The sequence below is a fragment of the Neovison vison genome, chromosome 1, assembly GCF_020171115.1.
Source record: "Neovison vison isolate M4711 chromosome 1, ASM_NN_V1, whole genome shotgun sequence".
Lineage (NCBI taxonomy): Eukaryota > Metazoa > Chordata > Mammalia > Carnivora > Mustelidae > Neogale > Neogale vison.
In genome coordinates, this window is record NC_058091.1 from 84,090,984 (window position 1) to 84,215,881 (window position 124,898).

At 44.1% G+C, this 124,898-nt stretch overlaps 2 protein-coding genes across 2 annotated transcripts; one reads left to right on the plus strand and one right to left on the minus strand.

Annotated features, from left to right (window-relative positions):
• Window positions 1-4,577: 4,577 nt before the first annotated feature.
• Window positions 4,578-5,156, minus strand: LOC122899401 (transmembrane protein 217-like). Its single transcript, XM_044237068.1, has one exon. It carries the CDS (start codon window positions 5,154-5,156, stop codon window positions 4,578-4,580), a length of 579 nt encoding a protein of 192 aa, XP_044093003.1.
• Window positions 5,157-36,314: 31,158 nt separating this feature from the next.
• Window positions 36,315-111,512, plus strand: TBC1D22B (TBC1 domain family member 22B). The gene is made up of 13 exons (XM_044250305.1): window positions 36,315-36,515; window positions 51,661-51,717; window positions 62,122-62,429; window positions 64,889-65,068; window positions 65,604-65,674; window positions 67,064-67,192; window positions 68,415-68,480; window positions 71,870-71,984; window positions 87,837-87,943; window positions 88,421-88,496; window positions 90,797-90,924; window positions 91,195-91,290; window positions 109,478-111,512. Exons 1-13 carry the CDS (start codon window positions 36,460-36,462, stop codon window positions 109,604-109,606), a joined length of 1,518 nt encoding a protein of 505 aa, XP_044106240.1. The 5' UTR covers window positions 36,315-36,459; the 3' UTR covers window positions 109,607-111,512.
• Window positions 111,513-124,898: the final 13,386 nt, after the last annotated feature.

The window sequence follows — 124,898 nt, forward strand, 5'->3', positions numbered from 1 at the left end:
AAAAAAAAAAAAAAAAAAAAAAGGAAGACCCAACTACATACTGCCTATAGTAAGCATACTTTATATATAAAGACAGAAATTGGCTGAAAAAAGATGGGAAAAGTTATACTATGTCAACACAAATCAAAAGAATACTGGAGAGGTTGCTTTAATATCAAATAAAGAAAATTTCAGGGCAAAGAATAATCTCAGCAAAAAAGAAGGTCATTCCATAATGATAAAGGGGTCAATTCATCAGAAGGATATAACAGTTCTAAACATTTATATACCCACTAATAGAGCTTCAAAATACATGAAGCAAAAACTGATAGAGCTATAAAGAGAAATAGACAAATGCATGATTATAATCAGAGATTTCAATACATGTCTCTCAGTAATTAATAGAACAAGCAGACAGAAAATTAGAAAAGGTATTAAAAGACTGAACGATACCATCAACCAACTTGATCTAATTGACATTTGGAGAACACTGCACCTGACAATAGCAGAAGAAATGTTCTTTTTAGGAGTGCATGGAATATTTATCAAGATAGAACGTACTCTGGGCCATAAAACTGTTTTGTAAATTTAAAATTATTCAAACCATTGAATTGAATTGAAATTAAGTTACAAATAATTAACAGAAAACTCTCTGGAAAATTCTCAAATAATGAAACAAAGTAGCACATTTGTAAATAACCCATAGATCAAAGAAAAAATCCAAAGGAAATTAGAAAGTATTTTTAACTGACTAAAAATGAAATATAACGTATCAAAATTTGCGTGAAGCCATTAAGGTAGCACTTGCAGGAAATTTTATAGTACTAAGTGCCTATATTAGAAAATAAGTCAGGTCTTCAATTAATGACCTCAGCTTCCACTTCAAGAAAAATATAAAAAGAAGAACAAATTAAATTCAAAGTAAGTAGAAGAAGGAAAATAATAAAGATCACAGTGAAAATCAATGAGACAGAAGACATAAGGAAGAGATAAAATCAATAAAACCAAAAGCTGGTGTCATTAAAAACTTAAAGCCTCTAGTCTGGCTGATCAGAAAAAGAAAAAGAGAAAAAAATTTTAATATCAGGAATGAGAGCAGTGACTTCATTGCACATTCTACAGATGTTAAAAGGATAATAAGGGGGTTGCCTGGGTGGCTCAGTGGGTTAAGCCTCTGCCTTTGGCTCAGGTCATGATCTCAGGGTCCTGGGAGAGAGCCCTGCATTGAACTGTCTGCTCAGGGGGGAGTCTGCTTCCCCCTCTCTCTCTGCCTGCCTCTCTCCCTACTTGTGATCTCTCTCTGTGTGTCAAATAAATAAATAGAATCTTTTTAAAAAGGGATAATAAGGGAATATTATGAATAGCTTTATGGTAATAAACTTGACAACTTAGATAAAATGGGCAAATTAAGACACAAACTAGGGTCACCTGGGTGATTCAGTCAGTGAAGCGTCTGCCTTTGGCTCAGGTCATGATCCCAGGGTCCTGGGATGAAGTCCCATGTTGTGCTCCCTGCTCAGCGTGGAGTCTGCGTCTCCCTCTGCCCCTTCCCTCACTGGTGCTTTCTTTCTCTCTCTCTTTCAAATAAATTTTAAAAATCTTAAAAAAAAAAAAAGATACAAACTACTAAAGCTTACTCAAGAAGAAATAGATAACCCCAGTAATCTTATATCTGTTTTTTTTTTAAATATTTTTTTTAAAAGATTTATTTATTTATTTATTGGACAGAGAGAGCGATCACAAGTAGGCAGAGAGGCAGGCAGAGAGAGAGGAGGAAGCAGGCTCCCTGCTGAGCAGAGAGCCTGATGTGGGGCTCGATCCCAGCACCCTGGGATCATGACCTGAGCCGAAGGCAGAGGCTTAACCCACTGAGCCACCCAGGAGCCCCTTAAAGATTTTTTATTTATTTGACAGAGAGCGATCACAAGTAGAGAGAGAGAGGAGGAAGCAGGCTCCCTGCCTAGCAGAGAGCCTGATGTGGGACTCGATCCCAGGACCCTGAGATCATGACCTGAGCTGAAGGCAGAGGCTTAATCCACTGAGCCACCCAGGCAGCCTTTATATCTGTTTTTTAATTGGATTTGTAGTTTAATACTACCCACAAAGAAAGAAGAAATAAATACCAGTTAACTGTACATAAACTCTTAAAGAAAATTGAAAAGGAAGAAATACTCCTTTCTATGAAGCAAGCATTACTCTGATACCAGAATCTGACGAACACATTATAAAAAAACTACAGACTAATATATCCTATGAACATAGATTCAAAACTTCTAAACAAAATTGAAAAAAATCTAATTCCACAATATATAGAAAAGAGTATACACCATGACCAAGTAGAGTTTATTCAATTCCAGGTATATTCATATTTGGTTTATTTTTATTTTTTAATTTTTTAAAAAAGAATTTATTTATTTATTTGATAGACAGAGAGAGAGATCACAAGTAGGCAGAGAGGCAGGCAGAGAGAGGGGGGAAGCAGGCTCCCTGCTGAGCAGAGAGCCCGATGCAGGGCTCGATCCCAGGACCCTGAGATAACCTGGGCTGAGGGCAGACGCTTAACCAACTGAGTCACCCAGGCACTCCCTAAAGCTTGTTTTATTTATTTATTTATTTGACAGAGAGAGAGAGAGAGCACGCACAAGCTGGGGGAGCAGCAGGGAGAGGGAGAAAGCAGACTCCCTGTTGAGCAAGGAGCCTGATGCAGGACTTGATTCCATGACCCCAGGATCATGACCTGAGCCGAAGGCAGACACTTAACCAACTGAGCCACCCAGTCACCTCTTCATGTTTAGTTTAATGTTTGAAAATCTATCAAAGTAGGGGCACCTGGGTGGCTCAGTGGGTTAAAGCCTCTGCCTTCGGCTCCGGTCATGATCTCAGGGTCCCGGGATCGAGCCCCATGTCGTGCTCTCTGCTCAGCGGGGAGCCTGCTTCCCCCTCTCTCTCTGCCTGCCTCTCTGCCTACTTGTGATCTCTGTCCGTCAAATAAATAAATAAAATCTTAAAAAAAAAAGAAAATCTATCAAAGTAATTTACCATATTCATCATCTCAAAAATAAAGACCATATGATCATGTCACATGGAAAAAAATTTGACAATACAAAACATTTGTTCCCGATTTTTTTAAATCCTTTAGCAAACTAGTAATAGTAGGGAACTTTCTCAACTTGATATGGGACAGCTATGAAAAATCTTCAGATAACACCATAATTAATGGAGAAAGACTGAGTGCTTTCCCTCTAAAGTCAGGAACAAGACAGTAATATCCTTTCTCAGGGCACCTGGCTGGCTAAGTCAGTGCAAATCTTGATCTTGGTGTTGTGGGTTTGAGTCCCATGTTCGGTGCAGAAATTACTTAAAAAATAAAATCTTTAGGAGTGCCTAAGTGGCTTAGTCAGTTAAGTGTCTTGATCTCAGCTCAGGTCTTGATTTCAGTTTATTATATGTTAATTATACCTCAAGAAAGCTATTAAACAAATACTTAACATAATGCCTAATGGGGTGCTAGGTGGCTTGGTCCGTTGAACCTCTGCCTTCGGCTTGGGTCATGGTCTCAGAGTCCTGGGATTGAGCTCCACATCGGGAAGTATGCTCAGTGGGGATCCTGCTTCTCCCTCTCCCTCTGCCCCTCTCCCCTTGTGCTTGCTTTCTCTCTCTCTGGTGCTCTCTCTTGCTCTCTCTCAAATAAGTGGAGAAAATCTTCTTAAAAATGCCTCATGTTTGAGGTAGAGATTTGCTCAGTTTGTCTTCCATCCTGGCTTAAACTGCTTCCGACAGTTTCTGAAACAGAATGCAAAGTGACGTTTTTTGATCTATGGTTAAGTGTAGTCTTGTGCTCTCCTACATGACTGGCTTGTTAAGTCATCAACGGTGATTTTGTTTCTTACACTAAACTGCGAAATCCTCAAGGTTGGGCCTTGTACCTTGTCCTTTTTTGTATCCTACCACCAAGGCCTGCACTGTGACAGACATAGGACAGTTTAAACAAATACCCTTTGGTGAACCGAGTGCATATCACGCTCTTTGACAAATCTGGGACCAGAGGGACTTAGGACAGAAAATGAAGAATGATTTTCACTATTTTTTATGCTTTTACTTATCTGGAGTATAGCATAGAGGACATAGCAGGAAAGACACTGGCACAAAGCTATCCCAAGCAACCACCGGTATCCCTTATGTCCCAGCTGCCTGAGATACAGCTACAGATTGCCTGCCCCAGAGTTGAAGTAGAGAGTGGGGGTTGAAGGCGGAGGAAGACATACGCCAAGTTGAAAGGATTGCCAGCCTGCAAGTCAGCTTCATTTCATTCCCTTGCTGTCTTTATTTTGAACTCTGAGGTGGTGCAGACTGGAAAAGGAAGGAGGAACTCAAGGAGTGCGTGATATAAAACAATGTCCTTTATTAAACACCCTCAATGAGCCGGTGGTCCCATTTCTGATTATAATGACATTTCTCTCCACGTTCCCCACCAAAAGGCGGCAGTAGGAGCAGAACAGATCAGCAAAAGTGAAAGAGAGGGAGCTAGAACTACCATCAGAACCTGGGATTCCTGCCTGCGGCGGGGGGGAAGGGTCGGGGAGAGACAAGGGCAAACATTATCCACTATAGTGGTGGGTAAAGTCGATGATCTTTGATTTCCGTCGTAGGAACTCTCCACTGCCTGAAGAAATACGTCTGTTGTAGGAGATTATGTTGCCCTGGCTTTGACCTTTATAGATAATGTGGGCATAGGAGATGACATAGAATATCCAGAAACAGTGCATGAATATACGGGACAGCAAGCCAAACCAGCGCACGACCCTGACCTCTTCAATGACGGAGACATTGTTAGTAAAGATTTGAACTACAACGTTTACAATTTCATAGAAAATGATCCAGATAATGTAGGTCACTAAGCCCCGGTATATCTGGGCATAGACCGAGTATAGGAGGAAAAAGCTGATGATGATGGTCATGAAAGACAGGAAGAAGACAACATTGGAGGTCCAGCAGATAAAGAAGTGCTCTACCAGGTAGCCTGCACTGTTGGTCTGTGCCTGATGTTCAATGCAATCTTCACTCTTTATGTACTTCTGTTCGAAGATGAGGTACATGTCAGTGGCCACGATGGTAAAGACCCCCGATAACACGGTGCCCATCTTGGCAGTCATCCCAAACCAGTGCTGCTGTTTCATGCTGAGACCTCCTGTGAAGACAAACAGGATGCAGGACAATTCCGGTTCCTGCCAATGTGGAAGTGATCAGGGTTTCTGCCTCCTGCCCCAAAATTCACCCTGGAAATCCCATAGAGAGAGAGACGGAAACCAGGAAATAACAGCTTTGGGAAGACATCAGCTTCTAAAATCTCTTGGGACTGTGAGTGGGGAGGAGGGAGGATGCAGTCTGGGGCTGGGGGCAAGGAGCGGATAAATGAGAGAAGTGGTTCCCAACCTGGGCTTCTCGTTAGAATCAGAGCAAGTACCCACGCCCAGGCTTCACCCCAGATCAATGAGAACATTCTCTGAGTTCAACCTAGAAATCAGAATTTTTCAAAACTTCCTAGTGATTTTCATAGATAGCCAGGCTTGGAAAACCCAGAGTAGAAAAAGTGGTTTAAATTATGTTCTGGGGCGCCTGGGTGGCCCAGTAGGTTAAGCCTCTGCCTTTGACTCAGGTCATGATCTCAGGGTCCTGGGATCGAGTCCCTCGTCAGGCTCTCTGCTGGGCGGGGAGCCTGCTTCCTCCTCTCTCTCTCTCTCTGCCTACCTCTCTGCCTACTTGTGATCTCTCTCTGTCAAATAAATAAAATCTTAAAAAAAAAAATTATGCTCTGATCTTTCCTGGCATTCCTTAGGCAACTGGTGCTGCCCCCTGAGGGGGGAAATTGGCTGCACTTGCCAGACCTTGAGTGCAGGTGTCTCAAGAGAAAAATCAGTAGTACAATAGCCCTGCCTGTGTGAGCAGTTGATGAAAACAGGTGGGCATCAGCCGGATTTCAGCAATCACTCCTGCACTCCATATCAAAACTTAAAGAATACAAAGAAAGGTATACTTGAAGGAAAATTTACACCTCGAGGATGGAGTAGCCTAATAATAGAAAAGAAAAAGCAATAATGAGCTGTGTGTTCAGCTAAAAGACTTAAGGGGAAAAAAACAACACAACATTAGGAACAACAAAAAAATAGGAGAAAAAAATAGAGTGGAAATCATTGAAAATAGAGAGATTTCTGATTGGGTTATTGGGACCAACCTGCTGCTTAAAACAACTAAAAATGCTGGATAAAATAGTTTTAAAATATTCTTTTAAAGATTTTATTTATTTATTTGACAGGGATTACAAGTAGGCAGAGAGGCAGGCAGAGAGAGGAAGGGAAGCAGGCTCCCTGCTGAGCAGAGAGCCTGATATGGGGCTGGATCCCAGGACCCTGGGATCATGACCTGAGCCAAAGGCAGAGGCTTTAACCCACTGAGCCACTCAGGCACCCCTAAAATATTCTTAAAAGCACAGAAGAGCTGGCGAAGGAGGAGGTAGGAAGCCAATCTCGAGGAGACGGAGAGAGGTAAGCAAACGTGAGAGTCAAGTTTGCTCTGAGGACATGTACGAATCTGAGCAAACTTTGCAGGCAAAGGATGAATGAAATCAAAGCTCAGGGCCCGCCGAGGTGGGGAGTCACGAGAAAGCTTCCTTGTATTAATCATGGCTCCCCAAAGGGCTGTGGTGAAAGGTGAATCAGAAGTAAACCTGACCCACAGCTTTCTCTCAAGAGACTCCAAAAAAGAAAACTTAGGACAACACTGAACTTAAGAGGAGAAACTCTCCTCAGGACATTGAAACCATAGCTAGACTTTTTGTCTCTCTGTAGCCCAAATTATATGAAGTATTCAAAAAAGGTTATAAAGGGCACCTGGGTGGCTCCGAGGTTAAGGGTCTGGCTCTTGGTTTCTGCTCAGGGTCGCGGGATCCAGCCCCACGTGGGACTCCATGCACAGTGCTGAGTCTGCTGGTTCCTCTCCCTTCCCCTCCCCCTCTCAAATAAATAAGTAAATTAAAATCTGAAAAAAAAAAAAAAAAGAAACCTCTTTAAGTTACAAATCTAGTTTAAATTAAGCCTGAACTGGCATTATCTCTAAGTTCCTGGCAGAAGTAAACTCAAATCATCTCTGGAGATCTGCATCTTTGTGCTGGTCCTCTCAATGGCAAGCTTGCTTCTCCCCTCCCACTCCCCGGGCTTGTGTTCCCTCTTTCGCTGTGTCTCTCTCTGTCAAATAAATAAACAAAATCTTAAAAAAAAAAAAAAAAAAGATTTTTTAAAAGAGATTTTATTGGGGCACCTGGGTGGCTCAGTGGGTTAAAGCCTCTACTTTGGCTCAGGTCATGATCTCAGGGTCCTGGGATCGAGCCCCACTTCGGGCTCTCTGCTCCCCAGGAGCCTGGTTCCCCCTGCCCCTCTCTCTGCCTGCCTCTCTGCCTACTTGTGATCTCTGTCTGTCAAATAAATAAATAAAATTAAAAAAAAAAAGCCTGCCTTAGGTCAGAAACATTATATTTAAAAAAAAGAGATTTTATTTATTTATTTGACAGATAGAGTGAGAGAGCACAAGTGGGGGAGCAGTAGAGGGAGAGGGAGAAGCAGTCTCCCCGCCTAGCAGGGACCCTGATGTGGGGCTCAGTCCCAGGACACTGACTGGGATTATGACCCAAGCCAAAGGCAGATGCTTAACCATCTGAGCTATCCAGGCACCCCTACTTAGCATATATATTTTTTTAAGGTTCCTCTATGTTGTAGCTTGTATTAGAATTCCCTTTGATCACATTTATATAAATAAAAGGTAATATTGAAAATATATGTGGAAACAGAAAATCATAGAAAATAAGCTAGCAGATTTGAAAGAGAACCAGATAGAATTCTTAGAGATGAAAAACTTAAGACATGAAATTAAAATTTTGGTGGGCATATTTGATAGCAGATTAGACACAGATGAAGTGATAATTAACCAGAAGATAGGTCAGGAGACATTATCCAGACTGTAGTACAGAACAACAAAAAGGTGGAAAATATGTATGAGAAGTTAAGAGATAGGAAGAATATAATAAGATGGTCTGATGAGAGAGAGAGAGGGAGAGAGAATGAGGGAGAGAGAAAAAGAGAAGAAGGAGGAGGAAGAAGGGGAGGAGAAGAGGAAGAAGTAGAAGCAGAAGAAGAAGGAGGGGGAGGAGACGGAGAGGGAGAAGGAAAAGAAAAAGAGGAGGAAGAAGAAAAGAAGGAAGGAGGAAAAGGAAGGGAAAAGAGAAGAACAGGGTAGCATATTTGAAGAGATAACAGCTAAGTATGATACTGTGATTTATTATAAGAAATACATAGTTGGGATGCCTGGGGTTCAGTCGGTTAAGCATCTGACTCTTGGACTCTTGGTTTTGGCTCAGGTCATGATCTCAAGGTCGTGAGATTGAGCCCCATGTCCAGCTCCATGCTCTCTATGGATTCTGTTTAAGATTCTCTGTGCTCCACTCTCCCACAAAAATGATGAATAAATACATCTTTTTTCTTAAAGATTTTATTTATTTATTTGATAGAGATCACAAGTAGGCAGAGAGGCAGGCAGAGAGAGAGGGAAGCAGGCTCCCTGCTGAGCAGAGAGTCCAATGCAGGGCTCCATCCCAGGACCCTGAGATCATGACCTGAGCCAAAGGCAGAGGCTTAACCCACTGAGCCACCCAGGCGCCCCAAAATAAATAAATCTTAAAAAAAAGAAATATATATTTGGTCTTCATCCCCAAACCCTCCCTTGGCACTTCCTAAGTATTGAGAAGGATAAAGATGTCTTTTGTTCTGTTAATGAGTCTGCTGCCTCTATCCTTCTCCCCTGCTTTGCACGTGCTCTCTCTCTCTCTCTCTCTCTCTAATAAAATCTTAAAAAAAAAGAAAAGTAGTTGATAATCACGTAAGTCTTTTTTATTTGTGAAATGTTCTGAAAATAATACATTATTTCAACTAAGTACACCACTATAAGTGATTCTGATTCCATCTTTGAATAGTGACATTTTAAAAAACAGATTTATTTATTTATTTGAGAGAGAGAGAGAGAGAAGAGAGAGAGAGAACAAGCAGGGTGGGTGGAGGGGTAGAAGGAGAATGAAAAATCTCCAGCAGACTCCCCACAGAGTGTGGTGCCTGACACAGGGCTTGATCTCATGACCCTGATATCATGACTTGAGCTGAAATCAAGAGTCACTGACTGAGCCACACCCCTACATTTTTTTTTTTTTTCACCCAGTGGGGCTTGAATTCATGACCCTGAGATCAAGGGTCATATGCTCTACTGACTGAGCCAACTAGGCACCTTGAATATTGACATTTTAAATGCTTTTAAATGAAAGATATCTCCACATTGATTTTTACATGAACTTATACACTAGAAAAATAAAACATTATTAATATGACAAAATATTGTAAAAGAGATTACTTTTATCCTTCCACTTCATTTTAACATTATCCTTTTTTAACTGATTAACATTTATAATGTTTAAAAATATTCTTCAGGGGCGCCTGGGTGGCTCAGTGGGTTAAGCCTCTGCCTTCGGCTCGGGTCATGATCCCAGGGTCCTGGGATCAAGCCCCGCATGGGGCTCTCTGCTCGGCAGGGAGCCTGCTTCCTCCTCTCTCTCTCTGCCTGCTTCTCTGCCCACTTGTGATCTCTGTCTGTCAAATAAATAAATAAAATTTAAAAAAATAAAAATAAAAATATTCTTCATTTTTTAGTCCCTGAACTAAACTTTTTTTTTTAAGATTTTATTTATATATTTAACAGAGAGAGAGAGAGAGCGAGAGAGAGCGCACAAGCAGGGGTAATAGCAGGCAGAACAGGCAGAGGGAGAAGCAGGCTTCCCTCTAAGCAAGGAGCCTGACGCAGGATTCCATCCCAGGACCCCAGGATCATGACCTAAGCTGAAGGCAGCCGCTTAACCAACTGAGCCACCCAGGCGTGCCTGAACTAAACTTTGAAACTTTTATTTAACTTGAGAGAGTCTTATTTGACAACCTGTGGATCAGTCTAGTTTTTTTCTGAGTGGTCTTTATGTAGGGTATCAGCAAGTACATTTCTGGGGGAGCACTGCCCTTCCAGGTTCACGGGATTGGGGGAGCAAGTTAATTAGTCACATTCTGAGCTATCAAGGGTATCCTGAAAATACAAGGGAAGAAACAGATTTACAGTTTGTAAGGGGAGACATCAAGGTTAAGAATAGCAAATTTTCAAGTCAAATGGTCAAAGTTCAAATCTTGACTTTTCCATTTACTGTTTATTCTCTCCAGGCCTCAACTTCCACATCTTTTTTAAAAAAAATTCATTATTATGATTACTTTTTTTTTTTTTTTTTAGTAATCTCAGCACCCAACGTGGGGCTTGAACTCACAACCCAGAGATCAACAGTCATATGCTCTTCCAACTGAGCCAGCCAGGCATCCCCAGCTTCTTTAAATTGGTATATTTGTTACTTTTTTTTTTTAAACTAATTTTACTAGTTTGCATAAAAAACCTAACCTAACCTTTACTAGTTTGCATTAAAAATCTTTGCATAAAAAACCCTAACACTTAATAGCCCAAGACAACCACTTATTATGCACATGATTTCTGTGGATGAACTTTGGACACAATGTGGGGTTAGCTTAACACTGTGTGTGATGAGGAATTTGGACAGGGGACATCCAGGATGACTTAACACCACTAGCAAACTTGAGGGGGCCTCTTCTGAAGACTCATTCACTCACATGTCTGGTAATTGCTGTGGGCTGTCAGTTGGGGGACTGGGTTCCCCTCCATGGGTCTCTCCACGTGGGCTCATGTAGACTTATTTTTTTTTAAAGATTTTATTTATTTATCAGAGAGAGAGAGAGAGAAAGAAAGAGACCACAAGCAGGGGGAACACTAGAGGGAGAGGGAGAAGGAGAAGCAGGCTCTTCTTTGAGCAAGGAGGACCATGGAGAACTCGATCCCAGGACCCTAGCTAGGATCATGACCTGAGCCCAAGGCAGATGCTTAACCAACTGAGCCACCCAGGTGTCCCTATATCACCTTTTCTTAACTGAGCCTTTTAAATCCCACAGCATAGCTTCTACAGCACTTTATTTTTTGGAGTCACCAAGGCTGGCCTGTATTCAAAAGAAGGGGAATGAAAACCACATTGAGATACCACCTTACACCATTCAGAATGGCAAAAATTGACAAGGCAGGAAACAACAAATGCTGGCGAGGATGTGGAAAAAGGGGAACCCTCTTACACTGTTGGTGGGAATGCAAGTGGTGTAGCCGCTCGAGAAAACAGTGTAGAGGTTCCTCAAAAAGTTAAAAATAGAGCTACCCTATGACCCAGCAATTGCACTTATTTACTCCAAAGATACAGATGTAGTGAAAAGAAGGGCCATTTGTATCCCAATGTTCATAGCAGCAACGTCCACAATAGCCAAACTGTGGAAAGAGCCAAGATGCCCTTCAACAGATGAACAGATAAAAAGGATGGACTATCACTCAGCCATCAGAAAGGATGAATATCCAACTTTTGCACTGACATGGACAGAACTGGAGGAGATTACACTAAGTGAAATAAGTCAAGCAGAGAAAGTCAGTTATTATATGGTTTCACTTATCTGTGGAACATGAGGAATAGCATGGAGGACATTAGGAGAAGGATGGGAAAAATGAAGGGGGAAAACCAGAGGAGGAAATGAACCATGAGAGACTACGGACTCCGGGAAACAAATTGAAGGTTTTATTTATTTATTTTTATTTTTAAAAAGGTTTTATTTATTTATTTGACACAGAGAGAGACAGTGAGAGAGGGAACACAAGCAGTGGGAGTGGGAGAGGGTGAATCAGGCTTCCCACTGAGCAGGGAGCCCGATATGGGGCTCGATTCCAGGACCCCAGGATCATGACCTGAGCCAAAGGCAGATGCTTAACGACTGAGTCACCCAAGTGCCCCAAATTGAAGGTTTTTAGAGGGGAGGGGTTGAGGGATGTGTTAGCCTGGTGATGGGTATTAAGGAGGGCACATATTGCATGGAGCACTGGGTTTATACACAAACAATGAATCATGAAACACACATCAAAAACTAATGATGTGGGGCACCTGGGTGGCTCAGTGGGTTAAAGCCTCTGCCTTCGGCTCAGGTCGTGATCCCCAGGTTCTGGGTTCGAGCCCCGCATCAGGCTCTCTGCTCAGCAGTGAGCCTGCTTCCCCCCTCTCTCTCTCTGCCTGCCTCTCTGCCTACTTGTGATCTCTGTCTGTCAAATAAATAAATAAAATCTTTAAAAAAATTATAAAAAAAAAACTAATGATGTACCGGATGGTGACTAACATAACATAATAATAATAAAAAGATTCACGGAACTTAAAAGAAACATGAACAATTAAAGAAAAAGAAAGAAGGGGAATTAGATTCTGCCTCTTGTGGGAGGAGTGTTAAAGAATTATCCGGGTATGGGGGATTCCAGTTATACCGGGGCTCTTAATACCAATTCTCAGATTTGCCAGGTTGCCCAGGGAAGCAGAAGTGATCATAACAAGGAAATATTCAGCAGTGATCTAACATCCTTCGCCTCTCTCCCATCTCCTCAACATTCCTCTTGAATGAAACTAAGGGCTCTGTGTGCTAAGCCTATCATCAAATCAAAGTCTTTATTGGTTCACTTCTCTCTGGTAGCCCAATGGAAATAACTGACAACATGAGACAAATCATTTGCAAAGCATGATTGCAAGTCTTGCAGAAAGAGGCGGGATCTTATGGAGCCATTAAAAAGGATGTAGAAAAATTGCTCAAATCCCACAAAACTACTAGCAAATGGATGTGATAGAGTTAGACCAGTTATAATCATGAAAGAAAAAAATCTATAAGCATGTAAGAGGTACTCCAATAGAGAATGGTTTGAGGATGAATACAACTGCTCTGTATTCATACAATGGTGTGTTAAGTGGTCATCAACATGAATGACCATAGCAATGCACAACAATATGAATGAATCTTAGCAATGTAACATTTAGGGGGAAAAGTACCAAGAGAAGATACACAGTCAGAAATAGCTATAAAAAGGCACCTGGGTGGCTCCGTTGGTTAAGCGTCTGCCTTCTGCTCAGGTCATGATCCAGGGGTCCTGGCAGTGCTCCCACTCTCTCTATCTCATAAATAAATAAAAACTTTTTAAAAGATTTTATTTATTTATTTGACAGACAGAGATCGCAAGTAGGCAGAGAGGCAGGCAGAGAGAGAAGGGGAAGCAGGCTCCCTGCTGAGCAGAGAGCCCAATGCGGGGCTCCATCCTAGGACCCTGGGATCATGACCTGGGCCGAAGGCAGAGGCTTAATCCACTGAGCCACCCAGGCGCCCCAGTAAATATAATCTTAAACAACTTTAGGTATATATTATACACACATGCACACATACATTTTATGATGATATATATAGGTGCAATAAAACTATAAAACTGTCTAAGGAAACTATATAAGGAAAGCAGAGGAATGACAGATTTAGGTTTCTAGACGATGGTCACGTGAGGCCAGGGGAGGAAGCAAAATGGTTTGGGCAGACCAGGCAGTCAGATCCAAATTACTGACAAGATCCTAGTTTTATTTTGGTTGGAAGATTTGAGGGTACTAATATTTATTTATTGTTTATTTTTAAAATATTTTATTTATTTATTTGACAGAGATCACAAGTAGGCAGAGAGGCAGGCAGAGAGAGATGAGAAAGCAGGGTCCCCAGGACCCTGGGATAATGACCTGAGCCGAAGGCAGAGGCTTTAACCCACTCAGCCACCCAGATGTCCTGAGGGTACTAATATTCAAAAAGTAAAAAGAGTCACGGCTGAACCAATGAGGAATACGTCATGAACCAAGGACTATGATAAGTCTGGGATTATATGAGGAATGATAAAAAATACATAAAACAAGGATAATAAAAGCATTTACCTCAAAGTTACTGTGGGGATTAAATGAATTAATATATTTAAAATACTTAGAACAGTGTCTGGAACCTAGTAAGCTTCATATGTAAGTATTTTTGCTATCATTATTTTTTGCTTTATGCCAAAGTGTAACTCCTTTTTACTATGGATATAAAACTAGTATTTATTAAGCAGTGTTGTAGCAGACACCATTAGCTTCGTTCCCAATATCCATTTCTTTCTTTGCTAGTAGAGGTCTTTTTTTGTTTGGGATAGCAATGAACCTAGATACAGGCAAAATATCTGCTTTTCTGGATGCTTGCTTGTATGGGACACAATTCTAGCCAACAACATACAAGCAGAAATCCACTGGGGAGTCTAATAAAACTTGTGCTTTTCCTGATAAAAGAGGGTAATGTGGCTGATACCATCTCTACCTACATCTTCCTCTTTCCTTTCCTTTTTATATTTCATTTTATTAAGTAATCTCTACACCCAACTTGGGGCTCAAACTCATGACCCCAAGATCAAGAGCTGTATGTTCTACCAACCAAGCCAGACAGGTGGCCCAATTTCCCTTTTCTTTTTAACTTGAATATGGTGTGATGCCTAGAGTCTCTGCAGCTTTTTTGTTACTACAAGGCAACAGGCATGAAGACAAAAGCAGGTCTGCTAGGCATATCAACACTGAAAGAAAGAATCTTTTTGCATTTTATCGCTTACCCCTAAAGTTGAGCATTCTTCTTAGTATTGATAAATGATTTTAAAATCTCTGTTTAAATAAGTCTAGGAAATTTTTTTTTTTTTGAAGTAGGCTCCATGCATGGAGCCTGATGTAGCGCTTGAACTTACGACCATGAAATCAAGATTTGAGCTGAAATCAAGAGTCAGAAACTTACTTGACTGAGCCACCCAGACACCGCAAAAATCATTCTGATGAGTAGAAAATTAAAATTCCAAGTGATAAGAAAGCTTTGAGGCATAATTTAATTCACAGTATCATTCCCTCTAGTGGTACCTGAAATAACAGTACATCTTACAGTTGATGGGATTTTAGATTTACTCAGTGATGGTAAGAATTTTTTATTTTTGACTCCTCTCATTGTTTGACTTCTGATCCCAGCAGAAGACATTGTTACTAGCTCCTTTCAGCTGGATCTCTTGCATTATTGGATTGGGGGAAAAAAATAACAGTGACAAGGAGCACCTTTTACTTTTTTTTTTTTTTAAAGATTTTACCTATGTATTTGACAGAGATCACAAATAGGCAGAGAGACAGGCAGAGAGAGAGGAGGGGAAGCAGGCTCCCTGTCAAGCAGAGAGCCCGACGAGGGACTCAATCCCAGGACCCTGAGATCATGACCTGAGCCAAAGGCAGAGGCTTTAACCCACTGAGCCACCCAGGCACCCTTTCTCTACTTGACTTATTTCACTCAGCATAATCTCCTCCAGTCCCACCTATGCTGGTACAAAAGTTGGGTATTCATCCTTTCTGATGGAGGTGTAATATCCCATTGATTATATGAACCACATATTCTTTATCCATTCGTCTGTTGAAGGGCATCTTGGCTCTTTGCACAGTCTGGTGATTGTGGCCATTGCTGCTATGAACATTGGGGTACATATGGCCCTTCTTTTCACTACATCTGTATCTTTGGGTAAATACCCAGTAGTGCAATTGCAGGGTTATAAGGTAGTTCTATTTTTAATTTCTTAAGGAATCTCCACACTGTTTTCCAAAGTGGCTGCACCAACTTGCGTTCCTACCAACAGCGTAAGAGGGTTCCCCTTTCTCCACATCCTCTCCAACACTTGTTTACTGCCTTGTTAATTTTTTCAGCTGCATTCAGTCTGTCACACACTCAAACCCTGGAGGGAATTATGGGGAAGGGGCTCCACAAGGGTATAAATAGCAGGAGGCTGGGATTATTTTTTAAAATTTAATTTAGGGGCGCCTGGGTTCAGTGACTCATTGGTTGTATAGAACACCCAGTGTTCATTACAGCATGTGCCCTCCTTAATGGCCATCACCCAGTTACACCATCCACCCACCCACCTCCTGTCCAGCAACCCTCAGTTTGTTCCCTATAGTCAAGAGTCTTCTATGGTTTGTCTCCCTCTCTGATTTCCTCTTGTTTTATTTATCACTCCCTTCCCCTGTGATCCTCTGTTTTGTTTCTTAAATTCCACATATGAGTGAAGTCATATGATAACTGTCTTTCTCTGATTGACTTATTTTGCTTAGCATAACACCCTCTAGTTCTATCCACGTTGTTGCAAATGGTAAGATTTCGATTTTTTGATGGCTGAGTAATATTTCATTAAATAAATATATATATCAATTATATCTTCTTTATTCATTCATCTGCTGATGGACATCTGGGCTCTTTCCATAGTTTGGCTATTGTGGACATTGCTGCTATAAACATTGGGGTACATGTGCCCCTTCGGATCACTATGTTTGTATCCTTTGGGTAAACACCTAGTATTGTAATTGCTGGGTTATAGGGTAGCTCTATTTTTAACTTTATGAGGACCCTCCACACTGTTTTCCAGAGTGGCTGTACCAGCTTGTATCAGCAGTGGAATAGGGTTCCCCTTTTTCTGCATCCTTGTCAACATTTGTTGTTTCCTGACTTGTTAATTTTAGCCATTCTGACTAGTGTGAGGTGATATCTTATTGTGGTTTTAATTTGTATTTCCCTGATGCCAAGTGATGTTGAACATTTTTTCACGTGTCTGTTGACCATTTCTGTGTCTTCTTTGGAGAAATGTCTGTTCATGTCTTCTGCCCATTTCTTGATTGGATCATTTGTTGAGTTTGGTAAGTTCTTTGTAGATTTTGGATACTAGCCCTTTATCTGATAAGACATTTGCAAATATCTTCTCCTACTCCTTTGGTTGTCTTTTGGTTTTGTTGACTGTTTCCTTTGCTCTGAAAAAGCTTTTTTATCCTGATGAAGTCCCAATAGTTCATTTTTGCCTTTGTTTCCCTGGTCTTTGGAGACGTGTCTAGTAAGAAGTTGCTGCAGCCGAGGTCACAGATGTTGCTGCCTTGGTTCTCCTCCAGGGTTTTGATAGATTCCTGTCTCACATTTAGGTCTTTCTCACATTTAGGTCTTTCATCCATTTTGAGTCTATTTTTGTGTATGACATGAGAAAATGGTCCAGTTTCATTCTTCTACATGTGGCTGTCCAATTTTCCCAATACCCTTTGTTGAAGAGACCGTCTTTTCTTCCACTGGATACTCATTCTTTCATGCTCTGTTGAAGATTAGTTGACCATAAAGTTGAGGGCCCACTTCTGGGTTCTCCATTCTATTCCATTGATTTATGTGTCTGCTTTTGTGCCAGTACCATAATGTCTTAATAAATACAACTTTGTAATAGAGCTTGAGGTCTAGAATTGTGATGCCACCAGCTTCTTTTTCAACATTCCTCTGGCTACTTGGGGTCTTTTCTGGTTCCATACTAATTTTAGGATTATTTGTTTCAGTTCTGTGAAAAATGATGATGGTATTTTGATAGAGATTACATTAAATGTGTAGATTGCTCTGGGTAACATAGACATCTTAACAATATTTTTTCTTCCAATCCAAGAGTATAGAATGTTTTCCCATTTCTTTGTGTCTTCCTCAATTTCTTTCCTAAGTGTTCTATAGTTTTTAGGGTACAGATCCTTTACCTCTTTGGTTAGGTTTATTCCTAGGTATTTTATTGGTTTTGGTACAATTGTAAATGGGATTGAGTCCTTAATTTCTTTTCTTCTGTCTCACTGTTAGTGTATAGAAATGCAGCTGATTTCTGTGCATTGATTTTATATCCTGCTGTGTTGCTGAATTCCTGTATGTGTTCTAGCAATTTTTGTGTGGAATCTTTTGGGTTTTCCACAAAGAATATCATGTCATCTGTGAAAAGTAAGAGTTTGACAACTTCTTTACTGATTTCGATGAGGAAGCAGGGATTACTGAGGGCCAACTTGGAGTGCCTGCCACAACTGTGTATGTGTGTGTGTTTGAAAAGCATAAGGTTAAAACAAGACAGTAAACAATTACAAAAACACTAGTAGAAACAAAATATCAAATGATTATTACTAACTCACTCTTCCACCAAAAATACATATGCATACTTGTTTTAGGACATATTTGCCATCATTTGGTGTTATTATTATTTTTTATAGTTTTATTTATTTAGATAATCTCTAAACCCAATGTGGGGCTTGAAATCATGACCCTGAGATCAAGAGTCACACACTCTACTGAGTGAGTCAGCCAGGTGCCCCATAATTTGGTATTATTATTTATTATTTTTTAATTTTTAATTTTTTGTTATTATTATTTAATTTTTTAACTTATTCTTTCCATTCAATCTATATAGTAGGTGAAAATTCCTATTTAAAATTTTTTACTCTTCAGGTCAAATATTGTAAAAGTATTCATTAAGCATTTTTATTACTTTTTACAAGTTATTTATGTCCTTTACCTAATACTTTCATGTATTAGGAAGCTATTTTTAAAAATTTGTATGAATTATTTTTTTTTAAGATTTTATTTATTTATTTGACAGAGATCACAAGTAGGCAGAGAGGCAGGCAGAGAGAGAGAGAGGGAAGCAGGCTCCCTGCTGAGCAGAAAGCCCGATGCGGGGCTCGATCCCAGGACCTTGAGATCATGACCTGAGCCGAAGACAGAGGCTTTAGCCCACTGAGCCAGCCGGGAGCTCTGTATGAATTCTTTATATAATAAAGGTATTACTCTTTGTTAAAAAAAAAATACAGAGGTGGCCATGTAGGTGGTGGGTGGCTGTTGAGACCCAGCAATGTCCAGTGGTAGAGCTGCGGGAAGGGAGTAAGACCTCAAGATGCATGTCTGGGAATCGTATCTGGGGAGGAATGAGGTCTCAAGAACTAAGAACTCCCCCCCTTAGCAAATTTGAGTCAGGCTCCTGAGTCCTCTTTCTTTGTCATTGTTAAGATTTTATTTGTTTTATTATTTATTTTAGAGAGAAAGAGAGAGGGCAAGCAGGAGGAGGAAAGTGGGAGAGAGGGAGAAAGAATCTCAAGAAGACTCCACACATGCCAAGTGCAGAGCCCAACTTAGGACTCACTGATGACCCTGAGATCATGACCTGAACTGAAACCAAGAATGAGACACTCAACCAAAAGAGCCACTCAGGCTCCCCTTCCTGCGTCCTCTTTTTTTTTTTTTTTTTTAAAGATTTTATTTATTTATTTGACAGATCACAAGCAGGCAGAGAGGCAGGCAGAGAGAGAGAGAGAGAGAGGAGGAAGCAGGCTCCCTGCTGAGCAGAGAACCCGATAAGGGGCTCGATCCCAGGACCCTGGGATCATGGTCTGAGCTGAAGGCAGAGGCTTTAACCCACTGAGCCACCCAGGCTCCGCTCCTGCATCCTCTTTTTTACTAGGCCCTGACCTTAGGGTCTGTCCTTGACCTGCTAGGCCCAGTTTTAGTAAGAATGCTGCTAAGTGAGTTGAGTAAGAATTCTCCACCCTTCGTATCTGATCAGAATATCCCTAGCCTTGATTTTGCCTTGGTCATTTTCCATCCACTGACCCCCACCCTGTTACTTAGCTCTAAGTCTCTACTGGCCCTTGTTGCACTTAGAGTTGGGCTCCTTCTCTCTCTCCTACTACAAAACCTCCACTGCAAGTGGTCCCTCTTGAATGAAGTCATCCTTACAGTCTTTTACAAGTGTTGTGAAAACTTTTTTCAACACCTCAGTGAAGTAGTCTATGTCTCACGTGGGACTAGGATCAGGAGATGGGGGGCTTCAAGGCTCCATTCTGCAGGCTTGCATGAGGTGCCCCTCAGCACCCCTCACAAAGGCCACCGGTAAGAGGCTGGCCCCTATTCCCGACACCAGGTTTTACACTTGGAATCTGAGGCATCCCTGAGGGCCAGAGGAGCCCCAGTGATATAGATTGGATTTTCTTCTAGCCTGCCAGTATCAGGCCAATTTAATTAGATTTAAAAAAAAAATGAAAATGGATGCTTTGTATATATGTGAACTGGAGTTCCTAGAGACACAGCTATATATTCTTGTAAAAAAACTATCAATTTTTTAAAAAGCTATGGAGATAATTTATGATCTCTTCTCATTCCCTTTTCCATGGCTTTATAAACACAGAATTAATTTGTACCATAATTGAACACTCCCATGTAAGAAGCAGCCTTATTATTATTTTTTTAAAATAATATAAAATCTGGGGCACCTGGATGGCTCAGTGGGTTAAGCCTCTGCCTTCAGCTCAGGTCGTGATCCCAGAGTCCTGGGTTTGAGCCCCACATTGGGTTCTGTGCTCGGTGGGGGACCTGCTTCCCGCTCCCCCTCTGCCTGCCTCTCTGCCTACTTGTGATCTCTCTCTCTCTCTTCGTCAAATGAAAAAATAAAACCTTTTAAAAAATAATATAAAATTGGACTCAGCCTTCTTCCTCAAGGTGTTAGGGAAAAATTCTATCTCAATCAGGTTTTCGTTTTGTCCCCCCCATCCCACTCCCTCCTGGGAACTAGCTCTCAGTTTCACCCAAACCTGGAATCTCAGGGGAGGGGTCTGGACTTCAGGCTGGTATGGTTACTGTGGGAGGCTTGATGTTCAAGCCTCAGTGGTCCCACTGCTCATAGCCCTGAAGGCTTCGGCTTAGAGCTTAGTCCCCAGCCCGTGGACCACACAGCCAACCCATCAGACCTCCCAGGGTCTGGGAGGGAGTCAAACCTAGGCTCTATGGTGGGCAGAACCAGATACCTCCCCATACTCCCAAGGGTAGGGAAATCCCACTGGCTCCCTTCTTCCTCAACTTTTCAAACTGACATCCCCTATCCACCCTCATAATCTAGGTCTCTGCCTTTGAGAGCCTAGAGCTTCCAAAACACAAGCCTTCCATCACTCCAATGGAGAAAGAGATGGGCAGCTGTCTTAAACCTACAAAGAGAAAATGCCTGTGTCATACTTCAGTGATGAAGCAGCCAGCAAGCAAGGAAACCAGCCCCAACTCTACATGAGGTAATGCTGACAAATCACACTGCCACATACAAAGTCCTCACCGTCTGACTCCCATCCAACTTTCCAGGGGCATCTCTGAGCATTTCTTCTCATATTTAATGCACTCACTTCCTCAAATATCTTTATCCAGCTGGCTCATCCCCTCTCATCTCTTAAGGTCATTTGAATCCTCAAAAAGGTATCAGGCTGTAGGTTCTCTTAGCCTTTCTTTTATGGTCATAAGCCGACTGCTGTGGTGCCTTGCACCAGTAACCCAACTAGGACTGTGCCCTAAGCTGTCTTTTATGTTTGTCTGTTTCACAGGAAGGAAAGCATTTCCCAGAACCTCCTAGAAGCCTGCCCTTTATAGCTCACTGGTCAGAACTGGGTCACACGGCCACCCATATTTGCCAGGGAGGCTGGGGAAGCCACTTCCTGGCAAAACTGAGTAGGATTCCCATAACTGGTTTAGCCATACCATGATTGATGCCCAGACTGAGAACGCAGTTGTCCCACCCCTCCAAAACATCAGTCCCCTTAGCAAGGAGAAGGAAGGAAATGACTAATAAAGTCTCCCATAGAGATCTTGCCCCATTAATTACTTTTCTTCTCCACCAACATGGCAGGAAACACAGCTATCTATTTGCTCCTTCTTCCACAGAAGCAGAATTTTTAGGTATGCACATGGTTGGCCAAAATAAGTTTGCTTTTCCCAGCAGCTGAGTGTGGTCACATGACCAATTCCTAAGAATGAGTTGAAAGGGGAATAAATTAATATATTTTTTTAAGATTTTTTTTAAAGTAATCTCTATACCGACATGAGGCTTGACTCACAATCCTGATATCAAGATTCACATGCTCCACGGACTGAGCCAGACACGCGCCCCAAAAAGGGGAAGAAATGAGTATAAGCACAAGATAGTAAGGAGAAAGTCATGTTTTCCCTTTCCCTATTCCCAGTGGTTGGAACGTTGATGTAGTTGGGAGACATCTTGGACTCCCTGGGCAAGGACATAGTGGAGCACAGAGAGAAGGAGCCTGGCCTCTGAAGATTTCACAGAACACAGCTACCACACTAGCTCAGTCTTTTATGTGAGAGAGAGAAACTGTAAACTTCTCTAATGTTTAAAGCATGGTTATTTTGAAGGCAACTTATGTCCTGATAAATACAACTACCTCTAATCCCCTGCCTGAAAGCAGGTTAAAATCTCCCCTACCTCAATCTCTCCCTTGACCCTATACTTAATTTACATTCTGTGTTAAAGAAAGCAACAGACAGACACCAGCTGTCGCCTGACTTAAACAGAAAAGGCATAGCTCACAGATTGTGGAGCGGGCTGGTTATCTATTGCCGCAATAATGCCACACAAACAACCACAGAACGCCAGCGGCTTGTTAACAATGAACAGTACTTACTTCAAAAGTCCATGGGGTTTGGCTTATCTGGGGCTGGGCTGAGCTGGGCTCTCTCAGCTGAACTCACTGAAGTGTCTGGGGTCAACTGGTACTTGGCTGGACAGTTCTGTTGATTTTGGCCGAGCTCATTCTCATGTCTCAGGCTCAACTGGTTGTTGGCTCATCGAGGATGGCCTCAGCTGGGATAGCTCAGGGAGACTTGGCCGAGTGCCGCGTGTTTCTCAGCATCCAACAGGCTGGCCTAGACCTATTCTAATGGCAATGCTGGGCACAACAGTGACAGTGGTACAGAATGAATGTTTATGGCCCCCCCATAATTCACAGGTTGAAGACTTAATGCCAAAGGTGATGGTATTAAAAGGGGGGTCCTTGGGAAGTGGTTAGGTCATGAGGGTAGAGCCCTCATGAAGAAAGGAAAGTGGTCCCAGAGCAATTCTCCCTTCCTTTACCACATGAGGACACAGCAAGATGTTAGCAGGCTGCAACCTGGAAGAGGGCCTTTATCAGACCCAACAATGCTGGCAGCCTGGTCTTGGACTTCCAGCCTCCAGAACTGTGAGAAATAAATTTGTTGTCTATAAGCCCCCTGTGATTTGCAACCACTAGCACCTATTTTTTCTCACTCATGCTTTAGGCTGCATGTTAGTGGGTTTAGTTCCAGCCTCCAGTTTGGGGTTTTGTCCGCTACACATGTCTCTTATCCTCCTTGGACTGGCAGCTCTCAGGGTCTGCTAGGATGGTGAATGGTAGGAGTGCAGCAGGGTGAACAGAAAGATGGGATGCCTCTTGAGGCATACTGTCAGTTTTGCTCACATTCCATTGGCCAGAAGTCTAGCAGGGAACTATGCTCCGTCCACTGCCATGCACTGCAAGGTCACAGAACAAGAGGGAGTAAAGAACTGATAACCATAGTCCAGTTTACCACAACTCTTCACAGGGTTCCGTCCCCCTGAGTCATCTGGGTCCAAAAGAACTCTACAAATGCCAAATCAAATAGAGAGTTTTCAGAGGATGGGGAGCAGGCATGATACCCGGTCATGCAGTGTATTTTAGGGCATGGTTAGGAGTGTGGATTTCATTCTAAGTGTAGTGAAAGCCATTTAATGGTTGGATAGGTGACAACGTGGCCTACCATGCAAATATGGTCATGCCATGCCCCTACTTGAACTTTTAGTGACTGTCACATTGTCTCAGGGAAAGGTCCTGTAGCTCTCATAGGGCATTAGAAGTCCACCGTGATAGGTAGGCTCTTGCTCCAGTGTCTATTATCACTGCACCCCATTCTTCGCACTCTTTATAACGATAAAGCACAAAGTAGTGCTGCATAGGTTTCATTTCAGTTTGGACTCTCCCAGGAGTGATCCTGAGACAAGGACTTGGGAGCAAGTAGTTGATTTGGGAGGTGATGGAAACACCAATGGAGAAGAGGTAGGAAGCAATACAGGGAAGGAAGATAGCCCATTAAGAGAGAGCTATTAAGGGCGCCTGGGTGGCTCAGTGGGTTAAGCCGCTGCCTTCGGCTCAGGTCATGATCTCAGGGTCCTGGGATCGAGTCCCGCATCAGGCTCTCTGCTCAGCAGGGAGCCTGCTTCCCTCTCTCTCTCTCTGCCTGCCTCTCCGTCTACTTGTGATTTCTCTCTGTCAAATAAATACATAAAATCTTTAAAAAAAAAAAAGAGAGAGAGAGAGCTATTAAGCCAACTATAGGAGTTTAATCCTATTAAGAAACTGTGGAACACTTGCCTCAGAATTATCCCATCTGAGGGATGAAGGAGCTGGGGAATTAATACACCCACTCCTGAGAGTTGGTTGAGGGCTACTCCCAGGAGGAATTAACTCCTAGGCACTAATAGTACACCATGAGTACGGGCAGTATGTTTTTATTTTGTTTTGTTTTATACTTTTTGAGAGTTGAAAGGAGAGACTTTGGGCAAAGACAGCATATATAGAGAGGTTGAGCGATATGGGTGAGGCATCGACAGGGTTTCCTATGTGATTTCCCAAATGCAACTTCTCTTGCAGACTCCCGTAGGTCTGTAAATGTTTCATCCTGCCTAGGATGCTTTTCCCTCCCTCTCTACCTGCTAAACTCCTACTCTTCCTTCAAGACCTTTCCCATATCCCCAAACAAAGAGGACCACATTCCACCTTATTTTCTTAGGACTTTAGTGCACACATATATTTTCATTATTTTTATTTTTATTTTTATTTATTTATTTATTTGACAGAGAGAAATCACAAGTAGGCAGAGAGGCAGGCAGAGAGAGAGGGGGGAAGCAGGCTCCCTGCTGAGCAGAGAGCCCGATGCGGGACTCGATCCCAGGACTCTGAGATCATGACCTGAGCCGAAGGCAGCGGCTTAACCCACTGAGCCACCCAGGCGCCCTATATTTTCATTATTTATAAGACTGCTTAACTTAGGAGCCTGACTCTCCTACCAGATAATACATTTGTTGAGGGTGGGAGCTGTATTTTACAGTGTCTTTTTTTTTTTTTTTTGAGGTTTTATTTATTTATTTGACAGAGAGAGAGAGACAGCGAGAGAGGGAACACAAGAGGGGGAGTGGGAGAGGGAGAGAGCAGGCTTCCCTCTGAGCAGGGAGCCTGATGCAGGGCTCAATCCTAGGACTCTGGGATCATGACCTAAGCAGAAGGCAGACACTTAGTGAATGAGCCACCCAGGCACCCCCACAGTTCTTTTTTTTTTTTTTTTAAAGATTTTATTTATTTATCAGAGAGAGAGGGAGAGAGCGAGCACAGGCAGACAGTATGGCAGGCAGAGGCAGAGGCAGAGGGAGAAGCAGGCTCGCTGCCAAGCAAGGAGCCCAACGTGGGACTCGATCCCAGGACGCTGGGATCATGACCTGAGCCGAAGGCAGCTGCTTAACCAACTGAGCCACCCAGGCGTCCCACCCCCACAGTTCTTAATATAGTTTGATGCCTGGAATATAGTAGATGCCCAATAAAAGCTAGTTGGATGGCTAATTTCTGTCTACAGACAGAGTCTGGTGGAGTGCTACATTGAACTGTGACCAACCTGAGGTTAAAAAATAACTGTTTTTGTGCTCCTTTATCATCTCCACAACATTACCCTTCCTTCATTCACCTAATATGCTCCTCTTCTCTCTCCCTATCTTGACATCAAAATCTGCTCCTTAATACTTCTTTCATAATGAAGTAGGATAAAACCAGGACAGAGGAAACCTGAGTTCCTGTTCTTCTTTGGCACTGACTGATTTGGAGGTTCTTGGGCAAGTTTCTTCCTCTGAGCTTCAGACTCCTCATTTGTAAAGTGATCTTGAATGTCCTTGCCACCTATGAAGGGGCTCTGTAAGAATATCTCTAGAAGGATGACATACAAGGAACTGTCAAGAGTGAGTGCTGCTGGGAAGGATGAATGGGCGTCTAAGGGTCAAGGATATGAGAGAGACCAACTTTCTCTTGATATCCTATGTTAGGTTCCTAGGACCGTTGTAACATGGTATCACAAATTTGGGGGCATAGAACAATACAAGTCTTTCTCTTACAGTTCTGGAGGCTGGAAGAGCAAAATTAAAGAGTTGGCAGGCCCATGCCCTCTCTGAAGATTCCAGGAGGAATCCTTCCTTGCCTCTTCTGGGTCCTGGCTGACTTCAACTTCTACTACCATAGTCATGTCACTTCCCCCTCTTCTGTCCATGTCTTCTATCTTGTCAGGGGTTTAGGACATTGGTCATTGGATTAGAACCCAACCAAGTAGAGGATGATGATCTCATCTCAAAATTATCGACTTTCTTATTTCCACAAATACCCTTTTCCAAACAAGATTAACATTCACAGGTTTCAGGGATTTGGGTGTGGACATATATTTCAGAGGCCACCATTCAATCTACAACACACCTATTTGCATGTTTTGAATTGGCAACATGTACAAATTGAAGAAAAGAAAGAAGGCAGGAAGGAAACAAGGAAAGGCAGGAAGGAAACAAGGAAGGACCCCACTGACAGAATCATAGGAGATTTTTTTCTAGGGTTCCTAATAGTTCAAATGAAGGTGGGCCACTCCTGTTATTGATCACAAGCCCACTAATTCCCAAGTCCATGATTTATTTTCAGGAACTCCCCATTATTCCTATCAGAAAAACATTTGCTTTCAATACAAATTTCAACCCAAGAGAGTGGGGAGAAAAAGGAAAAGAAGAAGAAAAGAAAAGAAGAGGATTGATGTGACTGAACAGATATTATGTGACTGAACAGAAAAATGAAATAAGAAAGGAAAAGAAGAAAGATTTATGTGACTGAACAGATTACTATTTTTCTGCTTCCTGTTCAACCCAATTTTGAAGGGTTTGGCTTTGAACTATTTTTCTCCCCCCAGTTTTTATTTACTTTTGAAACCATGTCATAGGAAATGAAAATGGAAGTTTTACCAAAACAGGTAGAAATATAAAGTAGGACAACCACTATGAAACACAATGAAAAATTATTCTGCAAAACTGAACATATGCATGTACTCCAGACCAGCACTTCCAATCCAACATTGATATCCTAGAGAAACCCTTCCACTTGTCCACTTATTCAGGAGACATGGATAAGAGTGTTCATAGAAGCAGAGTTCACAGGAGCACAAAATATGAAGCAACTGAATACTGATCAGTAGTAGTAGTAGAGATAAACTGTGTCATTTATAAAATGGAATATTATACAGCAGTGAAAATGAGCGAATGCTTGCTACACTCCCCAACATGAATGATAGCTAAATCTCAAAATCCGGGGTACCTGGGTGACCCAGTCATTAAGCGTCTGCCTTCAGCTCAGGTCATGATCCCAGGGTCCTGGGATCAAGCCCTGCATCAGGCTCACTGCTCAGAGGGAAGCCTGCTTCTCCCTCTCCCTCTGCCCCTGCTTATCTTCCCTCTCATGCTGTCTCTCTGTCAAATAAATAAATAAAATCTTAAAATCAATCAATCAATCTCAGAACTTTATTGCTGTCCAATAGCAGCAAGCAACAGAATAGCTACAATACCATTATGATAAACAATATATTAAGTTTACAAACATAAGTGGAAAACTATAAAGAAAACAAGAGGACAGTACAAAATACCTTTTTCTTAAAGATTTATTTATTTATTTTAGAGAGCATGTGAGCAGGGGCAGAGGCAGAGGCAGATGGAGAGGGGGACAGCAGACTCCCCGCTGGGCCTGGAGCCTGAGCAGAAGCTTGATCACAGGACCCTGAGGTCATGACCTGAGCCAAAATCAAGAGTCCAGTGCTCAATTGACTGAGCCACCCAGGAACCCTGAGGTCAGCACAAAATTCTGCAAAGTGGTTGTATCTGGAGTGTGGGGAATGCCCAAAGGAAGGAACACCCTCCTACACACACACAGCAAGAGGCTTTTAAGGTACTGCCGATGTCCTATTGCATAGTGTGTGGAGTGGGTCCAGGAGTGCAAATGTTATTATTCATTGAACTGTACATATTAGTTTTACACATTCTCTTGTGTATACGCTATATTTAACATCCCATGAGAAAGACCTACCATAGGTGAGGATAAGAAGCCATGAAAACTCTACTCAGTCCTCTAGGTTGAATATAAATTGGAAAAACCATTTTGGAGAGCATTTTGCAATGTACAGTAAAGTGGACGTTGTACATATTCTGTGATCTAGCAAGTGCCTCTCCCAAGTATTTCATAGAGACCAAAAAGCAGTAGTTTTCAAACTTTCTGACAATCACCTGTCATTAGGAAATACATTAGAGGGGTGCCTGGGTGGCTCAGTGGGTTGGGCTTCTGCCTTTGGCTCAGGTCATGATCTCAGGGTCCTGGGATCGAGCCCCGCATCAGGCTCTCTGCTCCGTGGGGAGCCTGCTTTCCCCCATTCTCTCTGCCTGTCTCTCTGCCTACTTGTGATCTCTCTCTATATCAAATAAATAAATAAAATTAAAAAAAAGAAATACATTTGACATTACAATCAAGCACACACACATGCACACAAACACATATCCATGTAAGTGTGTATGAAGTTGAAACAAAAATTTTTCCAACCACGGCCTATCTTTTTTTTTTTTTAGGTTTTAAAAAATTTATTTTTTAAAAGTTAACATGTGCATAAAAGGAAACTGAAAAACACAAGAAGCAAAGAACAAAGTCATCCATAATCACAAGCAGTTTACCGTTTGACTTCTAGGTCCCATGTGTGTATCTACAAAAGTAAGCACTTTAATGTAATTAAGATCATAGTTACATATCATGCTTTTTTACACACCATGAATATTTACCATTTCAAAGTCCCCAAACTATGAGTATTTCGATAACCAAGAATACACTATACCAACTCCATCTGAAAGAAAAAAGTGTAATCCCGCCTTTCTCGGCGACAAAGTTTTCAGAGAGGACAAAAATGGCAACAGGCCTCTAGATAAAGATACTGGCAGGGTTACCATTAAAATACTGCATTCCCTTAATGTTCAATTAAAACAGACATAAGTAAGAGTACACAATGTATAATGCTTCTAAAAGAATTCATTATCCAATCTATACTATTCAAATATTAGCAACGGGGTATGTTTCCATTGAATCACTTAATGTATTCCTATAGTACAGCCAAAGAGACACACAGACATTAACAGTTATTACAATGTAAGTATGAACGCATCCGCATACAGCTCTCCCTCTATACTTCCTCCTGCCCCTCTGCTGCCAACCTAGTAAGTCCTCACATTTCTGAGACAGCATAACAATTCCATGTCCAAGATGCTTCTTTCCTATCAATGATAACAAAAAGAAACTTATAAATTGGTTGAGTCACTAGCTGTACATTTTATCATACACTGTCACCTCAGGACATCCAAAAAGCTTAGATGTTACAAAATAATGACACTTGTCCACAACAAACACAGGTACTTCATCAAAATCAAACACGGCCTATCTTTATGCCATGCAGCACACTCTGATCTTTTCTAATCCCACCTATTGTTTTAAAAAATTGAGATATAATTGACATATAACATTGTGTAAGTTTAAGGTATAACTGTTCTTGTCTATTCTATTTCATTTAAGGTCCCAACTTGCAAATTCATTTTAACTCCCTAACAGTTCACAGATTAATTGAGGTAAAAATACCTCACTGGAGAGAATTTTGCACATGGTAAAATAATGTCAACTGAGACTGTTCAAAATTTTAAAAATTGGGGACAACAATTGAGGAATATTCGTAGAATGGAACTCAATATTGCAGCTCAGATAAATAAACTGGAGCTCCATTTATCAACAGAATACTGAGCAAGAAAAGCTAGTGGCTGAGGCTTATGTACGGTGTGGTACTATTTATAAAATTTCAAAACATGAAAAACATGCTTATAGATAGCCACATATACTGTAAAAATTTGCAACATATATAGAAAGCTGAACACAGAACTCAGGATTGTGGTTTCTTTCTTTCTTTTTTTCTTTTTTTTTTTTTTAAGATTTATTTACTCATTTGAGAGAAAGAGAGGAAGAGCACAAGCAGGATGAAGGGCAGAAGGAAAAGCAGACTTCCCACCGAGCAGGGAGCCCAATGTGCACTCAATCCCAGGACTCCAGCCTCATGACCTGAGCCAAAGGCAGATGCCCAACCCACTGAGCCACCCAGGCACCCCAAGATTGTGGTTTCTACTGGAAGAGAAGGGAGAGAGGGAAGGGAACAGGATCAAGGAAGGACAAAAAAAGGACTTAAATTTTATTGTAGAGGTTTTGTTTTTTTTTTTTAACCTTGCTGTTATATGTTATTTATTCTTTCTTTATTTTTTTTAAAGATTTATCTGTTTCTCCAAAAGAGAGAGAGAGAGAGTGTGTGTGCAAGTGGGGGGGAGGGACAGAGGGAGAGAAACCCAAGCAGACTCCTTGCTGAGCACAGGGCCCTACATGGGGCTTGAGTCGGGGCTCCATGGGAGAGCTCAATCCTACAACCCTGGGACCATGACCTGAGCTGAAATTATGAGTCCAATGCTCAACCAACTGAGCTAGCCCTGCACCCTTATTCTTTATTCTTTGTTGCGGGAGTTGGCAAACTACCACCCATGAGCCCAATTTGGCAGGCTTTTTTTGTATGGCCTGTGAGCTAAGAATGGTTTTTACATTTTTAAATTGTTGGGGAAAAAATTGAAAGAATAATATTTCATGTTGTGAAAATTACATAATGTTCAAATTTTTGCATCCGCAAATAAAGTTTTGTGGGAACACATCTACAACTATTTTATTCTCATATTGACTGTGCCTGTTTTCATGCTACAGGGCAGAGTTGAGAAGTTGCAATAGAGATTGCATGGCCAGAAAAGCCAAAAATATGTACAGCCTGGCCCTTCATAGAAAAAGTTTATCGACCTCTAGCTAAGTATGCAATATACTTTTCTTCTTAAGATTTTATTTATTCATTCAGAGAGAGATCATGAGTGGGGAGAGGGGTAGAGGGAGAGGGAGAGACTCTCAAGCAGTCTTTGTGGCACACAGAAGCTGACCCAGGGCTGGATCTCATGACCCCAAGATCGTGACCTGAGCCGAAAATAAGGGTCAGACTTTGACTGACTGAGCCACCCAGGTGCCCCATCGACAAATATTTCAAAACAATGAAAGATGTGGTAACATTAAAGAAAAATTCTGGAAATAAAAGGACGTATATTTCCACTACCTACCAAAATTTCCTTACCTTCCTCATTTTTTCTTCAGTCTTTGACAAAACCCATCTTTTCTGATTGAAACTAGGCAAAGACATTCTTGTATTCTGCTTTTTCCCTGCTTTACATCATTTCATAAACCTTTCTGATGTGCTATGAGGTGTTCAAACTTGCACGACTTAATGACATCGCATGGTTCAGGTTTGTAAACTACACATCCTACTTTGTGTAAGTACCATGTCATATTTAAACCTTTGCATTCTTTTCATTACCCCCCCTTCATTATTGGTCACAAGGCAAAGAACATCTTTGTACACAGAGATCTACCCCCCTCCTTTTGGCTTTCTTAGAACAAATTCCTAGGAATGAAATTATTTTTTTTTAAATATTTTATTTATTTATTTGACAGAGAGCACAAGCAGGCAGAGAGGCAGGCAGAGAGAGAGAGGAGGAAGCAGGCTCCCCGCTGAGCAGAGAGCCCGATGCGGGGCTCGATTCCAGGACCCTGAGATCATGACCTGAGCCGAAGGCAGAGGCTTTAACCCACTGAGCCACCCAGGCGCCCCTCTAGGAATGAAATTCTTAATCTTCCCTCCATCCTTCAAACTGTAACCACTCTTCCTCTCTTTACTCAATTACCTCTTGTTACTTCGGTCTTTTGCTTACCCCTTTGCCTTCTCTAATTTAACTGATCTCTTTCATTTCGCTCTTTCTAGAGGTTGTCTAGGTATCAAGAAAGCTCTGTTGCCTTTAGTTCCCAGATTGACCTCACCATCCCTTTGGTCACCCAACATAACATTCCATGGTGCACTGGAGAGTTGCTTCTTTTTTTTTCTTTTTTAAGATTTTTGTTTATTTGAGAGAGAGTATAAGTGGAGGGGAGGGGCAGAGGGAAAGGGACAAGCGACTCTCCACTGAGCAGGGAAACCAACATGGGGCTCAGTCCTGGGACCCCCAGATCATGATCTGAGCCAAAGGCAGAATGCTTAACTGACTGAGCCACCCAGGCGCCCCGTGTGAGGTCTGCTTCTTGCTCACCTGTCTTAACCCTGCCTGGTACCACAGTGTCCACTTCACTCCTTTGCTGAGGTTAAAGTCTGTCAGTGATCTCTTTGTAACTAAGTCCAAAGGATTTTTTATCTTCCCCAATCTAGCTCCTTTCTATTGTCCTTCAAGCCTTTCTCTCTCTCTCTCTTATTTTCCCCTGTGTGTCCCTACTCAGAGCTTATCTTCTCCAAGGAGCTTTCTCAAAGGACTGGGATACACCCACCTCTTTTGAATTCAAATGCAACCCACATGTGACTTATTCCCTTGACTCTACTTTGTCCCCCATTAGTTGTTTTACTCCCCTTTGGGTGAAGATGAAGGTAAGGAGGGAGAAGTTAAAAACTTGCAGGCAGGTAACACTGAAAGTCTTCTATTTACACTTTCAAAATAATCACACCTGGGGCACCTGGGTGACTCGGTCAGTAGAGCATGAGACTCTTGATCTTTGGGTCGTGAGTTCCAGCCCTATGTTGGGTGTAGAGATTACTTCAAAAGATAAAATAAAAAAAAATCAAAACCTTGGAATAAATTCAAGGGTCTCAGGTCATACTGTGCTAGAAATAGATCTACAAAGTGAGGTCCATAAATCAGCCGCATCAGTGTCACCTGAGGGCTTATTAGAAATGCAGAATTATAGACTGTAGCCCAGACCTGCTGAATCAGGCTTTTAACATCATCACATGTACACTAAAGTATGAGAAGACTGGTCTAGGGAGACAGCAAGTCTCTGCACTAAGGGCTTGCATCAAAAATGCTGCACTAAGGGCTTGCATCAAAAATGCTCCACGGGGGCGCCTGGGTGGCTCGTGAGTTGAGCTGCTGCCTTTGGCTCAGGTCGTGATCTCAGGGTCTTGGGATCGAGTCCCGCATCGGGCTCTCTGCTCGGCGGGGAGCCTGCTTCCCTCTCTCTCTCTCTCTGCCTGCCTCTCCGTCTACTTGTGATTTCTCTCTGTCAAATTAATAAATAAAATCTTAAAAAAAAAATGCTCCACGCAGGTGGCTGGGTGGCTCTGTTGGTTAAGCAACAGCCTTTGGCTTAAGTCATGATCCTGGAGTGTCAGGATCGAGTCCCGCATCAAGCTCCTTGCTTGGCAGGGAGTCTGCTTCTCCCTCTGACCCTCCCTCTTCTCATACTCCCTCTCTCTCATTCTCTCCCTCCCTCTCTCAAATAAATAAAATCTTAAAGAATATATTTTAAAAAAGTGCTCCAGGGACCACTTGGGAACCTCAAACCAGTAATTTTCACCTCCAGTCTGGCAGTTTGCTGTGAAAGTGATTTGGCTCCTACAGCTATCACCCCTTTGATGGACATCTGCTGACTAGGTGGGTGGCCTCCCTCCCTCATCATTTTAGGTACAGCTTCATTTCTCTGAAGCTAAAAGTTTGAAGAGGAAATCTTTGCCAAGATCGGAAGGTTGCTCTTCAACCAAGAGCATAGGCAAGCTTACAGAATCTTTGGTAAAGTGGACACATCCTACTAGCCATGAGAAAACATGGTTTCTATTATCTTTTTCAACAAAAAAATTTATGAACAACAGAGAACCAAAAGACAAGAACAATTTATATTTTTCATTCTCTTAGTACACGTTAAGTGCTTGTGCACTATGTGCCAAGTTCTAGTCTAGGTGAGAAGGGAAGAAAACAAAACATAAAATCCCTGCCTCACTGGAGTTTACATTTTAGGTGATTGAGATAGACAACAAAAATAGAGTGGTGGGGACTGTTGTTAAAGATGAGTGGTTGGGGGTGGTGGTGGTGGTGCCTGGGTGGCTCAGTCAGTTGAGTGTCCGACTCTTGTTTTCAGCTCAGGTCATGATCTCCTGGGTTGTGAGGCTCTGTGCTCAATGGGGAGTCTGCTTAAAAATTCTCTCCCTCTGCCCCTTCCTCTGCATCCCCCCTCAAATAAATAAATAAAATCTTTAAAAATTAAAAAAAAAAAAAGATGAGTGGTCAGGGACAGCACCCCCCATGTGAAGACACTTAGGAATATACCTAAATGAGATGAGGGAGCAAACCATCCAGATATTTTGGGGGAGAGAATTTCAAGCATAGGAAGTGGCTAATACAAAGGCTTTGAGGTGGGAATATGCTTGGAGTATTCAGGAAGCGGGGAAAAGGCTGACAATTATGGTTGGAGCAGATGAAGCAAAAAGAGAGTGGAACCAAATCATGTAGGGTCTTTGAGAAGCTTGCATTTTTATGCTGTGTGATGGAGTCATGGTACTGAGCAGAGGGATGACACAATCTGACTGACATTTTAAAAGGCTCTCTCTGGATGCTGTGTGGGGAATAGACTCTAAGGGGACAAGAGTGTAAGCAGGGAGGACTGATAGGAGGCTGCTATAAAAATGCAGTTGATTTAGATTCTGGTGATGATGACGTGGTGGTGAGAGAGGACGCAACAACCTCAGCTTCCTTAATAAAGACTATTTAAAAATTTACCAACAGATGACTGATGAATTTTTTTGTTTGTTTGGAAAAGAATCTGTCTTAGATATAGAAAACAAAGAGCAGATTAAACAATGCTAGCAGCATCCCCTGGGAATCCACGTTATTTAAGATTTCACAAATGATTAGGAAAAAGGAATACTTTGAGACATTCATAGGTACACAAATTATACTCTGCTTTCCACATACTGAAATGTCAAGTCAATGGGGAGCATCTTCTGGAGCATTTCTAAAGCGATGTGAGTAGGCTGGAAAGTGGCGGGTGACTTGCCACATGGACAAGTGTGAGGCAGCTCACATAGGGGGAGACAATTCTGATGATTCCTTAAAGATAATGAACTCTGAACTGCCTGTCAGTTGCCACCAAAGAAAGGGATCTAGAAGTTGCTGTACACTATTTCTTTGAGATGTCAGCTCTTGTAAAGCCCAAAATGCCAGCAACAGTTCTGGCTGTTCAGATTAAAGATAAAACATCAGCTTCAACAAAAACCTCAGGAAACTTCTCCTGGAGCTCAGGGAACAGTGCTGGTCACTACATTCTAAGAAAAGGAAGAGGCAAAGAAAGGCAGATAAAATGATTAAAAGGCTAGAGGGGCTTTTGTTTGGTGGATTAAATGCCCATAAAAGTGACTATCAGAGAGGATGAAAGTCTCTGGAAGCTTGCCACATTAATAGAAAGTGAAAACAGCCCCTTTCATACAATATCATGGTTGTAAAATTAGGGCACAAAAGAAGTTTGAAATGGGGGTAATGTCTATATAGAAAAAGGCCATTGGAGGGCATATGTTCTCTTTCAGACAGGGGGTCGTTAGATGTTCTTCAATAAGTGGAAGGGCCTCTTGCAGCAGTAAACGAAAGCGGGGGTTGGAGGACAGCAGCCCACCTCAGCAGTTCCTTCCCATCAGGATCACTGTGGTATACAACCACAGAAACTCAAAAAGAGCAAAAAACACCAACAAAACATTCAAAGGATTCAAAATGCTATATTAAATCTCATTCTGAGTCAAAACTAGATTGAGAATAAATTCAAGGGTCATAGATTAAAAAGGGACGTTGAAGATGTTTGAGGATGTATCCTCAATCTCTGTGACTGGAGCCTTGGAGATACACTATGTCCTCGCAAGAAAGGTTGACTTGGCAGTCTGAATCAGATGGACAAAATAAGAACATATCTTAACACTGTCAGTATCTGGTTCTCATAGTCAGAAAGTGGCAGTTAATGGTGAAACAGGGATTACATCATTTGAATTTTGCCCACGGCATATAAATCCTTTAATGTGATCAGTTACCAGAGGTGTGGGAGACCCTTACGAACCAACCGTTACTCACGTGTTGAACAGTTAGCAACCCCGGTCTACTGGATCCGTATTGATCTTCCTTCATGGATTTAAAAAAAAAAAAAGAAAAAAAAAGGACCCCAAACGGAATGGGGAAGTGTGGGGAGGATAATAATCAGATTGTCGTTGACTGAGATCTTAAAGATGGCCTGCAACCAACACATGGGACCTTCTTTTTAGGTGAAAGATTGATGTACATAAATACATATACTGTCTCTTCCCAAAAAGTATTAGGCTCAGGAACCTCATCTCCCTCGCCCCCAACACACCCGCACACAAACCAAACAGTACCCATTCTTCCTTCCCATAGGTCCCTTTCTTTACCTGCTTCTTCCACTCCTGGGGTTAGGGAACTTTCAGCCCCGCCTCCCTGCTTGCACAAGCTCCGCCTTCCCGGTCCACCTGTGTGCCCAGTCCCTGACGTCACCGTTAGGCTTCAGCGGCCTGCAGGATTCCGGCTTTCTATTCGTCCGTCTGACCACGGCCGGCGCAACTCACCAATGGCAGCGGCTCTGGGTGGGAGGGTGCCCACATCCAAGATGGCGCCCCCAGGAGCTGGGAGCGGGTGACCGGCGGCGGGGAAGCGGCCTGGGTTGGCCCTCCGATTGCGGGGTCCTGGGGGCATCTCGCCGGGTACCCCCCTGGCCCGCCTACAAGGCCTTCCCCGGCCAGAGCAATGGCCGCTGAGAACAGCAAGCAGTTTTGGAAGAGGAGCGCCAAGCTGCCGGGGAGGTAAGCCCAGGACGCCAAAAGGAAGAGGAGATTGGACCAAATCCTTCCAGATCCTAAGCCTTAAATCCCGCGGCCCTGGGGCGTCAGCAACCCCGAAAGGCTGGTTTGGGGAACCTGGACTGGGGGAGCTGGGACTGCCTGGTGGCGGCGGGTCAGCTGTCGGGCAAAGGAGCGGGCAGCGAGCTTTGGGAATGACTGGGTGTGGGAGCAGACCAGGGTCTGGGGGCGGAGGGCGCTGGAGCGGCTGCCCTTAGCTGGGAGGTGGCCAGAGTCCGGGCGTAAGGGACACTGGAGTTGGGTGAGTAGCCAGTGTCGGTCCTGGGTTTGGAGGGTCATCCCCAAAGCTGCCTCTCACTTTAAATAGAACTCCTTCTTGGGGGTCTCCACCACGCACAGGTGGTTGTTTGCATAAGGATGGCCCCTTCCATTGCTCCCCCAGATCAGTACGTGCAAATCTTTATCTTGGACTCCCAAAAGGTTCTGGTGGGAGCTTGGAATCGTATCCAGGGTGACAGGAAAAGTGAGGAAAATTCTCAAGCTCGACCTTACTTTATCTTGAGTTGACCACTTCCCATTAGGAATTACTACAGAGTGACTCAAGAATCGAGGTTCTTTCTTTAGCATTTTTCTGTGGATTTGCTCAACCCCAAGTGACCTCCTACCCCCCTGCGTTGTCAAGCTCTTCTTGTGCAAATGCACGAAATTCTTTCATTCTAAAGTTGTTTAGTTGGAGAGCAGACCTTCTAAGCTACTCACCCCCTTTACCTTTTTGATGTATGTTGAGAGCTTAGCATTTGTACATCCTTCAGTCTACTCTTGGTTTATAGTTTCAGTTTATTTTGGCCAGAACCCTGAGAAGTATAGGGAATGTATATTTTAGTCGTGAATTTAAGATTTCTGCTAGCCATAGGCTACTTGGTGATGAAATTCATGTTTGCTTGTGCCCCACATGCTACCTTTCCTAATTGATTCAGGTCTTTTCCCTCAGGGATAATCCTTTGAATGTGTGTGTGTGTGTGTGTGTGTGGTTTTGTTTTGTTTTGTTTTTAGTAGCAAGACAGAAATTAAGGTCAGTGGTGGCTATATAGCAGTCTTATTTTACTTAGGATTCTATTAGACATATGGAGAATGGGAATCAGCTTTTAGTAATACAGTATTAAAATAATGCAAGGGAATGCAGGAACAGCTTCAGATTAAAGTGCTATGGAATGACAGTGTTAATATTAATGCTGAAGACTTCTATGTTTTTAGATAGGCACCACTTCCTGCCAACTGATTCCTTTTCCTTCCTGGTCTAGTGAGCTCTCTCTCCAGTCTCACAACTGCTGTTCTCTGGGGCTTTCCATTGTGAGATCATTAAATTTTGACATCCTAAGGTTGTAATCAGAATAAGAGGGAAAACTGTTAAATCAGGAAGCAGCATTTGAAATGCGGGACATGGCATGGTCTTTTGTGCCTGTTGACTGCTGGTTGTTATTGACAGTATTTTGTTTTCTATATTTCCTGTTTTGGACTATAGGAAGAGCCCGCTTTTTTCAGAGTATCACTTTTGTGAGATAGGAAGAGGAGTCTTTTTAGTTTCTTGAAGTTTCTGGCTTCCTTTTTCATTTTGAAGAGGAATATTGAGGAATAGAGGAGAAAACATTTGGGTTCAGAAGGACTTGAGTTATTACTTGGATTGTCATACCTATGTGATCAATGACAAATGACTTACTCAATTTCTCAGGGCCTCAGTTTCCTTTTCTATAAAATGAGACTAAAAATACCTTCCTCAGGGTCACTGTGAGGACCAAATTAAACATCTTATTTGTAAAGAACCCAGGACAGTGTTTATTTAGCACATTATAGTTGCTTGATAAATACCAGTTATGAGAATTCCTGTTGTTATTAGAGCAAGTAAACATTTAAAAGAATGTTTCTCAAGTCCTTACTGGGGCACTATTTATGTTCCTTGTTTATCTTGAGGCACTAAAATGTTGCCACAATTCATAACAGTCTTTAGTACCTTGCTGGTTGAAGAGAACTATTGTTTAGTTCTGTGCTTTTAGTGGGGAGCCCTAGCAGCTGCTGGGTATGGGAGAAAAAGTTTTTTTTAGATAGAAAGTGCTTTGATTTAAGGAAAAGATTAGGGCATTTTCTCAAGGATAGAACTTTGGCATTTACATTCTTTCAGTGTTGGTGAAGAAAAACTTTCTCCTGGGTGGGGAAATGACATACATGGCTGTTTCTGGGTCCATGGCAACCTAGAAGTGAAACTAGTTTTTTCTACAGATTGAAAGGTAAAAATTCAAAGTGATGGCAGTTACTTTCAGTTTCTTTGGTTGTGATCTAGCAACCTTAATGACAACAGGTAGGCATTCTATTTAGTAAGTTAGCCTAAACTTAAAATGAATTAAGCATCCTTTTTAAAAATAACAGCTTTATTGAGATATAATTCACATGGCTATAAAAATGCACCTTTCAAAGTGTACAATTCAGGGGTATTTTGTATTTTCATTTAAAGTATAAATAGTTCCAGGCAACCATCACCACCAATTTCAGTTCATTTTCTAAGTGTACAAAGTGTACAATTCAGGGGTATTTTGTATTTTCATTTAAAGTATAGATAGTTCCAGACAACCATCACCACCAATTTCAGTTCATTTTCATCACCCCAGAAAGAAACCTTGTGTCCATATCCTCACCTCAGCCCCTGGCAACTAATCTTTCTGGATGTATAGATTTACCTATTCTGGACATTTGATATAAATGGAATAATGTGAAAAGAGGCCTTTCATGATTGGCTTCTTTTATGAAGCATAATGTTTTCAAGGCTCACCTGTGTTGTAGCATGCATCAATATTTTGTTCCTTTTTATGTCTAAATAATATTCCATTGTGCAACTGTACCTCACTTTGTTTATCCACTCATCATTTGATGACATTTGGGTTGTTTCCACTTTTTGGCTATTGTGAACAATGTTATGAGACTCATGTGCAGATTTTTGTTGGATGTGTGTTTTCTATTCTTTTGAGTTAATGTAGGAGTGGAATTGCTGGGTTATTTGGTAAGCTGATGGAATTTCACATCTTTTAAAGTTCTCTCAGTTATTCATGGGAACCTTATGCACTTATTTATTACAGTAAGTGGTTCTTGTGTAGATGCCTAGAAAGATAGGGGACACTATATACCATATGGTTAAGCATGCTGGTTCTGGAAACTCACAACTAATAGATAAAAAAGTTCTGGGGATCTCATGCACGACATAGTGATTATACTTAACAGCACTGTATTATAAACATCAAAGTTGCTAAGAGACTGGGTCTTAATTGTTCTCACCACAAAAAAGGAATGATAATTATGTGAGTTGACAGAGGCGTTAGCTAATGCTAAGATGGTAAACTTTAAAGTTACACAATGTTATCTGTCAGTTATATATCCAAAAAAAAAAAAAAATGCACTCTGGAACCTGACTGCCTGGGTTCAAATCCCAGTTCTGCTACTTTCTAGCTGTGTGACCCAGGGCAAGTTTTGTAACCTCTCTGTGCCTTGCTCCATCTCCTTATCTGTGAAATGGGAGCAGAGTACCTACCCCATAAGGCTGTTAGGAGGGTTAATGAGATAATGCGTAGAAAGTGAGTACAAGGTGCTCAATAATAGTAGCTCTCATGAAAGCAATAGTTGTGATTGTTGTAGTTCCCGTTTCGTTTCTCCCCCTTGCTTTAGTTTCTGAAACTGGAATTCAAACACTTTGATCAGTGGTGTGTCTGGGGTTTCCAGTAGTCTTGGGTTAAAACAACAACAACAACAGAAAAACAAAGTACCACCTAATTGTTCATGAGGCAGAGGGTTAACAGGCACAGAGAAGCCTCATGCAGGGCAGCTGTGGCTATCAGGTGATCATTATGGACAAGGAGTATGACTGCGAGCCGTCATCCTCAAACTTCAGTGAGTTACCTGGAGGGCTTGTTGAAACGCAGATTGCCAGCCCCATATTCAGAGTTTCTGACTCAGTAGGTCTGGGGTGGGACCTGAGGCGTTGAACTTCTAAGGAGTTCCCAGAAGATAGTGCTGCGGCTAACCTGGGGGCAGCACTTTGAGAACCTGAATTAAATGGAAAGAAAGCTGAGTTCCTGTGTTGGAAGCTCTTGCCATACGGATCTTGAATAATGCATGCATCTCTGCTTGACTGTCTGATAGGCATCTCACACTTAACATATCCACACAGAACTCTTGATTTCCACATCTACCCTCTCCTGCAAAGCCGTTCATTCGGTCTCACTTAGTGGTCCCACGGATCACTAGGTTCCTCGGACCAAAAATCCTAACATTTGGCTCTTTTCTTTCCCTTCCTGCCACACCTAGTTCGAAAGCAAATCCTGTTGGCTGCTCATACTAGGCCCTGAATCTGAGTCGTTCTTACCACTTGTACCTCGACTGCATGGATCAGACTGAGTCCTCTCTTGCCTGGACTGCTGCTGAAGCCTCCTGCTTCTCTTCTTGGCCCTCTGCAGACCTCTCTTTCATTTGTAATTAGAATGAACTCCAAACTCTCAAGTCTTCTAGGCCCTTCGTGTTGGAAAGAGAGGCCAAGTTAAAGACTTTGATATTTAACCTAAGAGAGTAGGTTGCCATTAGAAGGTTGGTGGGGGCTGTGACATGATCACATTCCCCTTTATAAAAATATTCTGGCTGCCCTGGGATGCCTAGGTGGCTCAGTCAGTTAAGTGGCTGACTTTGGCTCATGATCCCAGAGTCTCTGGGATTGAGTCCCACGTGGGGCTCTCTGCTCAGCTGGGAACGGGCTTCTGCCTCTGCCTTACTTTCCCCACCTCCCCCCCCCCCGCCTTTCTCTCTCACTTACTCTCTCAAATAAATAAATGAAATCTACAAAAAATATAAAGTTACTAGTTTCAACTCACCTCAGTGGATATTTCTCTTCGCTTTGTCACTCACAGCAGGCATGAGTGGTAGGTTGGAGTAGATGGTATGGGGGCCCTGAAGGTGGGCTTTTCTATCTTGTGCTTTGGGAAGTAAGGAGTTGCTGGCCCCGTGAACATCTCAGTGTCATGAAATTATGGAATGTTAGAATTTGACTTTAAGGCCACTGCACGTAAGGAAACTAAAGCCAGAGAGGGAAAATGACTGGCCCCAAATCACACTGCAGAACTGCAGATTTCTTGATTCTGGGTCCAGTGCTTTTTCTACTACTTCTTCTGCCTTCCCTCAGTCTCTGCTAAGATTAGGACACCTGTTGAAGCACCTCCTCTAGTCCGGGGGTGTGGGCGTTTCCAGCGAAAATATGTAGATAAGACCCGAAGTGGGAGAGACAGATGTGAGCCAAAGCCCGGCTCATTTCCCACATTTTGATTTCCAGTCCTTCTGGGAAGGGCTTCTGTGTTTGTTTTTTTTTTTTTTTTAAAGATTTAATTTATTTGAGTGAAAGCACACGCGCATGTGAATCTGTGTGCATAAGCAGGAAGGAGGGGCAAAGGGAGAGGGACAAGCAGACTCCCCACCAAGCACAGAGCCCAGCACGGGTCATCCCAAGACACTGAGATCATGACTTGACCTGAAGGCAAATGCTTAACCGACTGACCAGCCAGGTGCCCCTGCCTAGGCTTCTTCTTCTTTTTAAGCAAAAATGGTTATTATTTTTTAAAATTTTATTTATTTAATCTCTACACCCTATGTGAGGCTTGAACTCATGACCCCAAGATCAAGTCACACTCCTCTAAGCAAGCAGGGTGCCCCTAAAGTGTTTATTGTTAAAGTTAAGGAGCTCTCTTTAGCATTAAATGAAGTTGAGAAAAGTGTCTCATCACTTAGAATTAGGAGGCTGTAGATTTTCAACTAAAACCTCTGTCATTTGGTTATTTTCCATAACGTGCATTCAGTGTTATTCTCCCAGCCTGTCTGGGCAAGCATGTTATATTACAACCTATTCTTAGCTTGGAAATGTTTTACTGATAAAGTAAGTGACTAGAAGGTACTAAATTATCACCGAAAGAGGGTAGAACCCCAGCTCTGGAAGACTTCCATCAAGTGAGTGTGTGAACCCAAATCAGTTGCCAGCACGTTTGGCTTTAAATCAGATAGGTCTGTTCCTGTGTTTGCATTCGATCCTTTGTCAGCGCTAAACAAACACCTGTTGATTTTTCCAACCGAGGGTTTTTGCACTGTTGCAACTGTGCAAACCTGCTATGCCAATACACCCCGTGGTGTTGGTTTTGTTAGGAGAATGTCGGAGGCTGACCGGGACTTTTGCTGTTTTGTCTCTGCGGTGGCATCTGCTGTGGCATTCGTTTCTCCTCATATGCTGTGTGCTTTCTCCAAGATGCGGGCTTTGATTCTAGTGTTGAGGTCTTGCGAGCCACTAGCCCGCCAGAGCAGAGGCCTGGGGTTTGTAGAGCTTCCGTCTTCACTCACTAACTGTTGTTAATAAGTGCCTGCTGGGGTGTGCTGCACTCTGCCAGGTGGTGAGGGGACTGCAGAAAAAGACATGGTGTCACCACTGCTCTCTAGAAGCTGAAAACCTGCTTGGCATCGTGGCTTCCCCTGGTGAGGATGCTGGGTATCATTGACTCTCTGGTTTCTCCACTACACATATGTTACTTTGTAATCAGAAAAAAACTGAAAAGTGCCGCTGGGTGAAAACACTGTTGAGAAAAGCAAGATATGGATAGATAAGTAGTGCACAATCTCTTGTGTACAGTTTTAAAATGAAGCAGTATTGTATGGTGTTTATGTGTATGTGAATGTGTATAAAAGTATAAAAACAGATGGGAAGGAGTTCATACACGCTTCAGGATTGTGGTTATCTCCTGGGGAGAAACTGCAGTTAGGACTTCAGTGGTCTCCCCAATGCTTTATTTTCTTAAGAAATGTGACACATGTTAACATTTATTAAATGTTAAAATCTGTTAAATTTGTTAATAAAGTGCTTTCTACAGTTGTGTGGAGCAAATGTTTTGTTTTGTTTAGAGGGGGCAGGGAAGGGCAGAGGGAGAGGAAGAGAGAGAATCTTAAGCAGGCTCCATGCCCAGGACAGAGCCCAAGGCAGGGCTTGATCTCACAACCTTGAGATCATGACGTAAGCCAAAATCAAGAGTCACATGCTTAGGGGTGCGTGGGTGGCTCAGTTTTTTGAGCATCTGCCTTTGGCTCAGGTATTGATCCCAGGGTCCTGGGGTCGAGCCCCCCACCCTCACCCCTGGGTTGGGCTCCCTGCTCAGCGGGGAGTCGGGAGTCTGCTTCTCCCTCTCCCCCTCCGCCTGCTTGTGTACTTTCTCAAATAAATAAATTCTAGTGTATGTGCTGCCAAAGCAAGAACTGTCTCTCAAATAAATAAAATCTTAAAACGACAACAAAAAAAAGAGTCGGATGCTTAGCTGACTGAACCACCGAGGCACCCCTGGAGCAAATGTTGTTTAAATTTTGTGTTGGAGAGACCAGTTAGCCAGTCATGAAATTAAGTAATATTTAAAGGAGTATTTAGGGATACCTGGGTGGCTCAGTCAGTTAAGTGATTCTTGATCTCAGCTCAGGTCTTGATCTCAGGGTCGTGAGTTCAAGCTCGGCATTGGGCTCCATCCTGCGTGTGGAGTCTACCTTAAAAAAGAAATCGCAGGGGCACCTGGGTGGCTCAGTAGGTTAAAGCCTCTGCTTTCGGCTCAGGTCATGATCTCAGGGTCCTGGAATCAAGCCCCGCGTCGGGCTAAAAAAAAAAAAAAAAAAAGAAATAAGAAATCGCAGTTATGATTACTAGTCAAAATAAGTCATGTGTATAGTGTGGTACCGTTTCTATAAAGTTTTAAAAATATTTTATTTGTTAGATAGAGATAGATAGCGAGAGCCTAAGCTGGGGTAAGGGTGGGGGGCAGGGAGAGGGAGAAGCAGACTCCCTGCTGAGCAGGGAACCCAACTTGGGGCTCAATCCAGGACCCTGGGATCATGGACTGAGCTGAACGCACACGCTTAACCAACTAAGCCACCCAGGCGCCCCTGTATAAAGTTTGAAAAACCTGGAAAACAATATATTGTTTAGGGAGACAAGCATGGAAAATAATGTAAAAACAAAGATGAGGGTGAGGAATGGCAGATGCAATAAAGTGGTTTCCGAGGGCAGGCGGGAGGGGTGTGTAGCATTTGAACTCATAATGTCTCATTTCTTATGTATATATGAGTTGAACACCAACCTGGGTGTGTCTTATATTTTGATCTAAATTGAGTTTATTTTTAAAAAATTATTTACTTATTAAAAGCAGTATAAGCCCGGGGCGCCTGGGTGGCTCAGTGGGTTAAAGCCTCTGCTTTTAGCTTCGGTCATGGTCCCAGGGTCTTGGGATCGAGCCCCGCATTGGGCTCTCCGCGCAGCGGGGAGCCTGCTTCCTCTTCTCTCTCTGCCTGCCTCTCAGCTTACTTGTGATGTCTGTCAAATACATAAATAAATCTTAAAAAAAAAAAGGCAGTATAAGCCCTGATTTATATGTATTTTAGGGAATCCGAGAAGGCATGGGAGAGTGAGTGCTAGGGGCTAGTGTCAGGGAAGATCTCATGGTTGGGGGGGTGTAGATCTGGAAGGGGCTGTTTCAGATTGGATACGATACTGAAATGGGAGAAGAGCCTGATTTAGTAGCTAAGATACGTTTGGAAGGCCGAGTGGAGACCAGCCTGCTCTTGAGTGTGGTTTGGGAGGAGTAGCAACGGTTCAGACTGACAGGTGAATTATAAATTCCAGGAAATTGACTACCTTCATCACCAGGCTTTTAGTCTGTCTTCATTTCATCTTTGTGATCATCTTGGTTTCTCTTCTAATGTCTTTCCTCTCCCTTTTGAGATTCAGTAAACTGATTAATTAAAGTGTTCCAGGTATAGAGAGTAGGTTAAATTCAGCTTGGGCTCTGATACCTTTGCTGAGGAAGTCCATCACTTATCTTGGCATTTCTGGCTGTGCAGCACTTTGGGGTTGACATACCTAAGAAACAGTCTACTGTGATTTTAAGATCCCGTTCCTGGATAGTAATTAATGGCCTTTGGCCTGTAAGCCTGCACAATTAGGATTGCCTTTTTTCTGCATGGATTACTCACAGGTGGTAATACCCTTTTGAAAAAGAGAATCTAAGGACCCTCTCCTTTTTTCTGCCCCTTCACCTAACCAGCCTGTTGAAACCTTCCTGCAGAGTTTATCCTCTGATCTTTATATTTTGCTACAAAGAGGCTTGTAGACTTGGAGAGCTCAGGTGTTGTCATCTTAAGAGTATTTGCAAACATGAAAATACAAATCAGTGACCATTGTAAAAAAAGTTTTTACTTTCATTCCAGTTAGTTAACAGTGTTATATTAGTTTCAGGTGTACAATATAGTCATTCAGCACTTCCACACATCACCTGGCGTGCATCACATTAATGCATGCCTTGATCCCCATCATCTTTTTAACTCATCACCCCCCACCCCATAACCATCAGTTCTCTATAATTAAGAATCTGTTTTTTTGGTTTGTCTCTTTCTCTTTACCCCTCTTTTTTCATTTGCTTTTTAAATTCCACATATGAGTGAAGTCATACGGTGTTTTCCTCTCTCAGACTGACTTAATTTGCTCAGCATTATACTGTCTGGCTCCATCCATGTTGTTGCCAATGGCAAGATTTCATTCTTTTTTATGGCTAAGTAATAATCCATGGTATATATGTACCACATCATCTTTATCCATTCATCAACTGATGGTACTTGGGTTGCTTCCGTGTCTTGGCTATTATAAATAATGCTGCTGTAAACGTAGAGGTGCATATATCATTTCGAATCAGTGTTTTTGTGTTCTTTGGGTAAATACCCAGTGGCACCATTGCTGAATCATTGGGTAGTTCTATTTTTAACTTTTTTTTACAAAAGTTTTTATTTATTGTTTTTAGTAATCTCTACGCCCAATATGGAGCTTGAACTCACGACCCCAAAATCAAGAGTCTCATGCTCTTCCTACTGAGCTAGCCAGGTGCCCCTGTTAACTTTTTTTTTTTTTCCAATTTATTAATTTTCAGAAAAACATTATTCATTATTTTTTCACCACGCCCAGTGTTCCATGCAAGCCGTGCCCTCTATAATACCCACCACCTGGTACCCCAACCTCCCCCCCCCCCCCCGCCACTTCAAACCCCTCAGACTCTTTTTCAGAGTCCATAGTCTCTCATGGTTCACCTCCCCTTCCAATTTACCCAAATTCCCTACTCCTCTCTAATGCCCCTTGTCCTCCATGCTATTTGTTATGCTCCACAAATAAGTTAACTTTTTGAGGAAACTCCAAACTGTTTTCCAGTGGTTGTGCCAGTTTGCGCCCCCAACAACAGTGCATCGGTGTTCTTTTTTCTATACATCCTTATCAACATCTGTTGTTTCTTGTGTTGTTGATTTTATTTCATTTGATTATTTTATGTTTTTCAAGATTTATTTACTTATTTGAGGGGGGAAGCAGAGGGAGAAGGAGAGAGAATCTCAAACGGACTTCACACTGAGCATGGAGCCTGATGCGGGGCTCAGCCCCAGGATGGCGGGATCACAACCTGAGCTGAAACCAAGAGTCAAGACACTCAACTGACTAAGCCACCCAGGTGCCCCTTGTGTTGTTGATTTTAGTCATTCTGACGGGTAAGAGGAGATATCTCATTGTAGTTTTGATTTGTATTCCCCTGATGATAAGTGATGTTGGGCATTTTTTCATGTGTCTGTTGGCCATCTGTGTGTCTTCTTTGGAGAAATGTCTGTGCCTGTCTTCTGACCATTTTTAAGTTAGATTATTTGGTTTTGGGGGGTTAAGTTTTAGAAGTTTTTTTTATATATCTTAGATACCAGCCCTTTATCAGATATGTCTTTTGCAAATATCTTCTCTCATCCATACATTGTCTTTAGTTTTCTTGATTGTTTCCTTCCCTGTGCGGAAGCTTTTTATTGTGATGAAGTCCCAATAGTGTATTTTTGCTTTTGTTTCCCTTGTCTCGGGGGACATATCTAGGAAGAAGTTGCTATAGCTGATGTCAGAGTTCTGTGTTCTCTTCTAGGATTTTTATGGTTTCAGGTCTCACATTTAGGTCTTTAATCCATCTGGAATTTATTTATGTGTATGGTATAAGAAAGTAGTCTAGTTTCTTTCTTTTGCACGTTGCCATCCAGTTTTCCTAACACTCTCTGTTGAGGAAACTGTCCTTTTCCCATTGGGTGTTCTTTCCTGCTTTGTCAAAGATTAAGTGACGATGGCATTATTGTGGCTTTATTTCTGGGTTTTCTGTTCCACCCATCTATGCCTTTTGGGTTTCTTTGTTTGTGTTTTCATTTTTGTTTTGTTTCAGCTTTCTTTCTGTAAGTCGGACTCTCCCATTATTCTTTGATCTCTCATTTTCTTTCTTCCTTTCCTCTGCCTACACAACTCTGTAAACTGTTTAAACATGTTAAAGTTGTATTTATTTTTTTTTTTTTATCTCTGTAGTAGTGTATGTAATGGTTTGTTTGCAAATTACTGAATAACCTTTTGGAAAAGTTTGGGGAGTTAGAGATTCTTAATTGCTAAAAAGGTCATATCCATAAAGACTGTACATAAGAACATTCTCACTGGAATTTTAGTAGAAATCAAAATGAAAATGATTAAATTGGCTGCATTTTTACTTAACAGCAACTTTAGGATCACATCTGTTATGTCAAACAAAGTACTTGGTAACCTTGTTCTACTTTCTAAGTGTTGGGTAAAGAGTAAATTACCAAATGGGAGGGAGGAGGAAAGCCAACATTTCTTGGACGCTGAGAGTGTACCAGGCAGCATTCTGATGTTTGCAAATCTATCTCATTACCTGCTACTGTTACTACCTGCCCGGAATTGGCTAAAAGGCTTTTTACCCATTGTCTCATTTAAACCTCCCAGTCCTCTTAACATCACTTTTTAAAAAAATTTTTTTTAATTTTAAAATTTTATTTATTTGACAGAGATCACAACTAGGCAGAGAGGCAGGGAGGGTGGGAGGAAGCAGGCTCCCCGCCGAGCAGAGAGCCCCATGTGGGGTTTGATCTCAGAACCCTGAGATCATTACCAGAGCTGAAGGCAGAGGCTTAACCCACTGAGCCATCCAGGTGTCTCCTTAAGATCGCTTTATTTATATCTTAAAAAGGTGGTTACCTGTACATGATACTAATTCGGAAAGGCACAAAAAAGTGCTTAGTAAAAACTCATCTCTCTGCTGCCACGTCCTGTAGTCCTCCAGTTCCTCTTCCAAAACCTTGCCACTGGCGTCTTGTGTATTTGCTCAGAGATACTCTAAACCTATGTAAGTATGCAGATATGTTTTATTGTAATTATTTTCCACAAAAATGGTGACATGCTATGCATACAGCTCTGCATCTTTTTTTTTTTTAAAAGATTTTATTTATTTATTTGACAGAGATCACAAGTAGGCAGAGAGGCAGGCAGAGAGAGAGGGGGAAGCAGGCTCCCCGCTGAGCGGAGAACCCAATGCGGGGCTCGATCCCAGGACCCTGGGATCATGACCCAAGCCGAGGGTAGAGGCTTAACCCACTGAGCCACCCAGGTGCCCCACAGATCTGCATCTTTTATTAGTGTTTTAGAGTTTGTTTCATGTCAGTGGGTATAGAACAGGCCTCATCCTTTAACAGATACACCATAATTAACCAGTCCCTTCTTAGTAACAATCCTTTTTCTTTTAATAGGCAAGTTTGGCCCTTTTCGATTTACTGGAATGACTGATACATTTTATTGTAATTCTGTTTTTAATATTTTCTTTAAAAGAAAAATCTTGGGGCACCTGGATGGCTCAGTCGATTAAGCATCTGCCTTTGGCTTAGGTCATGATCCCCGGGTCCTGGGATCGAGCCCCACACTGGGCTCTCTGCTCAGTGCAGAGCCTGCTTTTCCCTCTCCCTCTGCCTGCTGTTCTGCTTACTTATGTTCTCTCTATCTCTCTGTCAAATAAATAAATAAAATCTTTTAAAAAAATGAATGAATGAATGAATGAATGAAAAATTTTTACCGTGGGGACTATACTTGCTTTGGGAGGTGGGGTTGCATGTGTCTATACTGATAATTGGGGAAATTTGTGTTTTTATTCTAGTGATTGCATCAGTAAGTATAATTTTATACCATATTTCTTGAGACATCTATTGACTGCTTACCATGATCAATTATGAAATTAGTATATTTCCTGCCCTTTCCTCCCCCTGCTTTTAGTTGATTATATTCTTAGTTTTGTCTTATATCCTAAAACACACTTATGCTTCTATTACTTGAGCATTCAGCTTTTTAAAATTTTTTTTTATTTAAATTCAATTTAATTAACATGTAGTGTATTATTAGCTTCAGAGGTGGAATTCGGTGATTCGTCATTTGCATATGACATCCAGTCCTCATTACCTCACATGCCCTCTCTCATGCCCATCACCCAGGCGCCCTATCCCCCCACTCACCTCTCTTGAGCTATCAGCTTTAAGTAGCTTTTGAGCTTTGTCAGTGAAAGCTGAGGAAATCAACATACTTACTCATTCTGTCCTATGTCTCATTTTCACCTTTGCCAATTACATTGTTCTTACATTCTCTTCTCTAACCATAAAGCCTCAAATTTAAGAGTTAGTTGTCAGACAAAATCTGCTCAATGCTCTGCACCAGTCCTTTTATTGTAGTTTCTCCATTTAGCTCATTGTTCATTGAAGTTTTTCTTCTAGCAGTTTCTTCAGGAAGGAGTCAAGGAAATCCTTCTTCCTGAGTTCTTACGCGTTGCAACATATTTTTCTGTCACCTTTGTATTTGAGCAACAGTTTGGCTGGATATGGATATTGTAATCTCTAGTCACTCTTTTTTTTATTATTATTACTGTGACCTACACATGCAGTATGTAACTTGATGAATAATCACAGAGGGGGCACCCCAGAAGCACACTTGTGTCTGTTCTCAATCACATGTCTCTCCTTCCCTCCAAAATAACCACATCCTTTTATGTTCATTGTTTCTTGCTTTATGATGTTACTACTATGGGTGCATCCCTAGATGACAGAAATCCTTTTGCCTGTTTTTGAAGTGTATGTAAGTAGAATCATACAGTATTTACTTTTGTACTATGTGCTTGTTTTGCTCAACATGACATTTGGAAGATTCATGCGCATTACGATTTGCAGCCCGACTTCGTATGTTTATGCTGCTATATAATACTTGATGATACGAACATATTACAGTTTATTTTCTCTTGGACACTTGGGTTATTTCTCGCTTTATGACAAAAGGCTCTCTGATGCTATAAATAGTTTTATATATGCCTCCTGACACACACATGTATGTATTTCTCTTAAGATACAGATTTGAGGGCAGCCCTCTCGGCCTCCCTCCCTCTTTGGGAGCCTTGCACTATCACTTTACCATCATTCAATAAACCTTTTTTGCTGCCCACCAAAAAAAAGGTATAGATTTGAGAATGAAAATACTGGGCCTCAGGGCATGCATATTTCATTCTTCCTGGATATGGCCAAACTGTTTTTGGAAGTGAGTTATATCACCTAATACCCCCAGCAGCCATGAGTGAGAGTCACTTGGGTCACCCTTCCCTTGGTATCTTGTGTTGCTTCACTGTCTTTTAGTCCAAGTGAGCCTTTGGGGTAGGTGATGCTCCCATGTCACAGATGAGAAAACAGGGTCAAAGTGGTCATGTGATTTCGTGCCAGTTTACAGAGGTGGTGGGTGCCGGAGCTGCCATTCAAACTATGCTCTCCCTAGCTCCAAAGCCTGTTACCTTTCCATGCTGCCTTCTTTACAGATAGAACTTCCAGTGGTCAGGTGTGTAAGGCGCTGAGGCCCCAGTGGAAGATGAACATTCTCCAGAGAGTTGATTGATTGACTGATTTTTTTTTTTAAAGTTTATTTAGGTAAGCAATCTGTGCATCCAATGTGGGGGTCAAATTCACGACCCTGAGATCAAGAGTCGCATGTTTTACTGATGAGCCAGCCAGGTGTACCCTGAGACTTTTTTTTTTTTTTCGTAAAGTTTGCTGTCCTTTGGCGTGGATATGGTTGTTCTTGGAGGTAACCTGTTTCTCAAAGTCCCTTCCAACTTTGTGACGCAGATGGTATTTACCCAACATGTTTAGCTTCCTGACAACTTGCTGCTTTCTTTGTTCTTGCTTTTAGCATCCAGCCCGTGTATGGAGCACAGCACCCACCTCTGGATCCTCGGCTCACCAAAAAGTAAGTCAAGATATTTTTCCATTCAGGCATATACTTCTTTTAAAACTCCTGAACCTTCCCCTGCTTTTTTGCAATGACAGTTTCTGCTTTGATCTTTTCTAGCTTCTCCCCTGCTCTGTTTTGGATCAGAAGATAAGCAATCTTCTTATCTCTAAACAGTCTATTACTAAGTGGGAAACTAATTCACATCAGAGATTTTGTTTTCCTACATCGGAAGCGGGTGTATGGAGGGTTTGGTGTTGGACTCTGTTGTAGTGGAAGGATCTTTATTTATTTATTTATTTAAAGATTTTATTTATTTATTTGACAGAGAGAGATCACAGTAGGCAGAGAGGCAGGCAGAGAGAGGGGAAGGGAAGCAGGCCCCCCACTGAGCAGAGAGCCCAACGTGGGACTCGATCCCAGGACACTGAGATCATGACCTGAGCCGAAGGCAGCGGCTTAACCCACTGAGCCACCCAGGCGCCCCGGAAGGATCTTTATTGATTAAATATGGTCCCCAAATTGGACGATTGATGACCTTCTTCTGGTTTCTGGGGTTCATTTCTTCTGAATATGTGTAGGTCTGCCACCTTTTCCTTACATTTTATGAGAACGAGGGCAAACAGAATATAACTGGAAGGCTGGCATTCTTCAGGTCCTCTTTTTCTCTGACACCCTCAAAGAAACCCAGCCACACAGTAGAGTTAAAAGCTCCCTGGGGGTTATTTCTCTAGTAAAATTCTAATGAATTATTTTCAAACACAGTAGAAATGCTGGTTAAATCCAAGATGTGTGGCTGTGTATTCCTACCCCCAATTAACACTTTATCACTCCTTTCTCTCATGGGCTGTCATTCAGCCACAGTGAATTTAAATGAGGGGATGGGTCATCTTCTCAGATTTTCTAAGAATTTTGGGTTCTATCTCTGAGTATGCTAATCTTAGAGACTTATTTCTAGGAAAGCTTAGTTTGTAGCGAAAGCTGGGTGATGTGAGAGGTATAGAAGACCTAGGTTTTCATCCTTCTGGGGACTGTGTAATAGTATCTACCCTTTTTCCCTTCACAGTCAAGGAAGGAGTAAAGATTATATTAAAATACTTTGGGGGCGCCTGATTGGCTCAGTGGTTTAAGCATCTGCTTTCGGCTCAGGACATGGTCTCAGGGTCCTGGGATCGAGCCCTGCAATAGGCTCTCTGCTCAGTGTGGAACCTGCTTCCCCCCTCTCTCTCTCTGCCTGCCTCTCTGTCTACTTGTGATCTCTCTCTCTGTCAAATAAATAAAAATAAATAAAATAAAATACTTTGAATACCCACAAAAATACTGTGTCAGATGTACATTATCAGTATTTTAGTATTTAAAAAAGTAACTTAGCGGAATATGTGGTGAACTTTCTGTAATTCTGTCAACTCTTTTTAGAATTTTTTAATTTTTAAAAATTAAAAATTAAAAAAAATTTTTTTAAATAAAAATATTTATTTATTTATTTGACAGAGAGAGAGATCACAAGTAGGCATAGAGACAGGCAGAGAGAGAGAGGGAAGCAGACTCCCTGCTGAGCAGAGAGCCTGATTCGGGGCTCGATCCCAGGACCCTGAGATCATGACCTGAACTGAATGCAGAGGCTTAACCCACTGAGCCACCTAGGCGCCCCCCAAACTCACTCTTTTTGCAAATTTAGCCAGTGTGTGGAAGGTACAGTCCTCTGAATTACTGTGGAAGTGTGACTGCTGTTATTTTCTGTAATGCACAGTTTTTATACCAGAAACCACTAGACTGTAAACTCTTTGTTTTATTCACCACTCTGCCATTAGTACCTAGAACAGCATGTGGCACTTAGTAGGCACTGAGTAAACATTTCTGGAATGAAGGAGTGAAATCACTGCATTTACTTAGTCCATGGACTTTACTTCAGTGCCTCTAGTTCATACCTTGCTATTCTTGGGGGTGGGGTAGGGGAGCATGTTTTCTGTGACATTCCCATTAAGTAGAATGGATCCTGTTTCTTGGTTTTACCAGTAATAGACTATCTAGTCTGTTGGCCAAAGAAGCAGGCATGACTCAACAGTCTCCCTGCCCCTGCTTCTTCTTGCTCAAGAACCATAATTTTATTCAGCTATTGAGAAACATACATAGAGTAGGTATCCATATTAGTTGAAGCCTTCAATAATAATTTCTTGGTAATCCCAGTGACTGGCCTACTGTGGGCTCATCTCATTGGTTCTGGCAGTGAGATATAAAAGAAAGTCTCCTGAAGGAAGGTACTAGGAAGGATTTTCTTGTTTGACCAGAGGGATCATTTTGTGAAGAGAGTCTCTTCTTGTCTCCACTCATGTTTCCTGCTTTCCAGTGTAGTAATGGGAAAATAAGATGCTGAAAGCTTCAGCAGCTACCTTGTAACCTGAGGGACTGCCAAGAGACCCGCAGAGACACCTTCCCGAGTGTCCTGACATCACGGTCTTGACAATTTCAGCATCGTAGTTGAGTGTTCTGTTCCTTGTAGCCAGTTCTGTTCATGTCCAGGATTTGTTGATCGGTAATAGATCCATTCCAGCATATTTTATAATGGGCTTTGATAAATACATAGCTAACCTGGAAATCAGTCTGTCCTCTCACACGTAAGACAGCAGAGTGTACTGTCCTGTTTTATGTTCGTGTCAGAGTCACCACACCGTGTGTGCATCTGTTACTGAGTGAGTTTTCCTTGATTCTCTGTTGAGGCCAGATCTTGAGGAATATTGCCATATCCCAGGCTACCAAGACACATTTTCTCCACTTTTGTTTTCCTACCTATTAGTTATATAAAACCACCAATGTTCTCCCTGATCATTCAACAGAGTTGCAATCAGACTTTCAATAGAAGTAATCACTTAGCTCTGTGATTTGGGAGGAATGTAATTGTCACTGAATAAATTGCTTCCCCTTTTCATGCACATGGAGGTCTGTTATTAGTGCTCTGCAACATGGGACAGCATCTAGGTCTGCACGGACCATTTTACAATTCCAGATTGTTACTATAAAACATTTATCGCCCTTATTTTAGTACCTTTGTTGGGACATTTTTATTACTTTCTCCACTACATGATTATCGTTCCACTTCAGACTGCCATTAATTACTGTGTGGTTAATCCGCATCACGGCGGAAGCCTTTACGCTGGCTCTTCAATCACCTAAACTGCACAAGCTGAGTACACCGTTCCTTGTCTGGATATAGTGACTTCAATTTGCCAGATTATTACCATTAGTGATCAGATTGCCTGCAGTAATTTTTACAGCTCAAATAAAACTAGTCTTACTGCAGAGTGGCCCAATTGGCCACTCGATGGTATGACAAGCTTCTAAATTTATTGTTTTCTGATTTGATGCTAGAATATGATAGGTCCTAGTTCCGAGTTACAACACCAGTTCACAGGAAGCCATGCTAGTTATTGTGATGACTGGGTTGATTTGTATGTTACTGAATATCCCCCACTTGCTTCACTCCCCTTACCAGTGTCAGATGTTATTTTTCTAAATAAACTCGTATCCTGTTTCTATTAAGCAAGCAACCCTATCAGCAAAACAGTGTAGTATCCATCAGATTACAGAGTGATTGGTCCTTTGTTTCCTAACCAGTAGGACCTGCAGCCATTCTTGCTCAAAATATCCTTCGGGGTTTGTGTTCCCACTTAACGAGTTACCATTCACCAAACAACTTAAGTTTCTCTCAGATGTGCTATTTGTTACATTTTTCTGAGTTTCAGGGTCATGTGCCCTTCTTGAGTCTCATTTTCTTCTCCACCTTCTAGCTCCATGGTCTTGGGCAATTACGATCTCTCTGATCTTTAGTTTCCCCATCTATAAAATAGAAATAGTAAGACTCATGTCAGAGTTGTTGTGAGGATTAAATGAGGTCTTTGCGAAAGTACCTATAATTTTTATTTTTTTTTTTAGATTTTATCTTTATATAATCTCTATACCCAACATGGCACTTAAGCTTATGTCCCTGAGATCAAGACTTGCACACTCCACTGACTGAGCCAGCCAGGTGCCCTCAAAAGTGCTTTTTATTTATTTAAAAAAAATTTTTTTTTTAGGTTTTTTTTTTTTTTTAAAGATTTTATTTATTTGTCAGAGAGAGGGAGAGCGAGCGAGCACAGGCAGACAGAGAGGCAGGCAGAGGCAGAGGGAGAAGCAGGCTCCCCGCCGAGCAAAGAGCCCGATGTGGGACTTGATCCCAGGATGCTGGGATCATGACCTGAGCCGAAGGCAGCTGCTTAATCAACTGAGCCACCCAGGCGTCCCTTATATTTTTTAATTTTGAAAAATATTTTATTTATTTATTTCACAGACAGAGATCACAAGTAGGCAGAGAGTCAGAGAGAGAGGGGGAAGCAGGCTCCCCGCTGAGCAGAGAGCCTGATGTGGAGCTCGATCCCAGGACCCTGGGATCATGACCCGAGCCGAAGGCAGAGGCTTAAACCACTGAGCCACCCAGGTGCCCCTATTTTTTTTTAATTTTCTTTTTTTTATATTTTAAAAGATTTTATTTATTTATTTGACAGAGAGATAGGGAGAGAGCACAATAAGCAGAGCAGCAGGCAGAGGGAGAGAGAGAATCAGGCTCTTTGCTGAACAGGGAACCCAGTGCAGGGCTCGATTCCAGGACCCTGGAATCATGACCTGAGCTTAACTAACTGAGCCACCCAGGCACCCCTCAAAAGTGCTTTTTGAATGATAATTTGGCATTCAGTTATAAGGAGGTGTAATGAAGGTCTCTGTGAGAGGCCACCTGGGTTGTAAGATTAATGTAGATCTGTTTAAACAATCTTGGCTAAACTTTGAGCCACCCTAATGGTGTCTTGGGTTGGTTATAAATTTTGGGGGACCTTGTTTAAATGAGGCAACCTCTTATCCAGAGGTACCCTCAGCCAGCATTACTTGGATTGGTTTTCTGGTTGTGACTCCTGATGTCAAAAGGGAAGAGAGAGACTTCTCCAAAGATTGTATTCTTGGATGTGGCTTCTTCCCATTCTGACCACCAACATACTCATCCTGTTCTGTGTACACAGGAGGTGATTACTACAAGACGAGAACATTGGGACTCTCAGCTATGCACACTTGGGAAATTAAAGCTGTGGTGTTATGTGCTCAGTTACCTTTACAACAACTCTACCCAGGCCAGAGAGCTTACTAGACCTCTTTTTCTAGGCGGATTAGTTAGAAAGAGTGTATGCAGGCTCCCAGGTCAGGTAGACCTAGATTTGCTTATAACCTCAGTAAGCCACAGTTTCCTTATCTGCAAATGGAAATAGTAATGATAATAATAGTACTTCATAGCCTTACGAATGAGCTTTCATCAGAAAATGGGTGTATATAGTAGCACAGAAGCTGGCACCCCGTAAATAGCCAATACATGTTAACTTTTGGGTACGTGTAAATTTATATTATCTCCTCCAGAGAGAACAGAACTGATAAACATGAAAACACTTCAGCCCCGTTGTTGCTGGTCTAGACTTTTTTTTTTTTTTTAAAGATTTTATGTATTTATTTGATGGAGAGAAATCACAAGTAGATGGAGAGGCAGGCAGAGAGAGAGAGGGAAGCAGGCTCCCTGCCGAGCAGAGAGCCCGATGCGGGACTCGATCCCAGGACCCCGACATCATGACCTGAGCCGAAGGCAGCGGTTTAACCCACTGAGCCACCCAGGCGCCCCGCTGGTCTAGACTTTTTTGCTTTCTCTCAGTGGCAACCTAGGTACCTTTTCACTTTGAAATGCCTCTTTGGTTCTGTGAATGGTTCTCACCAACCTTCTGTCCTCAGACTCCTACCCCTTTAGGAACCCCCTCCCCGACGAAGGTCTCTTCCTGAGGACAGAGCTGACTTTTTTAACTGGTTGGTTGAGTTTTGGGTTTTGTGGAATAGGTATCCCTAAAGTGATTTCTCAAAATGGTCTGCTTGGAATTTCCGTTTTTCTGTCACAGGGAATGACATTCTTTCCTCCCTTCTTTGCTCTGTAGTATGCTGCAGTATGTCCTTCCAATTTCTATTTGCAAAAGTCTTCATCAGAGAAAATTCCAATTCTTAATCTTAATAGTTGACTTACACTGAATCTTCATCTGCTTCAAAAAATATACTAAAATACTTGAAATGCATAACAAGGTGTAAAGAAAAATATAACACACCCTTATGTATGCACCACTCAAATGATTTACATTCTTCATTCGTATAGAAAGCCCAACGCTCCACATGCCATCTCTTGGTGTGGAGTTTTAACCCAGGCCAGAGTGTGCGCGTGCTTCAGCCAGTGTTCATTCAGCATCCAACCAGTTCTTTTGCCAGAGTTAAAATTCAGCTTCTTGATTTAATGGCTTATTTTAAAAATCCTCAAAATATCAAAAGACTATTTGGGATGGGTGCCTGGCTGGCTCAGTCATTAGAGCATGCAACTCTTGATCTTGGGGTGGTGAGTTCAAGCCCCAGGTTGGGCGTGGAACCTACTTAAAAGGGGGGGGGGAATCCAAGTGGCTCAGTCAGTTAGACATCTGACTCTTGATTTTGGCTCAGGTCATGATCTCTGGTTTTGAGATCAAGCCCTGTGGCAGGCTCCACGTTCAGCAAGAAGTCTGCTTGAGTTCTCTCTACCCCTCTCCCAACCTGTGCCCTGCAACAGGCACATGTGCATGCTCTTGCTCTCTCTCAAAAAAAAAATAATAGTTATAAGTATACAAATACAAATAAAATAAAAAAGCAAGAGACAGTATTTAGGAAACAGCCAAGAAAAAACAGTAGTGAACCTTGGTATCCATACCACTCCATATCACTCTGTTGGGTTCATGATGTGCAATCTTGAGGTAAACATTGCCTCCAAAGAGGAAAACAACAATAACCATAGACTCCTATGCAGTTTTTTTATTGATGCACATCTGCCTGTTTGTTGTTCTCCTTTTTTTAAGGTTTTATTTATTCACTGGACAGAGAGAGCGCATAAGCAGGGGAACTAGAAGGCAGAGAGAGAGGGAGAAGGAGGTTCCCTGCTGAGCAGGAAGCCTGTCCCAATGGGGACTGCATCCCAGGACCCTGGGATCATAAGCTGAGCCAAAGGCAGATGCTTAATCAACTGAGCCAGCCAGGCGACCCCTGCCTATTTGTTCTTGACAGGGGACCTTCTGAGGTGTGTACTGCAGGCAGTGGGTCCTGCATCCCCCTCAACAAAGGAGAAGCGGGCATGGTGACAAGTCCTTAACATACAGCCTCACCAGGTCCGCAGAGGAGTAATTTGCCTTTTCTGGCTCACGGATGGATTTTTGACAGCATATATTCACAATGTGTTGCTCCAGTTTTATTTTCTTTGAATTGAGCTCTTTTCATTTCTGATTGTTCATTCAGTAAGTTTATAAGTACCCTTACTTTAGGGATTGCTGAAAGCCAACAATCTTATCCACTGATAAATAAAAATATTATGCTCACTGTAGGAAACACGAATAATTCAGAGGCCTATAAAAATGAAATTAGATATCACCTGTAATTCCACAGCCTAGTGATAAGCACTGTTACCATTTTGATCTATTATCTTACTGGTCTTCTCTATGCATGTACTTTTTTCTTAATATAGAGATTATAAAAATATTTTTTGGTTCCAATTTTCACTTTATTGAGATCATTTTCTAGTGTTATTAAATAGCCTGTAAGATGTGCTTTTCAGGGGCATTATAACATTTCGTCTGGTGGCTGAACTGTGATTTATTTCATCATTTCCAATTTCTAGATGTTTATGTTGTTTTTAGTCTTTAACCAAAATAAGTAACACCATGATAAACTGCCTTAAAGCCTCTTTGACCCTCTGGTTATTTGTTAGTATCAGAGATTACAAAACGTTTTAGGGCTTATGGTATGGTATGTTGCCACGTTGTTTTCCAAAAGGCTGTACAGTATACCCCCCCCACCCAATCCGGCAGTATGAGATGGTCAACACTGAGGAGAACTGCTCTTTAGAGCTTTGCTAACTGAGCAGGTGGAAAATGGTATTTTGTTTCTGGGGTGCCTGGGGGGCTCAGTGGGTTAAGCCTCTGCCTTTGGCTCAGGTCATGATCTCAGGGTTCTGGGATTGAGCCCCACATTGGGCTGTCTGCTCAGCAGGGAGCCTGCTCCACTCCCCCCACCCCCGGTCTGCCTCTCTGCCTACTTGTGATCTCTGTCTGTCAAATAAATAAATAAATAATCAATCTAACAAAAAAAAAAAAGAAAATGGTATTTTGTTTCCATCACATTAAAACTGCTACATCTTATAATCTAGTTTTCTCTCCTGTATTTTGTGTGATGTCTTTTCTTCCTTTACTCTATGGGAGACCGGTGTTTGAAAATAATGCCTCAGTAAAATCTTACTCCCTTTCTGATGCTAATAGTAGGCACATTTGATGAGCTGTATGAGTTATCAGACTGTATTAATCAGTATCAATAACCATTATCTTACAGAATAAGCATTGGACTCTTCTAGTGAGATGAGATGGTTTATTAGGCCCCCCACCTCTGCCCAGGAGGAAGAAACAGCTACTGGAAATGGGGGAGCTTCTGCTCTTCTGGCAGAGCTTTGTTTCCCTGCTAAAGTCACTGTGCATTGCCAGAGGAAACAGAGGCATTTAATGATGTCTTTACTCCAGTGCATTCCAGTCCCCAGGTGTAAACTTATACAGGGTTTGGGATTCAAGAGATGTTAGACAAGACTGAGTTAGAAATGTCCCAACCAGCATCCAACTCTTGGTTTTAGGTAGTGATCTCAGGGTCAGGAGATCAAGCCCTGATTTGAGCTCTGGGTCAGCATGGAGTCTGCTTAAGATCTCTCTCCCTCTCCATCTGCCCCTCCCCCTACATGCACCTATGAGCACGTGCACACTCTTTCTATCTAAAATAAATAAATCTTTTAAAAGAAGAAGAAATGTCCCAGCCATTTAGTCCCCTGGATCCAGAATAAGAGCCTGCAGATGTTAATGGGGAGACATAAAGAGGAAAAGGTCAGGAAGGTAGTAACGGTCTGCGTAACTCTTAGAACTAGGCTCTCTTTCATCAGTGAGCTAATGTGGTATTTCCCAAACTTTAGTTATGCACCATATTTATAGTTTTTCTGCCACAGTCTGTACTGTTATTTACCAAATGGATTTAAAAGAAGGAACTCTTTAAAAAACTCAGTTAGATTTATATTTCATTATTTTTTTAAGGATTTTATCTTTAATCACTACACCCAGTGTGGGGTTGAACTCACAACCTGGAGATGAAGAGTCACATGACTCACTAAATGTGCCAGCCAGGTGTCCCAGATTTGTATTTTAAAGTAAACCCTATGACTTCTTTAAATTAGAATTAGAGAGCCAGTTATCACTTGCCAAAAATGGAAAGTAACTTTAGAAAAATAAACATAGTAAAAACCAAAACAGTCCTTTTTTTTTTTTTTTGTCAGAGAGAGAACACAGGCAGAGGGAGCAGCAGGCAGAGGGGGAAGCAGGCTCCCTGCTGAGCAAGGAGCCTGATGCAGGACTTGATCCCAGGACCCTGGGATCATGACCTGAGCTGAAGGCATACCCTTAACTGACTGAGCCACCCAGTCACCACAAAACAATCTTATTAATAAAATTCAAAGCTATCTGACGTTGCTTACAAATATGTGAACCCTAAGGCTGCCTCTCTTTGTTAAAAAATAGTCTTCAAGACTGAGTAGCACCAAATGAGACCATCTCCTCTAGGCTAGCAGAAGGGCTTTAACAGAATAAAAAAGGAACAGCTCATTCATTCTGGAGCTCAGTGTTTAGTGCTGCATATGGACCTACCTAAAATTATCTCTGGTTCTGCCAGTGGTTTCTTTTCTACTCTAAGCAGTAGTTCAGGTTATGTTGCCATAAGAGATTAACTCTGGAATCTCAGTGTATTGACACAACAAACGTTTCTTCCTTGCTCATGCTACGTGTCCCAAGCAGAGTTGAGTGAGAGAAGGAGGCAGTCCCTGCTCCTTGCGGCCACTCTGTTTCCCAGGTGAGGGAGGCACCACTCTCTGCCCCCCACCTCCAGCCCGTCACCACGGTAGAAGAAAGCTTACAGAGAGAACTCACACTTTTCTTGTCTGCTTCGGCTTGGCAGGGATTACCTCACTTCTCACCTCAGCACTTTGGCTGGAACTAGTCATCTGGCCTCCCCTCAGTTGGAGGGGGCTGGGAATCGTAGGGGAGCACATGGGATATTTGGTGAGCATTGTGTCTTTGCTGCATCTGCCTCTGGAGCATAGTGCTGGTCCAGACGCATCTAGGTAAGGAGAGGGTGTGAGTATTATTTTTGTTTGAGAAAGGAAAAGACTGTGTACGAGGTAGTTTGTCATACTGTTAATATTAAGCAAGTGAAGGTGGTCATATGTGTCCTGTGTCCGATCATTCCTTGGTGACGATGTCTCCTTTCTTAAAGCTTCATCAAAGAACGCTCCAAAGTCAACGCAGTTCCGTTGAAGAATAAGAAGGCCTCCAGCTTCCATGAGTTTGCCCGGAACACCAGTGATGCTTGGGACATTGGCGATGACGAGGAAGAGGACTTTTCCTCCCCTTCTTTCCAAACTCTAAACTCGAAAGTTGCTCTGGCAACTGCAGCCCAAGTCCTGGAAAACCACAGCAAGCTGAGGGTGAAGCCAGAGCGCTCCCAGTCGACAACATCCGATGTTCCTGCCAGCTACAAGGTCATCAAGTCCAGCAGTGACGCTCAGCTGTCCAGAAATTCCAGTAAGTCCATCCTGCTCCCCTCCAGAGCTTCAGCCTTTTCAGAAGAATGCCTTTAAAATAAACAGATTTTCTTTAGGGCATCACTCAGATCTTTCATTGGCTGATAATCGTGAGAGCTTGAGTCCCTCAGACATCAGTGACCTAAGAGGTCATAGGCTGTTTTTGCTTCTCCCACCTTAATGGATCCCTGGGGCTTCAGTTCCCGACTCTTGGAGTTGCCTGCCATTCTCTCCTTCCTTTCCCAAACTTCTGCAGTTTGGTTGCTTCACATTGCTGTAGACATGGTCAGGCTTAAGAATAAATGAACCTATGTAAAACTGCTCGTGGCTGCAGACGTTTGGCACTGTTGGTTGGCCTCCTCAGCCCTGGGAGCAGTCACTAGCATAGGGCTGACATTTTCCTGTTCCCGAGGGATGGAGCAAGGTGGGCCTGAAGGCTCTGGGTCACAGCTCCCTGCCCATCAGGTTGGGTGGGGTAGGAGGAGACGCCCCTCCTGTTTCTTTTTTTCAGCAACTGGTCAGGGTGATGGTGGCTTTATCCGATGTTTGGGGACTGTCACTGTACTCCTTTAAGCATCCATGGCTGTATGTAATGTTGCCCGAAGGGGTTTTGTGGAAGCTAGTCATTCTGAGCTTGGAGAGGGAAGTGTCATCATTCCAGTGAAAGTTAGAATAGCTGGCGGGTAAAGGGTGACAAGGAAGTAGAGGAACGGCAGAGTCCTGGAGTGTGTCTGACTTGTGTTCTAAGGGAACAACTTCTGCAGTTTCAGAATAAGCACGTGGTCATGAAATTAAGCCGTAATGCCTTTAAAATTATGCCACAGCCACTTTCCATCACTGACCCGGGCCCCAGGTTGAACCTTCAGGGCCATGCCCACATGGGTGTTTGCGGTTAGCTGATGGAGGCCCATAGCTATAGGCTCTTGGAAGTGTCTTTGTGCTGTGACTGAGGGTCTCCAAGGGTCCCAGTGTGAGGAAGGCCCAGCCACAGCCTCCAGTGAAGGTGCTGCGCATGTGCAGCTGGGACTGTCCAGAACATTCCTTTCATGGTCCCTCCTGTGAGCCTCATCCAGTAGTCTGATACCAGAGGGACACCTAGGTGGCTCAATCCACTAAGCAGTTTCCTTCACCTCAGATCTTGATCCCAGGGGCCCTATCGAGTCCCGCATCAGGCTCCCTGCTTAGTGAGGATCCTGCTGCTTTCTCTCCCTCTGCCTGCTGCCCTCTGCTTGTCTTCTCTCTGTCAAATAAATACACAAACATCTTTAAAAAAAAAATCCATGCTATCAGAAGTGCACATTGCTCTCAGCTCTGCAGTGTGCAGTGCACATTTTCTAGGCCCCATGTGACACGAGGCACCCCAGCCGAATACCCTGTGGCAGGCATTTCCGTCAACCCTCTAGTTGTGTGTGTTCCTCATTTAATTCTGGTTGTGGCTACTGCTTTTTAAGGCCCAGACAGTTAAAGAATATGGAACAGCCATGGCAGGACAGTCAGAATTTAAAACAAAAACACTGAGTTTTCTTTGGGGTAGTAAAATAAATAAGGGTTTTTGGAGGCACACAGACCTAAAGTGGCATCTCAGGTCTTCTCACAACCAATCACCTTTCACCCCTCTGAGTTGTAGTTTCTCCCTCCATAAAGGAGTGCCAGTTCTCTACCGTGTGTTGTGAGAATCCAACAAGAGAGCGCAGGTAAATGTGACCCGCCCGATGTCTTATGCATAGTGAGGACTCAGTCAGTGTCAGTCCTGGACCACTAGGTTAGAAATGTCTAGAACCAGACATATGGTTCTGCTTGAGTCTGTGCTCCTGTTCCTTCAGTCACATCCCAGCAGGCTTAAAACCTGGTTCCTCTGGGTGGGAAATATGGGAGCACAGAGGAACTTTAGCCTCCCCAGACAGAATTGCCTTGGGACAGAGCTTCTCACCTGGTGTTTGGGGCACGTGGGTGGGCCGAGAACAGTTTAGAGTTGTGCCACTCCTCCTGTTCCTCTCAGCCCTTGGGGCTCCCGCTTGGGGGTTGGGGTTTCAGGCCAGCAGCCACCTGTTTTTATCACACACGCTTTCCCATGTCATCATTTCTCATGTGCTCTGTGATGTGGAAAGGGAAGGCAAACATGGCCTCAGGCTATGTTCCCCCCAAACGCAACATTAGGCATGAAGGAACATTCTGAGTTGAGGTAGAAAGAAAACATTTGCTTGCCCTCTAGAGTGGCCACAAAAGTGCTCAGAGTTGCTCTGGCATCCAGAGTCTCTGACAGCATGGAAGGTGCCTCGGTAGGGGGTGATCGACAACCCAGCCCATCCTCCCTCCTTTGGGTGTCCGGCCCCCCCTCAGCGGGCACCTTCGGGCAGCACAGACCTGGTTTCGGCAGAGGGCCTGGTGCCAAGCTGCCAGTGTAAGGCTCGTTCGTGTCCATCCTCCATATGCCACCCGGTCTCTCTTTCACTATCACAGGTGATACATGCCTGAGGAACCCACTGCACAAACAGCAGTCCCTCCCTCTCCGACCCATCATTCCCCTGGTTGCCCGCATCTCCGACCAGAATGCGTCTGGGGCGCCCCCGATGACTGTTCGGGAGAAAACCCGCCTAGAAAAATTTCGGCAGCTTCTCTCCAGCCACAACACTGACTTAGGTGAGTCCCTGGGCACCCCCGGGGCGAGGTAGGAGCTCCTGGTGACTGGAACTCTCCCAGAGAGACCTGGAAGCTATTGCTCTTTATTCTTCCTTCTTTTACTTTTCCAGCATCTCCTGATCTGGTGCCCATTGCAGTGACATGCAGGTATTAAGTCAGAAGTATGTTCCTAGGAATTAGGGACCAAATTAGGTGGGACTGGATTCTGTGGCCCGTAGACCATAGTGCAACTCTCCTGGCTTTGGTCTCCCCTTCCTCAAGGCGATTCGGACTGAAATCCACACTCACTGGGCTTCCTTTTCCCCTCTAAGTCTGACCTCCGAGCTGACCGCTTCACCACTGCGGAGCCGTGTCTTGGCCACTGTGCTGCTCAGGGCTGCTGTTGGGGGCTTTTTCCCTGTGCTTGTCAGTAGCCGCTGGTGCTGGTGGCGGCGGTCTTTCTGGAATGATGGGCGGAGTCAGGCAGTGCCGGCTGAGGTTCGTTTTAGGGCCCTGTGGGAAGAACACATCCAACACAGCTGTTCTCTGTTTGCAGATGAACTGAGGAAGTGTAGCTGGCCAGGGGTTCCCAGGGAGGTTCGGCCTGTAACCTGGAGACTCCTGTCGGTGAGTTCTACCCACTGTGTAGAGAAGCGTGAGCCTCACACAGCCCTTCTTACCTGCTGAGGTTAGTCTGGACACATTCATCTTACTGCATAGACTCCTCCGGTCCCACTGGGTACAGCAGATCTGTGGGACTGTTGTCTTTTTCCTGTGCGTGGAGAAACGCACTCTCGCAAGCTTATTCACACACGTATAGAAGAGCACAGCTTTTCCCTGTAGTCACAATCTCACGTTCTCAACACCAGGGAGGAAGTGTGTAGTGAGCTGGGGATCCCAGCATGTGTTTGGGCCAGCTCCCATGTTCCCTGGAGTTCCCTGCTCTTCCAGCAGGGATAACCGGAGCAGTGGAGAGTCGCTCTGTAGTCGTGGGGCTGAGAAGTGGGCCTCCCGCAGAAGCCTGCACTAGTCCCGCTTTTACTAAGGACAGAGCACTGGGCCAGCCCCTGGGGTAGGGACGCTAGGATTTCCTGAGCTGGTCACATTCGCTCATTCATTAGTGAGGAATGGTTAAGGGCCTGCTGTTTGCCAGGCGTGGTGCCAGCTGCTGTGTGGATACGAGGACATGAATAAAACACTGTCCCTGCTCTCCAGGCACTGGCCGTGGGATGTAGGACCTAAATGTCCTCGAGAGGAAGGGTCACTCTCCTGAGTTCTGCCCCCTCCCGCAGCCGTGTTACCACTGCCTGGGCCACCTCCAGGAGGGGCAGATGCTGTGAGGAGGAGGTTTGGTGAGAACAGAAGGGGAGCAGGAGATGCAAGAATGGAGAGTGGGGTCTAGACCGGTGTGAGGAGGGAAGTTGGCCCGGAGCTTTGGCGAGGCGGGAGGCCGCTGCTAGGAGCTCTGTGTCTGTGGGTTGTCACTGCTGTGTCACAGATTCTGTTCAGCTTCCTTAGCTGGGAATTCTGACTGTTACCATGAAAAAGGTTATGTGACTGGCACAGACGTCCACGGCACGCTACCAAGGTGCATCACAGAGGGGGCCGTATTGCTGGGATTCTCAGACCTGTTACCTTGCACACATATAGCCCTCAGAGGCCCCAACTTGGGTCCAGTTCCCTCCTGTTGACCTACATCCATTGCTTAGCTGCGCCAACTCTGGGAGCTCTCGAGTATTCGCCAGCAGAATGTGCTGCACACGTGGCGTGGGGCCATGGGGGTAACTAACCCTGGGAAGGCTGGCCTTGTTTCATCTGCCCACATGCGGGGCTCGTTGAAGGAGGAGAGGGCAAGCACTGGGTGGCCAGACCCAGGAAGGGAGGACTCTTGTCCTCTTGGCAGTTGTCCTTCCATTCCTTCGACAGTTTCCAAGCCACTCCTCAGGTTAAGATAAAAAAATTAAAGATTCATGCAACTAGTGTGTGTCTCCATCTGACCCACAGTCCTGTCCGTAGGGCTATCTCCCCGCAAACACCGAGAGGAGGAAGTTGACCCTGCAGCGGAAGCGGGAGGAATATTTTGGCTTCATTGAGCAGTATTATGACTCTCGAAATGAGGAACATCACCAGGATACCTACCGACAGGTACAGTCATCACCTTTTTTGGTTACTAGTCATAATTTTCAGGTGTGTCTTCTAGGAGTACTGTTGTAGTGCAGGATTTCCAAGTCTACAGGCTCTGGTGTGCTCATTAGGAATTACATTTATTCCCAGAACTGCTTCCCCTCTTTCTAATGAGTAGCTCTGATTTTAGCCATTTTGAATAGATTTTTTTGGGGGCGGGAATTAATCACTGGCAGTGCTTCTCAAACTTTATTGTGCATACCAATCACCTAGGACCTTGATAAAAACCCACCCAAGGATCATGATAAAACACAGATTCTGATTCACTGGGCCTAGGATGAGACCTTCACTTTGAACAAACTCTCAGATGCTGCCAAGGCTGTTGGTCCTCAGATTGCAAATAGTAAGGGTCTTGGGGCACAGAGTGAAAGATGAGCTCGCTCAGAAGTAGTCCAGGCCCTCTGGACTGTGTGACATCAGTATGTCCTTCTGGCAGTGGCGGCGCCCTCTCAAACCCCCGTCTGTCCGTATGTCTGCCGGACTAGCTCAGCAGGGAGTGCTCCGTCACCCTCATAGTGGTCCCCACAGCCTGCCAAAAGAGAAGGGAAGGAAAGGGGCGGGAAGGCCGGTGCTGGCAACTGTCCTCAGCAAGCCTCAGGAACGGAAGCAGCCTCTGTTGCCACTGACACAGTCCTTGGGGTCGTTAGACTGGGTGCAGAGAAATCCTGAAGCAGAAATCGACCATAGTGACTTCTTTGGTGATAGAAGTGAGGACGTTCAGTGCCAGTTACTGAAGGCCAGCTTCCTTGGGTTCCCCGTCCTGGCTTATTAGCACAGCCATCAGAGCCCTTCCAGTCCTTGGCGACTGTTGATGAGTAAGATTCTGAAGGAGAGGTCCCCATTTCAATCACACCTGTTGAATATGTGCCAGCCCAGAGTGAAACAGACTCCAGAGCACCAGGAAAAAGAGGCTGATCCTCTTAGGTTGTGAAGCCTATTGCTAGTTGATGTGAGTGGTTTATTTGGGGAGGTTTCCTCACTCTCAATAAGCTGTTGCTGTCATGGGAATGTATTCCAGATGGACAGGTGGGCTTCACTAGACTTTTTTGGTGTGTCTATCAGTGCTTTCTCAATATAAAGTGTGGTCTCACTCTTACTCACTCGATTCCCTGTTCCGAAGAAAATAACTTCTCAAAAGAACAAACCGGCATTTGTGTTTTTAGACCTGACTTCTCTTTTTCAGATTCACATTGACATTCCAAGGACGAATCCACTCATTCCGTTGTTCCAGCAGCCACTTGTACAGGAGGTGAGGGAAGCACTTAATGTTCTGGGCCCTTCTCCCCCTGTAGTGCCTTGTGTCCAGATATGGAGCTGTGGTCCTTGCAGGGCACGTTCTTGGGCTGTCTCGCCGGCTCTTCTTAACAAACCCAGGGGCCAGGTGGAGCTTTGGGAAGTGGAGGGACTTACCCAGAGTCTTACAGCTCCCTGGTAACAGAATGAGACTTGAGCTCGCACATTAGAATTCCTAGCCCTGTGTTTGCTCTACTTTATCAGGCAGGGGTGGCAGGGGTCTTTATTGTGGTAAGTATACATAACATGAAAGGTGCCATTTTAACCATTTTCAAGGGCACAGTTTCGATGCCATTAAGTACATTCACACTTGGACAACCATCACCACCACCCATCATGAGGACTTCTTTCCATCTTCCCATCCTGAAACTGTACACCTATTATACAGTAATTCTTCATTCCCCAGCGACCACCATCCTACGTTCTGTCTCAGGGACTTCAAATAAATAGGATCATATAATATTTGTCCTTGTGTTACGGGCTTATTTCACTTGGCATAATATCTTCAAGGTTCATCTGCGTTGTAGCATGTGTCAGAATTTCCTTCCTTTTAAAAGGAATAATATTCCTTGTGTGTGTACAAGACATGTTGTTAATCCATTCGTCCATCCATAGACAGTTGGATTGCTTCCCCCTTTTGGGTATTGTGAATAATGCTGCTATGAACATGCATGTCCACACACCTGTTTGAGTGCCTGGTTTAAATCCTTTTGGGTATTTGAAATCCGTTCGGGAAGTTGAATTAGTAGTGATATCGGAAGACCTAACAGATTAGTGAAGCACATGGAAGGTCTCAGTGGGACTATTATTTTTTGACCCAAGCAGTAATTATAACTTCCTTGAGATTAGGGATTTCCTTAACAGCTTCGCAGTAGCTAGGACACTGGGTGTAAGTGCTCTCTGAAATGAACTCTGTTTTCACTTACCCTCATATAGAGAGGGATGGTGATAATAGGCTCAAGATAATAGTCTCTTTGACTTTAGGTTATATTCATAATTTTACTGGTGGGACCCCTCATGACTTACCAATAGCATAAAGAAGATTCTGAAGGTGACACCATTATTTTACCTCCAGATTCAGCTCAGGGGAAGCTAAAAAGCTACTGAGGATCTTTTCATGTCTTCCATTGTTCCCCACAGCTGAGCCTGGCTCTTTCCACACATTTATTTATTTATTTATTTATTTATTTATTTATTTTCATTCCGCACTTTTAATTTGGAGATGTTCAGCTACTTCTCTTTTTCCTGTGCGTACTTACTGTAAACTTGGAGACAGGGAAAGTAGTTTGTTTAAAATACTCTTCCTAGTAGTGGAACATGAATACAAAGACGAAAACTCAAAGTATATTCTTTCCATTTTTTCTTGAATCATCTTTCCATCTAGCAGGCTATAGTCAAGGAGTATGACTTAATTCTTGAAATGCCAGCCAAGGAGCAGAGAACTAACACTGAATATTGAAAGACTTGCTTTGCATATCTGAAAGATACTTGAGAATTGACTATAGCAAGTCAGAATTAGCCACACAAGTACAAGAGGTACACGAAAAACCTTTAGGGATTATCCTCTTTCCTCCTCTCTGCAAGGCGAGATTATCCCAGGTTGTCTGTCTGTAATGAAGATTCCCTGGTCTCCCTGGTAACCAGGCCTGGTGCTCTTCAGTTCCCTTGTCTTCGGCATTTTCACTTCTACGTGTCTGCGCTGTCCCATCCTTACTGGAGAGGGATTCTCACACGTCTCCTGTCTGTGAACCGCTAGCTTCCATGTACTTGGCCACTGTTAAAACCAGTCAGTTGGGATTTGTGTATTCACAAGGAACTGAGTAGAAGCCCTGGTGAGTCCTTCAGACCTAACAGAGATGCCCGGACAGACAAAGGCCACAGGGCAGGGCCTCCTTTAGATCTTCCTGAACGTGGTGGGTCCAGTTTGAACTTCTGTTTCAAGGAAGGAAGGAAAGAATTTAAAAGGGCCTCCATTGGCGTGTTGGGCCTCCCACAGATGAGGATGCCACACCCTTCCCTGGGCCCCAGAGAGCCAGTGGGCAAGTCTAGTGGAGGCAGAGAGGCTAGCTCGGTTCCAGGCAGGGCTTGGTTCTCACTGCCTGTAAGGGCGGGAGTGTTGACAGTGGGTGTGTTTCTCAGCTCCCTCTGCCAGCTGGAAGGCAGATGCAACATGGGGCTGGGAAACAGCCTTTACTGTGTCTCCAGATTCTCCACTTCTCTCCTACCCTGGCTTACCAACTCTAAAACCATACAAGCATTTCCTTGCTGTTGTTCTCCCTGGGGGAGAGGGAGGTTCTCCCTTGCACCTAAACTCAGAGAAGGCCCTCTGCAGTCTGCCCCCAGAGCCCATGTGCTGTGGAGGCCCACTTATCTCTCTTGCCCCCTGCTTGCGATCACCGTCAGCTCTGCCATCCCTCTCCTGTGACTCCCAGCGACATGAGGCAGCCCAGTCAAAGCCAGTGTAAAGAATGTATTGAACTGGGGAGTTGTAGTCACCAGGATGAAGTCAGGAGACAAGTAGCATCAGAGAAGACGGGGTAGGGGACACTGAGAGGGCCTAATGAAGGCAGAGGGAGTGTAGCTGAAGGGGGCAGGGCCAGACTCTGAAAAGGGACCTGAAAGATTTTTTTTTTCTCCCCACTGTAGATTCTGGTCTCCTGTGGCTAATATTCTTAACCCCAGCAGCTTTCCCATGGAGGCCCAGGCTGATTTCTCTGTTTGCAAGTTCCCAGCTGTAGGATTAGGTTATTTGACTTCCTGTCCCCAGTGAATGTCTGGGTTGCATCCTGATACACGAAGTGACTTCCAGCATTAAAGGTCTGTCACTGGCTCCCAGTTAGGCTGGGCTAGAAGTACATCTAGGCCTACATTTCTTTCCATCTCAGTGGGGAGAAAGGAGCGTGTGGTGGAGAGGGTGTTTCCTCTCCACATCCTGTGATAATAAAAAAAGGATTTGGAAAAGGTATTAGTACTTAGATGTTCTACCATCTTGCTTCTGGATATGGAGAGCCAGTGGTTATGGGAGTGTGGTGGCCTGGTTAGTCCATGCGTGGCAGACCTTCTCCTCAGTCCTTTGTGTCATTGTCCTGCCTTTTCTCACTTGTACATCACAGTGACTGCCTACTGCAAAGAGAAATAAAGGGCAAGAACGTTCCACCCCTGCTTAAAAACAGCCAGCTTCTTACAAACTTTCTGCATTTTTGTATACTTGGTTTGTCCCACAGTAGTTCTAGAATTTAATAAAAATTTGGCCTCATCCCTGAGGTACATTGTGAGGTAGGTAACTTCAGGGAGAGAGTGTATCCCTATGATTTAACAGTCATATCTTCTTTCTCATTTTCCTAGATCTTCGAAAGAATTCTGTTTATTTGGGCCATCCGACACCCTGCCAGTGGGTATGTCCAGGGAATTAATGACCTGGTCACTCCGTTCTTTGTCGTCTTCCTCTCAGAATATGTGGGTAAGAAGCATGAGTACCAAGTTGAATGAACTATTGCTCTTTCTGATCTGTGGTGTGTTTGTTTTTCCCAAGAGTGCAGCCAGGAGGCATGTCTTGCCAAAAAGAGATCATGGCCCTCGAGTACACTGCTAAACCTATTTTGACAGCAGTAAGCAGCCTGGAATTCATTTCTCTCTTGAGATGGCCACAGATCTCACCCAAAGGACCTGCTTTGTCACAGAAGGGCCAAATGGATACCTTTATGTTCTGCCATACACAGATAGTTCGGTGCTTTATTTGAGGTCATTTTGGGATTGTTTTGAACTTGTCTCAAACACAGGCCCTTCTTCACGAAAGCTGAATTTTTAGAGTGTACATGAGGTCTTCACACTTGAGTTCACATACTGTATCTTAGCAGCGGGATGTGGCCCGTAGGGGAGGAAAGCTGGGGGCACCAGAATCCAGCTCACATTGGAGGTAGCAGAAGGGGCCTAGGAGAGCCCCTGGACCTCTATTTCCCTCCTCCTCCTTCTCCTCTTGCCCATTAGGTGTTTGTCACTTTGGATAAAATGAGTAGATATTATGCGGGCGATTAGGTTCTCTTATACCTCCAGCCTCCTCCTCCAGCCAGGCCTGAATTAGGCAGAGTCTTGAAAGGGGTGAAGGATCCTCCCCTTCTCCTTTTGGTTTCCTCTACTGCTTGTGCTTCGAGACTCACCGGAAAACCCATCTGTCATGTTGGTTCTCTCAGCAAGGTAAGGGGGAGCTCTTGGGGGTATCAGAACATTGGAGGCAGCCTCAGAACACCATTGTGTCATCCCCTCATTTCACCAATGGGTCATGAGATGCCATGCCTCCTTATTGGTGGCAGAGCGAGGACTAGATAGGCTCTGGAGGCAGTGGGTTATTGTAGGTTTTGGAGGAAGCCAGTGCTGGAGGGCAGGGGGCTAATGAGAAGTAGACCAGAGTAGACCCCCATGGAAGGTGAAGATGTAAAAATATCTTACTTGATCCAACTCGCTCCTTGTTTTCTGATGGGCCTCAGCGGATGGTGTTTTGGTCTTTTATGAATGAGGCACTCTGAAAACTAAGGCAACTGAATGACACCGTCTCTTGTCCCCTTCAGTGGCAGCAGCCAGGGCAGACCTGGGAGTTAGGTCACCCTTGCTCACTCGACCAGGGGATCCTAAGCAAAAGAAAGACGAGTTAAAATGTACCTACCAAAAGCATATAAATAAAGCTTTTGCTAGAGGCCTTTTTATTTTTCCTTCACATTAATAGGTCAGCTTTCAGAGGCAGCTTATTTTTGCGCGTTTAACTTAAGAGTGGTGCAGCTGATCAGTCGGGATTTGGGGGTTGCTTCTTGCAATAACACTTTTCTGAAATAGTATTAAAGGATGAGCCTAGGAAGGTATTAAGCCATTCGCTAACGGACATTTGAAGTGTAGATGCTGGCATTAAATCCTGGTAACGGTGTCAAGCCAGTTCCAAATAATCCGCAGCAGCTGCAGTTCTAATTGGATATTTAATTATCCCGTTAGCTGCCACTTACACTTTGTACCAAATTTTCCTCTTCTTCCTGTAGGCACAATGCTGTTGGTCCCCCGATCACCCTGCTTTTCTTTGATAGATGTGACTGCATTCTGATCTTAGTACTTGTCAGCCCGCCTGCTGACCTATGGTCTTTATGCATGGGCTTCTCCGCCCTTCCTTGGGGCCAGTCTTGGCAACGCTCCACCCAGTTTCACTTCTGCAACAGACTTCAGAAGGGTCTTAGTACCTCCTCCTAGACGGAGGAAGGTGGGGTCCATCCATTTTTTTTTTTTAAATAAAAACTTTAAATAGGTTAAATTTCAGACATTTGTAAAGGTAGAAAAATATCATACCACTAATCTCCATATCTCACCTGGCTTCACCAGCCAGTCTTGTTCCATCCCTACCTCTGTCCATTTCCACCCTTTCCTCTTTGTGAATTATTTGGAAGCAATACCAGATATCATATTGTTTCATCCATAAATATTTCCATATGTACTTCTAGAAGACAGTGATTAAAGAAACACACAGCCATTATGCCCTATTACAGCTAAAAAGTTATAATAGCTTCTTGGTATAATCTAATATACAGTCAGCATTCACATTTTTCTGATTCTCATAAATATGTTTAATAATTTGTTTGAATTGGGTCCACACGTTCTAATTGGTTGGTGTGTCTCTTAAATCTCTCTCTTATTCCATCAGTTCCCATCCCTCTCTTCTCCCCTTAGGAGTCTGTAGCTTTCGCCCTTGTTTTTCCGGTTTTCAGCCTGGGGCTTTGCCATGCCAACCAGTAACACCCTGGTTCTTAAGCAATTTACTGTTTTGCAAAGCACTTTGACATACTGTATTTCATTCAGTAGGCCCCAATATCTCTTTAAGGTAGGTGTATCAACTCACTTTACAAGTGAGAAATCCAAGGCTCAGAGATTTAACGAGCTTTCCAGATTCATACCCAGGTCTTTTGACCTTAATACGTGTCCTCTTTATATGATTTAGTGGTATTTTGACTTAATTCCCATTCTTCTAATGGCTCCTTCTGCTCCATTCTTTGCCCCAAAGAGGGCAGTACATTTCTTACTGCCCTTTGCCTTTTAAAAAAAATGTGGTAGAAGTACATGCTCATTAAAAAAATCAGGACGGGGCCCTGGGTGGCTCAGTCAGTGAAGTGTCTGTCTTTGGCTCTGGTCATGGTCCGAGGGTCCTGGAATTGAGTCCCGCATTGGGCTCCCTGCTCAGCGAGGATCCTGCTTCTCCCTCTGCCTGAGGCTCCCCCTGCTTGTGTTCTTTCTCTCTCTCAGACAAATAAAATCTTAAAAAAAAAAAAAAAAATACATGTTTCTCTGAAAGAGAGTCCCAGAAGTGAAACTGGTAGTCCTTAAAAGCATGCCAAACAGTACTACTAAATCACATTCCAGAGACATTTGTACTCCGACCACTAATGTGTGCGTGCACTGTTCTTCACATCCTTAGCAAAACTAGATACCTAAATCTAATTCTGTTTCACCAGTCTGGCAAATTATCCGTGGTCTGTGTTTTAGTTTTTGTTCCACTTGCTCTCCAGTGAGGGGTGCACAGTAGCATTTGTTTCTTTGCAATCTGTTCAAATTCTTTACCATTTTTCTCTGTTGGATTGCTGGTCTTGTTGTTTTGTAAGAACCTTCTGTAAATTAGATATAGTCATCCTTTATTTGGTATGTGTGAAAAATACTAGGTCCCACCACACGATATTGCTAAAATTCAGCCGTTTTTACCCCTACTCCCCCAAAATTGGAATTTTATATGGCTCAACCTAATATTATTTTTCTCCAGGACCATCACTTGTCTTTTAACTTTGTTTATTGTGTCTCCTTATGTAGAATTTCCTAATTTTATGTAATCAAATCTGCCCATTCAGCAGGTGTTAATGAGCTCCTGTTATGGGCCCCGGGAGAGAGACCAAGCCAACAAGCGAGGCCCGGCCCTTTAGTGGAAGGGCTGGCAAATGACTAGTAAACCAGCGCTCAAAAACTGTCGGTTTTGAGATTCAGTATCTTGCTTAGGAAGTCTTTCCTTGGGGTGCCTGGGTGGCTCAGTGGGTTAAAGCCTCTGCCTTCGGCTCAGGTCATGATCCCAGGGTCCTGGGATCAAGCCCAGAGTTGGGCTCTGCTCAGCAGGGAGCCTTCTTCCCTTCCTCTCTCTCTGCCTGCCTCTCTTCCTAATTGTGGTCTCTGTCTGTCAAATAAATAAAATCTTTAAAAAAAAAAAAAAAGAAAGTCTTTCTTTCCCCACCCCAGTATTACGAAAATGTGCTCCTGTGTTTTCTTCTCTTGTGGGCTTGTTTTTACATTTAGCTTTTAAAATTTCATTATTAATTTGCTTTCCCATGTGGTGAGGGTTGAGATTAAAGTTCCTGTGCAACCCAGTGGTTCATTATTTCAGCACAGTTTATAAATAACCATCCTTTCTTTGCTGCTATGACAGGCCTCTTCATAATATAATACTAATTCCTTTATTTACACAGCTCTACTTCTTTATTCTGTTCCATTTATCTCCATTTCTATGCAAGCAGCACACAGCTTGGGGTTTTGAGATTTATAGTGTGTTTTTGTCATTATTCCAGGACCCTTTCATCATCCTTTTTAAAAACTTGTCATGGCTCTTCTTCCATATGAACTTTATGTATCCACCTTTTTCTTTTTTAAATTTATATTTAAATTTATATAAATTTATTAAATTTATAATTATATTTATAATTAAATTTATATTTAATATTAGTTTCAGGTGCACAATATAATGATTCAACACTTCCACACGCCATCTTGTGCTCATCATAGGTGCCCTGCTCAATCTCCATCACCTGTTTCATCCATCCCCCCCCAACCCCGTCCCCTCTGATCACCAGTTTGTTCTCTACAGTTAAGAGTCTGTTTCTTGGTCTGCCCCCTTTCTCTCTTTGCTTGTTTGTTTCGTTTGTTCTTAAATTCCACATGAACAAAATCATATGGTATCAGTCTTTCTCTGACTGACTGATTTTGCTTAGCATAATACCCTCTAGCTCCATCCTTGTCATTGTAAATGGCAAGGTTTCATTCCTTCTTATGGCTGAGTAATATTCCATCGTGTATATACATACACATCATCTTCTTTATCCATTCGTCTATTGGTGGACACTTGGGTTGCTTTCATATCTTGGCTATTGTAAGTAATGCTGCTATAAACATAAGGGTGCATGTATGGTTTTTAATTTCTGTTTTTGTATTCTTTGGGTAAATATCCAGTAGTGTTATTCCTGGATCACTGGGGAGTTCTATTTTTAATTTTTCAAGGAATCTCCATAGTGTTTTCCATAGTGGCTGCACCAGTTTGCATTTCCACCAGGAGTGCAAGAGGGTTCCTTTCTCTCCACATCCTCACCAACACCTGTTGTTTCTTGTGTTGTTGGTTTTAGCCATTCTGACAGGTGTGAGGTGATATCTCATTGTGGTTTTGATTTGCATTTCGCTGGTGGTGCGTGATGTTTCCTTTTTCATGTGTCTGTTGGCCACCTGTATGTCTTCTTTGGAGAAATGTCTGTTTATGTCTTCTTCCCACCACATGAACTTTAGAATCAACTTGCCAAATTCAAGAAGTAAGAACCTTTTAGAATTTTTATTGGAGTTACAATAAACTTACAAGTTAAGTTTTGTGGGCTTTTTAAAATTGTAGCATCTTTATTGAGATATAATTCATATACCGTATAATTCACCCACTGAAATGTATAGTTGAGTAGTTTTTAGTATATAGAGTTGTGTAAGCATCACCACAATCAATTTAGAACATTTTCATCAACCCTCCAAAGACGCCCTGAATCCTTTAGTCATCATCCCCAAGCTTCCCATTCCCTCTACCCCTAACCAATTGCTAATCTACTTTGTCTCTATGGGTTTGCCTTTTCTTAACATTTCATATAAATGGAATCTTACAGTATGTGGTCTTTTGTGCCTTACAGTATGTGCCTTTTGTGTTCTTTCACTTACCACATTTTTTTTTTTTTAAGATTTTATTTATTTATTTGACAGAGAGAGAGATCACAAGCAGGCGGAGAGTCAGGCAGAGAGAGAGAGAGAGAGAGAAGCAGGCTCCCGCCAAGCAAAGAGCCCAACGCGGGGCTCGATCCCAGGACACTGAGATCATGACCTGAGCCGAAGGCAGCGGCCCAATCCACTGAGCCACCCAGGCGCCCCGCCACATTTTTGAGATTCATTCATGTTGTAGTCTCTGTCAGTATTTCCTTCCTTTTGATGGTCATATTCCATTGCATGGATATACCACATTTTATGTATGTATTCATTAGTTGAGGTGTATAAATTAAGTTTTAAAGAAGTAAGGCATTCAGACTTCTCTTCAGCCTCAAGATCTTTCTTGAACAGAGATGTAACATTGTTTGTTGCCTTCAAGAAAAATTCTTGGGTCACCTAGCTGGCTCAGTCAGTAGAGTGTATGACTCTTGATCTCAGGGTCATGAGTTCAAACCCCTTGTTGGACATAGAGCTTATGTTAAAAAAATAAAAGGAGACTAATTCTCCTGTCTGGGTAATAATGCTGCTTTTCCTCCCTTCTCTAATGGTGTCATGTCCTAATAAGGAGCTGCTGTAAAGGCTCTTACTATGACACTCTCTAAGCAGGGGACCTCAGATATCTTTTGCCTATGGGATAAGCCAGACTGTTGCCCTGTCATTCTGGGCAGGTCCCACCAGGTAGCCTTCCCCCACTGCCCCATCTCCCTGAACTGTAGCATGGAGGATCTGCTCTATCAGAGCTTCTCCTGTATCTCCTCCCTGATCTGCTTGGTCCCACCACTGTCACTTCTGTAAATTAGCACCTGACCTTATTTTGTGGTGTGTCATGTTTGTTGTGGAAGTAACTCCTTCTGAGTTGACAGAGAAGTTGTCTCTTGCTAGCCTGGCCCCCAAGCAGCTTCTTTATCTGCTGAAACCACCTGCCCATGGGGAGGTGGGTCCCCTACAGATAAGGCAGCAGCGTGGTCACACTGGGTGTGATGGTGCTAAAGGAGACACGGTCTTGGGCCTGTGACCCCCAGGCCTGCAGAGGACCTCCAGATGACTCTCGTCTATGAGAACTTTCGGGCTCAGATGATATTACTGATCTAGCTATGAACATAGTGGTCCAGTATAACCGATAGTGTGGCCATCATCAAAATAAATGGCTAAATGGCAACTCTTCAAGGGATACATATGAAGCAATCCTGCAGAAGAGCAGAGTTCGTGATCTTGTTTTCAAAAACAGAGTGGTGTCTGCTGGTTTCTGTCAGTAAAAAATGAAACAGTATTAAATCACTTTCCCTTGTCTCTTCTGTAGGAAGCGGTATAGTGGGATTTCCATTTCAAGTTTTACTTGAATCATATGTTTTCAGAAGCATCATAGCCATGGAGCCCCCAGAAGGGAAGTCTTTCCCAGACCTCTGACTTTTGAGTCCAGTTCCCTGTGTGACATTTCCACTTGGATATGTTGTAAATGATCAGTTAGGGCTAGCGTGGCTACGTGTGACCAGGAACCCCAAATAATAGTATCTTTAGAAGATAGAAAAGCGTATTTCTCTCATATGGAAAGTTGAGAGGTCAGTAGTCCAGGGCTTGTATGCTGCCGTAAGATATCAGGGACCCAGGCTCTTCTGTCTTGTTGTGCTACCATTTTCATTCAGCCTCTGGTTTCCTTCTTGCAATCCAGTATAGCTGCATGTGCTCCAGCCATCACGTCTGTATTCCATCTAGTATGGAGGAAGAAAGGAAGAAAGGCATACTCATTCCATTTAAGGACACTTCCCAAGGTTGTATATGGTGCTTGGGTTTGGATCTCTTCTGTCTGCACTGAGTCATGTGGCCATAGCTAGCAGCAAATGAGGCTGGAAACCGGGGTGGCCAGTACCCTTCACCAAGAAGTAGAGGGGAATAATTATTTGTGGACAGCCTGCAATTTCTGCTACCCTGAGGCTCCTCAGCCTCAATGTTTCACCAACTCCTTTTCTCCCCACACCCGGCCATGCTTTTCTCTTAATAGGCAACATTTCCTGAATCCTGAGTCAGAAATGGTAAGAACTGGGCATGAGTTTCAACCTTCTATAGCCAACGAGTCACAAAGCTATGATGATTTTAAGTTCTCAGTGTTTCCTGAGTCTGCTTCCCTCTCCATTCTCCTGTGACTGCCCTGAATGCTGAAATGACCAAGTATGTTTTCCCTGCTCCGGTTTTCTGTCTTATACACCGTTCAAACACAAACTTGTCCATGCAGCTCCTCTGTGTAAGCCCTTTGGTAACACCCTGTCACGTACAGATTCAAGCAGCCAGGTTAGCTAGCTCACGCAAGGCCCTGTGGAATCTGCTCCTTTCCCACCCCTTCAACTCAGCTGTCCCAAATTGACACGTATAATCTAAAGCCTGTCCTGCACCCTTTCCTTCTTCTCCCCTGGGAGAATCCTCATGCATCCTTTACAAAAGGAAGCCTGCCCTCGCCCTCGCCTTGCCTGCATCACCCCAGTAGTGCTCCTTCCATAACACTGTACGTTTCTTTTGTAGCCCTTCACCACGCTGGTTATGGTTTGTGTTGTCTTCCTGCTCTCTGCCACCAGATTGTAGGATTCTCTGATACCAAAGACTACTTTAAATATCTTATATTCCCAGTGCTTTTAGTCTGATGTCCAAAACAGGCCTTCCATACATGTCTAGATGAATGACAGAATGAAAATGTCACTGTAACTTTGTAAGACTTTCGGGGATTAGTATGGCTTTGCTGGGGCTGGCCACCAGAGGGCAGTGAATTACAATATTTCGATGCTTTGCTGAGTTAGCCAGAAGTTTTCTCTCTTCTAAGAGATGGATAGCAAGTATTCATTGAGCATCTATACTGGGCACTGGGGATATGACCATAAGTAAATCAAGTAGACAAAAATCAGTGGCTTTTACTTCTAGGTGTTTATTCAATGAAAGCTTATAGTTTCCAAAAGACTGTACGGTTTCCTAAAGACTGCAACTTTTTTCGTATAGACAAAAATTGGAACCAACCCAAATAATCTGGAACAGGAAAATTTCAATGGATTCGTACTCAGCAATAAAAGGAATGAACTATCAATAAACACAGTGTGGAAGAAACTATCCCCAAATCACTGTTGAACAAAAGAAGTCAGATACCAAAAAAGTATACATTGTGTGATTCCATTTTTTTAAAAGTTTTTATTTTATTTACTTATTTTTCAGAGAGAGAGAGAGAACAAGCACAAAGCAGGGGAGCATCAGGCAGAAGGAGAAGCAGACTCCCCACTGAGCAAGGAGCCCGATGTGGGACTTGATCCCAACACCCTGGGATCATGACCTGAGTCAAAGTCAGACGTCTGACCAACTGAGCCACCCAGGCATCCCTGTGTGATTCCATTTTTTAAAAATGGAGATCAGAAATAATCCATGGCAATAGAAATCAAAGCAGTGGTTGACTGGCTGGAGACTGGGCAGGGGCATGAGGAAATTTCTGGGATGCTGGAAATGTTCTCTATTTGGACTGAGGTGTCTCTTACACAGATGTATATATGGGTCAGAACAGACTGTGGGGGCACCTGAGTGGCTTAGTTGGTTAAGTGTCTGACTCTTGATTTCCTCTCAAGATCTCAGGGTCACATCGGGCTCTGTGCTGAGCATGGAGTTTCCTTGAGATTCTCTCTTTCCCTCTGCCCCTTTCCCCCACCCTGCTTGCACACATGATCCCTCTCTCTTCCAAAAAATAAAAGGGGACTGTGCACTTATGTGTAGTCTACTGTATGCAAATTATACATAAAAAGAAATCGCTTCATAGAACCTGACTTCTGATGAGCAGAAACAGATAATAAATTAAATCACAGGTAGTTTTGGGCAGATTGTGACGAGTGATATGGAGAAAAATAAAGCAGGGGTGATGCCCTGTTGGCAAGAGTGGCGACAGGAGCAGATTTCAAACAGGGCAGTGAGCCAGGGTCACACTAAGGAAAGGACATTGGCGCTAAGTCCTGAAGGAGGTGAGGGGTGAGACATGCAGTTACTTTTTGATAGTACTCAGATTTTCAGAGAAAAGGAGTTGTTAGTTAGAACTCCCCCCGACCTCCCATACTCAGGGATCATGGACTCTGCCACCATGTCTTGGTCCCTGGCTCTTGGGGTTGTACTCCAGCTCGTGCTCTCTGTTCCCAGGAGGCTTCCTTCTCTTCCTCATCTCCTACTCTGTGTGTGATACGCACCCTGCCCATCCTGTTTCTCCCTGTCTCGTGAGGTATGGAGGCCAGTTTCATCAAACTGGACAGACCTCTGTAGTAATGATGGGTTTTCATTATGGGCTTAAAGGACATTCTTTGTTTGCTTTTTAAAATATAAACTTTATATTGAAGAACAATATACTTTTTAAAAAGCACATATCTCAGGGCACCTGGATGGCTCAGTCGGTTAAGCATCTGCCTTCAGTGCAGGTCATGATCTTAGGGTCCTGGGATCGAGTCCCTACTCCTTGCCCAGTAGGGAGCCTGCCTCTCCCTCTCCTTGCCTGCCGCTCTCTCTGCTTGTGCTCTCTCTCTCTGTGTATGTGTCAAATAAATAAATCTTTAAAAAAATAAATAAAAAGCACATATCTCCTACATGCACAGCTCGATATATTTCCTGTGAATAGCCAGCACCTGTATCAAGACATGGAACATTTCTAGCACTGCTGAAGTCCTCCCCCCTGCCCCCCACCGCCATGTTTCCTTCTGGTCCCTCCTCCCTCAGAGGTGACTACTTCACTGACATCTAACACCCCGCTTAGTTTTGCCTGTTTCTAAACTTTCTATAAATTAAATCATATAGTAACGATATTCCATTTTCTATCATAATGCTGTTGGTTTGGAGGGAATTGGGGAATGTGGTTGTTGCGGAAGTTGTTAGCACTCCCCTTATTTAGATGCTTTCCTCAAGATGCTTCCTGGCCTCATCTTCATAGATAAAGTAAGTAATCTTGTAAGTGCCAGTGGGAGGCTCTTCCCAGCGACACACATCTCTTGGGGACAGCCCCACCAGAGGGTTGAGCTGAACCACTTTCAGCTGACACTTGAGAGTGCTGTGTGCATGTGCTGGGATGTCCAGGGCTGGATGGCCTGTCTCGCAGAAGGGAAGTTCTTCAAGCTTATCATCTGGGACTTTCAGACCCTGCCTGATCTCCCCCTGGCAGTGAGCTGAGCGGCATGTGTGTGCCTGCCTGCTGGCTCTGTCTCTCTGGCATCTGATCCAGAATAAGGGAGAAACTGTAACCGAGGACAAGTTGTGAGAGCTAACATATGCAAGATGTTTAAGCCTTGATGAAAAGCCTCTGAGCAGCTGACAGTGGGGGCCCTGGACTCCTTAGAGCCTGTTCACATCCACAGTGTCTTGGTGCCATGCCGCCTATCTCTGTGGGTGGTCTCTGGGCAGGTCCTAGAAGGGGAAGTGTGTGCTGGACTTGGCCCTTCTTTTGCCCCTTTAACCTGAATACTCCTGTGGTCTGTTTTTATACAATATGGAGTCCAACAGCGTGTGCCGAGGGGCTGAGTTAACTAGCAGTCATGAATGTTTGCTAAATAAAAGTAAGAGTAATACAGGAACCTGAGGAAAATGGAGAAAATGTGGCAATATATTAGTTTTTAAGAATAATTTTAACCAGGGTATCATGACACATGTATACCGAGGCTGCTCCCCAGCCAGGGGTCATATATCATTCTGAGTCAGTCCTTACCTTGTAGTCACCTCACTGACTGATAGGCACAGTGTCAGGAAGGGCTCCCTGGTCAGCCCTGAGACAGCATGCTTCCTCTTTCACAGTCTATAACACGATCCTCATGAAACAGAACCACCTCCCTGCATGTGTCTGCTCTGTAGGAGCCTCAGAAGTCTTTCCCCTGACCTTCTCCTTGGAGGAGACCAACTCTCTTCACTCTTCTTCTCTTTCAGGTAGTTTGACCTTCCACGGATTAGCCAGGAGCCCTTACACCCTCTCTGTACTAGGGTTTTCGGTGGCATCCTCATCCCACTGCTGCCATCATATACTTACCTGAAAATGCTAGATGAACAGTGCTCAATAGTACATTTTAAAAAATTTATCTATTAGGGGAGAAATCACAAGCCATGGGGAGGAGCAGAGGCAGAAGGAGAAGCAGACTCCCCACTGAGCAGGGAACCCGATGTGGGGCTTGACCCCAGGACCCCAAGACCCAGCCCGAGCCAAAGGCAGACAGACGCTTAACTGACTGAGCCACGTAGGCTCCCCAATAATACATTTATATAGCACTTAAAAATGATTACATGCAGGTGATCAGATGAATTCCTTGACTCTTTCCTTAAAGCGGCGTTTTCCTGGATGAGATATTTAAGTTCTTATTTTATGAGGTTCTTTAGATGTATGGCCCTGATTTTATTTTTTTCCTTTTATCAGTTTACTTTTGTGTCCCGAAAACATTATATAAGGTATTCTTATGTGTCTAGTCTTAAAAAAATAAAGATAGGAATCAGGTAAACCAGAGGCTTCGGGACACAGGCTGCAGTCTGATGCCTCGAACCTTCTCCTGTCTGCCAGTCGGGCTGAATCATTCTGACCCAGCAGATCACAAAATCTAGAAATTGCCCTGCAATCACAGATGGTTCCTAGGAAGTGCCTAGAGCAGCAAAGAGACAAGTTACTCTTGTCAGTTTAAGCACAACCAGTTCTTCCCAGAGCTGTCGGGGAGTACTTGAGGCATATACAAGGCTGATTTCAGGCCCAGGACATGGAGTTCTCAGGAAAATAAACACTCGACTGAAGTCACCACTCAAGTACATTATATCCGCTAATAAATGGGCATGTTCTCGTCAAGCCCGGAGTGGGCAATTTGATTCTTATAAAGGGCTTTTGGGCTTCCTCTTTTTGGATGCTTTGCCTTTTAAAATAGCCATAAAATATCCTTAAAATCTCATTGCCTCCAGTCTGGGTCTTGGCTCTTGCTTGCTCTGTAATGACAACCAAAGACGCTGCCCTCTTTCGAGACTGCCTTGCTGGCATGGTTTCCCATTCCAGCTTCAATTATATGTTGAATTTTCTCAAGTGGAATGTTTAATGATCCTTCTGAACAGACTGTTTATGCTGAATGGAGCTCTTCAGAGAGCATTTGGGCCTCCCTTTCTCGGCTGCTTTTTGCCGGTGCACTCAGCTCACAGTTTTTGACTGAATGTGTGAATTTTATCCTCCCAGCAGGCAGAACACTAGAACTAAACTGTCCTCCCACTCCCGGAAAGGCTGCTGAACTCACTGTCTGTGAAAGCCAAGGGCTGATGGGCAAGCCAGGCATCAGGGCAGCACACCAAATCAGCAACTTGTCTCTTGGTTCCTTTGCTCCCTGGACAGCTCAAGGTTTGGAATTGGTAGAGTTACTGAGAGCGGCATCTTACCGACTTAAGACTTCACGTTGTTAGATTTTCCTCCTTTACGCCAATTGGTGGAGATGGAAAGCTTTGAAAATTTACTTATTTTTTAAGGTACGTGTTGGGATTAGATTAGGTTTGGCTGCAAATAACAGAGATCCAAAATAACAGGGGCTTAAAAAGAGATAGAAGATGATTTGTTCCTTGTTTAATGACAATGACACTAGCTAACATTTAGACAACGCTGCTTTTGTGCCAGGTTCAGTTGTCAGCACCTTTGTGTATTAACTTACCAGTGGGATGTTACCACCTTAGCAGAGGAGGCATTGAGCACCAAAGTCCTTTGCCCGAAGCCCCATACCTAGTGAGTGACAGCCAGGGTCTGAGTCTGGCCGCAGAGTCTATACTCAGCCCCATACTGTTCTGCCTGACAAAAAATCCACAGGCTGCCAGGGCTGGTCCTCGTTCTCAGGGACCCAGGCTCTTTCTTCCTCATTGCCCTTCCCAGTTTTTTGTTTTATTTATTTATTTATTTTTTCCACTGCAGTGTTCCGGAATTCTAGAGTGCCCAAGTTGGAAAAGATTCCTCAAATTCTTACAGAGTGCTGGATGTTCATTTGGGAAATGTGTGTGGGAGTAGCAGGAGGGGTTTTTGTCTGGAGCCTTTCTTGTGGATTTCACAGTTTTCTTATAACCTCTTCTCTCATAAAGAGGGGGCTGCTGCTTAGGACGGTGGGTTGGAGCAGCCACAGTCACTCAAGGAAACAGCACTGTCTTCACACACTGCTGACCCGGCCCTGGAGAGTGGGCTGGCAGAACTTGTGGGTCAGGCTTGTCTGTGGTAGTGGGAGTTGGAGGTGCCCAGGAGTCCATCCCTGGGGTGGGGATGGGGTGGATATGTAAAGTGGTAGAAGCATGTGTGGAACGAGGAACCTCAGGTACGCACAGCACCATGGGAGCATCTCAGAAATGTAATACAAAAGCAAAGAGAAAAAGGAAGATTCTGAACTGGGGCTTAGAGCTCAGCGGTATTTATCTAAATTCATAGTATGTATGTGGCACACAGTAAGTGTTGAAGTTAGGGGAGAAAGATATTTCTTGGAAGGTTTTTGTTTTTAATGTGATTTCTCTAGTGGACCTTTATGTATTATCTGAAGTCTTAGTTTCTGCAAGCTTAGTGTTAGTTTACAAAATCTTTATTGGTGATAAAAGGCAGGTGTAGTCAATTGTAGTGAACCCCTTTTTCCTAAAATAATGTGCATTTTTTTTCCTGACTGTAAAAATTATGCTTATTGTAGAAATTTTGAAAAGTCTAGTAAAGCTTAAAGAAAATAAAAATCTTTTATCCCTACTACCTAGGGAATAAACACTGTAAGCCTTGTGATGAATGTTGTCTTTCCTCTATGCTTATATAAGCACACATAAATATTGTATGTACAGTAGTTGAGAGTATACCATAAATAATTTTGTATCTTGCTCTTTTCCCTTAAAACTGTGACTTTCCTGTGTCATTACAAATTCTAAATAAACTTCACCTAACAGAAATTGTATTGTACCTACTATGTGCTAGGAGCCACTGTTAGCACTTGGCATGGATTAACTGTGGCCGCACTTTGAATCAGACTTTTAGGTTGTTTCTAGCATTATAGCTTTTCTCACAAAGCAGCCCACCCTCCCCAGAAGGGTTTTTCTAGCCCCTGATGTCCATTAAAAAGTGCTGTTTATACAGGATGAAAATCCGAGAATTGTTACACATTTTCCCAAGGGGGTTCAGTCGTAGGTCTTAGTAATAATTCTCGTAAATGAAAAGGGCTAGATTCTGAATACATTTTGTCAGATGCCTGTGTCTCTGCAGCACCAGGGACTGCAGTGAATGTCCCGTTTTCAAAATTGGGCTCTAGGTCTAAGGAGAAAAGCTGCTTTTGTCACAGAACTCAAGCCTGAGCACTTTCACATGTGGCCTTGGCCGGGCACACAGGACCTATGGGTTAAGGTGGCCCATCGTGGCAGGCAAAAGAGCCTTTCTTAGTACTTCCACTTCTGTGGCAAGAAGGGAACCTCCCATGGCCTTTTCCTTCTTCAGGGTTCTAGAAGACTCTTGATGTCCCCACTTAGATCTCTGACCAGAGAGACTACCTCTCACTACCGTTAGTATGGGGTTTCCATGAGAAGCTAATAGATGCTCTTCTTTACAAGAGGTCCCATGGCTAAGGAAGCCTGGAAGTGTTGGATAAATAGGTTTAAACCGATTTACTTAATGTAGAATTTGTTATAACTCCTCACGTCCTTCTGTATGCTATAATCTTTGGGAATCTACACGATGAAGCTGTGTGAAACACCATTTATCAACCATATTCGTCCGTGGAACCCCCTTGTTTTGGAGTATCCTATCGTTTTGATATTTTATGGAATCTCGTTTAAGAACTACCAACTTGGTGAAATTAAATCCCAGAAGCCCCCACAGGTTTGGGCCATCTGCTGTCGTGCACTCATCTTCACTTCTGAGTGGTGAGACAGTAGGTCTGCCTTGTCAGAATATGGAGATTCGGTCTTTGAAATGAACCACGGGGGCCATATGGTTCCCAGCTTTCTCACTATATATACAAGTGTGAGTATGCCAGACAGCTTACTGAATTTCTGAAATCAAAGAATTTTTCCAGACCATCTCCAAGGGTCTGGGTATAGCTCATTGAACACGAGGACTGAAATGCCTTCTTCTAAAACTGAATGAACAAAATCAGAAGAGAAAAGTATGTTGGACCCAGTGGGACTGGTGTGAGAAGTGGCCTGTTCCATGCTGTAATGAGCTTCTCAAGAACTTTCCTGGGCATCAGGTTAGCCTAGCTCTCCCTTGGGCTTAAGGACACCGTTGAAGATACTAGACTCTGTCTTTCCCCATTGTTTAGAGAAGACCTCTGGACTTTCTTCACCTTTTGTTTTACAGAAGAAGATGTGGAGAACTTTGATGTGACCAACTTGTCTCAGGACATGCTTCGAAGCATTGAAGCTGACAGCTTTTGGTGCATGAGCAAGCTGCTAGATGGGATCCAGGTGAGCCGGATCTGCCCTTGTAGGTGACCTGGGTCCAGGGGCTCCCACAAGCCTTCGAGTACCTTCTTACCCTCCTGTAGCAGGCAGGGTCGCCCATCCAGGATGGCTCTTCCTGCTTTCGGTCTACCCATCTTCACCTCTATTTTAGTTTTCAAAAGCTTTCAAAAAGGCAGCTTTCAAAAAGGCAGTGGCCTAGCATCCCCTGGAGTCTGAGGAAGTCTCTGTGTTCCCCTGGCTTTGTCCTCAGAGTGTGCCACTCCTTTCCACTCTACACCCTGGGCCAGGTGGTGTGCCCCATATTACGAGGCTCTGTCAGGTTCTCCCCACACCCTGCTGTTCTGTCGATTCCTTTGTTTCTCAGAACACTGGTAGCGCTTTGGAAAAACTGCCTGTGCTTTTCAAACGTGTTTCAATGAACTTGAGAATGGTAGCATGCTTTGGAGTCGCTGTTCATCCTGGCCTCTCTATCATTTGCAGGATAACTATACCTTTGCACAACCAGGGATCCAGAAGAAGGTCAAGGCGCTGGAAGAGCTTGTCAGCCGGATTGATGGTAGGTTGGGGAAGGGGGAACTCTCTGGCAGTAGCACAGTATGATTCTGACACAAGCCAGTGGTGCTGGGGGCCTCTCCTCAAACCCCTACCTTGCCACGAGCCTCCCCAACTCTGCTGTTGGCGGCACTGCATTCTTCTGCATCTTGGTGGGAAGGGGAGGGAAAAGCTTGCTGGCACCTCAAGTTCTTTCTCCTTTGTTTTTTGTCACCAGGTTTGTCTATTCTCTTTCAGCATCTTCCTTCACATTCACCTTTTTTCCTCCCCTTCCCCCCCCTTAACCAACCCCCTCTTTTTTTTTCCCCCCAGATTCACCCTTACTTCTCCATTTCCCTAGCCATAGCTCTGGTCCAGCATGCCTGGATTTCTACAGCTTCCTTCTAGAAGAACTTGCCTCCACATTCTTTCCTCTTCCAAACCTTCTGCCACACAGTTTCATTGTTCAAAAGCACTGTCCTGGTCATGTCTCTCCCTTGCTTGGAAGCCTCCTGTGGCTCCCCATTGCTTTCATTTAGCAGCAAGCCTGTAGTCCAACCTTGTCCTTGACATGGTGACATCACTTGGGACTCCCAGGCCTGCTGCATGGTCTTTAAGTCTGGCAGATATCTCGGCAGGCCTTTTCCACAGCTCCCCATGACCTGTTTGAGCTGAGTGGGGAGCAGGGAGGGAGACATAGCTCTTTCTAAAGTAGGGTGTCTTTGAGGAGCAGGAGCCTCACAGTAATTCCTTGGCTCTGACTTGGGATCACATACTCTAGAGCTAAAAGGCAACTTGGGAAGTCCTGATGAAATTGAGACCCAGCGAGAGACCTCAGAATTAAGTTTCATAAAGATAGCCTAGAACCTCACATCGAGATCTTCTGCTAAGTGGGCTCTGTAGCACCAGCCAAGTTGTAAAGCTTTTCTAGGATTCCACCAGATACTACACAACTAAGAAATGTCATTCCTGGCTTTTTATCATGGATGCTGTGCTTCACCAGAGCAATGTCCCCCATCCCCAACCCCATCAAAAACTGTATATCTTTCTGTCTTCCCCAGCTTCTCTTTTCCCGAAAACCTTCCCTGATTTGTTCCAGTTTCCTTTTATGACTTAGGATCTCAGTCTTCCTATCTTGTTTGCTGATTTGCAGTTATTTCCAACACATTGTCTATAGGATGTTTTTTCCTCTTTGTTTCATTGCCCTGACCCAGCTGTTAGCCCCAGTACAGGGGCCCATATCCAGCTCTCCTGCATCCCTCCTCCCAGGTTGCAGAGGGCCGAGGTTGCAGTTTCTGCCACCATCTGCCGTCTCCTTGTTTTTTTCTGCCCTCTCAAATATCTGATCAGTAAAGGCATAGTACTTGAGGATAGGGGATTTATAAATGTGTATGTCTTTATTGTTTCACTGAGTTATAGAAGTAATACGCATTAGAAAAATTAAAACAATTTGGAAAAACACAAAATAAAAAATAAACATCCTCCCCCTTCCTTAAATTCTATTCCCCAGAAATAACCAGTTATTAGTTATTCTTTCAAAAAATTATATTATGTATTTACCACATGCCAGGTGCTGTTGTAAGCACTTTGGTTTTCTCATTTTGTCCTCCCCCAAACCTTCAGAGGTATAAATGATTATCTGCATTTTATAGATTAGGAAACCAAGAAGGATAATAATTTTTTTTTTTTTAATGCTCTTGAGCACTGTTGAAAGGACTGTCACGAGAACAGGGATCAGTTGGTTTGGGGTTGTTCTAGTGCGCTGCGCAGACACCGAGGGTGGGAGTCAGGAGGAGCTAGTTTCTACTGAACACAGCGAAGCACCTGCTGGTGAATCACTTAATACATCAATGGGAGAGGTTGCCCTTGAGGGAGTCAGTGAACGTCTTTCTCTGGCAGTGTTTAAGTCCCCGCTGGCTGCCATCTGTAGGGCTGCTAAGGAGGAAGTCCTCCCTGGTGGGAGGAGGAGGATAGCCAAGGTGACCCCCACAGTTCTTTTCCATTCTGGCCTCTCCTCTCAGGAGTTATTAGGGTCAAGCAGCCAAGTGGACATCACAGCTGCCGCTTTCTGGTGAGAGCAGGCCTGTGAGGGAAGAGAGGTACCTAGAACATGGGTGTTGAAATGGTCTCGCTGTGTGTGTGGCTGCGCTAACCAGGCAGCATGGCTGTGAGATGGTGGGAGCAAACATAAGGGATGGTTCGATGTCATTCTGGCCCCTCCATGCCTGGTGCCCCCAGGAGGAGCAGGGAGAGAGACTGCCTTTGTGTTGTGACCCTCTCAGGGAGGGGTTGAGCCCTTGGGGCCAATGACGCTTGCTGTTTCAGAGCAGGTACATAATCACTTCAGGAGGTACGAGGTCGAATACCTACAGTTTGCCTTCCGCTGGATGAACAACCTGCTCATGCGGGAGCTTCCCCTTCGCTGCACCATCCGCCTGTGGGACACGTACCAGGTATGAAGGGGCCCCAGCCTGCTCCATGCCAGGCTGTGCCCGGAGCGCCCCACTCCCCACCCTGCTGGTGTGTCCTCCTCAGCAGTTCTCCCACCGCCTCCTTCTGTGTCTGCCTCAGTCTCGTGGGTAAGGCCGCTGCAGGATCTGCTCGGGCCTCTGTGTGTGTCCAGACATGAAAGGAGTGCTGGGCTGCAGCAGGATCGAAACCAAGAGGCCCAAAGCTGGCCCCTTATCAGGGCTTGGAGACCTAACTCTTCTTTCCCTTCCCAGTCTGAACCAGAAGGGTTCTCCCACTTCCATCTCTACGTGTGTGCAGCCTTCTTAATCAAGTGGAGAAAAGAGATCTTGGATGAGGAGGACTTCCAGGTGAGTGGCCACGAGCCCAGCCTGGGCCAGGATGAGCATCAGAGCGGGAGTTACCCCGTCCATGGGGCTGCACAGATAGACGGGGCCTCGGCAGGTACGTGGCCGGGGAGAGGGAAGCAGACAGGCTGCTCAGAAGAGTCTGCCGCCCTGGTGGGCAGAATGGCCAAGTCAGTGGGCCCCAGAGTTCTTCAGTGTGGGAAGGATCTTAGGGCCAGAAACGGTGCAGAGCATGTAGACAGGATGTTTCATACATTCATTGACAAGCATTTGCCGAATGCCTGCTGTGTGCTAGGCACTACTGAAGGCATAGGATGTACTGGGAAGTAAGTCAGAGATCTCTCTTCCCACAGAGCTTATATGCTAGCTGGGAAGAGACTTAACAATAAACAAGAACATAGTAAATTAAACAAATTGTTAAGTGATTTTTTTATTTTTGTTTTTTTTGAAGTAGAGCAGATAAAGAGATTATTAGGTGGTAGGGAATGGACAGTTTACAGTTTCAAAACAAGTAGGGTAGGCTCACTGAGAAGGTGACGTTTGAGCCAAGGCCCGGGGATGGTGAAAGAGTGAGTCATGGACATCTGGGGCAAGAGTGTCCAGGCAGAGGGAACAGCCAGCACAAAGGCCTGAAGGCAGTGGTGTGCCTGGCTACTTATCGAATCACAGTGGTGGCCAGTGTGGCCTGGAGCACAGGGGTCCAGACAAAGAAGAGGAAAAGGTGAAGCCAGAGAAGTCATAAGGGACCCAGATCACAGAGGACTTCAGAGCCGCTGTAAAGTTGGGCTTTTACTCTGAGTGGACGGAGAACCCTAAGAAGGCCTTAAGCAGGGAGGGACATGATCTGACTTAAATTTTCGAAGGATCACTCTGGCTTCTACAGAGACAGTAGGTATGGACACAGGTGGGAGCAGGGAGATCCCAGGACCCATGGGATCATGACCTGAGCTGAAGGCAGAGGCTTTAACCCACTGAGCCACCCAGGCGCCCCTGGCTAGATGGTCCTTAAAGCCAGGACAGTAGATGAACCACCTAAAGAGGTGGGTGTGGACAGAGGAGAGGAGAGGTCTGGCCTAAGCCTTGGCACACCTTCTCAAGTAGGCCAAGGGGGTGGCCAGGGAGAGTGGGGCAGCATCCTGGAAGTCTGGGCTGGGGATGTGAAGAAGACTGAGGGCGTGTGTCAGGCAGTAGAAAGCTAGTCCGCTGCTCCAGGAGGCCCAGGGAAGGGGGAATGGGGACTTGGGGATCGTGGAGACAGACTCTGAGGCTCTGCCCAGGCAGGGACAGGTCTGGAGCTGCTCATGGTCATTCTCGCTGGGGGCAGCTGGGGGCTTTTCTTTCTCTGCTTTGCACATTTTTGAATGGAGGGGTTTCCTTTTTCTTTCTTTTTTAATGGACATATGTGTCTTTTAAAAGCAGGGGGGAAGAGCCAAGGAAGGTCGAATGTTCTCTGGAGTTCTAGCTAATAATGTAGGTGTTTTCAAGAGCAGCAGCAGCTCCCCGTGACCCTGAGCCGTGCGTTTCTGTAATTGGTGTGAAGTGGTTGAAGAACAGAAGTCTGTTCAGCAGGTGGATGGAAAGACAGGCCCCGACTTGCCCAAGTTAGGACTTTGGAAGGAAAAGGGGAGGGTAGACTCCTGGAAGTGGACACCAGCTGAGGTGAGGGGGCCACAGGCCACTGTTGAAAAGCCTCGGCTTCTGCCGCCCAGCAACATAGGTGACGTCCTAGGATAAATGAGCACCAGGGGCTGGAATGGCCGTGAGCTGGGGTAAGCGATCAATTTTGATAATGTACTTGAGGTGGAGCAGGATATCGAGAGCATGAAGTCTAATTTAGTTATCAGGAGCCAGGCGCAGAGGGCCTTGTCACTGGTGATAGACGTGCTTCCCAGATTAGCTCAGAGAGGTGGAGGTGATTCCTGGAATGGCTTTTAGCACTTTCCAGTATTGGCAGAGCACAGGACCATAATAGTCGATGCCTTTAAAACTACGTTAGACATAGAGATATTCTTCTTTATTGGGTCACATATTCGATTATCTGCCAGATTTGAGGTCCTTTTGCAATAACCCACAGAATGACCCTGAGGATTTCTGCCTGCTGCGGTGTCAAGACCTCAGTTGGTCTACTCGACTAGGGTCGCCTCTTCCCTTATTGAAGGGGCAGTTAAACTGGATAATCTGCAAGGTTCCTCCTTTCCCCACCGTTCCACAATTTTATGGCTCAGAAAAGAAAACACATGCCTGGCTATGTTAAGATAGGCAGGTGGTGTCCTTTAGGAGACAGAAGTGTGGTGCAGTCAGGGGAGCAGGGCACAGGAGCTTCGTGGGAGATCGTGAGAGGCTGCCTGTGAGCTTTGCAGAGGAGGAGGGCAGGTACAGCCTGACTGCTAACCAGCCCCCCGAAATGAAGTCACCTGAGTTGTGCATCTCTGTAATTGGTGTGAAGTGGTTGAAGAACAGAAATGGGAGCTCTGGGAATCAATGCCGGGATCCCAGGAAGCCAGACTGGCCCAGCCTGGATGAGAGAAGTTTTTGGGCTAAAAGCTGCAGTGATTTGGCGCACCTGGGTGGCTCAGTCAGTTGGGTGTCGGACTCGTGGTTTTGGCCCAGGTTATGATCCCAGGGTCCTGGGATGGAGCCCCATCCCAGGGCTTTGTGCTCAGCAGGGAGTCTGCTTGAGATTCTCTCTTTCCCGCTGCCCCTACCCTTGCTCACTTGCTCTCTCTCAAATAAATAAATATATATTTTTTAAAGATATTATTTATTTATATGATAGAGCACAAGCAAGGGGAGCAGGAGAGGGAGAAGCAGGCTTCCTGCTGAGCAAGGAGCCCAGATCTGGACTTGATCCCAGGATGTGGGGATCATGACCTGAGCTGAAGACGTTTAACCAACTGAGCTACTCAGATGCTCCAGTAAATATTTAAAAACAAACAAACAAACAAACCTGCAGCAACCTAAAATAAAACCAGGTGAAGTCACTACAGATATGAAAGTTAGAGTTGCGGCAGTTTCAGCCAACTAGCCATTTGTCTCCCTTAAAGAGCAGGGAGGACAGGGCCCCTGTAAGGGGCGGCCAGTGGGGGAGTGTCAGGGAGAGGCAGAGACCCTCCTTCGAAAGGTGGGGACTCCGTAGAATAGTACAGTGGGTAAGCCAAAGTCTGTGGAGCCAGAATGCCTGGGGTCAAATCCCCGCTCTGCCACCTCTCTAGGTGTGCAAACTTAAGCAAATAACTTGATTCTCTATGCCTCAGTTTTCTTACCTGTGAAATGGGGATAAGAGTACCTACGTCCTAGAGCTATTACGAGGCTTGAACAATTAATACATGTGACGTGGTTAGAATGGTGTACCCGGCCCTTAGCCTCAGAACAGGACACTTACTGTCACTACTGTTATTGCTCCCTGAAATGTACTCAGTGAAGTGAAGACCAAGCCTTAGGAACCCACATCTGAGTGGTGTGTAACGTACCTGAGTAAACCATGCTAGGCTAATCCTGGGTGAAACCGCCAAGCTGGATGAAAAAAAAAGCCTGGAGAGGGGATGTCCGAGGGCACAGGGGCAAAGAACAGTGTCGCAGCTGTGGCAGAAGCCCCCAGAAGGAAGGGCACCTGCTTCTCCCCGGCTGAGCATATCTGGGCTCACACTGCCTGGGAGAGGGGACCAAGAACTGGTGACAGGAGGATCACTTGCAGATGGTTCCTTCCTGAGTCCTCTGAGCATGGGAACCTGAGACCTCTGTGTGTGTGCACAGGTGCCGGAGGGGCAGAACGGCCTGACTTCTGAGCCAAGGGCTCCCTTTTTTTCTTTCTTTCTTTCTTTCTTTTTTTTTTTTTAAAGATTTTATTTATTTATTTGTCAGACAGGCAGAGAGAGCACAAGCAGGGGGAAGGGCTGTGGAGCGGGAGCCTGATGCAGGACTCCATCCCAGGACCCTGGGATCATGTCCTGAGCCAAAGGGAGATGTTTAACTACTGAGCCACCCAGGTGCTCAAGAGCTATGGGCTTCTTGTAATGAGACCTTCTAACAGCGCTGGGAGTATGGGGGTGGTGATGCTCAGCAGTTCTGGCCCTCAGCCTGGGCTGGTATAATGGAATAATGATGAAATGTTGGGGTGAAGTTTTATGACATTGTTTTTATGGGTCAAAATGGTCAGATACTGGCAATGTCATAAGGTTCAATCTAATAATAACTAAATCGTAGCACTTTTAGTGTTCCAAGTACTAATCTAAATGCTTATTTCTGTTAATTTAATCCTTGCAATAGTCCCAGAAGGTAGGTCATAACTACCCGTCCCCATTTTACAAATGAGCAAATTGAGTCCCAGTGAGATTAAGTAACCAGCCCAAGTTCACCTAGGGGGTCAGTGGTAGACATCCAGAATCCATGCCACACACATGCATTGTGCTCTCTGGCCTTGGGGCCTGGCCAGGCACCTCCTGGGGCTCTTGAGCTGAATTCATACAGTAGCTACTCAAGGATCCCAGGCAAGGATCTGCCACTCCCCCTCCCCCTCCCCAAGCTTCTCCCCCTCCCCACACTCACCCTCTTCTTTCTCCTCTCAGGGTTTCCTCTACCCTGCACCACTCCTCACCTTTCATTTTCGATCCCTCTCAGGCTTTCTTCTCACAAAGTAAATGTTTAACAAAAAATTGGTTATTTTAAGACTGAAAAACAAGTGCTCCAAGGTCCTCCTTTTTGATCTACTATTCTGGCCCCTGGGTTTTTGTCCTTCTACTGCCAGAAGGATCTGGGACCTCCTCATTCCTTTTCAAGCCCTCCCTCCCAGGGCTCAGAACCATCCACACTCCTCTCTGTGGGAAGGTGGGGCCCGAATGACCACCAGGCCTGAAGGCAACGGAGTTCTGGGCACAGGCCCAAGTTGCTGGAGCAGAGGGCGTGGGCTTCTGTCTGTGAAGTCCTGGAGCCCCGCCCAGGCCCGGAGAGAGCTGTCAGACTACAGAGTCACCAGCGCTGGAGGGCTGAATGTCAGCCTCAGGAGGAGCTGGTGAGGGGGGACTCCCCTGAAACCAGGTTTTATTTTTTATTTTATTATTATTATTTTTAAGATTTTATTTATTTATTTGACTGATAGAGATCACAAGTAGGCAGAGATGCAGGCAGAGAGAGAGAGAAGAAGAAGGCTCCCCGCGGAGCAGACAGCCCAATGTGGGGCTCGATTCCAGGACCCCGGGATCATGACCTGAGCTGAAGGCAGAGGCTTTAACCCACTGAGCCACCCAGGCGCCCTGAAACCAGGTTTTTAAAAAAGTGGTGTATAATCTCTTTCACTTTGAAATAATTTTATGCTTAATGTTGCAGAAATAGTCGAGTTCCCAAATAGCCCACCCATATCCACTTAGGGCTTATATGCCATACTATAATTACCCAGCCAGGAACTTCAGGTTGATAAAATATTAGTAATCTGTAGACCAGTTTTCCCATTAATGTCCTTTTTCTGGACCAGGATCCAATTCAGGATCCTTGCCTGGGACAATTCCTCAGTCCTTGTCTTCCTTGACAAAGAAGATTTTCATAACTTCTGAAGAGTACTGATTATTTTATAGAATGTCCTTTACTTTGGGATTGTCGGATGTTTTCTTCTGATGAAATTGAGGGTCATGCCTTTTGGGGAAGAAACTGCAGAGGTGATGTGTCCTCAGGCTATGCCGTCAGGAGGTACCTGGTGCTGGCAGCCTGCTTCTGCTGCCTTTTTTTTTTTTTTCTTTGGTGAGCCTGGTGCAGGGCTCAATCCCAGGACCCTGGAACCATGACCTGAGCCGAAGGCAGACACTTAACGACTGAACCACCCAGGGCCCCCTTCTGTTGCCCTTGATCACTGGCCTGAGGTGGGTCTACCAGGCTTCTTCACTGTAAAGTTACTATTTTCCCTTTGATAATTAATAGGTTTCTTCTGGGGAAACACTTTGATACTATATAATTTCGCTGTTTCTCATCATTCTTTCATCCACTAATCTTAATATCCATTAATGGTTCTTGCCCGTAACAGTCATTACTGTGATGTTTGCCTAATGGAGATTTTCTATTTTTACCACTTCTTCTGTATTTATTAATTACCATTCTACTCTAAGAGAGAGCTATCCTTGCTCTCCCCTTTCTTCATGCAAGTATTTATTTATATCAGTATAGATTCGTGGGTGTTTATTTTATTTCATGGGTTATCCTACACTGTCATTATTTTGCTATTCAGATTGTCCCAGCTTTGGCCCTTGGGTGTTTCTTCAGGTTGTCTTTTTAACCCCATCAGTTTTCTAACGATTTTATTTATTTTAGGGGCATCTGGGTGGCTCAGTCCGTTAAACGTCTGTATTCGGCTTGGGTCATGATCCCAGGGTCCTGGGATCAAGCCCCATGTCAGGCTCTCTGCTCAGCTGGGAGTCTGCTCCCCCCTCTGCTTCTCCCCCTCTTTGTGCTGTCTCTCTCTCTCTCTGTCAAATAAATAAATAGAATCTTTTCTTAAAGATTTTCTTTATTTTAGAGTGTATGCACATGCATCAGCAGGGGGAGGGGCAGAGGGAGAGAAAGAATCTCAAACAAACTTCACGCTGATTTGGGGCTTGATCTCAGAATCGCCAGACCACAGCTTGAGCTGAAATCAAGAGTGAGATGTTCAGCCAGTTCAGTCACCCAGGTGCCCCATGATCCCATCATTCGTAAAGCATTTCCTTACTTTCTGGTGCCATGAGATGTTCCCAGCTTATTTTTGCTTTGCTCCACCTTGGAATCAACCATTCTCCAAGAGCCACCCCCGCCTTAAGCCAGTATTTTGCCACTAAAAAATATTCAGAGGTACCGTGATCACTTTGGAAATAAGATCATAGGAAAGCATGTATGTGAAGTTCAAGAACAGGCAAGACTTCATGGTTTATATCAGGTCACTGGTTGTGGAGGGAGTACTGATCGTGGAGGAAGGTGAATCTTCTGGGGCCCAGGAAGCGTTCTCTAGCTTGATCTGGGTGGTGGCTACATATGGAAAAATCGTCCAGCTGTACACTGGAGATTTGTGTAGTTACGTAAGCAAGCTATGCCTCACTGAAAAAGTTAAAAAAAAAAAAAAAAAGACAGCAGAGTGCATGCATGATAGGAGAAGGGCACGTGATTCAGTTTTCGGTGATGCCTCCATTGAAAGGTTGGGAGGAAAGTAAATGATGGAGAAAACACACTAACACTAAAATCCTTCTACTAAATAGACAGTTGACTATGTAGAAATTACCCCAAACGAAATGGATGCATGCTTCCTTTCTCATATAGGAATCTTGGTGTGAAGTGAGGATCTTGATGTTCTTTGCCTCCTGGGTGCTTGAAGGGAAAAGGGTGACCATAGGATTTAGGACTGCTGGCTGCAAGGGCAGTGGCCTCCAAGAGGCCCTGTGACACTGGGGGTGAGGGGCGTGGGCAGTGACGGTGGCACACCCTTCATTGGTGGCCAGAGAGAATGAGGTCTGCTGTGGACGTGAGCACCTTAATCGTAGCTGGCAGGTCTGCCACACGCAGCCGTGCCCTGCTGAGGGGACTGGGTGCTTCTCTCCCCCAGCTGCAAGCCTCGAGAGAGCTCTGTCTGCCCACGGAGGCCTGTGGAGGTCTCCTGTTGCCACCACAGGCCTTCGAAGGAGGAAGCGAGCAACAGGGACCGTCTGCGGACGGTGGGAGGCCCACTCAGCCCTTCTCAGCACTTGCTCCTGGCCTGCGCTTTGCTGGGGGCTGTCTCCCTGGCGGTGAGGCAGGGAGAGGACTTTGCAGCTACGGCCAGTCACGGAGAGGTCCGCCGTGGAAGAGCTTTCCTGGCAGGTGAACAGCCAGAGCAAAGACCCCGCAGACGTCGGAGGCTGAGGTATTAGAGGAGGGAAGAGGCAGAGAGAAGGCAGTGGGGCTGGAGTGGCACAGGGCGGGAGGACAGGGCTGCAAGAGAGGGCTGTGAGGAGACTGTGCTTGACCTGAAATCAGGGGGAAACTTGGACTCCCTTTCCACATCGTATCCATAGCCTCAGCCCAAAAGCCTGGCCCAGGAATGTTCACTTGCATTGCCAGCTCCTTGTGGAGATGGGATGAGGACAGACGCTTCGGTCCCACCCCAGATGGGCAGCAGAATGAACTAGGGAGTCACGGGGGTGTATGCTGCACTGATGAACAACAGAGCATAGCAGCAAGAGACTTTCCTGCCCTGTGGCCAAGGCTGAAGCTGAAATGTTAAAAGAGCCTGGAGAGCCACAGAAGTTGGTCACCGCAATACATGGTTTTATTCCGACACCCGGTGGCAGAGTACACCGTCTAGTGCAGGTTGTGAGCATCCGACTTTAGGCGAGGCTTCTCAGAGCAGGTTAACCCGTGAAACCCAGCAGGATGTGAGATGCTCGAGTGATTTCTGTGAGTGAGGGAACATGTGGCAGGCCCTCTGTGGGTCAGCACACCACCAGTTCGTGACACCAAAACAAAAGGGGCTGCTAGGACGGAGAAGGGCTACACATCCGAGAATCGAAACTTCAGTGTGCATTCAGAAGAACATGAGTTATGCTGAGTTGTGGGTACTTGGGGAAAAAAGTGTATACGGGACACTTGTGTGGGCCAGGAGCACAGTGGCCGGTCCCTTCCTCGCCTGTGAGCACTCTGGGGGACACTTGGTGACTGTGGGTGAAGAGGACAGGCAGGTTCTCAGCAGCAGTGGCGTGCATGGGGTCTTTGATCCAACCTGCTCCATCCGCGTCCCAGAGCTGCAGCAGCCCCTATAAGAATGGAATGTAGTAGAGCAAACCCAGGTTCAGGTGAGCCACACTGAGAACACAGCGGCGTGGCCTTCACGCCCCCCGTCCCGCACCACAGCACGGCTGCCTGTGTTGGTCTGTCGGTCAAGGTCCGGCTTCTGCAATCCCTACCCCAGCATTTCAAGAGGGGCATGCACATGACACAGGGGGTCCATGCCTTGGAGCATGCAGTGTACAGACAGTAAGGTAAGAGCGGGGCAGCGACTCTGGAGAGTGCCCTTCTGCTGGGGGTTTTACACCAGGGCCTTCTGGCCTGCTCCTGAGCCCGGCTTCCAGCCCCCAGCCCCACCAGGGTGGGCTCATGGCCTCAGTTTCTTGAATCCCTGATAATGAGAAACCAGCATTTTGTATTTTGTAATAAACCCTTTATTTATATTAGAAAGAAAGAAAAGGAAAGGAAGAAAGAAAAAAAATTTGTGCTGAGTAAAGTAACCCACAGGAAGCCTGGAGACTCCCACCATAAGAAATACGTCTGGGAAAAGTGTGTGTGCCCGAGTCAGAGAGAGAAGGCCTGAGTGAGGAAATGCCTGCCCACTTGTCCCACACCTGAAAAAGTCCTCTCAGGAAAAGCAGCCTGTCTGAGGGACCAGAAGAGCCTGGGACCCCACAAGATGTCAGGCAGGTACCAACAAGGCCTCAGGCGACTCCAGACTGATTTTGAGAAGCACCGTGCAGGGGACTCCAAGGACTAATAATCAGAATTCCTCTACATAAAAAGAAAACGAACGAGGGAGTCAGCTGATGACTCTAAAGCAAAATGGCGGCTGATCTGAGAATCCTCTGCTTTCCTCCTGTGGAAAAAAGCCTTGGAGATGATCTGGTTCTGAAAATGTCTTGTGTGAGGCAGGGTGGACTTGTTCAGTGCAACAGTGCTAAGCCTAGGAGGTGTCCCAGGCCTAAATGACCAATTAACTGTAAGTAAATCCCTTCAACCCAAAGGCACCCACCCACACTTCTGCAGGAACTCAAGGGTAGGGTTTCCGAACATTGTCCAACGCAGGCCCGATCTTTAACAGACATCCCATGAATTGTCAGTTTGAATCCTGCCCAGAAGGGTTCACAGGAAACCCTGGGAACCTAAAGATCTTTCACCCGAAGCAAGCTGGTAGAAGAAAGGGCACGGTCGCTAGACATAAAACAAGCCATTGAGGGGGACTCAGCATGGCCTTTTCTGATGGGAAATTGGCTAAACACACTTTGGGAGAAAACCAGTGAATAAGTTCGACTCTCAAAAAGTTTACATTCAAGGATATGTTTTGTAAAGCTTATATTGTAGCCAGAGGAATTGTTTTGTTACCTCACTGATTCTCAAAGTGGGGGATTTGTTTTAAAGTACTACTTATTTGACTAAGAAAATATTTTTACATGTCTGAATACACTTTACATTCACAAAGGATGTTTGAATATTGCTAAGTGATTCTACACACAGTATCTTATTTAGTGTATATTTTACGTGGTCTTTAAGTTCTTCTGTTCTTCTGCTGTTAATCATTACATGTCCTGTCTTTGTTCGTCCTGGGTTCTCATCACTGAATAAAATCAAGCAGCTCTTCCACATTTCCCTCAAACAGCCTCTGCTATGACTTCCTTTCTTTTTGATCCTGCTACGAGATGCCCCACTTGTCTTCTCACTACAGGGCAAGCAGTATATATTATAGTGGTTATGAGCGCAAGCTCTAAAGCCAGAGTGCCTGGGTTCAAATTCCAGCCCAGAGCTACTCTGTGGCCCTGGGGCAAATTTCTTAATCTCTGGGCCTCGATTTCCTCATCTGTAAAATGGAGGTAATATTACACATTTCATAGAGTTGATGTGAAGATTAAAGGAGTTAATAGAGAGCACATGTAAAGTACTTGAAACCCCATCTGGTATGTAATAAGTGCTCGGTATATAATAGCTGTCACTGTAATGATTATTGTCCTTGACGTTCTCCCTCTTCAGTTCTTCCGTCTATTGGACATACCTTTTCCTTACAGGGTTTCTTTGGTTATAACCTCTACCCTTCTCCTTTGGCCCCCTTACCTAATTATTGTCTCCCCGCATCCCCCCCATGCCTTCAGTTCCTTTTCTGCCATATTCCTTTTCCTTTAGGATCTACGGTTTCTCAGCCCATTTCTAGGTCAGGCTGTTTTTTTTCTGCTATTTTAGCGATTTCCAGCTTTTCTTTGGTCCTTTCTCATTAATTTGGAGCTGCTCTCTGCTGCTTGCCCCATAAGCTATTTTGTCATCGCTATATAGTGTTTCGTTTGGCTGCATGTCATGCCTGGTGCTCCCATGAGTAGGCTTTGTAACAAATCTTCAGTTATTCCCTGCCCCAACGGTATCTTTTTTCTGTCCCTATAGAAAAGCACCTGATTTGTGATTAATGCTTTCTTCCCACAGCCATTTGGTTTCTACTTCTTTTCTACGATCCCAAATTTATCAATGCATTGGGCAGGGTTTCCCATTGTTCCAGCACTGATACAGGATTCAGTTCCTAGAAGTAGCCACTAGGTGGCAGAGTGTGTCCTCACTGTGCGCCTCACTGCCTGGAGGCACACAGGGATGTTACCTTGGCCAGGGTTAGAATTATTTCAAGGCTTCAGGGAGGTTTCTAGCAAGGTTAGAGGAATTGGCAGTTACAGGTAGATGCTCTCCTCTGCTAGAGAGATCACTCCTTTGTTATCAGTTGTCCAAGCATATGCATTCATTACAGAAAATTTAGAAATACCAATAAGCAAAGAGAAAAAGAAAATCAAGTACCTGAGTACTTATCACACGAAGGTGATATATTTCCTTCCAGGCATTTCACCATGCAAATCTATACAAATAAATACGTGCTCTGTGTATATAACCATTAATGCAAACATTTTATGTACTCTTCACTTTACAAAACACAGTGGATGTTCTATCATGTCAAAAACTGTAAATCTAGGGCGCCTGGGTGGCTCAGTGGGTTAAAGCCTCTGCCTTCGGCTCAGGTCATGATCTCAGGGTCCTGGGATCGAGGCCCACATCGGGCTGTCTGCTCAGCAGAGAGCCTGCTTCCTCCTCTCTCTGCCTGCCTCTCTGCCTACTTGTGATCTCTGTCTGTCAAATAAATAAATAAATATCTTAAAAAAAAAACCTGTAAATCTACGCTTCCCCCACTTTTATACTTTTTGCATTTTGCATGAGTACCTGCTTATACAGAAATTGTGAAAACATTAAAATAATTAGTTGGCTACAGGATATTTTATTTTATGGGGCACCTGAGTGGCTAAGTCAGTTGAACGTCTGACTCTTAATTTCAGCTCAGGTCATGATCTCAGGGTAATTGGTTGGAGTCCCACACCAGACTCCTGCTCAGCATGGAGTCTGCTTGAGATTCTCTCTCTCTTCTTCTGCCCCTCCCCACTGTGCTCTCTCTCTCTCCCACTCTCTAAAATAAATCAGTCTTGGGGCACTTGGGTGGCTCAGTTGGTTGAGCATCTGCCTTTGGCTCAGGTCATGTTCTCAGGGTCTTGGGATCAAGCCCCATGTTGGGCTCTCTGCTCAGCAGGGAGCCTGCTTCTCCTTCTCCCTCTGCCTGTCACTCCCCCTGCTTGTCCTCTCTATCAAATAAATAGATAACATTTTTAAAAATAAATAAATCTTTTTTTTAAAGGATATTTTATAGATTGACCTTAATTTATTTAATGAAAGGTCACTGTCCGTATAGCATCTAGGTGTTTCTTACCTTGGGATCTCACTATTAGGCCTGCATCCCAAATATGCTTTTATTCCTTTAAGAGCTTTTTAATCCCCCTAGTTGTAACCCCACACCTGGTTGGCTACTGGAAACCTTGAAGAATTGTGGGTGCAGGATCCCACCCAGGTTTCTAGAATCCAAAACTCCAGGGATAAGGCTTGGGCCCAAGTATTTCTAAGAGTTCCTATAGTTGATTCAGCTTTTGCAGCCTGGTTGGACAGGTAGGACCAACACTTAAAACTCCAAGAGTTTCGTCGAGACTCCCAAGTTCCCAGGATTTTCTTGCTTATGTTCTGGATGAGGCTATGCATGTACCATTCCTTCAGCTCCCCTTCCATGGAAGGCAGGGGTTGATTCTGAGTCAATGAAGTATGTCCTCAGGAAATAGGATAGCAATTTGACCTCACCCAGCAAGCTGATTGAAAATGGGACTGAAACTCGAATTACAAAAGCAGTTTGTACCAAAAAAGAAGAGAGAAAGAAACAGAAAAATGATTTCCAATGAATAAAGTGTAATGCACAATGTACATTACAATGTACAATGTAATGTAAAATGTAGTATTTGGGTTAATATGGATACATGGGTGTTAAACTGACCTCCAAAGGGAAGTATAAGAATTTTTAAAAATTTGACAGAGAAGGTGAACACAAGCAGGGGAGCAGGAGTGGGAGAATCAGGCTCCCCACTGAGCAAAGAGCCCATGTGGGGCTCGATCCCAGGACCCTGGCATCATGACCTGAACCGAAGGCAGACACTCAACCAATTGAGTCACCCAGCTGCCCCAGAAGTATAGAAGTATTTTTGTTGGCTGTGGTGTGAATCAAAAGAAGGACAAGCTACAGGAGCAAGGGACTTTAACATAGGGTCTGCATTTAGAAGTTAGGGGATCTGTAGAAGTTAATGGAAACATAATTTCAGCTTTATTTTCAATAACCCTAAGGTCAAAGTTAGCATTTCCTACAATAGTGAATGTAGCCAAGAGAGCACAGTAATATTTGCAGTAGCTTCCTTTGTCACTTATTACTGGAATTTTCCTATCCTATGAAGTTGTTAGAGGTAGCTCAAAACATTGTGTTCACTCTTACTTTGAAATAACGGTAGGTATTTAATCTGCCATTAGATGTTATTGTGGAATATATTAATAAAGCACATCTATGGTGATATCATAAATTTGTTTAAAAATATTTCGATGGCTATTTTGATTTAACTGGTCTCCTTTGTGATGCTATGTATTTTATGTATTTAAAACCATCATTCTGAGAAGGGATCCATAGGCTTCTCCCCATAGCTAGAGTCTGAGGTACAGAAAGGGTGAGGACCTCTGTAGTAGAGAGTCTGCCAGAATTAGAATAAAAGTTGGCTTCCAGGGGAGGATGCTGGCAAAAAGATGCAGTACCTTTTCCCGTTCTAGTGGGGATGAGGACACTTGCGGGAAGGGATCGGAAGCAGGAGGGAAGAGTCAGAGGGGCCAGAGGCCAGGAGTTCATGGGGGGAGGATATTGTGCTTCAAGGGCAACTTTTTTTTTTTAAGGTGAGATTGAAAACAAAAACAAAAAAACAGGTAGACCTAGAACAGAGGCCAAGAGAGAGGGTTGTTAACCGTGAGAAAAGCACGCTGCAGAGATGTTTAGATCTGATAACAGCGCTTTTAAAAAAGCATCTGAGTGGGTTGAGTGACTATCACTAGTCATTGAGTGATGGGTCTGGTCAAATGAATTTCAGTAGCACCGATGGGATGGCGAGGGGTGGTTACCTGCAGGGTTTGGGAGAGAGAAGGCAGATGCCAGCCACCAAGGTGGGTGTGGGGGAGGAGCATGAACATACAGAGAAGAGTGCAGTGTGATTCCTTTCTCATTGTGTTCTTCCCGGGAGTCCACCACCATTTTGACTTAAGGCTTTTGAGTTCTGTTCTCAGGCCTGGAGATCTCAGGGAAAAGGTTTACAAAGAACAGTATTTGTTCAATAAGAGTATTCAGTGCTGGTGGAGATCTAGGGAAATGAGCATTTTTCTGGAATGCATTTTCTGAATGAGCATTAAGTACCTTTAAAATGTTCATGTTCTTTGACACAGTAATTTCATTCCTAGGAATTCAGTCCAAGGAAATCATCGAAAATGTGGCTCTTTGCACAAGGCTGTTCATTATAATTTCATTATGATGAAAAAACAAAAATAATTAAGTACTCAAAACAGGAAGATGTAGAGTAAATTACGGTACAACTGCGTCATGAGAAATTCTTTGGCCGTGAAAGTACCTACAAGGAGTTTTTAATATTAGAGGAAATGCTTATGATAAATGCTAAATAGATTCAAAATTATATAGAGAAAACATCTCAACTGTGGAAAATGTGCAGAAAGGGAGTGGAAGGAAATATGCCAAAGTGTTTAAAAGTGACTTCCTCTTGACTATGAAGTTATAGGTAATTTATTTTCTGTGTTTTTACTTTTTACTAAAAACTACCACAGAGTATGTATTTCTCTAGAGAAAAAGTTCCACCACACAAGTAATATATAAAATCTTAACTGTTGGGGCACCTGGGTGACTCAGTTGGTTGAGCGTCCAGCTCTCGGTCTTGGCTCATGATCTCAAGGCCCTAAGATAGAGTCCCTTCCCCATATCTCTGTGCTCAGCAGGGAGTTTGCTTGGGATTCTCTCCCTCTGCCCCCCACATCCCATACTCACACTCTCTTTCTGTGAAGTGAACGAATAAGTCTTAAAAAAAAAAGTTATTGTAAAAATTGAAAACACAGAGCTCAAATGATACATAAGTATAATGGGAAAAAAATAAAAGTCCCCTGAAGTGTTAACAGTTTACCTCCTCAACTTCTAAATTTTTTATATGCACGTGTGCATACACTTACACCAATATATTGTGTTTTCTCATTTATGTAAGTGGGATCATACTATATTTTTCTACAGCAGTTTTCTTTTTTACTCCTAAAAATGTCTGTTATCTTTCCACATCGGTGTGTGTAGTCTGACTTCATTTGTTCTCTGCCGCCTTGTATTTCATGATGTGGATAACCGCAGGGTGCCTAACAAGTCCACACTATTTGAAGCCGCTGTGCATGCAGCAAAAACCTTCGTGCAGAACTGTGACTATTCCCTTAGGACAGGGACACGGAGGTAGAGTCGCTGGATCAAAGACCATGCACGTTTATCGTTTTGGTAGAGACAGCCTGTGTGTGTCGAGATAATACAAACTTGTCTCCTGGAACCAAGACCCTAGAACAGCAGTGGCTTGAAACTAGGTAGTTGTTTACTTGTTCAATTCCTGGCCTAGGTGTAGGTGGTCCACGGCTAACATTGCACCTCCAGAGTGGCAGGGATGCAGATCCCTTTTTTTTTTTTTTTAAAGATTTTATTTATTTATTTGACAGACAGAGATCACAAGTAGGCAGAGAGGCAGGCAGAGAGAGAGGGAGAAGCAGAATCCCTGCTGAGGAGAGAGCCAATGCAGGGCTCGATCCCAGGACCCTGAGATCATGACCTGAGCCGAAGGCAGAGGCTTTTACGCACTGAGCCACCCAGGCGCCCCTCGGTCTTGTTGCTCTGCTGTCTCAGGCACGCGGCTTTCATCTTACGGTCTGAGATGACGTATCTGCTCCTCCATTCATATCCACTTTCTGGGAAGTGGGGAAGGAGAGGTCTAGGGCAGAACCCAGAACTTACACTGTCCCCGAATTGGGATCTTCATCCTGTGGGCCATCCATAGCAGTGAGGTGCCCCAGGCAGGAGCAGTGTGCACAGCTAAGTGTCTGTTTCCAGAGGAAGAAATCTCATAAAGCACTGGGGAAGGTATGTGCTATGGTGAGTGCTGTGAAGTGTGTAAGTCTGACGATTCACAGACCTGTACCCCTGGGGCTAATAATACATTTTATGTTAATAATAAAAAAAAATGTGACTCATTAAAAAGAAAAGAAATCTCGTAATGGATATGCAAGACCTTTCCACTGAAAACTGCAAAACATCACTAGAGCATCCAGATCAGCTCAGAGCAGGCTTTTTAAAAGTCTTCCCAGCATGGGGATGGGCCATGGGCTCTTTGCACGTGACCTGTTCGTATTACTCACCTGTTCTTCTCTCTGGTGGCTCTCTTTCTCTCTCACTGTTTAGTAGGTGCTCCTTTTTTATTATGGATAGTATTGGAGTTCAGATAGTGTTTTGATAATGGATTTGGTTTTTCAAAGATGTTACAAAATATTTTCTTATAGTCAGTTTCTTATCCTTTAACCAGGTTTTTGGCACCCTTTGACATATTGAAGTTACATGTAATCAAGTCCACCCATCTCCTTTATGTCCCTGGGTTTTGTCTTGCTATTATAACTTTTATAATCAGAAAAATAAGAATATCCAATTCAGAAAGAGAGACGGGGGTTACCTGGCTGGCTCAGTCGGTAGAGCATGCAACTCTTGATCTCAGGATTGTGGGTTCAAACCCCATGTTGAGTGTAGAGATTACTTTTTTCAAAATTAAAGATTATTTATTTATTTATTTGAGAAAGAGCACTAGAGAGAGAGCAAGCAAGCACAAGTGGGGGACAGAGGGAGAGGAAGAAGCAGACTCCTCACTAAGCAGGGAACTTAGTTCAGGCTTGATCCCAGGGGATCACAACCTGAGCCAAAGGAAGATGCTTAACCGACTGAACCACCCAGGCACCTCCAGGTATAGAGATTACTTAAAAATAAATTGTAAGTAAATAGACTTTAAAAAAGAGGGGGGGGGGAGATAAAGAACATGAAGGAGCAGCAGCAGCATGGGGAACTAAATTACAGAGACAACCTCTCATTTTCTTTTTATTCTAATATCCTCTTTAATAGGCTGTCTCTCTGGAGCTGTTTGAGGGATCTGGGTTTTGAGAACTGAATAGGACCAAGATAGGTAGAGAAGAAAAGAGAAGGTCTCCTAAGTTAAAGGAACAATATAAATTAAACCTTGGAGGCACAAATAAATCTGGCTGAAATGGACCTAACTAGAAAGGCATGTGCATTGGGAACATAGGAAATAAGCTGGACAGGTAGGTCGAGAATGGTCTTTGGAGAATAGGGCAGCAGCTTAAAACAGTGATTAGAAGTGAACACTGGCATTAGGAGAAATATAGCAAATGAAAAAGGATATGCAATTATGCATATGCATAAAGGGATTATTTTTAATAAAGGTGCGGTTTTTTGGATAAGGTTTTTTTTTAAAGGAAGCAAATTAAGTGTCTAACAAAAGGCAAATGGTTGAGTAAATTAGGGTATAGCCACATGATGGAGTACTAACACTGAGAATAGTCATTTTTGAAGGCTGCATGGAAAAACACTAAAATTATAGTAAAAGAGTGTGATTAAAAAGCATATAAAAATCATAATGATGATTACAGCTATTTAAAAAAATATGCTTGTGAAAAAAAGACTGAAAAGGAAAACTTAGAAATAAAGAGAGGTATATTTGGATGATGAGTGACTATTTTTCTTTTTCAATATCTTAATATGTTGGTGGTGTTCTCTGTAATATTTTCAAAAGAGGCAGGTGTTAGTGGATATGAGAGAATCAACAGAGGCTTTTCAGGGCTTCCTGAAGGTGAAGCTGGGAGCTGGGGACGGAGTGCTGCTTGGGAAGAAGGAGGCTGACCTATGGGATGTGTGATCCAGGAGGAAGGGACCTACCGGTCCCTTGGTCGGTAGTCCTGGGATAACCAAACTTCTCTTGCGTTCCAGGGTCTCCTAATGCTGCTACAAAACTTACCTACGATACACTGGGGCAACGAAGAGATCGGGCTGCTTCTCGCCGAGGCATACAGACTGAAGTACATGTTTGCCGATGCCCCTAACCACTACCGCCGATAGGTGCTGTCTCCCCAGGGGGACCCAGACTGTCCCCATCTCTGATGGCAATCTGATCACTGTGGCCACCGTGCGAGCCGTGGACTCCGGCCAGGAACCACTCCTGCTGTAAAAAGCTCCCATCCGCCGCCCAGGTCTTAACTTTTCGGCGTGCCTGTCCACCACTCCATGTCTCTGGATGTGTTTCTCGGACCACTGTCAGTATTCCGTGATGCGTGGATGGGCCCAGCTCTGGGAGACGACTGGAAAGGAGGTACAGGGTTGTCTGCCCCTTTAAAAGAAACTGGACTAAAGAAGGGGAAGGCTCAGGGTCTCAATTCACATCGTCCCTACATGGACTGACGGTCTCTCACCTCCCGGCCCCAACTGATGCCATTGCTTTTTGTGACATAGTTTGATTTGATCACAGGTCAAAAAAAACGCCTTATGTTTTCAGAAGACTCCTGCTCCCTCCCACTCTCCCTCTCCCTGCCGCCAGTTCCTAGCCCTTCCCCTTCTGCCCTGGTCTGAGCCAGTGAGGAGCAGCTTGAGACTGTTGTTCTCACATAGAGGAAGCGCTGATGCCTGTAACTCTGGGAAGAGGCCTGCACCCAAGGGCTAGGGATGTCATTTTTCCTTTTCTCCCCAGATGTGCGTATGTGCACCTGCGTTTGTGTGTGTATGTGGGCGTACACACCCATCAGCATTTAGTCACGTGTCTTGAGTTTCTGTGTCCAGACAGACTAGCCCAGTCGCCACCAGCTGGGAAGGGCCCTGGTGACCAAGAATACAGGCGTCCCTTGAGGATCAGGGCAGGGGAGGGAGAAGGGGCTTTACACCTCTCCAAACCCTTTTCCCATGATGACCCACTCCAAGATATTATGTGTAAATTGTGTTATTATGTATATGGGTAAAGATGTACAAATATATGTCCTCTTTGTAGCAGATATGATTTTATATTTATAATGTGCATCAACATGTGAAAGCAATCTCGGTCACTAGCACAGACGAAGTTGCCAGGCAGGTGGCTCTGGCATCTCTAGGTCGGGTTCTGGGTGCCCTCCTGTGCAGGGGAGGACAGGTATCTGCCAGAGCAAGCATCAATGAGCAGATAGACCTGCTTTGACAATGGGTGGCAGCCTTCCCAGCATCAGTGTCTCAGAGTTTTCCTCTCTTCCCTCCCCACTCCCAACCCTCCCCCTAGGTCCTTGTGGAGCATCTGCCCCACTCCTTCCCTGCATTGGATAGACAGAACCCCCCACCTGTCCCCCAGAAAGCCTCCCAGAGAGGTACCCACAGAGGCGGAAGCCCTCCTGCATGTTTTCAGCCCCTCCCTTTCCCCAGGAGGATGGGGGAGATCTTTTGTTTTTTCATTTCTTCCTCCGGGCAGCATCCTATTCAAGACAGAAGCTGTGACTGATTCATCAGTGCCAAGGAAAGGGGTTTTCTGCGTCTCCCTGGGGTTTGGGGCTCTTCTCAGTGAGAGGCATCCAGTGTCCCCAGCTGTCACCATCATACCCCCCACAGCTTATGAGAGGGGGGCGCATGTTTGATTTCGGGAGTTCCATAGCAGAGGTGGCGGGGGCGGGAGGAATGGTGGTGAGCAGCTGTCCTTCTGGGAAGCCGGTCAGTGTCCCTGGTGGGTGACACCCTTGAGTCTGCCAGTGAAGCCCCACCATGCTGGCACGTTCCATTTCTCATCTGGAGCTGTTTCTCAGGCATTCTTCCTAACCCACCCCCTACCCCTTCAGTGTGCCTCAATAGTTTCCTTCACAGAGTGAGAGGGCTGTGACCCTCCCCTCACCTGGACTAATTAAAGAAAGACACTTGTGTTTCCAAATGGTGGTTTTATTTTTTTAGTTTTTATGTTTGTATGGAAATTGTGGATAAAGTGAAAGGATTGTAAATAAATAGTGTATTTCCTCCTCCACTGCTGATTTTTCTCCCGTGAATTTGTGTAATCTAGAACCTAGGGCATCCCCTTTTCTCATCTTTTTCTTGCTGAGATTAGTAAGTATGGGGGATGCATTTGCTGTAGGGCAAGCAGAGCACCAACAGGAAAACAGAAGGCAGTCTCAGAGGACTGAGCCCCCAGTCGGGGAGGGGGTCCTGTGGGAGATAACAAAAATAAGGCATGTGGTGCTCAATCACTAACGTTTACACAGCACATCACCATGTGCCCGGCAAGCCCTGCGATGACCGCTGGGGCGGTTTCTTCACCCAGAACTTCTTCCTAGGACACATCTGAGAGTGTCTCTTGGTTTCAGTAATTAGGAGCTATATTAGGATTAAATTCAGCAACATGCAGCAGAAGCCAAAAAGTAACTGTGGCTTACACAGCAGAGGAATTTACCAGACACCTGGGTGGCTCAGTCCTTAAGGTCTGACTTCAGCTCACATCATGATCTCAGCGTCCTGGAATCGAGTCCCGTATGGGGTTCAGGGCTCAGCGGGGAGTCTGCTTCTCCCTCTCCCTCTGCCCTTCTCCCCTGCTCATGTTCTCTCTCTCTCCCCCAAATAAAATCCTAAAAGAAATAATAAAAGGGGGGTGGCGTGCCTGCATGGCTCAGTTGGTTAAAGCGTCTGCCTTTGGCTCAGGTCATGACCCTGGAGTCCTGGGATGAGCCCTGTGTTGAGCTCCCTGCTCAACAGGAAGTCTGCTTCTCCCTCTTTCTCTCCTCTGCCCCTCCTCCCTCTCCTTCTCTCTCTCACGTTCTCTTCAAATAAATAAAATCTCTATTAAAAAAAAGAAAGAAAGAAAACCAGGGGAATTATTTTCCCCTCCCATTAAAGTCCAAAAGGAGGTTGCCCAGGGCTAGTATAGTGGATCTGAATCACAAAATCTTTAGGGACCTGGATTCCTTCTCTGGGTCTTCATGGGGAAGATGGAAGATGGCAGTTGGTGCTCCAGCCACTGCATCCACTTGACAAAGCAACAGGATGGATAAAGAAGAGACCAGGACAGGAAAAAGGAATGAAAGAAATGTGTCACCAGTGTTTTAAGGAATGTTCCAGAAACCTGCCCCATAAAATCTCCTTTTACAACTCACAGAAAGAACTTAGTCACATGGTAGGTCACACCTATTTGGAAGGGAGGTTGGAGGATTAGTCTGGTCCAGGCAGCCATAGGCCTCACTCAAAATCAACAAGTGTTGCTCTCGATAGTTCTATGTATTTTAAAGAACTTCGGAGGAGACATTTACCATGTATGTTTCTCCTTCATTCCTGAAGCTCCAGCTTCCCGTCTGAAACTGATTTCCCGTCTGCCTGAAAACTCTTGAGCAATTCTCTTAGTGTTCCTTCATCTGAGAATTGTCTTTGTTTCACCTTCAGTCCCAAATATGTATTCTCTAGATACAGTTATTTCCTTTTGGCACTTTAAAACTGTTGTTCCACTGTCTCTTCCGGTTTCTGATGAGCACGCCACAGCCTTTGAAATCATGGTTCTATACATTTTTTATTTTTTAAAGACTTTATTTAATAGAGAGTAAGAAAGTGTGAGAGCGAGATGAGAGGCAGAGGGAGAAGCAGGGTCACTGCTGAGTGCAGAGCCCAACACGGGACTCGATCCCAGGACCCTGGGACCATGACCTGAGCTGAAGGCAAACGCTAAACTGACTGAGCCACCCAGACGCCACACTGTTCTATATTTAACTCATTATTTTTCTCAGACTCCTTTTCAAAAAATTGTGACAAGATGTATATAACACAGCGTGTCATCTAGATCACTTTGAGGTGTACAAGTCAGTGTCAAGTGCATTCCCGTGCTGTACCACCATCACCGCCCTCCATCTCCAGAACTCATCTCGTCTTGCAAAACTGGAACCGTACCCAAGAAACAACGGCTCCCCACTTCCTTCTCTTTATGGCCTTGGCAACCACCATTCTACTTTCTGTCTCTAGGAAATTGACTACTCTAGGTAACCTATGTAAGTAGAACAATACAGTATTTGCTTTGGGGGCTGGCTTGTTTCACTTTGCATAATGTTCTTGAGGTTCATCTATGTTGTAGCATATATCAGAATTTCCTTCCATTTTTTAAGGCTGAATTATAATCTGGAACATGCACGTACGTGCGCACGCGCGCACACACACACACACACACACACACACAGTTTCCATCCGTCTGTTGATGGTCAGATGAGTTCCTTTTCTGGCTTTTGAGAATACTGCTGTTATGAACACGGGTATATAAACATCACTTAACAGGGAGCCTGGGTGGCTCAGTCAGTTGAGCATCTGACTCTTGATTTCAGGTGAGGTCATGATCTCAGGGTCCTGGGATTGAACCCTGTATCAGCTCTGTGCTCAGCAGGGAGTCTGCCTCTCCTCCCACTTGCCTGTGCTTGCTCATTTGCTCTCTCTCTCTAAAATAGATAGATTAGGGGCACCTGGGTGGCTCAGTGGGTTAAGCCTCTGCTTTCAGCTCAGGTCATGGTCCCAGGGTCCTGGGATGGAGCCCCACATCAGGCTCTCTGCTTGGCAGGGAGCCTGCTTCCTCCTCTCTCTCTGCCTGCCTCTCTGCCTACTTGTTCTCTCTGACTGACCAATAAATAAATAAAATACTTAAAAATAAAATAAAATAAAATAGATATATTAAGTAAATAAATATCACTTAGAGATCTTGCTTTCAATTCTTTTGGGTTTATACCCATAAACAGAATTGCTAGACTACTTGGTAACTGTATTTTTGATAGTCCGAGAAACTGCCATGGTTTTTCTCAGATTGCTTTTGAGATTTTTTTCGTTGGGTTTTAGAAGTTTGATTTTGTGTATCTGAGTGTGTGTGTGGGGGTGTTGTTTGTATTTGGAGTTGTGTTTGGAGTTTGTTGCATTTATCCTGTTTGGGGTTGGAGATTCTTTTTTTTTTTTTTTTTCCCTAAGATTTTATTTATTTATTTGACAGAGAGAGGGCAAGTGCACAAGCAGGGGGAGTGGCGGGCAGAGGGAGAAGCAGGCCCCTCAATGAGCAAGGAGGCCCATGTGGGACTTGATGCCAGGACTCTGAGATCATGACCTGAGCCAAAGGCAGACGCTTAAGCAACTGAGCCACCCAAGCACCCCTTGGGGTTTGCGTTTTTTGAATCAGTAATTTTATGTCCTTCCCCAAATTTGAGCTCTCAGCTATTCTCTCTCTCGTTTTGTTTTGTTTTTTTTTTTTAATTTATTTATTTGTCAGAGAGAGAGAGAGAGAGAGAGCGAGCGCACACAGGCAGGCAGAGTGGCAGCAGAGGCAGAGGGAGAAGCAGGCTTTCCACTGAGCAAGGAGCCCGATTCGGGACTCGATCCCAGGATGGTGGGATCCTGACCTGAGCCGAAGGCAGCTGCTTAACCAACTGAGCCACCCAGGTGTCCCTCAGCTATTATTTCTTCAAATATATACATATTTCTCTGCTCCAATTTCACTCCTCCCTTGGGATTTCAATGATATGAATGTTGGACCCATAGTTCCTCAAATTCTGTTCTATTAATTCACTATTTTTCCTTTCTGTTCTTCAAATCAGGGACTTTCTCCATCTCTCATTAAGTTCATTGACTCCTTTTCTGTCATCTCCATTCTCCTATTAAGCCCACATAGTGAATTTTTATTTCAGATATTGTGGTTTCAGGTTCTAACATTTCCATTTGATCCTTTTTTATAGTTTGTTTCTCTACTGAAAATTTCTATTTTTTCCCCTTCATTTCAAGTGAGTTTACTTTTGCCACATGGAGCATAATTATAATACCTGTTTTACATTTTTGTCTGGCAGTTCTAACATCTGGGTCATCTTGGGGTTGGCATCTTTCAATTTTCTTTCCTTTACAAATGGACCACCTTTTTCTAGGTCTTTGGGTGTTGAGTCATTTTGGATTGTATCCTGACATTTTGAGTAGTACATTTGAGAACTCAGTCTTCTCCAAATCCTCTAGAGCAAGGGTCAGCAAACTATGGCTTATGGGCCAAATCCAACCCTCTTCCTCTTTTTATGAATAAAGTTTAATTGAAACACAGCAGTATTTGTTTCTTTACATCTTATCATTGGCTGCTTTGACTCTACAACAGCAGAGTTGAGTAGTCCTGATAGGCTGGATGGCCCTCAAAGCTGAAAATATTTACTATCTGGCCCTTTATGGAAAAAGTTTGCTGATCTCTGCTCTAGAAAACATTGACTGCATTTTGTTTTGTTTTGTTTTGTTTTAATAGGCAATCTACCCAGTTAGGTTCCACCTTCAAGTTTTCTCACATCTGTGGGCCATTGTTCCAAGGTCATTTCGGTTTTTAAGAGGTTTTGCTATGCTGGGTCTGTTTTGACCATGCAAAACTTGTGCCAGTTCATACACAGAATGGACTCCCCTTCTCCAGCTGGCTTCTTTTAGGATTTCCCCTATATGCTCTGGCTCTCTGGTGCTCTGTTTCTTTCCTAGTCAGCCAGAATGACAGTGCTTCTCTGGAAATTTCTACTGCCCAGACTAGTGCTGACACTGCTGCATAATTGAGTCCTGCCCTTGGGGCAGGTCTGGGAGAGACAGAAAAAGAACTAATTGTAAACCCCCACCCCCAACACATACTCTGGCTCCCAGGGCCACTTTTCCCAAGTCCTTTGGTCAGAGAGATGTGGTTTGTGACACAAGAAATATATATTTGGTTTCTGGGATGCCTGGGTGACTCAGTGGATTAAGCCTCTGCCTTTGGCTCAGGTCATGATCCCAGCATTCTGGAATCAAGCCCCATACGGGCTCCCTGCGCGGCAGAAAGCCTGCTTCTCCCTCTCCAACTCCCCCTGCTTATATTCCTCTCTCGCTGTGTCTCTCTCTGTCATATAAATAAATAAAATCTCAAAAAAAAAAAAAAAAAAAGAAGAAATATATATTTGGTTTCTGCCTCCAGTCCCTGACACAGAGCTCCTAAAACCCTTGGGATTTTCTGAGTGGTAGGAGCATCTTTTGTTCACCTCCTCTTTTGAGGTGACTCATGGTGAGCTCTGGGATAGCTTCAGGGTGGGGGGCTGGTCACCAGAAAGACCAAGCCATCATCATAAGTTTGGAATTTTCAGCCCCATCCTCTGGAAAGGGGAGAGAGACTGGACATTGAGCTAATAATCAATTATGGCTAAGTGATGAAACCTCCCTTAAAAGCCCTTACCACTCTTAATCTCACAAAACAAACTGAGGGTTTCCTGGGGGAGGAGGGTAAGGAGAGGGTGGTGGGGTTACAGACATTGGGGAGGTATGTGCTATGGTGAGTACTGTGAAGTATGTAAACCTGGCGATTCACAGACCTGTAGCCCTGGGGCTAATAATACACTATATGTTTAAAAAAAATCAAAGAAAATAAATTTAGTTTAAAAAAAAAAAAAAAGCCCTTACCAAAGAGGGGCGCCTGGGTGACTCAGTTGGTCTAAACATCTGCCTTCGGTCAGGTCATGATCCCAGAGTCCTGAGATCGAGTCCCAGCTGGGCTCCCTCATCAATGGGGAGTCTGTAACTCTTTCTCTGAGTTCTGTGAGCCATTGTGGCAAATTATCAAACCCAAGGAAGGGAACCCCCCAATTTAGAGCCAATTGGTCAGTATACCAGTGACAACCTGGGGCATTGGACTGGCATCTGAAGTAGGGGCAGTCTTTGGGGACTGAGCCCTTGTGGGTTCTGTCCTAGTTCCAGGTGGTGTCAGAATTAGTCTAACTGGATGCCCACTGGACTGGTTGGTATCCAGGTATTCTTTTAGGTTTCTCTCAGTTTTTGCTGCCTCTGCTGCTGCGAGGCCCCCTTACCTGGGAGCACCTCTCAAGTCAAAGCTGTAAGACTAGACGGAAATATTTTGAGAAACTCACCCCCTACGGATAGCTTCTTCAAGCTTTGCGTCTCTCCCTAATTTGCCTGCTTGTTTACTTTTCAGAATTCTCAGGTAGTTCTATTTTGTCCAGCATTTTTGGTCATCATTAGTGGCAGAGAGAGATTTTAGTGGGCTTACCCCACCTTGTCTAGCACCAGAAATCCTCCAAAGGTTTTCGTCCACAACCTACAGTTGAAAACATGTTTTACATTGAGCCCAGCACAGAACAAACACAGACACACAAATAATGAATGTTTCACGATCAGTATGTCCCCTTCATCTGTGTGCTGGCCTAGGACCTGTTCTGTTGTATTCCATTTTTCAAAAATGCTGATCAAGGCTCATTACTGAGTGTTAACTTGAATTTTGAAAAACACAGCTCTGCATGTGACTACTGAAATGGGAGAGAGAAGCCTGCTGCTAGCTGAAATAAACTTGAGCACGTTTCAACAAGTCCTGAATAATAAATATCACAGCTGATAATGCAATAAATTTGTAAGTCAAAAAAATGTGATGAGAATTGCATTATAACCTTGGATTACAGAACTCAAGGTTCTCTGTGTGAGAAACATTCCCACTCCCTCCCCGCCATTCCCCAACCCTAGACAAAGGTGAATTGAATTAGAGATTTCTATGTTTTTTGTAGTCCAAAAATAGCCAACGCAGGGTGATAGGATTCAGTTGTAAGTCATCCCAAGCTTATTTTATATTAGGCACCTGATACCAAGTATTAGTTGCAAAATAAACAGCCTGAAGCCAGCTCTGTAAGGAGAAGAAAACAAGGCAGTAATTATTGATACCTGATTCCCACAGCCTTCTTTCCCTCTGTTTTGCCTATTTTCTCCTTTCCTCCCTCCCTCTCCTCCTCAATAAAATCAGACGGGTAATAAATATTTGAAATGGGTACTGATCCTTGGCAAGTTAAAGGATGCGGGCACTTAAAGTAACAGCCCAAGGCCCAGCCAAAAAGGAATGTAGTAGTTTCCTCCAGTACTTTCATGGACCTCTGAAACATCCACCTTTTATTTATTTATTTATTTATTTGAGAGAGAGTGAAAGAGAGCACGAGAAGGAAGAAGGTCAGAGGGAGCAGCAGACTCCCCATGTAGCTGGGAGCCCGATGCGGGGCTCGATCCCAGGACTCCAGGATCATGACCCGAGCCAAAGGCTGTCGCCCAACCAACTGAGCCACCCAGGCACCCTGAAACATCCACCTTAATTACTGATTAAGCTATCTCCAGAATAGAATGAACTTGATGACTCATTATACCTACTTCCAAAATATAATAAACCTGATTAAAGGTATCAGAAATATCTTACAACTGTGTACTGAAAGCGCTTTGTTTACACAAAATAGCACTTAATACACAAGCTGCCCAAAGCAGACAGTCCCCTTTTCCCTCCTCACTTACTTCTGGTTTTCTAAAACATTTCAAAAATAAAAGGCATCGTTCCCTGATTCCTTCAGCATAGAGTCTTACAGCTGGGGATGGGCAGCGAAGAGATGATGGAATGAGTAAGAAACAAGAGGGGCTCTTGAGTGGCTCAGCTGGTTAAGCATCTGCCTTGCATCTGCCTTTGGCTGAGGTCATGATCCCAGGGTCCTGGGAATGAGCCCCGTACTGGGCTCCCAACTCAGTGGGAAATCTGCTTCTCTCTCTCCCTCTGATGCTCGCCCTACTTGTGCACTCCTGCTTTCTTTCTTTGTCAAATAAATAAATTAAATCTTTTTTAAAAAATGAGTAAGAAAAAAGGAACAGTGAGTGAAAATGTGGAGCCATGAACCCTACCCACCCCCCACACACACCCCCCAAGGCTGGATCACTTCATCCAGGATCTTACCTCCCCCCAGACACGCTGAAATCCTCGAAGTCTAGAGAACCCATCTGTGTTCACTGCCCACCCCACCCCCAAGATGACTAAATGCAACAGTCTATTGAAAAGTCGGCCCGTGATCTCAGGATTAGAGAGTACCAAAGAAGAAACAAAGGACTTCGCTAGAGATGCTACATCAAGAGTCCTTTCTTTGCTCAATCTTTTGAAAACATAATAAGAAAAAGTTCTGCCTCACCTCTACTGAACCTCACCGAGGGGAACCACGCTTCGAATCAATGGGCAGAGCCATGCCACCAAAATGGATCAACCCTTGCTCACAGAGGAAACTATTTGCTTTAGACGTTTTTAAAAAACCCATCTTGCTTACAGATGGGTAATAGAAGTCTAAAATTGATTGAAGGGATTTCTAACTCTATAATAAACCAATTTAAGGAGGAGAAGACACCTTGTTTTCTGTCTTTTAGACCAGAGAACATAGAGAAGACCCAGGGAGTGAAACTTTACACCTGCTGGACATGGCCTCTGCAGCCGCTGGTGCTCCATCCCTCTACAATCATAGCTCACAGTGATTAGGTACTAACTACGTACCAAGCAAAACTACCTTATAGGAATTCACCAGATTAGTCCTCTTAACAATCCTACAAGTTGAGTGTTACCCTTATCATCGCCCTTCTCTTATAAATGTGGAAGCTGAGGTTTGAAGACAAGTAATCTGCCAAACATCTCCTGTCGAGTAAGTAGTTGAGCAAGGATTCGAACTCAGGCAACCGGGCTCCAAACGCCACACACCTCCACTGCCAGAAGCCTCTAAGTTTCCCACTCAACTAAGGGCTGACCTTACACAAAAGCCACAGAATGAGCAAAATGTGATCACTTATACTCCACCCTTTCCTGCCACCTCTATTCCGGGGAGATAAAAAGAAAGGAAGTGGGAGAGAGGAAGAGGAAGAGAAGGCTTTGTTATGATCATCATTTCTGTTCATTAGCTCGTGTTCTAAAGTCTGCCAGAGAGACCTAGCTATCCACCAAAATTCATGCTCCTCTTTCTAAGGAAAAGAGTAGTTCCTGGGAACTGGCTGATCAGCCAGGGATTAGGTTCCCCAACCTGTCTTGGAGCTAGGTGGGGTCATGTGACCAGTTCTTTCTAAGAAAATGTGAGCCTAGGGAAACATATGTCACACTGGGGACAAGACAGTTAAGAAGCTGGTGTGCCTTCCCCATTCTATCTTCCCCTGGTTTGCTTTGTAGACCGCAGAGGACTCTAAGCCTTCCAGGATAAAAGAAGTCTGAGTTCCTGAACGACTCAATGAAAGGCTGTCCGGGAACACCGGTGGACAATTAAGTGAGTAAGAAATAAACTTTTATTGTGCTCAACCACTGAAACTTGGGGTTTGTATGTTACAGCAGCTAGTGTTACCCTAACTAATATAGAAACAGATAAACCAATGACTGTCCAACTGCCCTCCCCCACACCTTTCCTGTTCCAGTTCTGTATTGCTGTAGAACAAACTATGCCAAAACTAAGTGGTTTAGCACAACCATTGTATTATGCTCACAGACTCTGGGGCAGGAGCTCAGGTGGGGCACAACAGTGGTGACAATTCAGGGATCACTATTCCACAAGGTCTGGAGCTTCAGCTGGAAAGACTCAAAGGCTAGGGGTGACTCACTACTGGGGGCTGCTATCATCTAAGGATACCTTCATTCCCATGTCTGCCAGTCAATGCTGGATATCAGGTGGGACCTCAATTGGAGCTGTTTGCCAGAACATCTACTTGTGGCCCATTCGTGTGTTTGTTCTCTCCACTGCCTAGCGGGGACTGTGTTCCAAGAGCATCCCAAAAAGGCTGGGTGGAAGCCATATTATCTTTTATGGCATGACATCATTTCTGCTGGTGTTGCATGCCCACCCACATTTCTAGGGGAGGAAATGTAGATGCCATCTCCCAATGGGAGGAGTGTCAGTGTCCTGTTGTAAGAGTGTGTGGGATGGGAGATCTTGTAATTATCTTGGAAAACAGTCTGCCTTTCCATAGTTCTCTCCTCCCTTTCCTCCCTTCTTCCTGCTCTGTGCTTCCTCCCCCTCCTCTTTTTTTCCTTTCCCACTTCCCAAGCCTTTTCGCTGTCAACCCTTTCTAACATTCTGTTCAATTCACATTAATTGAGTGTATGTAGTGAGACAGGTGTCAGACCCACAGATACAGAAAACAACCCTACTTCCTTCCCTGCATTTGCTCTTTCCCCTCCATGTTCCCTCTTGAGATGGGTATATTCTCAACCTTACCACTACTGGCATTTTGGACTGGATGATGCTTGTTGTGAGGCTGTCCTGTGATTTGTAGGATGTTTGCAGCATCCCTGGCTTATCATCACTAGAGGGCAGTAGCACCCCTGCCCCTGTCAGGACAATAAAAAAATGCAATGCTCCCAGATATTGCTACATGTCCTAGGGGGGTGGGGGACAGCCCCAAGATGAGATTCACCATTATAAGGGAATAAACAGGGGTGCCTGGGTGGCTCAGTTGTTAAGTGTCTGCCTTTGGCTCAGGTCATGATCCCAGGGTCCTGGGATCAAGCCCCATATCTGGCTCCCTGCTTGGCGGGTAGCCTGCTTCTCCCTCTCCCATCCCCCTGCTTGTGTTCCTTCTCTCACTATCTCTCTCTCTTCCTGTCAATTAAATGAATAAGTAAAATCTTTTTTAAAAATGGGGAATAAACAGGGGAGACAGAGTTAATAAAACCCCCAAATCTTGGAAGGCAGTATCTCCAAACTATTTTGATCATGCACTCTTAGCAACAAATAGAAGGGCTGAGGATACAGCCCAACATATGCATATTTATTTATTTGTATAAAGTCTATATATCCTCTGTGTTGTCCTTTTATGTAAGTATAAAATATCCACAAAAGTGGACTTTTTTAAAAGGATGGAACAAAAACATAAGTAGATACCTGAATATATCCTTCCCATAAGCAAATGGCTCATCTTGTATACTCTCTGGCAATGGCCAGTCCACCTTAAAGACCACTGCTGGGCCATATTGAGTATAATCTTTGGGGCTAGACAGGTACAAGCTCACAACTCTGGCTTCAATTCCCAGGACTGCCATTAATGAACTGAGTTACATTTAGTCAGTCAATAAAAATGTCAGGAATACAATTGAAAATAAGACATCACTCTCAAGAAGCTCATGGTGGGGAGATCTTGCACAACCCAACTGTCTCAGGTTCCTCATAGGTAAGTGGAGCTATCTGGCAGCATGGTAGTGAGGATCAAGTAAGGTAATATATGAGAAGCATATAATAGGTACTCATAAATAGTACCTACTAATTCACTGTAGGGCCATGAGTGGTAACGAAAGACTGGAAAGAGCCAAACTGTGTATCATTCAAGGACTGGTTGAAGAAACAAGGGTACTTCTGCACAACAGAGTACTACACAGCTGCAAAGAGGACAGAGGAATAAAGATCTGTCCTGCAATGGAGTGATTCCTAGGATATGTTGTAAAATAAAACGAACAGGGTATAGGGGAGGGTCAAGAAGATGAAGCACAGGAGACTTTTAGGGCGATGAAACTATTCTCTATGATACTATAATGCTTGACAGTACACATGTGCCAAAACTCATGTAACTTTACAAAGTGAGCCTTAATGTCTATGAATTTTAAAAGATCATTGTAGGAGGTCAGGGGATCCTAGAGAGAATGCAGAGCACGACAAAAGAATCTATGAAATAACTTCTTTGAAGTAGGTAGGGGAAAAGGGTGGCACCTAAGTAACTTTGGAAATGAGTGAAGTCTGTAAGACTAAAAGTCAAAGACCTGGGCATAAGTAGTGCATTCTAGTTCATAAAGTGTTTCCCATAAAGTGTAGGAGTTAACAATTCTGAAAACACGGTATGTATACTGGCAATGATGATTAGATAAATGGATGGCTTATGGTGGGAGCCAGGCTTTTCAGTTTTAGAGTCGAAGGTTACAGATAAGCAAGGGTAGGGGGATGATCTGAACAATCCAGGGGCAAGGTGGTAATGCTTTCGAGTAGTAAGCCATCTGTATGCATATGTTGAGCTTACCAGTGGAGATATATGTGTTACTACACACATACATACCTACATACAACATAAGTGCATACGTACATTTTAAACATTCATAGATACAGGGATATGTAGGAGTTAGTATTCATACAAATATTTACTTCCCTGTCAGCTGAGAGAACCTAGGAGCAGTAACAGTGGCAACAAGCGCACTTAGGGTCCAGGTCTTGGTTTCTAATTCCATTTCCCAATAAAAGGAAACAGGGCTCCTTGAGAACTGGTTGACTCTAGGCGTAGAACATCTTGTGCCAGAAAGTAAGGGTATGCTCTATAAAGCACAATGATGCAAGTATGTCGAAGGGACAATGTAGCCAAAGTTGGGAACAATTTGAGCAATAAAATAAAGTGGTATTGGATTATAAAGCAAAGTATAAAATAAGTATCCATTAGTCCATACCAATATGAATAACTGATTCAATAAATAAGTGGGGGAGAAGAGATAAATCTCCCATGCAGAATAATTATTATTTTTTTTAAGATTTGTTTTAGAGAGAGAGAGAAAATGGGCAAGTGGGGGGAAATGAGCGACAGAGGCAAAAGGAAAGGGGAAGCAGACTCCCCTCAGAGCATGGAACCTGATGCTGGGCTTGATACAGGGCTCGATGTTGACCCTAGGTCATGGCCTGAGTTGAAACCAAGAGTGAGACACACACTTTAACCCAATGAGCTACCCAGGTGCCCCTCCCATGCAAAAGAATTGTAAGCCATTTATGTAGATACCCTGCTCTTAGGCAAGTGGAGCAGAACTCCTCACTCCTTTGTTTTTTTTTTTTTTAATTTTTTTGTTTATTTGACAGAGACAGCAAGAGAGGAAACACAACCAAGGGGAGAGGGAGAGGGAGAAGCAGGCCTCCCGCTGAGTGGGGAGCACCATGCAGGGCTCAATCCTGGGATCCTGGGATCCTGACCTGAGCTGAAGGCAGATGCTTAACTGAGGCATCCAGGCACCTCAACTCCCCACTCCTTAAGTGTAGGCTGTGCGTGGTGACTAATTCCAAAAAGCAAAGTCTGCAAAAGGGGAGAGGAACTTTACAGAAGAGAAAGCTGACAAACACTACCTCAGCCAGATGATCAAGGTTAACCTCAGTAGTAATAATGCATGTTGAGAGCGTCTGGGTGGCTCAGTGGGTTAAGCCGCTGCCTTCGGCTCAGGTCATGATCTCAGGGTCCTGGCATCGAGGCCCGCATCGGGCTCTCTGCTCAGCAGGGAGCCTGCTTCCTCCTCTCTCTCTGTCTGCCTCTCTGCCTGCTTGTGATCTCTCTCTGTCAAATAAATAAATAAAATCTTTAAAAAAAATAGTCTTAATAAAAAAAATAATAATGCATGTTGATAGTATGTACCCTCAGTATGATATGATGAGAATGACATTTTACCTCTATGGTCATCCTCTCTAAAACCTATAGACCCAGTCTAAGCATGAGAAAAACATCAGACAAATCCCCATTTAGGGACATTCTACAAAATACCTGGCCAGTATTCCTTGAAACTGTCAAGGTCCTCAAAAACATAGGTTCTGAGAAACTGTCACAGCCAAGAGGAGCCTAAGTGGACATGTCAATGCAATGTCAGGAT

Coding starts and splice junctions, on each gene's coding strand:
- TBC1D22B (XM_044250305.1), top strand. CDS start 36,460: ATGGCCGCTGAGAACAGCAAGCAGTTTTGGAAGAGGAGCGCCAAGCTG. Junction 67,193..68,414: donor ACCAGGATACCTACCGACAG/GTACAGTCATCA, acceptor TCTCTTTTTCAG/ATTCACATTGACATTCCAAG. Junction 68,481..71,869: donor AGCAGCCACTTGTACAGGAG/GTGAGGGAAGCA, acceptor TCATTTTCCTAG/ATCTTCGAAAGAATTCTGTT.
- LOC122899401 (XM_044237068.1), bottom strand. CDS start 5,156: ATGAAACAGCAGCACTGGTTTGGGATGACTGCCAAGATGGGCACCGTG.